The sequence below is a fragment of the Eublepharis macularius genome, chromosome 14 (assembly GCF_028583425.1).
Source record: "Eublepharis macularius isolate TG4126 chromosome 14, MPM_Emac_v1.0, whole genome shotgun sequence".
Classification (NCBI taxonomy): domain Eukaryota; kingdom Metazoa; phylum Chordata; class Lepidosauria; order Squamata; family Eublepharidae; genus Eublepharis; species Eublepharis macularius.
The window spans coordinates 2,967,988-3,075,999 of record NC_072803.1 but is presented as its reverse complement, the minus strand read 5'-3'; the positions used below and the strand labels follow the sequence as shown (position 1 = coordinate 3,075,999).

General features: G+C 47.3%; 5 protein-coding genes and 1 long non-coding RNA gene across 8 annotated transcripts; 5 read left to right on the top strand and 1 right to left on the bottom strand.

The window, feature by feature from the left end:
* Nucleotides 1-19,948: 19,948 nt before the first annotated feature.
* On the bottom strand, nucleotides 19,949-28,475 carry LOC129341957 (uncharacterized). Of its 3 annotated transcripts, none has more exons than XR_008598183.1 (4): nucleotides 25,527-28,475; nucleotides 22,700-23,097; nucleotides 20,466-20,566; nucleotides 19,949-20,123 (listed from the first exon to the last, which is right to left on the bottom strand). It is a non-coding gene; the product is annotated as an uncharacterized LOC129341957 (long non-coding RNA). The 3 variants fall into 3 exon arrangements; XR_008598182.1 differs by having other exon boundaries at nucleotides 22,700-22,811; XR_008598184.1 differs by lacking the exon at nucleotides 20,466-20,566 and having other exon boundaries at nucleotides 22,700-22,811.
* A 5,914-nt stretch (nucleotides 28,476-34,389) lies between these two features.
* On the top strand, nucleotides 34,390-41,280 carry LOC129341956 (nicotinamide N-methyltransferase-like). The gene is made up of 3 exons (XM_054997323.1): nucleotides 34,390-34,560; nucleotides 37,823-38,030; nucleotides 40,612-41,280. The coding sequence occupies exons 1-3, from the start codon at nucleotides 34,407-34,409 to the stop codon at nucleotides 41,033-41,035; spliced, it is 786 nt and encodes a 261-aa protein (XP_054853298.1). The 5' UTR covers nucleotides 34,390-34,406; the 3' UTR covers nucleotides 41,036-41,280.
* Nucleotides 41,281-43,103: 1,823 nt separating this feature from the next.
* On the top strand, nucleotides 43,104-48,671 carry LOC129342284 (nicotinamide N-methyltransferase-like). Its single transcript, XM_054997971.1, has 3 exons — nucleotides 43,104-43,204; nucleotides 45,922-46,026; nucleotides 48,141-48,671. Exons 1-3 carry the CDS (start codon nucleotides 43,104-43,106, stop codon nucleotides 48,574-48,576), a joined length of 642 nt encoding a protein of 213 aa, XP_054853946.1. The 3' UTR covers nucleotides 48,577-48,671.
* A 4,124-nt stretch (nucleotides 48,672-52,795) lies between these two features.
* Nucleotides 52,796-66,514, top strand: LOC129341954 (nicotinamide N-methyltransferase-like). Its single transcript, XM_054997320.1, has 3 exons — nucleotides 52,796-53,104; nucleotides 55,453-55,660; nucleotides 65,350-66,514. The coding sequence occupies exons 1-3, from the start codon at nucleotides 52,912-52,914 to the stop codon at nucleotides 65,768-65,770; spliced, it is 822 nt and encodes a 273-aa protein (XP_054853295.1). The 5' UTR covers nucleotides 52,796-52,911; the 3' UTR covers nucleotides 65,771-66,514.
* Nucleotides 66,515-74,188: 7,674 nt separating this feature from the next.
* LOC129342283 (uncharacterized) lies at nucleotides 74,189-102,172 on the top strand. The gene is made up of 7 exons (XM_054997970.1): nucleotides 74,189-74,452; nucleotides 79,995-80,202; nucleotides 81,966-82,395; nucleotides 93,724-93,911; nucleotides 96,236-96,396; nucleotides 98,042-98,249; nucleotides 101,752-102,172. The coding sequence occupies exons 1-7, from the start codon at nucleotides 74,308-74,310 to the stop codon at nucleotides 102,170-102,172; spliced, it is 1,761 nt and encodes a 586-aa protein (XP_054853945.1). The 5' UTR covers nucleotides 74,189-74,307.
* LOC129341953 (uncharacterized) lies at nucleotides 82,445-88,343 on the top strand. Its single transcript, XM_054997319.1, has 2 exons — nucleotides 82,445-87,290; nucleotides 87,420-88,343. The coding sequence occupies exon 1, from the start codon at nucleotides 85,531-85,533 to the stop codon at nucleotides 87,148-87,150; it is 1,620 nt and encodes a 539-aa protein (XP_054853294.1). The 5' UTR covers nucleotides 82,445-85,530; the 3' UTR covers nucleotides 87,151-87,290; nucleotides 87,420-88,343.
* Nucleotides 102,173-108,012: the final 5,840 nt, after the last annotated feature.

The window sequence follows — 108,012 nt, the reverse complement described above, 5'->3', positions numbered from 1 at the left end:
GCCCTTCAAAGCCATGGCGGTGAGTGTGCCTTCCAGGTTTCTTCCGGCAGCCCATTCAGTGAATTGGTGCTACCTCTTAAAGAAGCACAAATTCTTGTAGAGAATGTCCCCTCTCGTAAGATGAAGGGAAAAGCCAGCCAGACCTGCAGAGCACACCTACGCTCCTATAAGGAGATGTAAAATAGTAAAGAGCCCAGTAGCACCTTTAAGACTAACCAACTTTACTGTAGCATAAGCTTTTGAGAACCACAGCTCTTTTCATCAGATGCATGGAGGGTATGAAGAAACTGGCCAGAGATATACAGGTAGTGAGGGGAGAGGGGAGTAGACGCAATCAGTTGCAAAAGTCATGAAAGAGGTGGAGTGCACAATCCAGGCTGGGTGTGACCCCTCCCCTCCATAGCTGAATCTGAATAGAATGCCTGAAAGGCAGTTACTTCTGATAATGAGATAACTCCTCTGGATCTATACGGGTTTGTGAATCCCAGCTCAAGGAGGGCTTTGGAGGCAAGGCTGCTAGCACCAGTAACTGAGCCTGCAAGCACAGGGGAAGTCAGTGCAGTAGTTTCCAGACAGGCTGGATTGGTGCACACTCCCCGATACTGCCAAAGGGTGAGTGGCTGCATGTTGGGCCAGCGGAAGCGTCTCTTGTCAAGATCCCACCATGCAGTGCACCTACAATAGGTCAGAAGCATAGCACGGACCGCCATGCCCGGGGAGGGGCACAATGTATGTAGACAGGGAACTGGGCTGTGAATGCTTTTGGCTTGAGGAGAAGCGTCTTCCCACCACTGATGTCAGAAAAGCTCTGCTGGACGAGGCCTGTGGGCCTTCAAGCCCAGCATGCAGCGAGGGGTCCGTCCAGTCCAGAGGTCTTGCACAAATCCCACCCCATTCTTGGGCACCCCTCAGACTGCCTGTGCCCACTCTCTCTTGTAGACGCCAGTTCCAGTCGTAAGTGGGAGATTGCCCCAGAGGGGCCCGGCCAAGCACAGCTGGTCCCCAGGGAGGGATGCAGGTGGCTCTTCCATTGGCAAAAGCCCTGGCTTGCACTCCTCCCAGGGGATACAGAGTTTGCCTTAGCACCAAGGCCATTATCCTCTGTGGACCGGTGTCAACGTCAGGCCCTCAAGACATGGTTTAGCTCCAGCACTAAACCTGGCTGAGGCTGTGCTGGTTAGACCATCTCCGATTTAAGAAATTCCCGGAGGCCCACGGGTGGGAGGAGTTTGAGGAGGGGAGGATATGATGTCACTCTAGGACTTGCATTTCTCTTAGACTTTATTATGATATAACAAAAGTTTGGTCTCTAAAGCTGCCTCTTCTCCAGGGGAACTGCCCTCTGTAGGCTGGAGATCAGTGGAGAGCCAGTTTGGTGTCGGGGTTAAGAGCAGCAGGACTCTCATCTGGAGAGCCAGGTTTGATTCCCCACTCCTCCGCTTGAAGCCAGCTGGGTGACTTTGGGTCAGTCACTTAAGAACGGCAGGACTCTCATCTGGAGAGCCAGGTTTGATTCCCCACTCCTCCACTTGAAGCCAGCTGGGTGACCTTGGGTCAGTCACTTAAGAACGGCAGGACTCTCATCTGGAGAGCCAGGTTTGATTCCCCGCTCCTCCACTTGAAGCCAGCTGGGTGACCTTGGGTCAGTCACTTAAGAACGGCAGGACTCTAATCTGGAGAGCCAGGTTTGATTCCCCACTCCTCCACTTGAAGCCAGCTGGGTGACCTTGGGTAAGCCACAGCTCTCTCGGAGCTCTCTCAGCCTCACCCACTTCACAAGGTGATTGTTGTGAAGATAATACTGACACTGACTTGTTAAGCACAAGGTTGTTATTATTATTAATTCTGTGAGAACTCCAGGCCCCACCTTGAGTTTGGTAACCCTAGCTCTGACTCCTTCGGTGACGTCGGCTGCAGCTGCAGCATGACTCTCCCCTGTTCATCATACCCCGAAGATGGCCTCGTTGCCTTTGGGTGGGCCTTTTTTGCCGTGGGCAGTTAGGAGACACACATGCGCCATTCCGCTTCAGAGCTCTGGAGGCTCCTGGCTGCGGCTGCTGCGCTGAAGCTCTCCACTCTATCTGGTGATCCGGCAGCCCTGTGGATTCCGACGGACAGACGCCTTGTGCTGACAAGGGAGCAGCCAGACGGCATCTCGGTAAACAAAGCCGAGAGCATGTTGGAACGTCTTCGGCAAGGCTGTGTCACGAGGCCTTATGTAAAAAGGGCAGGCGTACAACTTGTTCCAACTCCTCACGGGGCTGGAGAAACACCTCTGCACTGAGCAATGTGCCGATACAGCAACAGGGAGGGCACTGGCTCCCTTGGCTCAAGGCCTGAGTGCTAATACATGGGCATTGGAGCCAAAGGAGAAAAGGGAGAGACGCTATGAGGCCGTTTCGGTTTTTAAGGCAAAGGGCTGGGCATGGTGAGGAAAGAGCACGGAAATGGAACGGCCACAACTGCAGTGCCTTAAACGCAGTGCGGCTGCAGCGGGCCTGTTGGATATAGTTATGACAGATGCCAACTCAGGAAGTTATCACGGATCAGGAAGGAGGGCAGAAATGGACAACCAAGAGGATTAGGGAGCAATATCCCCATAAGGAAAGGCTGAAGAGGGCGAGGTTTTCAGTTTGCAACGAGGAAAATTAAGGGGAGAAATGATCGAAGTTTATAAAAATATGCACGGGATGGAGAACGTGGAGAGAGTTTTTGCCCCCTCCTATCACACTAGAACTCAGATTCCGGCTCATCCCATAAAGGTGATGGACAGTGGATTTAAAACAGAGAAAAGGCAGTAACTGTCCAAGATATGCTGGCCAGTGGGTAAGGCCTGGTGTATACGTGAACCAGGACAAAGTGGTAGAATGCGGAGGCGGAGAAATAGACTGTAGCACTAACATAGGGGTGGGCCATGGCTCCGCCGCGGGAGAGCATGTATTGATTTATATATTTACTAGAAACAAAGCCCATTGTGCAAATGAATACAACGGGCTCTAGAAAGCTGGGGAGGGCTGGCAGGGGGTGGGTCTGGGAAGGGCTAAAGGGCAGGCAGGGGGTTCTGGGAAGGGCTGGCTGGCAGGCAGGGAGGGCTGGGAAGAGCTGGCAGGGAGGCAGGAGGGGCATGGGAAGGGCTGGCAGGTATGGGGGGCAAGGGGTTTGGGGAGGGCTGAGAGGCAGGAGGGGTCTGGGAAGGGCTGGCAGGTGGAGGGGCAAGGGGGGTTCTGGGGAGGGCTGAGACGCAGGAGAGGGCTGGGAAGGGCTGGCAGGTGAAGGGGCAAGGGGGTCTAGGGAGGGCTGAGACGCAGGAGGGTTCTGGGGAGGGCTGGCAGGTGGAGGAGCAAGGAGGGTCTGGGGAGGGCTGAGAGGCCTGAGAGGTCTGGGAAGGGCTGGCAGGTGAAGGGGCAAGGGGGGCTGGGGAGGGCTGAGACGCAGGGGATGATGCGCCTGCCGCCCTGTGAGCCCTGCTGGAGCCAGCAGCGCCCTCCGGAGGTGGTGTTTCATGACATACTTTTTATCCTGCTGCAGACGCACAGGCATACCAGGATAAATGTGAGTCGTCTGAAACCCGCTAAGACAATTATGTTATAGAATCTGTTTGTTTGTTTACTTACTTCATTTATAGCTTGCCTTTCTCACTGCAACTCAAAACAACTGAAGCAGTTAAGTGGATGGGCTGCAAACCAGCACTCTGATGGTTCAAATCCCAGTTCTGCCAGGAGCTCAGCAGGTGACCTTGGATAAGCCATTCCTCTCAGCCCCAGCTGTTTTGGGGATAATAATAACACTGACTTTGTTCACTGCTCCGAGTGGGGCACTAACCTAATTTGTTTAAAAGCGCACAGTTATTATTGTTATTTGACTGGACAGCATAAAACATCAAATAGGCAATACTGTAGGACTAGGATTACAGAACTGGAAAACAATGCAAACAAGCAGAATCCTGTCTAAGGCAGGACATCCCATAATGCAGAAAGTGAGTTACAAAAGATCTGCATGGCATGCAGAAGGGCCCAGCAGTAGAAATGAGAAAGAGTCCAGTAGCACCTATAAGACTAACAAAATTGTAGTGATATGGTGTCTGAAGAGGTGAGCTGTGACTCACGAAAGCTCACACCCTGCCACAAATTTTGTTCGTCTTATAGGTACTACTGGATTCTCGCTCTTTTCTACCGCTACAGTCAGACTAACACGGCTACCCAGCTTGAGAAGGTCCCAGATTCATTCCCTTGCAGCATCTCCAGTTACAAGGATCAGGAGGACACAGGTGATGGGAAAGGCCTGTACCTGGAGAGCAGCTGCCCGTCAGGGGAGACGAGGCTGGCCTTGGTAGATTCAGAATAGTCAGATAAAATTTCTAGGCTCATGTCCGTGAGCATCGAGCGGCAGTTCTGTTTTTGAGTAGTCTTCCATGAGACAATTCCCTGCAAACAGAAAACTGGCACCTCAGGGAGCAACTCTGTAGCCTATCTCTCTCTGCGCTGTGCTAGTTTTCTACTTGGAGATTTTTTTTTAGACAGAGAATTCCAAAATGATATTCCCCATCTTGAAGCAGCAAACTCCATTCAAACCTCTCCTTCTGAAAACTCCCTTAGTTGGCTTTAAAGGAGGATTAGTCAAATCCAGTTTGGTGTAGTGGTTAAGAGCGCGGGACTCTAATCTGGAGAACCGGGTTTGATTCCCCACTCCTCCACTTGAAGCCAGCTGGGTGACTTTGGGTCAATCACAGCTCTCTTAGACCTCTCTCAGCCCCACCCACCTCAAAGGGTGATTGTTGTGGGGATAATAATAACACACTCTGTAAACCACTCTGAGTGGGCATTAAGTTGTCCTGAAGGGCAGTATATAAATAGAATGTTGTTGTTGTTGTTGTTGTTGTTGTTGTTGTTGTTGTTGTCAGGGCTTTTTTTCTGGGAAAAGAGGTGGTGGAACTCAGTGGGTTGCCCTCAAAGAAAATGGTCACATGGCTGGTGGCCCCGCCCCCTGATCTCCAGACAGAGCGGAGTTTAGATTGCCCTCCGTGCCGCCTAGAGGTGCGGAGGGCAATCTAAACTCCCCTCTGTCTGGAGATCAGGGGGCGGGGCCACCAGCCATGTGACCATTTTCAAGAGGTTCCGGAACTCCGTTCCCCCGCGTTCCCCCTGAAAAAAAGCCCTGGTTGTTATTATTAAATTCATGTCTATCAGTGGCCACGCTCCATGATTCCTGAATGGATCTTCCATGTTCAGAAGCAGTGTATCTCTGAATACAAGCTGCTGAAGACAAACCACGGGGGAAGCCTTCTCTGGGAAGACTGCTTTGATCTGATCCAACCCCGGCAGTCTTCCTATGTCTATAAGCAGCGCTTTCGCTCCTTCGTGGGTTTTTGACTGCATAAAGGAAGATCATAACATCTTATACATCCCTGACTCCTATTAATGCTGGACTTGAACTGAATCAAGCTTTTCCCTGATGCCAGGTCTCAGCCCTAAGAAGACATATCATGAAGATCTCTGTGATACTGAGTGCCTTTTCCTCAGTACTACAAGGACCATGTGTGTTTGGGAGTGCGAGGGAGGCTGCCAAAGTGCAAGGGAGCGCAGCAGGCTGCAGAGCTGCTTGCCGTCCGCCCGGACCAATTCCAGAGGAGGAGCCCTGCCGTGTGTGATGCCTGAAAGACTAACCCAGAGAGCGGGCACTGGCCCATGGCAGCTTCTGCCACAATGAACGTGTTCATCTTTAAGGTGCCACCAAACTCTTCATGCGGTCTGTTTCCTGGCAAGATTTGGGCTTCCTGGAATGGCTGCTCATTTTTTAGAACTGCCAGTTCCTCTTGCACATGGCAGGAGCTCTAGAGAGGGAATGAGAGATAGTTGAATCAGGAAGACGGCTGGAGACATTTCTGTCACGTGTGGAATCACCCCATGCTGTCGATGTTGTCCTGGGGGTGACAGAAAGGGGCTTGCCCAAGGCCCTCTGGGGAGCTTGTGGCAGAAAGGTGAACCATGGATCCAGATCACAGCTCCTTCTCTTCACCACTATGTTCTGTCAGTTCTTAAGCTGCTTCTCCTCCTCTCATGCTGAGAAGTTTCATGGATGCTGCAGAGCCAGGCCAATCTCAGGACTTGATAGGAATGAAAGGAAGATTCATCTGCAAAGACCCATGAATGAAACTGCTCTGAGGGGCTGTGGCTTCTTAGAGGCAAGTGAAGTCTTATTCAGGGCTTTTTTCAGCTGGAACGCAGTGGAATGGAGTTCCGGCACCTCTTGAAAATGGTCACATGGCCAGTGGCCCCGCCCCCTGATCTCCAGACAGGGGAGTTTAGATTGCCACTGGCACGGAGGGCAATCTGAACTCCCCTCTGTCTGGAGATCAGGGGGCGGGGCCACTGGCCATGTAACCATTTTTGCCGAGGGCGATTTAAACTTAAAAAAACTCCCCCTTGTTTCAGCTAACCCAAAGTGACGTAATTGTGCGGTCCTTCGAAGTTCCACCACTGAGTTCCACCACCTCTTTTCCTAGAAAAAAAAATCCCTGGTCTTATTTATGTGTAAGAAATACCTGCAGAGGGAGCCATAAAAGACAAAGCAAAGTATGACGGTTGGCTGCAAGCACAGTGAAGTTTTATATCCCTGAAAACTAGGAATAAAAGATATCACCATTTTAAACAAAGTGGATAAAATGGTCTTCGCTGCTATCCTGCAAGAGTTAATTGCGGCCTTCTTGTTATAGTGGAGATGAAGCCAAGGAATAATGAAGGCAGAGCAGGACCCCTTTAAACCCTTCAAGGGAGAAACAGAGGAGAAGGGATGCAAATTATAGGCCACAGGGCTGTTTGAAGGTGTGCTGTTGCCCCCAAGCAAGGTATACCCATCCCATCCTGAGTTCCTGCTGCAGCTGGCAATGCCCCAGGGAACTGGTTTGGTGGTGGCACAGGGCCAGGAGGGGATGCCCACCACCTCCTATGCTGCTGTTGACTGGGAGGAAGCTAAGCCCCTGCAGTGGGTCTGTGTCCTCCTCATTGTGCCACCCCAAGCAATTGCCCAGGTGGTTTCACTGGAGAACCAGCATGCAATGGCTGACCAGTTTGTGTAGGTTTGCCCACAGTAAGGCACAGTCCGAGTACATCCAGGCTGGACTATGGCAACATGCTCTACCTGGGGCTGCCTGGGAGTTTGCACTGTTTGCAAATGGTCCTGTGAGGCTGCTCTGAGACACAAGTGACATGGAATGGCATTTTGCCAGTTTCACATGCTTTGCATTGGCTGCCAAGTTGCTTCTGAGCACAGCCCAAAGGGGTGGCACGAAACCAGAGTGACTTAGCAAGATTGCTGGCTGCTGTAGATGCAGGCAGCACAAAACGCCGGTGCTTCAAGATCTACATGAGCTGCCTGTTGGCTTCCAGTGGCAATTCTGGGGGCCAGTTTAACAAAGTGTGCCATGGGTTGGGGCTAGAGAGGAGCACAAATCAGAAAAAAACCGAACCATGCGGTTCGCAGTGCATCAAATTTCACGAACCACGAACTTTCACGAACCTGCCCCTGGTTCGCGAACCGGTTCGTTTGGTTCGTGAAAATGTCACATCCAGGTCAGAAAATCAGCACTTCTGGGTCAGCAGAAGGTCACTTCTAGGCCAGAAGAAAGTCACTTCAGGATCAGCAGAAGGTCACTTCCGGGCCAGAAGGCCACTTCCAGGTCAGCAGAAGGTCTGCAGGAAATCCATCCCCTGTTGCCTAGGAACTGATTGATTGGCACCAGGCTGTCTGCAGTCACAAACCAAAAAATGAACCAAACGAACCAGCCTAAAGTTCGTGGCAGTTCGTCAGAAATTGGATCTGATGAACCGCAGTTTGCAAACCACGAACCGGCTTGGTTCATGCTGAATTTTGGTTCATATTTCGGTTTGTGCCCATCTCTAGTTGGGGCCACAGGCTCCATTATAGTGCTGAAGAAATAAAGGGGAAGTCTCCAAACGAAATACTAAACAACGGGGGAGGGGGGGGGACCAGGGAGGCTGAATGCAATCTACTCACTCAGTACAATTGATCACAGATATTTATATACAAAGTAGAAGTGGTATAAAGTGCAAAGATATAACAATAAATACAATGTATGCTGAAATATCTATTGTATCATTTCAATTACAATAATTCAACAGGGTATTCACCCCATGTAAATTTCCAGTAGTTCGGCTCAATGCAAAAATAAAAAATCGGTATTCCAATTCAATAAGGTAAGTAAATACGGTAAGTTCATCAGCAATTTCTTGTGAACAGTACTGTGTTTTCTTTTCCCAGGCAAACTGCTGTCACAGAGAAGAAAGTTTCATCCAACGTCGTCCCAGGAGGAACAACCAGACACTGGAGAGTTGGCAAAGGCGACGGGTGTGCTAGCTACCAATCTAGCCCGTTTCGCAGAGCTTCTTCATAAGCCTTAATAAATTTGCTCATTCTTTCCTTCCTAACAACCTATTCAGGTGCATTGGCCACAGGCCGTATGTTCAGGTTCCCATATAGTCCTACCTGCATGCTGTATTCATTATTGCAGGTTCTCCTTCATGCCCCGGCCGTCAGTGGTGAGATGGGGGGCCATGAGGAATTTCAGCAGTGGGTCAGGCTTCGGGATGCCCTTTCTATGTACCCTGTGCCTTTCCATGAAGACAAAGACTTTTCAATTTTAGAAGGCTTTTAAATACTTCTCCTTGTCAAATTGATGGTCCTTTACTATTGTCTGGAATGGAGTTGTTTATTTTGGATTTATCCTCTGTCCATCATATTGCTTGATTGCTTTACCGATGCTAGATTTCTTCTTTGTTATGATTGACTTCATATTTACCAGTTGTACACTGCTTCATTTACTCTAGAGAAGTTAACCGTGTTAGTCTGTAGTCGTAAAATAGTAAAGAGTCCAGCAGCACGTTTAAGACTAACCAACTTTATTGCAGCCTAAGCTTCCGAGAGCCACAGCTCTCTTCGTCAGATGCACCTGACGAAGAGAACCGCAGCTCTCGAAAGCTTATGCTACAATAAAATTGGTTAGTCTTAAATGTGCTGCTGGACTCCTTACTCGTTTATTCTATAGCTTATAAATATTTTAGATACATAAAGCAAACATATTGATTCAGACCAGGATTCCTGAAGGATATTGCCCTGTGCACCTGCCTGCCAACAGACTTCCTCATTGGACCATGTCCCATCATGATCGGAGGCTAAGTGGGCATGCACCAGAAGCAAGGCCTTCTCAGTGGCAGCACCTACTCCCTAGAGCCACTTCCCCACAGAGGCTCACCTGGCTTATGGGCAAAGTCTCTTTTATTCTCTCAAGCCTTTTTCACTCTTCTCTCACAGTTGGTTTTCAGCTATCCTTCCCTGTTTAATAATTTTAGGATGTGGCCTGTTTTCAAGATAGTTTTAATCTTTTGCTTTTAGGCTAATGAGTTTTGCTGGGTTTAGTTTGTGATTGTGTGTTGTTGTTTTTATTGGGGGGGGTAGTTTTTTATTGTGTCAATTTGTTATTTATTGTAATTTTATTAGGTACGCTGGAAGGTTCCTAAGATAGTTTTATATAAAGGCACCATACAAATATCTAAAATAAATGAAAAACTCCAGGGCCCTTTATACTGGTGGTTCCCAGCTTAGGGTTGCCAACTTCCAGGTGGGGAAGAAGCTCTCCAGACTCCAGAGATCCGTTCCCCTGATTGCTTTGGTGGACTTTCTGGCATTATATCCCATTGAGGTCCCTCCTCTACCCCAAACTCCACCACCCCCATCCTCTAACCCCCAAACTCCAGGAATTTCCCAATCCTAGGTTGGCAACCCTACTCAAGCATGAATAACAGACTCTTCACTGCTATTGATTTATTTAGGAGATTTATAGTCGTCCTCTCTAGAGACCTGCTTAAGGCATCTAACAAAGTAAACAGATAAGCAATAAAAGCATAAAATCATAACATTGTTGATAAAATCCCCATGTAAAGGTATAAACAACATTTAAAAAGCACTCTGTTGTTTCTGAAGTTAAAAGCAAGAGTCATAAAACCGCAATAGGGTTATGCTGCTAGCTTCTTTTTCAAGTTTTAGTCACCAGGTGAGCCTCTGTTATTGCTGTGCTTTTTAGTGCTGTTTACCTGTGCTTTGCTGTTTTATCACCTGCTGTTTTGCAGTGAACTTACACCCGAAGAGCTGCTATTTTGTTTCATTAATGTTGCTATAGCTTATATTGACTTGACTTTTCTCATTCACTGGGATCTGCTTATTGGTTGTGCTTTATTTTCAAGTATCACCTTTATTTGTTTTTATTTTATTTGTTTTATTTTATTCATTTACGTCATTTATAGTCCGCCTTTCTCACTGAGACTCAAGGCGGATTACACAGTATGAGGTTAATACAATCAGTATCAAGTAAGTACATTTCGATACAATACCATAAGGTAAACAGATACAAGTTTAAAGACACAGCATTAGCAAGGATCCGAGAAGACAGAGTAGAAAAAATACTGGAGTCAATTCTAGGACAATTCTAGGACTAAAATTAGACAGCATGGAGCGCTGGTTGTACATAGAAGTACATATTTAAAGCAGCAGATAATATATAAGGCAAAAATGGTGATGAAGTCTATGATATACCATGCATCTGACTAAGAGAACTTGATTCTCGAAAGCTTATGCTACAATAAAATTGGTTAGTCTTAAAGGTGCTACTGGACTCTTTTGGACTTGTTAGTGAAGCACCTGAGACCCCATCCCTACAATGCAGCCCTCCCATTTGAGTAAAAAGCCTTTTTGAATAGTTTGGTTTTGCATCGTTTATGTTTACATTGAGAGCCTTCCTCTTATGAAGTGACATATGAAGAACCCAAATAAACAACAAACAAGCAGTTCATATCTGACCTACAACAGTATTTAGGGGTGAGAAGTTGGGCACAGCTGCCATTGGGTGGTCTGTCTTATTCGACCACTTGTTGGATGAGATGTCTAAATTTTTCAAAGACAAAAAAACCTAATGAAAAAGTCCATTTCCTATTTGAAATTTCAGTTGGGAACTAGAAATGTTTATACTTTTATAATTTACTATTATTCCAATCTAGCTCCCAGAGTGCAATTTTCAAACCACATGTTGTTATTATTTATTATTTAATTTTTTATTATTTACAGTCCACCTTTCTTACTGAGAATCAAGGTGCATTACACAATGTAATGTTTTCTTGACGCCTCTAACGTTATTGTTTGGGTTTGTTTATATATATATAAAATACATACATAATTAATTTATATAATTTGCATACCACTATATAACTCTATGCCTGGGCAAGCCCAGTCTGGTCAGATCTTGGAAGCTAAGCAGGGTCAGCCTTGGTTAGTATTGGATGGGAGACCTCCAACGAAGACCACAGTGGCAGAGGCAGGCAATGGCAAACCACCTCTGTTAATCTCTTGCCTTGAAAAGCCCAGCAGGTGTTGCCATAAGACAGCTATGGCTTGACAGCCGTAGCTGTCCACCATATAACTATATAACTTTTACTGAAGATTATAGAAGATACTAAAAGCAATTCAAAGCCCCCAGTCATCATGAAAACAGCCCCAGAAAAAAGCACTATTACAAGCATCAAAAGCCCAAAGATCGGCAGTGACATATCCTCACATCATAAATCCTTAGTGAGAAAACTCAGCTGCAGCCTGCCTCCAGGAAGAATCAAGGAAAGGAGACAGGCATAAGAGGAACTTCATGGGGAGGGGAGTTCCACAGCATCAGGGGGGTTACCAGAAGCATTGCCTATGCTTTTGGGTCAGCCTGGATCAAAGGTGCTTTTGGCATACAGCTACAAATGGAAAGGAAGTGTGGCTTTTCAATAGATATTAGGAGATACCCGCAAGCTTTTGCTGAATCCCAGAGGACAACTTTGAGGATGAGAAAATAAAGTGGATTCTAGCCCTTAAAAGCTCTGTTGTCTCACTGTATTTCCTGGTCTTCTCTATCCCTATAAATGCAGCATTAATGGAAATATTTGCTTTTAAGAAACTTTTAGCTGCACTTCTAAGGATTAATAACTCCCGACCACATTTAGCTTTGTTATTCTTGTAATGCTAAAAATTGGTTTTGTTTGTGACTTCGGACTCTCCTTTTGCAATATGATGGTGCTTTGCTTTCTAGTGCTTTTTCCTTGTGGAAACAAAACAAAAGAAACCACAGGAATGTTCAGGCGGTTTGTGGGAAGCAGGCCTACCTTTGGGGCCACCACAATGTATTAGTTCCGAGCACCAGCTCTTCTCGTCAGACTCATCTTCGGTCATTCCTTTCTGTTCAGCGCAACCTGGGTGTGTTTACTCAGAAGAAAGTCTTGTATAATGGGGCTGACTCCTGAATAAGAGAGCATGGGGTTACAGCAGAGGTCTTGCGACAGGCTTGTCAGCTGTTTTGCCATTTCTTGAAAGGACAATGTTGTATAGTGGTTAGAGTGCTGGATTAAGATCTGGGAAGTCCAGGTTCAAATCCCCATTTTTTCACGAAAGCTCGCTGGGTGACCTTGGGCCAGTCACACACTCTTGGCCTAACCTACTTCACAGGAGGAGAGGGGGATTAAGTAAGCCACCTTGGATCCCCATTGGAGAGAGATGGGATATTAAAAAACCCCTTGTAATTGCCTTCCATTTCCAGTCACAGTATCATCCTTGATCCCCAGTTTTCTGACCCTTAAATAAGCCTTTTCCAGGTCATACCAATTTAGAGGCAGGTGAAGAGCACCCAGGGCCAAAGGGAAACTGGGTGCACTGCCGGTCCAAACGTATTGCTCCTTGCAGGAATTAGGACAGGCATTGCTATCAATAACTCTTGGGCTGCTTCATCATCCCAGCCTGCCAGCACACCTGTCTCTGCTCACCTGCGCATCCCGCTGTTCTTCCAACACAGCACAAGAGCAGCCGTCCTTCCAAACAATCCCGGTGCTTTAGTGCCATCTAGTGAAAATAACTGGGAACTACTCCCAAGTCCAGAGCGGCTTATTTCCCATGCAAGAAAGGCTTCCACAGCCACTGTGAACATGTCACAACAAGCGCCCTTTTCTTTTGCCTTTTCATACGTTGTCATTGAAAGAACTTTCCCCTTTCCACTCATGTTCATTGCTGCTGTCCTGATTAGCTCCTTTTTATGCCCGTTACACATCACCGGCACAAAAACAGGCGTCAGTTTTAATAACGTTTCTGTTGAATTTTGTTAGCAAGGTTAGGGGGAAAGGTAACTACAGTTTCATCTCAGTCCAGGAGAACTCATGTCTGAAATAGATTTAAAACAGTGCAATTTTGGAAATGAGTAGCAGCCCACAATTACATTTTTTTTCTAGGAAGGAATTCCAGGGAATTAGCCGAAGTGCCTTGTGGATCACCAAATGTCTGGCACAAGAATTTTGTTAGCAGATTCAAGCTCCTTTGTTGCCCCCATCCTTTCCTGGGCCCTTGCTGCAACTGACCCAGTCCAACCCAAGCCCCTGCAGCAACAGCACAAGGACTTGGCTTGGACCCGGCCAATGGTACTATGGGCCCCACGGTTGCCAACTCTGGCTTGAGAAATTCCTGGAGATTTGGGAGTAGAACCTTGGAAGTCAAAGCTTTTGGGGGGGGGACCTAGTAGGCGCTGAAAAGGATGCTGGTCGTCTCCCCTGATGCTAATGGCTGAGAGCTCCTGTGGGGTATCGGCAGGCACAGTGGCAGAGGGAGGGTGTGGGGGCGAGGAGTGCCAATGGTGCAGTGCCATTGCTGGCAAGTATCCAGAAGTAACACAAGAAAAGGGGGGTTACACTTCCTCAGCAAGACACAAAACTAACACAAAAGGAAGTGTACCAAAGGAGGACACAATCTCAAAAATTAATACATATATTAATTGTGAATAAACAAAGTCATAAAGTGTAATTAATATATCAACCAATTAAGCAGAAAGTGATGTCCGACTTTCACCTTGGAGCATATTGTCTCTTGAAGTGTGGAATGATTTAGACTGTTTGAATTCGAAATGTGAGTACCCTTGTAATATGGGCGTTACGTTTCAATCTTTGGCGTCATGATCATGTTACTGTTATTTTGACTGTTAATTTATAGATATTGTGGCCTGAAGAAGGATTATACTGGATCTGAAACGAGCGAAGAGGGAATTGGCTGGCGTGTGCTCGTTGCCCCTCTACCCACCTCAACCAGCATTGTCTCATATCTACCTCGACTTCGCGGTTGCTTCGCTTCGTCGTCTCATCTTGACGGCTTTACAGCTGAATCATTTACAGCTGCGACCATTGCCACAACTTTACGAATGCCAGAAATCTACGGGACTTATTCTGGTTGTATTTGAAGAATTAATCTCTCTCTTCAATCACAAACCTTTCATTATTATGTGTAATCACTTTCTGCTTAATTGGTTGATATATTAATTACACTTTATGACTTTGTTTATTCACAATTAATATATGTATTAATTTTTGAGACTGTGTCGTCCTTAAGTATCCAGAAGTGACATCACACAATGTGCCACTATGGGATTTGCTAAAATGCTGCAGTAAACCATATAGACGGGGCAATGTGACCTCATTCCAGGTATATGTTATAAGTGACATCATGCCGTTGGCGTGAGGCCTTTTTTGGCTATCCCCCCCCCCCCACACACACACCAGGCACCTTCTTCATTTGGCTTCCCTAGGCAGTCACTTGGGTGTCTTGACCAGAGAACAGGTCTTTCAGGTGCCATTTATTTATCTTAGGAAGAGTAAGATTTGGTAGAAACAGCTTCTCGCTCTCTGGGGAGAATTTAATCCGTGGGAAATTCAAGCCTCTAGATGGGCCCTTTTTACTCATTCTAGTGGGGGGGGGCTGCAGCCAGCCTCCAGCAAGGAGCAGGGAGTCTGGAAAACTCATTTGATTCTTCTCCACTTCCTGTAGCAGTTCAGCAAGGCAGCTGCTGTGGGTGTCCCCTTAGGCAAAGAGCACAAGTCTGTTGATTGGATCCTGGCCCAGATTTGGATCAAGAAATCTACAGGTGAACCAGGGATCAGTTTGGCCCCCTGATCATTTTCTTGTCTCTGCTCCACTAGCCCAGGGGGATATTTTTCATTGACCAAAGCATCAGCAAGCGATTTATTCTTTGGAGAACTTATTAACTTCTTGCTTTTCTGTTAAATGAACTCTTTTAACATGAGTTTCTACAACCTGCTGGAATCTTAAACATCTCAGGCTTGATTGCACGTCCAGGCCACACTCCCCTTGCAAAAAGGAGGCACCACCAAAAGAATTGCAGGAGGAGGAGGAGGTGACCGGGGCCCTCAGTCCGGGCCACAACCTGACCTGAACTACGTCTCAATCAGAAATAGAAGTGCTCCAACTCCTAAGAGCACGGCTCCCAACATTTTTGGCCAGGCAGAAGAATTTCAATCTGTTTTTCTGGCAACTCGCTGTCAGGTTTTAATTGTCTGGGTGTGGCAGGAGAGGCGGGAGCAGAGAGTGGAGAGAGTGACGCGCACACCCACAGTCAGGTGCATCCCACTTGCCACCAAACAGGATGATTCTGAACGGCACATTTGTGCTGAGAGTTGTGCAGTCTTACTGACTCAGCAACAACTTTCTGATTGAATGTAAATGTGGCTCCCGGGCCCGCATGCTAGGGTAAGGGAAACACAGTGGTTGGACCCACTGAAAGCCCGGCTGGAACGGGGCAGTGGTTTCAGTCCTTGCACTGCGCAGTAAGTAGGCAGCATTCGTCTGAGATAAACATTTCACTTGAACTAATTGACGGATAACCTGGGATACAAAAACAGGAGGAAGGAATAGATACAGTGAGCTACACTTCGCCCCCCCCCCCCCCCCGCCCTCAGCAATAAGAGGCCTGACTGTCTTGCATACAGACTTGTCAGGGGTGGGGGAAAGGCAAAGGCCGAAACTTGCGCCCTGACTATAGAACAACCCCCCCCCCTCCAAGCCAGACAAAGTCTCTGCAGTCCAGATGGCACTGTATACAATGAGAAAATAGGGGGGCTTCTATGTTCTTATTCTTCGTTCTTGATATAGGTTCTAATATTCTAATTTTTGGTATTCTAATTTTTAATGGCTTGTTACCTTGACAGTTTTCTCCAACTTTTTGTGTAAATTACCACTGCTTATATTAAGGACACCATGACTTTTATAGGGATGGTAGAAAATTTGGAAGTCCTCAAAACTGCACTAGATGTTAAATTTTATGTACCTCGATCCCCCACGAAGGAGCCAGAAGAGTGATAGAAACAATTTTGTACGCCCAGGAGAATTAGTTCCTCTCCCACTCCTCAACGCCTTAATATTGTTTTGGAAAAGAACTATTTCCGTTTTCGTGAACAGTATTACTACCAGACAAAGGGGGTGGTGATAGGTTGTTCCGCTGCCCCTTCCATAGCTAACTTATATATTATGTTATATAAATGTATATATTATATAATATTATATATTATGTCACAACTCGAATAGAGCCACGTATTGAATGGGGGAATTAACCCTCATTGTAAATAGATTTGTTTTAAATGGTACAGAGACAACGTTTTCTTGATTATGAATAATTCAGACCATGCTGGGGCACTAGTTGAATGGCTAAACGCTGTTGACACCAATATCCATTTCACATGGGAGGGCAACATACAATGCATCAGTTTTTTGGGCGTCACTGTCTTTAAAGACAGGGACTGTAGATTAGCTGTACACCCCTTTAAGAAACTGACAGATAGATGTTCCTACCTACACTTCTCATCCTTCCACCCAAGACATCTGAGAAGGAATATACCGATAGGGCAATACCGTAGGATAAAAAGAAACTCATCTAGAAACATGGATTTTGTGAGAGGAAGCAAAATTCTAGATAGCTCTTTCTTGGCACGGGGTTACCCTATGTGGATCATTTAAGAAGCTAATAGAAAAGCAGCTCATATAGCCCAGAGCTTGTTGCTTACCCCTAAAAATAGAGAACTGGACAGCAGAATTAGATTGGCAATTGACTACACCTCATTCTCATCGGACATCAGTAGAACTATACGCAAACACTGGCCTATTGTGAGGGACGTAGCTGGCTCACCCACTATTGGATATAGGAGAACAAAGAATCTGAGGGATATTTATTTATTTATTTATTCAATTTATATACCACCCATCCCAGGGGCTCTGGGCGGTGAACAGTTAAAATTGATAAAAACAAAAACTAAAATCAATATACAAATAATAAAACAAATTAACAAGGTGCAGTGGTGGGGAGAACCTTCCCCACCCCAAAGGTGGCACCGCCCCCTTCAATCACCAAACGCCTGGCGGAACAGCTCTGTCTTACAGGCCCGGCGGAACGATAATATGTCCCGCTGGGCCCGGGTTTCCATTGACAGAGCGTTCCACCAGGCTGGGGCCAGGACTGAAAAAGCCCTGGCCCTGGTTGAAGCGAGGCGGGCTTCCTTAGGGCCGGGGACCACAAGTAAATATTTATTCGCTGATCGGAGCGATCTCCGGGGAACGTACAGGGAGAGGCGGTCCCGAAGATATGCCGGTCCCAACCCACTCAGGGCTTTAAAGGTAAGAACCAACACTTTGAACCTGATTCGGAATTCAACTGGAAGCCAGTGCAGCTGGCGCAGGACAGGTGTGATGTGTGACTGGTAAGGTATACCAGTCAGGACCCGTGCCGCCGCATTCTGGACCAGTTGTAGTTTCCGGATCAGGCCCAGGGGTAGCCCAGCGTAGAGTGAGTTACAGTAATCTAGCCTGGAGGTGACCGTTGCATGGATCACTGTAGCCAGGTCCTGGGGCGTCAGGTAGGGGGCAAGTTGCCTGATCTGACGAAGATGGAAAAATGCAGACTTGGCAACCGCCGTGACCTGGGCCTCCATCGATAGGGAGGCATCCAGGAACACACCCAGACTCTTTACCACTGGCAAAGTTGCCAGTGGTGTCCCATCCAGGGCAGGGAGCTGGATCCCAACATCTGGCAGCCCCCGTCCCAGCTGCAGGACCTCCGTCTTCACTGGGTTCAATTTCAGCCTGCTCTGTTTCAACCATGCCGTCACAGCCTCCAAAGCTCTGGCCAGATTGTCTGGGGCCGTGTCTGGCCGGCCGTCCATCAACAGAAAAAGTTGGGTGTCATCCGTGTATTGATGACAACCCAGCCCAAACCTCCGCACCAACTGGGCGAGGGGGCGCATATAGATGTTAAATAACATCGGGGAGAGTATCGCCCCTTGGGGAACCCCGCACACCAAAGGGTGACGGGGCGATAGATCTCCCCCGAGCGCCACCCTCTGTCCCCGACCCTGGAGAAAGGAGACCAGCCACTGTAAGACTGTCCCCCTAATCCCCACATCAGCAAGGCGTGGGGATTATCCTTGTACATTAGAATGTATCCTTGTACATTCTAATTTCTAGGATTCTCCAAACACAGTGCAACAGCCAAAAGGACATTTCCCTTGTGGAAATTGTAATTTATGCAGTCATTCCATTAAGCTTTCACTTATCACAAACCCCAAGACAAACAAACCCTTATATAATTCTGCTTTCGCTACGTGTAAGACCCCCAATGTGGTTTATGTGATACAGTGCAGTTGCCCTTTGTTATATGTAGGAAGCACTTCCTGTCCATCAAATATTAGAATTCAAGAACGTATTATCAAGAATTAAGAATAAGAATATAGAAGCCCCCCTGGTTTCTCATTTTATACAGTGCCATCTGGACTGCAGAGACTTTAAAGTCTCAGTACTATGCGTTTTAAAAGCTTATCTTAATTATGATATACAACAAAAATTATTACAGAATCTGAATGGATTTTTAGATTAAATCCTCTTGCCCCACATGGACTAAATAATGAACTTGAGTATTATTTTTTTTATTAAATTGTGTCTGTTTCTTTAAAATTGACAGCTACCTAAATGAGAATTGCAAATGCTGCGCCATACGGCTTTGCTGGGTCCAATCCACATTACTCATTCTAAGTCGCATGTTCCCCGCATTCCCCGCGCAATCCCAAGTGCCGGTCATATTACCTCATTAAACAGATGCATTTCATTCGCATTTCTCCCGAATATGTGGTCACAGGTTTTCAACGGGAGTTTCACGATGGCTGTGAACGGGCCAATGCGCAATTTACGCAGTTTTTTTAAAAACCACCCCCCTTCCTGTCTCTCCGGCTGTTCTGAGAGTTCCTATTGGCTGATTCAACTTGCAAGTGCTCCGTAGTCTGCAAAAGACTGTTTTTGACTTCATCATAGCATTGCATTTATTGATTATGCTGTTTCTGAATCAAATCTGGTAGTTTGAAAAATCATTTTGGGGTGAATCCATCCTCAGAATGGACTCGCAAAACTTCCTTTTTAACTGTTTTTTTTTAAATTTTATATTACTGTAATATTGAAATTATGAAATATCGAAATAATGACACTCCAAGGAAGTGAAACTTCAGTAAAATTCAGGCACTGAACTGTCCTGCATAGGAAATGCCCACAAAAGCTTCCCACATGCTTCCAAATTTCCAAAAAAGAAATGGGAGAGAGCCATCAGTGCTGTCAGTGGGGGAAAGAGAGGCATCATTTTCTTCAATGATGTTTCCTTATAAGGCAAGATCGAAATAACGGAAAAGTGCGCTCAAAAAAATTAAAAAAAATGGGCGGGGAAAAAAAGGTCCCGCCCAAAAAAGCGGTTTTCGAGCGGCCGTGTGACCGGAGGGACGCACGAGAAAGACGGATTGGAAGTAGGAATGTGAACGAAGAGGAAAAAATCGCGGATTGGAGGCAAACGGAAAATGTCCGATGTATTGTCGAAAATATCCGATAAACATGCGTGTAATGGGTGAATGTGGATTCGACCCTGGTCAACTTTAGACCAACTTGGTGTTGCAACAGAATGTGCCTATTGGTTGTAAGTAAATAACTGTGGGTTCAGTATGAATAAGGGCAGTATCTCTAAGAGAAGGAAGCTTTTGAATGTATTGATATTCATATTTTTATTACAGTGAATGGTTTGTTGAATCTGAGCCTTTGAAAAAGTTCATTGTGAAACGGGTTGTGCGATATGCTGGCAAAACCCATTAGGCTCTTCAGCTTCAACTCCATTTTCAACATGATTTTCTAGACTGCTGTTATCACCTTGGAGAATCTGCCCACTTAGATTACACCACCTGAAAAGAAAAAAAGGAACTGTGAGATATAACCTCTGGAACTCTTATTACGTCTACTTTACAACTTACCTCTTATGGGTCTCCTTACGTAGGTTTCTCTTCACCAGTTGCATTGTTAGAATGTATAAGATTTTCTATTAGGAACTGAAGTATTTTTGTGTATTTATTGTATGGTATTGGATGTATTATTTATAGATTGATAGGAAAATGATTTACTGGATGTTGGATTAGATTTGCATATACTATGCTGATATATATTTTTGACTAGCACTTTAGCACCTTGTACTTTTCCAGACAAAATATAAACAATTATTTATGAATGTGTAAGCAATTTTGGTTTACCTCCAACTAGTTAGTTGAGATCTCTGGGTGGGCAATTCCATGGTGAAGCACTCGGCAGACTCCCCTTCTCTCATCCATATACAGACAAGCTGTTATTTGTTCTGGTGGTGGGAAACGAGAAGCAGTGGGGTTTCTCTCTAAACAACACTGGCGGGCACAAACCAGGAAAGCAAACACTGGTGGGCACAGACCAGGGCCGTTTCCAGACGGCTTACCTGCCTCCGGAACGTCGCACCATGTTGCGGGGAAAATGCGAAATATCGCATTTTCTCACGCGAGTTTTGCACGACGTCACGCAAAACTCGCGCGAGAAAACTCGATATTTCGCGTTTTCCCCGCAACATGGCGTGACGTTCCGGAGGCAGGTAAGCCGTCTGGAAACGGCCCAGGACAGCCAGTTTGGTGCAGTGGTTAAGAGCGTGGGACTCTAATCTGGAGAGCCGGGTTTGATTTCCCCACTCCTCCCCCACTTGAAGCCAGCTGGGTGACCTTGGGCTAGTCACGGCTCTCTCAGAGCTCTCTCAGCCCCACCCACTTCACAGGGTGTTTTGTTGTGGGGATAATAATGACATACTTTGTAAACCGCTCTGAGTGGGCATTAAGTTGTCCTGAAGGGCAGGATATAAATTGATCGTTATTATTATTATTAAAACCCTGTCCTGTCCTGCATTGTGGCTTTCATAGGATTGCAAGGATAGTCTGTTGGTAGGAAGCATCACGTGGGTGGCGAGGCACATCCCCATGCAAGCTCTGAGGCCCTGCTGCTCTTAGTTACCCCCCCCCCCCATCAATGGCATTTTGCCTCCAGCGTGAGCGTCCCTGCCTGAGCGCTGGATCCTGCCCTTGAAAGGAAAACTGCACAAGAGGCTGCCAAGGGCTCTCTGACCACTGCGATCCATTACAATTCCAGAGAGGTGGCTTGAGTTAGTTCATTACAGTGAGCCTCTTGTGGCATTTTAAAAACTAACATGTTCATTGTGGCCTCAAGTTCCTTGGGCCAAGGAGGCTGCAAGAGGTTGCCTTGGTGGTTGGGTCTGTGCGCCCTGGGGACAGGGAGCAGACATGTTTTCCAATGATGCCCAAAGGGCAGGTAATGCCAGGCACAGCTAAAGATGCATCACAGCACCGCTTAACACAGCATGCTAATAAGCAGTTCAAGATAACTCTTTTGCACACGGTTATCTTTAATGTGACTGCAACATCCAGTCAATGAATACATGTTGGGATTTTAGCAAGCGTTTTCATTTCAGTCATGAAAGAGCTTGTTTGTAACTGTTTGTGTTACTTAATTTGTAAACTTATTTGCATGTAACCACTTAGGCCTCAAATTTGGATTCCCGCCATAGAAAGGGGAGTCTCTAAGCACAATGAAAAGTTTTCTATTAAGCAACCTGTTTATTGGGGGGGGGGCAATTAAGTGATGCTATATACTGAAGCTTTATTGCTCTTTGTCTCACTTGTTTTCTCACTAGTCTTTCTCATTCACTTTCTAGCATGATGTAGTCAGTTTAGCAATTTATTATTTTCTCCAATGTAACCCTATTTTTATCCTTTATTAAAGTATTCTTACAGAGCTACACTGGAGTGCGTGTCTGTTCTCATTAATTCCAATGCACAATCTTTGCATTAACTGCTAATTTCCAACAATACAGAAGTATGTCCGCATGTATTTGGGAAGGTGCTGGAAGAACTGAGTTAAACAGGGGTGATGAAAGAGGATGTTCTGGGGCTGATGGATGAATTAAAAACTAAAAAGTCATCGGGTCCAAACAGCATAAGCCCAAATGCACTTAGAGGACACAAATGCAAAAATGCTAATCTTGTAACAGAATTATGCATCGGGTTGCTAAAATCAGCCTCCCTGAAAATTAGGAGGTTGTGAATGTAATGTTATTAACAGCTAAGGGGCGGGGGGGGGGGGGGAGATCCTGAGAAGGGGCAGGAAATTATAGACCAGTTTAGTTAGTCTGTTCCAGGTAAATTGCTGGAAACTGTTATTAATGACAGAATTATTAAGCACATGAAGGAAGCATTACTGAGGGATAATTTTACAAACTTCCAGCATTTCCCCCCATAGATCTTTTTTTTCTAAACTGAAAACACAGAACAAGGACCATTCAGGAGGCGACATTATATTCTTGGACTTCAAAAAAGCTTTTGACAAAATCCCTCAGTAAATTTAGCAATCATGCAAAAAGAGGACAGGTCCCCAGGGAGAGAGGGGAAGAACATACCTGCTTTGGATGCAGAGGTCGCAGGTTCAATTCCTGTGAAAGCCACAAGACTCCTGCTTCTGTCAGTTGCATTGAAATGTTGTCAGCCGTGAAGGCTGCACAGGACTCCACTCTGGTTTAGATACAATAATACATGAGAAGTCTTTAGGTTGTCTTTACAATCCTCTTTCCTGCACAGATAAGGAAATCTTCTCAGGCACAAAGCCACTAGAAGATCTCAACTTTTTTTATCTAATAAACACAGGTCTGGTACGAAGCCTCCACAGGAATCCCACTTGCTTAACACAGAATAAACTTCTTGGAAGGTAAAGCCAGGCAAATCCTCCTGTTCTTGTAGACGCAATAAAATCTCCTCCTCGCATGCCATGAGAGGATCTATGGCCACTTCTATTTCTTCTCTAAAATAATACAGAAAAAAAGCATAAGCTTGCTCAAGCTTAATTAGCTAATTCTCAGTGTTTAAAGTAACTCTCCTATACATCTTTTTTTTTTTTTAAGTGGCTTAACAATTTAAAAATGTCCTCTGCCTGCTGGTGGAAGAGTGTAATAGAAGGGGCAGACAAATCTCCCTGGGGAGGCAGTTCCACACTTTCGATGCCACTTCTGTGCGGAACTGCCTCTCCCAGGTTGCCACCCTCTTTAGTTCAGAAGGCAGGAGCACAAAAACGGGGCCACTGAAGATGAATGCAGTGGGAGGGTAGGTTGAAAGGCCAAAAACGGTCCTCCAGTTATGTTAATCCCAAACCACATTTGGCAAGAAAAACACTATTGCGAACAAAATTAACAATGATCTTTTTTTAAAAAAAAAGTGGCTTAATTTTGTCCGGGGTCTGAGCCCCAGCCCCCAGACTTGCCAGGAGGGAACAGCGGGAGGCCAAAGGGAGGCAGCAACCCTGCCACCCCAGCCAGCAACCAGGGCCAGAACCTGCCTACTCCAGGGGGAAGGGGCAAAAGGCCAAAGCTTCAGAGGGCTGGAGGGAGCAAGGAGACACCAGCCAGTCCCACCCTCCAGGGGGAGGGGAGGGGGCTAAGCAGGCCAGAGGAAAAGGGCCAAGGCAGGGGGAATAGGGGCCCAGCAGTAGCCCAAACAGTGCTCTTACCTGGCAGGGAGGAGAAGCAGCCACAGCAGCCCAGAGCCACGCCTCAGCCTCCACCTCAGCTTGAAGACAGCAGCCTGGCTCAGGAGATGCTCACAACCAAGCCCCTCCAGGTAGAGCTGCTGAAAGCATTCTGTAGGAAGAGCTGGGCAGCCAGCCAAGGGACCACAGCTGGATCTACCTTCAATAATCAGCTCAGCCAGAGAGGCCTGGCAGCCAGCCAACATAATGCAGCTGTTGCTGATCCAGGCACCCCAGCCAGCTACCCCAGCTGCAGCAGCTTGAGACAGCCCAGGCCAATGTGAGGAGGCCAAGGAGGGGTGTGGCCTGGCAGGCAGGGCCTGCAAGGTGGGTGGGGTGCTGATAGAAGGCCCTATAAAAGCTGGCTGGGAAGAGCTCTGAGGAGGTGGGTGTGAGAGCAGAGCAGGAATGGAGGCAAGTTCTGGGAGGAGGAGATGATGGAGGATGCAGGGTGTAAGCAGGCCAGGTTGAGCAGGCCAGCGAGTGGATTGAGAGGGAGTCAGGGTGATGTATACTGCCCCTCCTTCCACAGAGCAGGGTCCTGCAGCATCCCTGGTGCCCCTCTGATGTCAGGGTTGGCCCAGCTGGCGCTCCGCCCAGTGGCGGCAGCGACAAGCCCTGACACTGGAAATGTAGGGAATTTTGTTTTAAAACCTACTTCCTATTACTCTCATATTGATGAACAACATTTGAAGCCAGTAGCACCTTAAAAGACTAACAAACCTTTCCAAGGTATAGGCTTTCTGGAGCCAAAGCTCATTTCATCCAAGAGGCACATTTCATACTGGGGCTCCAAGAGCACCCCCCCCTCAAATCTTGCTTGTCTCCAAGGTGCCACTGGACTCGAATCCTAACCCTAACCCACCGGACATGTTTCATACTGTTCTTTCCCCACTTAATTTATTTGCTGATATGCACTATATTCTTGGTTTTGAGAACTTTATGCATGCTCTGTGTGCAGCTTGGTTGCGCCTGGCTGCCATGTGAACGCGTACTTGGGCCGCTACCCGTGCTCACCCCGCCAGCCTGCACGTCCACTGAGCACCAGGCGAGCCTTTGGGAAGCAGGACTGGCTGCATGGCACCTCACCTCTTTAGCGGCAGCTGTGCCACTGGAGTGCAGTTCTGCCTCTAGTTCCTCACACTCCAAGGGTGAGGCAGCTTTGAAAAGCTAAGCTGCAGCCCCGGCACTGCACTGGAGTGTAGCAGCCGAGTGCATGGGAGAACTGCCCCAGCCCTCGCAGCCTCTCCGCTGGTGCTGGCAATGCCCACCTGCCTATAGCAGAAGCCAGCGGGAAGGCTGCTGTGCCTTGGGCTCCCACTCACCTCCCTGCGGCTCTGATAAGGTTGCCAGCTCCAGCTTGAGGAATTCCTGGAGATTTGGAGATTGAAACTGGGGGGAGTGCGATTTGTGGGTATGCCAGAGCGTCCACCCTCCAAAGCAGTTCCCCAGGGGAACTGATCTCTGTCATCTGGAGATCAGTTGCAATTCTGGGAGATCTCTAGGCTCCACCTGGAGATTGCCAACCTCATAAACAGGCCAGTTTATTGGGGGGGGAGGGGTTGATCTTTGTTTGCCGGAAATAACAGTTGTAAATCTGGGAAATCTACAGGCCCCATCTGGGGACTGGCAACCCTACCCGCTTCACCTCAGCGTTTTCTGCAGAAGAGCTCTGTGCTGCCCGGGAACTTGCATGCTCCCTCACTTACCCTGAGTAGTTGAAAGCAAAGGTTTCCTCTTCCCTTCTGATTTGCTACATGACTCCTCTGAAGGGCGGTTGCAAACGTTTGAGAGGGGGGCAGGCTGGTGCAGAAACGAGTTCTGCAAACTCTGTTGTGAATGTTTTCTGGGATTTTCCTTCTTGGGCCCGGGCTAGATCTGCCTAGCAACAGCCGACGTAATTGGCACTCTTTCCTCCCACTGGTTGACTATCCCCGGGAAAGTCAATCCCAGCAATGCCCGGTTCCTGTTGCTCTAGCAATGCCAGAGTCCAGCTCTCCCCCGATGGGGCTGCCCTGGGGGTCGCCGCTGCCTTCCTCTCGGGGGCGAGTAGAGCTTGTATCCCGCCCAGGGGGCTGAGTGGCAGCAGCTGGCCTGAGCCGGGAGGGCTCGGAGCAGCCTTCAGCAGGAGGGGTAGTGAGCTGGGCGGGGCAGGGCAGGGCTAACTCCAGCTCCCGAGGGAGCTCCACCTTACTGGCCTCAAGAAAAGGCTCCTTCCAGCCGTTCTCCTGCCACCTCCTCCTGCAGCAGCATGAAGCCTCCAGGGACGAGTTGGCCTTTTTATTCCTGCCAGGGCGCCTGCGCAGAGATAAACCTGTGAGTCGTCGGAAAGACACTAAGTGAATTATATAGTAAGAAGATAGCGTCCACCCTCCAAATTAGCCATTTTCTCCAGGGGAACTGATCTCTATCACCTGGAGATCAGTTGTAATTATGCGAGATCTCCAGCCACCACCTGGAGGCTGGCATCCCTAGACCCAGGTCAGGTGACCCAGCCCAGCATGCCTCAGAGCTCAGCACCAGCAATCCGCTGCAGAGGAAGGAGGAACAGCACCAGAGGAGATTGGAACAGCTGTTGCAGGCGTGACGTAGGACTTGCAGCGTGTAAGAGTATGAGGGAGAGGCCCTTCAGGCTAGCTTCACTGCATTCCCTGAGGCTTGATGGACAACTCTTGGGCAAGATACGGACTCTGTTCATGCAGCTCTGGCATCCTGCCTCTGATAAGCTGGCTCTCGTTATCTGCCGGAGTTAACTCAGCAGCCCCCAGCAGCCCCTCCTGAAGCAGAACATCCACCTTTAGAACAAGAAAAAAATTAAAATTGCCCCTGCACTGGATTTGGCCTTATTGGATGCTGGCTTATTCCAAGATAACTCGAGTTTAAAAAGAATACACAAATACCTACATTCCTTCACCTGATTGAGCAAAAGACTATCCAAGAGCCCATTGAAGAAGGGGGTTTCTTTTTCTAATTAATATTCAAGCCCACCTTCGAACTATAATGTGAAAAAATTCTTAGTGCTCCCAGAAGCCCCATCCTGCTCTGGGAGACAAGAACCGTGTCATCTGAATAAAGAAGAATTGGGAGGCTGCGGCTAGCCACTTAGGTGGGTCAGCGGACTCAGGAAAGAATGAAGACGGGTTGTTTAGAAAGATTGAACAATATAGGGGCTAAAAGGCACCCTTGCCTCACTCCTGTATCTAAATTAAACAATCAAGACTGTTGGCCTTCAAGGCCACATTGTGCCGGAGCAGTGAGATCTGTATGGAGTAGATAGATAAGCCACAACAGACAGCTGTCAATAGAGGCAGTTGCTAATTTAGCCCACAGTCTTGCTCAGCAGATTGAGTCAAAAGCCCCCTTGAGACCCATAAAGCCCGCAAAAAGATAACCACCTAAACAAATATATCTCTCAGCTAGCTGATAAGAACAAAAACAATGATCTCAAAGAACCTCTTTTAAACCCAGTTTGTTCCCAGCCACAAACCTCGTGCTCTTCAACCCAATTCAAAGGCTTAAGATGTAAATAAGTTTACAGCTTTCCTAAAGAAATGAGTAAACTAAGAGATAGCATGTAGGGTGGGACTGTTATCGAATGTTTCCAGGTATTGGAGATTTTCCTGGAGGAATGTATATATGTAAAAAGAGGGGCCCAAATTTTAGCCCACTAGGACAGGGCTACTTAACCAGCTTGTTAAGAATCAAGTATGACACAGATGGCACATGAAAAACATCACTTCATTAGCAGTAACAGATGGCCATGTTGGTAACTGGGCTGGGGGAGCAGTTGACCCTCCTTAAGTTGTTAGAAAAGAAGTTAATAAAATAACAGAGAAATCCCAAGCAAAGTTAATCCAGACTTCAATGAGCTTAGACGGGAGTAACTCTTAGAATTTTACTAAAAGTTTCTCATTCCTGAGGATATATACAGCAGGGAATTGTTGTCTGTTAAGACTTACAAAGTATTTTTAGTCTTTTTACAATTTTAAAGTGCAAGGTGCTCAAATATATCTAACAATGAATATTTGATAAATACTATAGGAAATACAATTAGTCACTATTGCCAGCCACCAGCATACTCTGAAATTGTTCAATGATTTTTCACTGGAGGTTTCATTCCCAAATCTACAATGAATGGTCTTTCATTTCTATCCATGGGTACGTGTTAATCTCCATTGACCAAGACTGCAAGAAGAAAAATATAATAAATACTGGAATAAATATTACAATAAATATTACAAAAGGTCAGCCCATAATAAATAGTTGATAAATATAAGACGTTTTGCTACAAATTTCCGTTGGTGAAATTGTGGGGAAGGTGGCTGGTACGGATGCAATTGTGGAGCAGTGTCTTGCCATCTTGTTGATGAACCTAGAGAGAGAGACACCAAAGCAGAAGTTATTCAGTGAGGAGTTAAGACCGATTATACTGAACTTACAAGGACCGTTCTGAGAGCCACCCACATTACTGCATTAAGAATTCTTGGACTTCCGTCACCACAATTTCACCAACAAAAATTATCTGAACACAATAACAATTATTGTTCTCAGTAGAAGCTTCATTATGGTTTATAGTATAATCAGGGCTCATTTCGAGGGGGAATGCGCAGGAACGCAGTTCCGGCAGTTCCCCAAAGAGGTCACATGTCAGGTGGCCCCACCCACCTGACTCTCGGCCATTTTGGGCCCCTTTCATTCTGGATTGGGGCAGAACGGCCCAGCTTGGGCCTCTGATGGGTGGTGGATCACTCTCCTGCTCAGCAGTGGCCCGATCCTGAACATTCTGGGCCCCTTTTCGGCCATTGTCAGCCCCTTTTTGCCATTTTGGGCCCAATTTCGGCCCTGAATGGCCAGGATTGGGTCCAAAGCAGCCAGGATAGGTGATGTCAGGGAGTGTGGCATATGCAAGTCAGTTATGCCAATGACACATTTTCAGTGATGTCAAGGGGTGTGGCATATGCTAATGAGTTATGCTAATGAGTTCCTCCAGCTCTTTTTCTACAAAATGACCCCTGAGTATAATCAACAAATGGTTTACTTCATTTCTTAGTTAGTTTTCACGATTCTGGTTTGCTGTTACATTATTCGCTGTTATACTCTCTTCAGCTTTCCAAGAGAAGGAGGCATAAAACAAAGAGAGCAAAGGGGTAGATTTGTAGTTAACCTTAGATCTGGGAAGGTACAAGGGAAATCTCATCTCTGCTATTGGCTCACGGAGAAACCCTGGGCAAAAAACAGGCTCAATTCTCTGTCTGTGAAATCGGAATGACAGCTAGGGTTGTCTGAAAGGCATAAAGTCAAAGCCTGCATGTGGCACTTCTGATGAATTATGGTCTTACAACAGACAATAAGCTTTTTTGCGGCACATAGGTTGTTTAGACGAATAAGCTGGCAAAGAGTGAGGAAAAAAACTCAAACATTTTGAAAGTTTTACCCTTCTTCCAGATAGTTGCTCAATAGTTGCTCAACTCTTTCTGCGTAGAAAATCACCACATGCTTTCTCATGGGGCTTAAACAGTTTGAATCTAGGACCAAGTGGATTGGTTTACATAGGCTACTTCTAAAAAGGAAGGTTGGCTCCCATTCTGCATCTATACTGGAGCAAACTTTTTTGGAGCATTCACAGCGTATGGATCATCTCTTTACTGTGTTACGCCTCCCCCCCCCCCCCACACACACACTGTGGCCACCATTATTCCCTCCACCACTGGACAGCAATTTGGGACTTATAAAACAAAAATCAGCAACTGACATATCACTATTGTGTTAAGCAGTTAATAATTTTAAGCTACAGGGAGGTATGATTAAATTAACATATTCTTAGGGTTTAAAACCGGGATCCTACTATATAAGTCCCTTAGCGTCTCCCCGATGACTCACAGATTCCAGACGACTAACCTGAAGGCGCTGCATGCCGCCATGTTCCGGATCGCGACGGGGAAAACGCGAAATAGCGTGTTTTCTCGCTCGAGTTTGGCGCGACGTCCCACCAGACCCCCCTTGCCCCTCTACCTGCCAATCCTCCCCAGACCCCTCCTGCCTCTCAGCCCTCCCCAGACCCCCCATTGCCTTCCTACCTGCCATCCCTCCCCACACCCCACCTGCCTCTCAGCCCTCCCAAGACCCCCATTGCCTCCCTACCTGCCATCCCTCCCCAGACCCCACCTGCCTGTCAGCCCTCCCAAGACCCCCATTGCCTCCCTACCTGCCATCCCTCCCCAGACCCCTCCTGCCTCTCAGCCCTCCCAAGACCCCCCTTGCCCCTCTACCTGCCATCCCTCCCCAGACCCCTCCTGCATCTCAGCCCTCCCAAGACCCCCATTGCCTCCCTACCTGCCATCCCTCCCCAGACCCCTCCTGCCTCTCAGCCCTCCCAAGACCACCATTGCCTCCCTACCTGCCAATCCTCCTCAGAACCCACCTGCCTCTCAGCCCTCCCCAAACCCCCATTGCCTCCCTACCTGCCATCCCTCCCCACACCCCACCTGCCTCTCAGCCCTCCCAAGACCCCCCTTGCCCCTCTACCTGCCATCCCTCCCCAGACCCCTCCTGCCTCTCAGCCCTCCCAAGACCCCCATTGCCTCCCTACCTGCCATCCCTCCCCAGACCCCTCCTGCTTCTCAGCCCTCCCAAGACCCCCATTGCCTCCCTACCTGCCAATCCTCCTCAGAACCCACCTGCCTCTCAGCCCTCCCCAAACCCCCATTGCCTCCCTACCTGCCATCCCTCCCCAGACCCCTCCTGCTTTTCACCACTCCCCAGACCCCCCTTGCCCCCCACCTGCCAATCCTCCTCAGAACCCACCTGCCTCTCAGCCCTCCCCAAACTCCCATTGCCTCCCTACCTGCCATCCCTCCCATGACCCCTCCTGCTTTTCACCACTCCCCAGACCCCCCTTGCCCCCCACCTGCCATCCCTTCCTAACCACTCCCCCAGCCCCAGCTTTTTAGAGCCCGTTGTATTTATTTGCACAATGGGCTCTGTTTCTAGTTTGACATATTGTTGTACCTTAACACTATTGCCACCTCAATAACTGTTTTTAAAAAGATCCCTCCAGTGGTGTGTGTGTGGGGGTGGGTGGCAGCCATGGGGGGGCAAGGCTCACATGGGGGCAATTCTGTGTAGGGGCCCCATTGCTCCTGCAAATGCCTGTGCATTCAGGGCAGCATTGGGAGGCATAGGGACACTCCTGCCGCTGTGGATGCTGGCTTAGAAACAAAGGAGTCTCTGGCCTGAAAAGCTGAAGAGAAGGTTTGTGCAGCTCAACAACAATTCTACATTAAGGAAATACGCACTGTAAGCAAGAAGTAGGAAGACTGCAGCAATGAGCAACTGGCTTGAAGCACTTGCCCTGGACACTCCCCTCCACCCCCGCACGATACTTAGCAATATTGAGAAGCGAGAAACTTAGCTTTAACTCAGAAGGCTGTTTGGGAGACAAGAGCTAATGGAAGTTAGAATGGTTCTAGCTCAAGAGCATAGTTTCTGAGTTGTCTTTAAGGGCAGACCCATGTAGAGTTTTGAGGTAACCATAGCATGAATCCACATGGCCAGGGTCCAGCCCTGTCCGAAGCAAAATGAAGCTGTTAGAAGGATTTTTTTGCAGCTGCATTGACTTGTTCTCCAGTAATGGTGCTGGATCCAGTCTAACCTCTAAGCTCTTGAATGAGTGTGCAAGCGTCAGCTGGGCGCCATCAAAGGCAGGGGCACAAATGTCCTGCAGGTAGGTGGAACTCGCACCTCACACCCATTCCGCAAACACTCCATTGGTTACCAGTCAGTGAATGAGTTCTCTTCAAAGTCCTGGTTATCACCTACAAAGCCCTGAATGGCCTTGGACCCCATCTGTAGGATCATCTTTCCTGATATGCTCTAATGCAAGAATTGAGCAAAGCCTTCTGAAGTTACTGAAATTACTGCAAATGGACAATTTCGGCAACTCTGGGTACACATGCATTCTCTGTTGTAGCTCCCGCCTTGTGGAATGGGCTGCCTGTGGTAGTCGGGAAGGCTCCCACACCTTTAGCAGTCCACAGAATGTGCAAAACACAGATGTTCAGGGGGGCATTTTTAAAAGAGATGAGATCTGAAGGAGAATAGAACAGACCGGGAAGGTGCTTTTATCACGGAATAGGAGGGCGCTCTGCGGCATCGCCTGATTTCTACTCCATTGTCTTTACCTTGTAATCTGCTTCCTGTATTGTTTATGGTTTTAGGTGGGTAGCCGTGTTAGTCTGTAGTAGAAGAGCGAGATTCGGGTCCAGTAGCACTGTAGAGACCAACTAGATTTCCAGGGTATGACGAAGGGAGATTTGACTCTCAAAAGCTCACACCCTGGAAATCTAGTTGGACTCTAAGGTGCTACTGGATCCAAATCTTGTACTGTTTATAGCATACTTTGACTTAGGTATCATGTTTTTTGCAATGTCCTCTCATTTTGTAATTCTCAGTCCTATGGCATTATTCATTGGTTGTCTTATGCAGTCTGATTGCATTGCCAGTTTGGTGTAGTGGTTAAGAGTGGCAAGACTCTAATCTGGAGAACCGGGTTTGATTCCCCACTCCTCCGCTTGAAGCCAGCTGGGTGACCTTGGGTCAGTCACAGCTCTCTCGGAGCTCTCTCAGCCCCACCCACCTCACAGGGTGTTTTGTTGTGGGGATAATAATGACATACTTTGTAAACCACTCTGAGTGGACGTTGTCCTGAAGGGTGGGATATAAATCGAATGTTGTTGTCGTCGTCGTCGTCATCATCATCATCTTATAATCAGTAATATGCCCTGAGTCTCAGCGAGAAAGGCAAACTATAAAGAATTACAAGTTAATTCTTTACTCTTATTTTGGCATTATGTGGATTAGAACTGGCTCAGCAATGTGTGGTGGTTCATCTCACCACTGCCCCCCAAGTCTTCTTCCAAGGAGTGCTAGCAGCCCTGGAGCTGAAATACATCTATTCCATAACCATATACCTCGCACTCTTTAATGAAATATCTTTTCTATATTATATTTGTATTTTTCTTATGTTCTTAACTTTCTTCCTTTAGTATCCCACATCCCTGCTGCAACCCTCTCCCCTCCCTTCTCTGCAACCCTCCCCCTCCCTTCCACTACCAAACTGGAGCGTTGCGGAAGCACCAGCATGGCAACAATCGCTCCAGGCCTCCTCACCTCCTCCCCTTGTCCCTTCCCACCTCAGAGCCAAGCTACAAGTGAGGAATGACATTTGAACGGCAAGTGGACAGACCCCCATGTATTCCTCCCTGTTCACTTGTGCTCCATTTGTGCTCCACTTGATCACGTTCAGCACCAGGGTTCAGCTTTGAATGAGAAAAGCCTATTAAAGGGCCAAAGGGGGCTCTGCCATTTGGGAGGGGGTGCTGAGCTCCACTCCCTTCCTGGATGCTCTGCCTACAGCCACTCGGATGCTTGGAATTAGACCAAACTGGAAACATCCACCAACTTCCCCCTTCCCACGTCACCCCCTACCCATGTTCCTCAGTATGTCCTCACCATATCAGTGAGATGAGGGGGCTGCAGTGGAAAGGGTGAGGCAGGAAAGTTCCATTGCACTGATAGAAAATTGAGGATGCAATCCCGCAGGTCCTTCTTTCAGGTATATCCGAGTCGGCTTTCCTTTGAGCCAGCTCAAGGGGAAAAGAGGGGGGCATGCTGCTGACCTCTCCGTGGAAAATCCCTGTGTGGAAACAGCCTATGTTAGTTAGGGGAAAGGTAACCCTACTACATATCATGGCCACTCCACACAGGTCAGAATCTCTCCGCTTGCACACCAGCCAGGTACCAGCTATGATGGGGAGCAGCTAAGTTATGGGTTAGTGGGTTGATGAGTTTCAGTTCAGCTACAAAATATTTTAATAAACTCTAGTTTAACCCATGCTTGGAGTCTAGTGACTTTCTTTTGGAGTGTGGAAGTACAAGATTATTTAGCATTCCTGTCTCTCCCTCCTCCCCAAGCATGTCTCTCCTTAGCAAAACTCTTGTTTTTCTCCGCCCCATCTTCTCCCTCTATCAACCCATCAACCTGGGTTGAGAGCCCAGGTGTGAGCCACATCCATCTTTAATATTTGGAAACCACTCTGAGAAAATTCAGAAAGTCAGGGAAACAGTTGTAGCAGATGTTCAAGAACCTTTCTGAAAGGTGGCTGGCAGAATTAGCTGACAGCTTTCTCCCCCTTTTTTTTTACTGGCCCTGCTCCTGCCCCTAAACACTGGCACACAAAATCAAGGGGCAAAGATTTCCCTCTCTCAGCCCCTGGACAAGCTTCCCCTTCTGCACATCTGCATGCCCAACAATTATTTAAGGCATGGGAGTAGAGTTGGCCAAAATGTTGGCAATCTTCCACTAAGCTCACTTATGGGCATACGTACATATTTTCACTGCCAAAATATGGCCCAGATCAGTCTCTGCTCCCAGTTGTTCCTCCCTTTAACTTTATGATCTGAGGTCTGTTTTCCAGGGCTGGGGTAAAGTTCTTGGAATCAACAAGATGGGGGTGGGGAAAAGGAAGCTTTAAAACTCGGTGCAGAAGGGAACGAGGGTCACTTGGACTTTGTGCAGGCTGGGAGACACCATGGAGGGGAACTTCATTGGGAAAGAAGATTACAAGCAGCATTTTGCTCCCAAAGACTACATCAAAACCTACTACTCTCTGAGCTCTGACTGCTATGCAGAAAACACCATTTTAACTTTCTCTCTGAAAAACCTCCACAGGGCCTTCGTTTCAGGTGAGTCTGTGCCAGTCCAAAATACTTGGCATCTATTGCCTCTACATGCTGTGGAGGAAACTTCCTCTTTATTTCCCCTCAAACCACCCACTCTGGGGAATCAATGGAGGAAGTGCTTCTCCCATCAACATTGGAGAGAGGAAGGATGATGTCAGCTCTCCTCTGCTCTTGAAGCAGTTGTGGTGGGGAGGAAAGCGAGTGGACTTGGAAGACAATGTGAAAAGGCCAGGCATGAGCACAGTTATTCCCACCCCACCCCACCCCCGGCAACTTAGTAACTTTGGAGAAGGGAGGGATCAGCCTCCTACTACCCCAAGAGAGCATTTTTGGACCTTGCAGTCTTTGATCTGCTTTGCATTGGGTGATCTGTGTCAGTTTAACACCCAGGTCACAATCTCTGGTCAGCAGCCCCAGCCTTTGCATGCTACCTTCTATGCTGGGGAGATTCTCCAGTGGCAAGGCGGGTATGCATGGTACACCTCGTCAGATCCAGTCTGCAGGGCCTGAGGGGATAGGCATGCCCACTCCCCCAGCATTTTCTTGCACAGCCCAGACTTGCTCAGGCATCCTTCCTCCTGCCATTTGGGTTCTCAGGGTAACCACTTCCTCAGGCCCCCTTGCTCTCCTCCGTTGCATCTGTCCCCCATGGGTACTACAGTCCCCTGAGAAAAGCAGAGAGCCTGATGTTTTGAAAAAAGTATAAATGAGTAGATAAAAAGGGAAATCAGTTTCGGGGGGAGACTAAACATTCCAAGAGGTGATTGGGGCATCCTGTGGCTCTAAAAATACACAGTCTTGGCCAAAGCACCTAGGAAGCAGCGACCTTTAGGATGCCAACAACCAGGAGAAAAACTGTCTTGCCCCTTTTACAGGGGTTTCCTGTGTGGAAATGGGCACCTGAAGTACAGAGGTAAATATCAGCACTTGGTAAATAACATCCCATTAAACCGTTGTTAAAAGGGTGGGGCTTTTTTTCCCCAGACAGTTGTCAAAACAAGCAACAGGAGATAGGAAGGGCTCTTGGAGCTGACTTACATGTTATACAGAATAAGAGGGTAGAATTCTGAACTCTTCAACTTCAGACTGCAGGTAGAGGGGAGGCCACATGTTTAAATGTCCCTCTCCCAAAAAGTTCCCCATATGAAATAAATTAACACACTGCGGGGAGAGGTCTGTTAAATCCATTCCTTTGGCCTGCAAGTTTACTATATGCAGGGAGGGTTTTTTTAAAGATGCAGGGAGAAGCATTAAAATATGAATGCTTGTCTAAGATCTGAATTGGCCGTAAGGGAATATAATTGGTTGCCAACTGGGCACCACATTTTTTGACAAAGTAGTTGGCTCATCAGAGCACAAAAGGGCCGATTCCAGACGGCCCTCCCCATCCCGAAACGTCGCGCGTCGTCGCGTGGAAAACGCGAAATACACGTTTTCTCGTGAGAGTTTTGCGCGAGAAAATGCAGTATTTCGCGTTTTCCGTGCGACGACGCGTGACGTTTCGGGATGGGGAGGGCCGTCTGGAATCGGCCAAGGTTAAGATGAACAATGTGTTTCTTATCTCTATCAGGATCCCTTTTAAAAAAAGTAAATTCCAGAGCCAATGAAGATACTTGGCCTGACATATCAATTTCTTATTCAAGGGCGATTTAAACTTTAAAAAACTCCCTCCTTGTTCCAGCTGACCCAAAGTGACGTCATTGTGCGGTCCTGAGTTCCACCACTGAGTTCCACCACCTCTTTTCCCAGAAAAAAAGCCCTATTAAAGAGGGTTGTGAACATCGGGTTAGGAAATTCCTGGAGATCTGGGGATGGAGCCTGGAGAGGGAGGTTTGGGGAGGGGAAGGACCTCAGCAGAGATGTGATGCCGGAGAGTCCACCCTCCAAGGCAGCCACTTTCTTTAGGGGAACTGATCCCTGTCTGCTGGAGATCAGTTGTAATTCTGGGAGAACTCCAGGCTCCACCTGGAGACTGGCAAACCTAACACTAACCATTGGACTTGACATCCAAGACAGAGAAATAGCAGCAAGGGTGAGTGATCAGGGCTAGTGACCAGCAGTGCCTGGGCCCAGAAACACTAGTAACAGGGCCAAGTTACAAGTGACGAATGACACTTGAACAGCAAGTGAACAGACGCACGTGTATTCCTCCCTGTGATCAAGTGGAGCGCAAGTGGAGTGCAAGTGAACAGGGAGGAATACACGTGCTGGTTCACTTGCCGGCCAAATGTCATTCATCACTTGTAGCTTGACTCAGAGAAGGGCACTGTTGTGCTTTCTGCTCCTCCATCCACAAAAACGGGGCCCCTCCTGGAAAACCCGCACCACACTTTGGCCTTGACATTCAGGCCTCTGCACCCCCTTTCCATAGGCTGTTGCTTTATTGGAAAACCACAGAGCCTCCAGCCAGAGGCACCTTGCCAGCTGCACCACATACTTCGAGAGAGGTGATGGGGCGGGGGGGGGGGTGCCCCAGCAGGCTGTACAGCCTTCCTGACTGGGTATGGGTCCATATTTCACACCAATACATGGAAAATCACTGCTATTCTGACAAGCAACAAAAGCAGCTCTTTTTCATTTATTGGATACATGTGCATGCTGCCTTTCTGCCATTCACACTCCACGAGATGCTATGTACTTCAAAACAACTGCTTACAATAAACAACACATGAAAGGAGAAGGCAAATAAGCCCAAATCAGGCGCTCATCTCGGGGAAGTCAGCAGCTCATCATGCCTGTTTATAGTTGGTATATTTATAGTTGGTAAAGTCAGAGACATATCAGCTGAGTTAAGAGCAGCAAATCAGCACTCCAGCAGGAGGTGGACTCTCTGGCCCTGCCCTGGCTCCAGTCCTGCTCCCAGTATCCACCGTAGTGTTACAGCTCTGGCACTGGACAGTTAAACGAGAGGTGAGAGTAAGACCAACCCCGGCACGGGTCCCTGGGGAAGACCTCTAAAAACACCATTGCACTCGACACAGTGTGTGGATTTGGACCGGCCCTGCTCTTTTATGAGAGCCAAATTGTGCGTGTGTGTGTGGGGGGGTGCTGTTAGAGTGCCAACCTTTGGATGAGAGACTTCCGCTTCGTGGATTCGCACACTGTCCACCCAGGAAAAGAAAGTTCTGAAGAAAATGCTCCCGCTGTGCAACTTCAGATCTCTTTCCATTGAAAGCATCTTTCAAAATAGTATGAAAAAGGAAGTACAATGAAGGGAGGAAAGGAGGGAGAGATGGGGAAAAATATCACCCATGTTAAAATGCAGGTGGCATTAAAGGAGACACCCTGATTGATATCGGAAGCGGACCCACCATCTACCAGTTCCTCTCTGCCTGCGAGTCCTTCCGAGAGATCATCGCCACAGATTATACCGACCAGAACCGGGAGGAGATGCAGCGGTGGCTGAGGAAGGAGCCGGGAGCTTTTGACTGGTCCTCGGTGGTGAAATATGCATGTGAGCTGGAGGGGGACAGGTATGGCGTGTGAGTTTGTGACTGGTATGATGTGGGCACCTGTCTGTTTTTCTAGGGGAGGTAAAGCTGTGGGGAGGGGGCATTTTATTTAAAAGATTTACATCTCGCACTCTCCAAAATCTGCCCGAAGCAGCTTTATTGACTTCTCTAATTTCTGTAAAATAGAAAAGAGTCCAGTAGCACCTTTAAGACTAACCAACTTTACTGTAGCATAAGCTTTCGAGAATCACAGCTCTCTTCATCAGATTTGAAAGCTTATGCTACAGTAAAGTTGGTTAGTCTTAAAGGTGCTATTGGACTCTTTTCTCTTTTGCTACTACAGACTAACATGGCTAACTCCTCTGGATCTAATTTCTGTATATCTCACCCACCCAGAGATTCTCAGTACTCAGGGTGGCTTCCAAGTAAAAACAATTTAAAAATGCAAAAACACAACACACAAACAGGAAGAAACAGCAGTTTTAAAATCTAAAACATTAAGCCTTTAACCAGCATAAAGCAGCAAGAATAACCAGAGTACCCACCAAAAGAACAGCAATACACCTATATACTCATAAAGCTGCCTTATACTGAATTTGAGCACCGGTCTACCAAGGTCAGTATTGTCTACTCAGACTGGCAGCTGCTCTCCTGGACTCCTGATTCATGAAACTAGAACGCACTACCACTGAGGAGACATGATCCCTGGGGAGGGGGTGAAGGGGCTGGGCGCCAAGCTGGTTCAAGCCCCACTACTGCCATGAACTCTGCAGGTGGCCTTGGGTCAGCCACTCCTCTCAGCCCAGCTCCCCGGCTGTATTGTGGGGATAATGACAGCACTGAGTTTGTTCATTGTTGCACTAATCTGTCCCGGGAGGTGGCATATCAGCACACTGTTGTTGTAGATATTGTTGTTAACATTCCACTTCCCTCCAGTTTTCAAAGGCAGCCCCATGGACAGCAAGTTCCTTCCATCCAGCCTGGATGTTACCAAGGCACACACATCACTAAGGCCCAGTCAGCTACCTCCAACCCTGGTAGACCAACCAAAGCTGGTAAAAGGCCCCCTTGACTATCTCCTATACGTGTTTCTCAAGCAGCAGCAAGGATGGAACTGGAGTCTAAATGGGTACCCAGTAGTTCCCTCCAGAGTCTGGCTTTTCTAGCCTGCCTTAGGGACTCCTTAAGCCCATGCAAAGGACTGGATTCCCAAAGAGGGCATCTACCCCTCCGTGTCCATCTTCCCAATTCCCCAGGTGGAGGGGAAGGAAGAACCACATTGACCTGCTTGGAGAGCAAGAGAAAAATGCACTAGCTAGACAGGGGAGGATGTGGGGAGCCCAAACATCTGGCAAAGTGAAGACTGAATGATCTCAAGAGTCCCTTTTCATGAGCTTTCATATGTAAGTATTCCAACAGAAGTAACAGCAACAGTGTGTAGATCAACATCCATTTGAGAAGCGATGGCAGTATTTATTTAGATATTTGTGCTCAGCTTTTCTCCCTAAGAGGGACCCGTTTTATCCTCATAATCATTCTGTTAGAAAATTTAGGCTGAGAAAGACTGGCCCAAGTTCACATGGCCGAGTGGGAATTCCCACCCGAGTTTCCCAGATCCTAGTCCTACACTCTGACCACAGCAAAGGAGGAGGAGGAGGAGGAGGGAAGAAAAGGTCAAGTCACAAACCAGCTCATACTGACCCCAACCACAGGTTGTTCAAAGCATGAGATGGACAGAGGTGTTATGCCATCGCCTTCCTCGGTGTAGCAAGCCTGATCATCCCTGGAAATCTCCTGTTCAAGTACTCACTGTGGTCTTGCTTAGCTCCCAACTTCTGATGAGCTCAAACTGGCCTCTTGGAGCTGCTCTAACCACTAGAGAAAATCTTAAAACGAAATTACTCCTGAAAGAGCTTCCTTTGCCCTCAACACTGACTGTTCAGTGTATGCCCCCTGAAAAGGTTTTTCTGAACTTCTATTTATGTAAAATATTGATATACCGCCCCTCCACTACACAATCCACATGGCAATGTAAGATCAAGAAATATAAAATCCATAACCATCAAGTAAGAATATCCAGCCCAAAACAAGCCGTGAAACAGGGATCAGATAAAAGCAGGCTGGCGCACTCTTTTCCACCACAGCAATGTGGGGTCCATCAGGCTGCAGATAAAACTCCAGGGGCAAAAATTAACAACCCATCTGGAACAGAAAAGTCCTTGCCTGGGTCTGAAAAATTTCAAAGGTGCGAAGAACAAGGAAGGAGAAGGGCACTTCAAAACCTTCAGGGAGGGGCATGGCTGAAAAGGCCTTATTCCCTTGTGGCTACCAACCCCTCCATGAACGGTGCAGAGGCATGCAGGACCTGGTGGGAAGGGAGGTGTGTGATGGTCAATACAATGCCCAGGCAGGTTTGGGCTGTGCATTTTCTTCCACTTCTTTCTGGTGTCAGCTGTGAGCTGGTCGGGTTCTCTTTCTTCCTTCCCAGACACACACAGGCCTATCATCTGACATACTAGAGCAGGAGGCAGGGTTGCTTGTATAGTAGAAAGGAGGCATTGCCTGGTGGAGTGTTGTGCCAACCTCATTTATTGTTTTCCAGGGAGAAATGGATTGAAAAGGAAGAGAAGGTCAGAAGGACCATCAAGCAAGTCCTCAAATGTGACCTGACCCAAGCCAATCCTCTTGCTCCCTTGGAGTTGCCTCCTGCCGATTGTGTCCTTTCTCTCCTCTGCCTGGAATCAGCGTGTGAAGATCTGCCAACCTACTGCTCAGCCCTAAAGAACATCAGTTCTCTCGTGAAGCCAGGAGGGCATCTTCTCTTAGTGACATCTCTGGAAGCAACCTTCTACATGGTTGGCCAGAATCGCTTCTTCTGCCTCTATCTGGAGCAAGAAACTGTTGATGATGCTGTGAGAGGGGCTGGCTTTGATATTGTTTGGACTGATTTGAACCGAGTGAGTTATTCACTGGACGTGTCCAACAATCGAGGCATGTATGTCCTGGTAGCCCAGAAACGGCAATGAAATGAAGGACCCTGCGCAGCAAAGGAAAAGGAAACAAAAACGAGACCATTCCATTGAACGATTCTGGTGTGTTAGAAAATGAACAGGATCGAAGGGATTCAATTGCATTTAAGTATAAGCTGATTCAGGAGGAAAAATGAGTATAGGATATTATTTGTGTAAAGGGACTGCACATTTAATAGAAGATTTTTTCTTTTTTTCTGCTCTCTTTGAGATTTAATTAATAAAGCATGAAGAATTCTAAATATCGTTCAGTGAATGTGAATGGACTAACTAGTCCTATTAAAAGACCAAAAAAGAGTGATTCTTAACAAGGATAACAGCAGGATTTGAATCCAGTGGCACCTTAGAGACCAGCAAGAGCCCGAGCTGCCTAGGGAGCTTACACGTTGACAGTCTTGTAGGTCTCTAAGGTGCCCCTGAACTCAAATCCTGCTCTTCCACTGCAGACCCACGTGGCTACCCACCTAAAGTATTAACAAGAAGGTAGACATTCTCTGTTCATACAAGACACTCACGTGAAACTGGAACACAGGAAATATCTATCTGCAATATTTAGTGGGCAGGTTTTACATGCAGCAGGCCCAAATAAAACAAGAAGTGTATTAATTGCACTCAGCAGTAAGGTATCAGTTCCATCGAATCCTAGGGTGGGAAGGGGCATTACAGGCCTTCTAGTCCGACCCCCTGCCCAATGCAGGAACAGCCTAAGAATCCCCGACATATATCTGCCCAGTCACTCCTTGAAGACTGCCAGTGAGGGGGATCCCACCACCTCCCTAGGCAGCCAATCCCACTGTGGAATTACTCGTAATGTGAAGATGTTTTCCTAATGTCCAGCAGGTACCTTCCCTCGTGTAGTTTAAACCAATTGTTTCAAGTCCTATCCTCTGTGACCAACAGGAACAGTTCCCTTTCCTCTCCTAGGTGACAGCCATTTAAATGCTTAAAGAGAGCAATCATGTCTTTCGTCAACCTTTTCTTCTCTAAACTGAACATTCCCAGGTCCCTCTGTGTCTCCTTGTAGGGCTTGGTCTTCTTACCACTGATTCAATTTGTATTATATCAGTAATTAAAAATCCAGAAGGGACATACTTATTTGTTATAGGGAGGATGAATGGCCTTAAGAGAACATTTGGTTCAGCACTCTCTCCCAATTCAGGTCAAAAAGTGTTACTTGAAGAGCAAGTGAACAGGGAGGAATACATGCGAGTTTGTTCACTTGCCATTCAAGTGTAATTCATCACTTCTAGCTTGGCCTTCAATTTGCCATATTCAGGTTTCTCAAATCTGGGTAATTCAATTTTCATATTCAAAGCAGGGAGGCAGGGTAGAAGATACTGTGGCAGAAACAGAAAAAAGTTGCCAGGTGAGTGGGAGATAGGTTTGCCAGGCCTACATCAAGCTTAGGTGGGAGTTTTGGGGTGCAGGGCAGATTCAGGGTGGGGGGAGCATTGCACAGTATGGCAACATCCCTTCCGAGCGGAGACCTGGACATGACATCATCACATTGAGTGACTCTCTGCCCACTGTCAGCGGGCAACTGGTAAGCCAGGCCACTGGCTGCAAAGCAGGTAATTTTGCTTCATGTTGTGCTCATCACGGACTCCGTACAGCTGCAGAAACCTGCTCCTCATATCCCATTTGAGACTGTGCTAATCCTCTCCTCCAACTGTTGCTCCTACTAATCTCTGTGATGTGAGGCATGAGGGCACTTGGAGGGGGGCATGCAATGCTTTGGCCTTTGCAGCTTTTCCGTGCAGGACGTATGAACAATCTCGTTCATGCACATGCAGATACTAATAGGCTGCATTGACCCCACCCCCTCATTCCTGCCTCTTCCCTCCTGTTCCACATTCCTCCTACAGTACCTCCAAGTAGGGTTACCAGGTCCCCTTACCCTGCTGGCAGGAGGGAGAATACCCAGCAGTCATCTTCTCAATGTATCTCCCTGCAATGTCATTGCACAGGTGCAGGAGCGCGCACACGCTGTACAGCGCGCCAATTTGGGCCTCAAACAGCCCAATTGGCTTGCTGCAAAGTGCAGGAGCACTCTTGGGGCGGTACGATGACATCACTCCCAGGAAGTGAAATCGTCACGCCTCTCCAGGAGTGCGCCCAGGAGGCGCCCAGGAGGCCCGTTCCAGCACTTTTTATGCCACTGACCAGGTGAGTGGTGGCGGGGGCTGGAGGGTGAAAGTGGGGAGTCCCTGCTACCACCGGTAACCCTGCCTCCCAGGCCCTTTCCACTCACTTCTGTCATGTTGCCAGAAGTCCCTGAAGTCTGGAGATCATGACTTCCATACAGGGATGCCATGTAGAGGTGGCAGCTGGTGGGAAGTTTGGGGGATGGTGACAGGGGTGGGCTAGCAGTACAAGCATGATGTCGTCTCTTCTAGGAAAAACTCTGAAGAATTCTGATTGTGTTGAAAAGCAAACTTTCCGGGCTGCTGGAATACAACCGTTCACCGGGCTTGGAGTTCCATGCCCAGATGCTGACATCTAAGGCAAGTCCAGCCAGGCCCATCCGGAATCCATTCAGGACTCTGGACATGGACAGATTCTCTCCGGCTGAGCCAAATCTGCTGCCTCGAACCCACTGCTTGGACGGGAATGCTGAGGGTCGGGTGGAAGAACAGGGTGATCTAGCAATATAGCTTTTGATTATTTTATTGGAGTTTCTGCCTGTAACTCTCTGTCTATTGATCTGTTCCCAATTACCTGTGCTTTCTAGATTTTATGCGTGTGTTTTTAGTAATAAAATGTTATTGCATGTGGCCCAAGTCCATTATGATCTTAAATTAAGAATACGTAGAAATCTTAATTTAAGAATTAAATTAACATGCTAGGGATGCCGTTCCCCCTCTGGGGGCGGGGATTCCCCCCTCCCCCCTCCTCTACTCACCTGGCTGGCTGGGGAGGAAAGGTGTGGGAACACTGCCCCGGGCGTGCTCCTGAGGTGGCGTGACAATGTCACCCCTGGGTGTGATGTCATTGCACTACACCTGAGAGTGCTGCTGCACTTCTCAGCAGGCTGATTTTGGCCCCAAACAGGCTGAATCGGGCCCGTTCGGGGCCCCAATCAGCCTGCTGAGAAGTGTGCACATGCTTCCATGTGTGTGCGATGGTGTCACTTCCTGGAAGTCACATAGTGATGTAGGTGCAGGAGCACGCTCATGCTTAAGCGCCCGGGCCTCCCCCTCCAAGAGGGCATGGGCAACTGGCATCCCTAAAACATGCAAATCAAGCTATGACAAATTAGGCCTGGCGCTTGGCTGTGGCTCTGACTCTCATAGCAGCCCATGCAGGCACTGAGAACATGAGGGTGACATGTGGGCCTGTATCAGCCAGAAATTTTTTCCCCTGTCTCTGAACCCAGGTCAAGGCTGGCTAAGCTTACCCCAAGAAATTGATATCTAGGCTCAAGACAGCGAAGACAGGACAAAATGTAGTGAGGAACGTCCTATTCTAGGGCTCCTTAGGGACACAGGCACCGAACAACAGGTTTGGGGGTATAATGACCCGTTAAGATAGCTGTTGGTGTAGTCTGGAAGCAGATGGCAATGAAGGCTTTTCTAAATCTATTAAAGGTAATATTGGAAAGAAAGGCAAGATGCTCTGTTACAATGCATTTTGAGCTGCTTCGAGTCCCCTTTGGGGTATCCATGAAGTCAGCAATAAAAACAGTAATACCAGGACAGCAGTCTGGCTCATGAGTAGGGGCATGGGCTGAAAGCTGTGCTGTTCTCCTTCACTGAGGCACTTTGCAAGTCTGGAACTTCCTCCAGTCTTGGGGGGCGGGGGGGCTGGTCCTACAAGGATGAATGATGGCTGCTCCAGGAAATGGAGTTTTGACAGCCCCTCTCTGTGGACAGTCAAACCACATGTCTGTTTGCCAAGGCCTCACAGTCCAGGAGTTCAGTCTCTGGGCAGGGGTGCCAGCAGCAAGGTCCTCTTTGCGCAAGTGCAAAGCGCATGCATGCTCCAGCATCAGTGCAATGACGCCACCTCTGGGAGTGATGTCGTTGTGCCAGCCACGGGAGCACTCCCAGGCTCCATGAGGGGCTGATTTGGCCTGTGCGTTTACCGCACGTTGTTGAGGTGCCTGCCAGTGGCGGGCAACCTCTAGGAGCTTGCCACCTCCCGCTGACCACTGGCGGGTTGGTGTGCAAGGTGGCAAACCTCTGGGAGTTTGCCTGCCACTAGGCAGGTACCTGGGAACCCTACTGGGAGGGGTAGTTAAAAACACATCTGGCCCCATTGGGCGCTCTACAGAGGTGTAGGGGGGCTGGGTCCAAGACAGTATCTGTGACAATCCACACTACAGAAGCAAGCTTCAGCAGTGAGCCCTGACGTGTGGGTGGCAACATGGCAGGTCTGCAGAAATAGGAATTCTGGTTCAAGCTCCATTCTGGCACAGTACAGTTCCTCAGGATCCTGTGATATGTGAATGTGTGGACCAGCCCTAGACAGGAGGGACATTTGGGGGAGATTTGGGGTGGAGGGCTTGTCCCATTCATCTTTTATTATATTCCAGAGAGATGTGGGTCCAAAAGGAAGAGAAGGTCCGAAAAGCCATCAAGCGAGTCCTGAAGTGTGACGTGACCCAGCCCAACCCTTTGGCCCCACTGTCCGACTGTCTGCTCTCTTAAAATTAATATTAATAATAGTCCATCTTTCTCACTGATTACAGAGAGTGAGTGAAAATAAAATATAATCAACAGCTAGGATATTCACTGAGCAAAAGCACTGTAATGAACAACAGTTAGGATGTTCTGGGAAACAGATACAATTGGGAAAGGAAGCAGAAAAATTTTAAACAAGCATTAAGCTAAGCAGAGAATTAAAATTTATCTGCAACAAAGCGTAAATAATCTCCTGGTCAGGGCCAGCGCCTCCATTGAGGCAACCCTGGCGATCGCCTTCAGCGCTGAGGAGCCAGAGGGGGTGCCGGGGCCGGGGGGGCGCACCGTGGAGCTGGTGGCAGCCGTGTGCGGGCAGCTGACCGGAAGGGATGGGAAGCTGCCCGCACGCCGCCCCAGCCACCTGCCACGCCTGGCCCACAGCTACTGCAGCCTCCCAGCACTCCCACGCTGTTGCTGCCGCCAACATGTGCCCCCGGCTGGGAGCAGCAGCCGCGGGCCTGGCGTGGCAGGCGTCTGGGGTGGCATGTGGAACAACAGAGCGGGAGGGCTGGGAGGACACATGCGTGCCTCCCCAGCCACCCACTGTGCCTGGCTGGGCCGGCAGCCTCTCAGCTCTCCTGCCCACCGCCCCATAGTCCGGGTGCGCGTGTGAGGGGGCAGGAGCAGTCCTGAAGCTGCCCACCCCAGCCTCAGGTGCCACAAACCCTGGCGCCAGGCCTGCTCCTGTTTTAGGCTTAGCTAAGAAGCATACTTCAGCCTTCACATTTGTTCAGTTTCTCTCCCCCCCCCCCCCATCCCTGCTTCTCAGCTGGTAATCTGTTCTGTCCCCTTCCTTCAGCCAGCCAGCCTTCGGGCTCCTGTCTCTCAGTCCCCCTCTCTTGTGGCCAGTCAGCCTCCCTGTCTGTCCCCCCTGTCCGTTATTCCTAATCTCAGTATGAGCTCCTAATCAAACTGACTTTTCCATCCCCCCCCCAAAGCTTCATTGATTTCCATCATTCTATTGGCAGCAATTTTCCTCCTCTCCAGCATTGAGAATGACTACAAATATTCCATTTCTTCTTCATAAGATTAATCAAAGTATTTCCACCTCACTAGGTAATACAGTCTATTGTGTTTCACTTTAGAGTCCAGGACTTCTTCCACTTCATGATGAACTTGCCCATCCACTAAAATTGGGTGAGGGGTCCCCCCGTTCTGGATGCCACTTGTCAGGAGGGGGAGCTTTTTTAAAAAGGCTGAAGTGAAATACGGGATAAATTTACCTCAAGTTCTTGGGGAGTTGTATTTCAACAGTTACTTAATTTATTACTTTTTTGACAGGAAATGGTCCCAAATATTTCCACCCAGTTTTTTTGCTGGGTTGCTCCCCTTAATATTTTTGGTGGAGATGAATACAAAATCTCCTGGTTGTAGTTTCCATTGTTCAGAGTGTTTTCTGTCAGCAAACTTATTATAGTCTGCTTTAGCTTTGTTCAGAGTTCCCTGTATGACTTTCCACTGGGATGTTAGATTAGTCCACCACTCCCCTAAATCTACTGGTTGCTGAGAGTTAGGGGTTGTGGCAAAAGGCAAGGCTGTCCCTTCATAGCCTTGTACAATCTTAAAAGGGGAGGCACCTGTGGAACTGTGTATTGAGTTGTTGTATGCATACTCAGCGAAATGAAGAAAGTCTATCCAATTATCTTGTTGATAATTGATGTAGCATCTTAAAAACTGTTCTAATACTTGATTAGCCCATTCGGATTGTCCATTGCTCTCAGGATGATAGGTGGAGCTAAGACCGTGCTCAATTCCAGCAACTTTGAGAAGCTCCCGCCGGAAGTTGGCAACGAACTGTAGTCCCCTGTCTGATATTATCTTGGTAGGGAACGTGTGACGCCGTACCACGTGTTTCATGAAAAGGCTGGCCAGTTTCTTTGCTGTAGGAATAGCAGTCCATGGAGTACTACTATTCCTCCCCCGGGGCAATTTCTTCTCCAGAATTAATTCAATAGTACAGTCCGTAGCCCTGGGGGCGGGGAGTTCATCAGCTTCCTGTCCTAGTCTGATATCCTCTCCACTACTCTGCTCTGGTTCACTGCCTACCCAGTTCTCTGCATCAAACTGCTCTGAAAAGCCCAGTGGGAGCAGCTAGCTGAAAAATTGGCTAGTGACCTTTGCTTACATCTGTGCCCTCTAATGCATGTTGCCCTCTGTTCCAATTAGCCTTGGTGAGGGTCTGAATGCCGGTATTGTTCCACCACTGGAAAAACAAGATGCTAGAACTTCCAGTGCAAATTCCAAGGGGAATTCAAAACAAGAAATTCAAGGCACCGGCCAAAGGCTGGAAGTGCACTTAAATGAACTGATTGGGCAAGAGAGTTCTTTCCAAAGAATGCTCTTTCCACATCTACTGCCTGGGATGCTAGAGGTTGCCTGAATGTTGGCCAAGTCATTGGTTTGCTTTTAATTTCCTGCAGGGACAAATGGGCCGAGAAGGAGGCCAAGCTGAGAAGAACCCTCAAGCAGGTTCTGGATGGTGACGTCCTTTGGAGCAACCCCCTGGAACCGGTGACCTTGCCCCAGGCTGACTGCCTGCTCGACGTAGAATGCCTGGAGGCTGCCTGCAAGGACCTCAGCGCCTTGCGGGCTGCTCTGAAGAACATCAGCTCCCTGCTGAAGCTCGGGGGAACCCTGGTGTCGGCTGGGGTTTTGGGGTGCAGTTTCTACATGGTCGGCCCCCGCAAGTTCTCCTTCTTGGTCTTGACCGAGGAGATCCTGAGAGATGCTCTCAACACAAGTGGATTTGCTGTTGTGGAGTTTCAGTCAGAGCCCAGATTTACCAAGAATATGTTTAACCTCTGTGATTACTCTGGTAAATATTTCTTCATTGCCCGCAAAGAGAAGGAGGCATAAAACAATGAGGGAGCAAAAGGGGTAGATTTGTATCCCCAAAGGGATCAAAACAGCTTAAGTAGTTGACCTTAGATTTGGGGAGGCCCAAGGGCCAATCCCATCTCTGCCACTGGCTCACTGAGCACTTAACCTTTCAGCCTCAATTCTCTATCTGTGAAATAGGAATAATAGCTAGGGTTGTTGAGAAGGCGAAAAGACAAAGCCTGTATATGGCACTTTAGATGAATTATGGTCTAACAGTAGATAAAAAGCTTTTTTTGTGGCACTTAGCTCATCTAGACTAATAAACTTACGAAGAATGAAAAAAAATTAGACAATTTTGAAAGTTTAATGTTCTTCGAGATTATTGTTTGCCCAACTCTTTCTGCATAGAAAATTACCCCATGCTTTCCTGTGGGGCTTAAACAGTTTCAACCTAGGGCCAAGTGGCCTGGTGTACTTAGGCTACTTCCAAAAGGAGGGCTGGCTCCAGTTCTGCATCTATACTGGAGTAAGCTTTTTTGGAGCATCCACACAGTATATGGATCATATCTTTACTGTGTTTCCCCTTGCTTTCCTGTGATCTTTCCTGAACTCGGATTGGCCGATACTATCTTTTTGGAAAGGTTATTGTCAAAGCAACTTTCCAGGCTGACTAGATGGGAAGGTGTGCATTTTTGCAGGTTCTGTCTACATCAGTACACTGTCCCCCTCCCAAACACACATTGTGGCCACCATTCCTCCCTCCACCACTGGACAAAATTGTAGGATTTTTAAGCAAAAATTGGTAATTGGCATATTGCTGTTGTGTTAATCAATAGTGATATATCAGTTATTGATTTTAAGCTACAGTGAGATGTGATTAATATGTTCTTAGAGCTTAAGACTGGTATTTGACATATCGTTGTGACTTTACACTATTGCCACCTCAATCACTGTTTTTTAAAAAGAGCCTGGGGGAAAATGCCTCCAGTGTTGTGTTGTGTGTAGGGAGGGGCAGCCATGGGGGGCAAGGAGCATGTGGGGGAAACTTCTGTGTAGGTGCTCCATTGCTACTGCAGACTGCAGCAATGAGCAACTGGCTTGAAGCATTTGCTCTGGACACCCCCCCCCACACACACACAATACTTAGCAATATTTAGCATTTAGATGCTTAGCTTTAACTCAGAGCTAAACTACAAGTGACGCCTGACACAGGTTGGACACTTGTCAGCTTCCTTCAAGTTTTGATGGGAAATGTAGGTGTCCTGGTCTTGCAGCTTGGCTCTCCATTTAATTGAAGTTTACAGAGCGGCAGTCTATGGTGGGGAGAACATGCGGTATGGGTCTGAGTCTGGGTCTATATTTCACATGAATACACGGAAAATCACTGCTATTCTGACAAGCAACAAAAGCAGCTCTTTTTCATTTATTGGATACATGTACATGCTGCCTTTCTGCCATTCACACTCCCTGAGATGCTATGTACTTCAAAACAACTGCTTACAATAAACAATACATGAAAGGAGAAGGCAAATAAGCCCAAATCAGGCGCTAATCTCGGGGAAGTCAGCAGCTCATCATGGCTGTTTATAGTCAGAGACATGTCAGCTGAGTTAAGAGCAGTTATTTTTCAGTGCCAAGATTTCTCCAACTTACACTGCCATGTCAATTTCTTGGGCTGGTGCATATGGGACTGAGCTGAACCAAGTGAGTTATTCACTGGATGTGTCCAACAATCGAGGCACATATGTCCTGGTAGCCCAGAAACGGCAATGAAATGAAGGACCCTGCGGAGCAAAGAAAAATGAAACAAAAACTAGACCATTCCATTGAACGATTCTGGTGTGTTAGAAAATGAACAGGATCGAAGGGATTCAATCGCATTTAAGTATAAGCTGATTCAGGAGGACAAATGAATATACTATATTATTTGTGTAAAGGGACTGCACATTTAATAGAAGATTTTTTCTTTTTTTCTGCTCTCTCTGAGATTTAATTAATAAAGCATGAAGAATATCTTTCAGTGAATGTGAATGGACTAACTAATTCTATTAAAAGACCAAAAAAGAGTGATTCTTAACAAGGATAACAGCAGGATTTGAATCCAGGGGCACCTTAGAGACCAGCAAGAGCCTGAGCTGCCTAGGGAGCTTACACGTTGACAGTCTTGTAGGTCTCTAAGGTGCCCCTGAACTCAAATCCTGCTCTTCCACTGCAGACCCACGTGGCTACCCACCTAAAGTATGAACAAGAAGGTAGACATTCTCTGTTCATACAAGACACTCACGTGAAACTGGAACACAGGAAATATCTATCTGCAATATTTAGTGGGCAGGTTTTACATGCAGCAGGCCCAAATAAAACAAGAAGTGTATTAATTGCACTCAGCAGTAAGGTATCAGTTCCATCGAATCCTAGGGTGGGAAGGGGCATTACAGGCCTTCTAGTCCGACCCCCTGCCCAATGCAGGAACAGCCTAAGAATCCCTGACATGCATCCGCCCAGTCACTCCTTGAAGACTGCCAGTGAGGGGGAACCCACCACCTCCCTAGGCAGCCAATCCCACTGTGGAATTACTCGTAATGTGAAGATGTTTTCCTAATGTCCAGCAGGTACCTTCCCTCGTGTAGTTTAAACCAATTGTTTCGAGTCCTATCCTCTGTGACCAACAGGAACAGTTCCCTTTCCTCTCCTAGGTGACAGCCTTTTAAATGCTTAAAGAGAGCAATCATGTCTTTTGTCAACCTTTTCTTCTCTAAACTGAACATTCCCAGGTCCCTCTGTGTCTCCTTGTAGGGCTTGGTCTTCTTGCCACTGATTCAATTTGTATTATATCAGTAATTAAAAATCCAGAAGGGACATACTGATTTGTAATAGGGAGGCTGAATGGCCTTAAGAGAACATTTGGTTCAGCACTCTCTCCCAATTCAGGTCAAAAAGTGTTACTTGAACAAATGGTAGAAGTGGTGGACAATTGGGCAGATGGGGAAATATTCATCGCAGGAGATTTTAATTTTGTAGATGAGGCTACATCTGATACCCTGGGGAGACTATCACATTATTCCACAAAATATTTAGAGAATGGGTACTGGGAAACGGCTTGTTGGAACCTTTAGAGACCTCCATCCACACCAAAGAGTATAAACCTTTCATTCACATGTGACAAAGTCTCATCCTCTTGCTTAATAGACAGCTTTAATGGCCCAATGACATTTCCTGATCCTGCACCTCTGTTAGTTAATATTAAGCTTAATACAACGAATGGAAAAAAGATACGGAGGTGGAAGATGTATAATTCATTACTACAAAGTAGTTTGAGAATCTCAAGTTTAAGAAATGAAATAGCCTCTCCCACTTGTTCTTTCTGTCGTCTCTCTTCTTCCCAACCTTCACTCTAAACTCGTTTGAGGGCCATCCTGGTATCCGTAACATGAGCTGCATAAAAGCGTTTTGCCTGGGCTACTATGAATCCTGGGCTCAGCCATGCCGCCACGCGTGTGAGTCCTTCATCAGCGCGCAGCTGCTTGTCCCTAGTGGCTACCTGGAGTGTTACTTTCCAAAGCAGGCAGTCCTCCAGGTGAACCTCACGATCCCAAAACTTCTGGATGCCTCTTTCAGCAAGGTCCCATCTGAACCGCCTAGCCATTGTACTACCTCTGGAATCCTAGGTGGAGTAGACGTATGGAGGCAGTGCGGGGACCCTTTGTGGCAGAGGAGGGTATCCCGATCCCAATGCAGGGTCGCTGTTCAAAGGAGCTGAAACAATGGGGTAGATTGCAGGGGCAGTAGCCATGGGCAAACCCTCGAGAGGTGCCATTGTGTGAGCACAGACACAGGTGCTGAAGCAGTTCGTCAAAGCGCTGTAGGCGCGACCTGACTCCAAGCAGGGGCAGTAGCCATGGGCAGACCCCCAAGAGGCGCCATCGGTGTGAGTACAGGTGACTACAACCAGAGGCTACAACCAGTGAGTTTGAAGGCGACGCCTCTAGCTTGAACTCTGGTGTGGCATTGTGATGCAGCTGCCCTGGTGGCTCCCCCAGGCTCATGACCATCCACAGTTAACTGGAGCCAAAACAGGAAGAACAAAGCCAGACTGGGACGGAGGAGGGAGTTGAACTCATAAATTGAAAGGCCAGCCCCCCCCCCCCCCAGCATGCCTGATCTGCACCTCTTATTGGCTGGCACAGCTTCTCCAAGCATCTCAGCTGTTATAAGGCTGCTCAAGCCACAGAGCACCTCCAACGGGGCTATCAAACTCTATAGGAATGGGATCATTTCCCCTGCTCTTTTAAAATTAAATTTAATTAGAATCTGGGACTTTAGGGAAGAACTCTAGAAAAGTAACCATAACTGAATTGGGGGTGGAATTACAAAATGACAGACAAAATGACAGTGAAGATCCCTTCAACTATTATGACAGCAGCCTTCACCGAGAAAGACTTCTATGTTCAGCATTTTGACCCAAAAGAATACCTGGAAATGTATTTTACCTTTCATCCTGAGAAAGAAGAAATAAATGCCCTTATAGATTTTATTCTCAAAAATCTTCACAAGGCATTCCATTCGGGTAAGTGTTGATGTCTTTTTTCTGTTCCAGAGCTCTTGTGCAATCTCTCCATTTCATTATGCACATGGGTGCCAACTTTTCTGCTGACCTCTGTAGCAGGGCCATAAAGACTCCTGTGATATGCACCCACAACAGGGTTGCCAACTAGCCTGGAGAAAAATGTTCTGCACTTTTGATATGATTGGAAATGGGCAGGTGAAGCTTTTCATGGCATGGAGGTAAAATATTAAACCATCACCCCTATGCAAACACAGAGGAATGTATGAACCACTATGCAGCATGAATTGTTATATTTAATGTTTTAAAATGTTTTTAAATGTATTATTTAATGTTTTTAAATGTTTTTAAACATGTTTGTATTTGTTATCCGCCCTGAGCCTGCGAAAGCGGGGAGGGCGGAATATAAATATAAATTAAATAAAATTAAATATTATCTGGTAAAGAACATGACACTGAGGCTGTGTTCAAGGAAATAACATGCTTTTCTCGAAGATGGTTGCCAACCCTACTCCTAAAAAGCATTGCCTGCCAATTGCATCATACCAACTTGCTTTTAAAGGCTCAAGAGAAGACCAACCTCTTGGTTTTTCCAGGCCACTTGGTAACCTCAGATGCTTCTAAAGAGGCTGGGTTTGCCCTCTGTGCCTCAAGTTGCCATATTCAGGTTTCTCAAATCCAGGTAACCCAATTTTCATATCAAAATGGGAGGACAGAAGATGCTGTGGGAGAAACAGAAAAAAGTTGCCAGGTGAGTGGGAGATAGGTTTGCCAGGCCTACATCAGGCATAGGTGTGAGCTTTTGGGGCCAGGGTAGACTCAGCAGGGAGGGAAAGCATTGCACAATATAGCAATATCTCTTCCAAGCGAAGACTTGGACATGAGGTCATCACGCTGAGCGACACTCTGCCCACTATCATCAGGCAACTGGTCAGCCAGGCCACTGGCTGCAAAGCAGGTAATTTTGCTTCATGTTGTGCTCATCACGGACTCCGTACAGCTGCAGAAACCTGCCCCTCATATCCCATTTGTGATTGTGCTAAACCTCTTCTCCAGCTCCTACTAACCTCTGTGATGTGAGGCATGAGGGCACTTGGAGGGGGGCATGCAATGCTTTGGCCTTTGCAGCTTTTCCGTGCAGGACGTATGAACAATCTCGTTCATACACATGCAGAATCCAACAGACTACATTGCACCCCCATCCCTACCTCTTCCCTCCTGCACCACACTCCTCCTGCCTCCAAGGCCTTTTCCATTCACTTCTGTCACCTTGCCAGGCTTGCCAACAGGATTGGAAAGTCTTGGCTATTTGTGGATGGACCCTGGAGAGGGTGCAGTTTGGGGAGGGGAGGGACCTCAGTGGGGTCAAATGCCAGAGTCCACCCTCCACAGCAGTGATTTCTTCTCCAGGGGAACTGATCTCTGAAGTCTGGAGATCAGTTGTAATTCCAGGAGATCTCCAGGCCCACCTGGAAGGTGGAAACCCTGTATCTTGCCGGCTGTTGCAGCAGCCTTTGGAACTCCTCACAGCATTTGTGCATTCCCCCTCAATCTTCCTTCTTTTTCTAACTTGCTCCACTGGCACTTTTCTAGCCATAAAGGGTTACTTCCACTTTTTGCTTTCAGACAGTGCCCAGAAGGGTTGGATGTTTCTACTCTCCCGCACCATTTTATCACCTCACCTGGGCATCTCTTGACACCTGAATTGGCAGTGGGTCTGGAAAGCCCAGGCTGCTAGAATGTCAATCTGCTGTGGGGAGGTGGGTGATCGAGGTGCTCCCTCCACGGGGTTCACCTTTCCTCATGCAGACCTTCTTGCCCTTGGCATTTTTCTGTTCTCTTCTTCTCTTTCCCTCTTAACAGCAAGCATCTCTGCTCTTGGGAGCCAGTTTGGTGTAGTGGTTAAGAGCAGCAGGACTCTAATCTGGAGAACCGGGTTTGATTCCCCACTCCTCCACTTGAAGCCAGCTGGGTGACCTTGGGTCAGTCACAGCTCTCTCAGAGCTCTCTCAGCCCCACCCACCTCATAGGGTGATTATTGTTGTGAGGATAATAACATACTTTGTAAACCACTCTGAGTGGGAATTAAGTTGTCCTGAAGGGCGGTATATAAATTGAATGTTATTATTACATTATTATTATTGGGGCCAAATCTCACATTATTTTGGAAAAGCAGGATCAAATCCCACATTTTTTTTTTTGCCTCTGAAAGTATGCCCAGTTTGTGGAACCTCACAGGCTGATATGGCGTGCTAAAAAAATTGAGACTAATCCTGCTGTTCCAAGCCCATCTGAGTGAAAAGAAACTCCGTAGAGTTAGTATGTTTGACCAACTGTGTGATGCCATGCAGGTGGCATTAAAGGAGACACCCTGATTCATTTTGGAATTGGATCCGCCATCTACCCGTTCCTCTCTGCCTGCGAGTCCTTCCGAGAGATCATCTCCACAGATTATACCGACCAGAACCTGGAGGAGCTGCAGCGGTGGCTGAGGAAGGAGCCGGGAGCTTTCGACTGGAGCCCAATAGTGAAGTACGTCTGTGAGCTGGAAGGAGACAGGTATGACGAATGAGCCAGCTCTGGCTTCCTCCTCAGGTCAGGCAATTCTCTCTCCTCTCTCCCTTCCTCCCACTCTGGCCTTTTCTTCCTCCTCCTGCCATGCCCACTCCCTGGCCTTCTTGGCCTACAGTTGAGTAGGCCTTGATTCCAGAAGCAGTCCTGACTCCCAAGGTGGCTTTTACCTCCATGGAAGGTCATACTGGCAGTCTTTGGCCCTGCCTGCCCTTCAGGTGCCCCCAGCACCTCTAGTGCTCTTCCTGCTTCCTTTTAGCTAATATGCAGCCTCTCGTAGGTCCCCCAATTTAGGGTTGCCAGTGCAAGGCTGGTGACCAGTGAGACAGTTACTGGCGGGGGCTGCTCTTTGCTGGCAACACACGAACACTGTTGGCAGTGCGACGACATGACTTCAATACAGAGATGCCATGCAGAGTTGGCAACAGGTAGGATGGTGGGGTATGGGGACGTGTGTGGCAGGCAGTGCAAACATGATGCTGTCTCTTCTTGGGAAACCTGAAAGCCATGGTGGTAGGTCTAGGAATCACTGGAAACCCCATCGTAACACATTCCTACTGCTACCGCCATCACTTCTGGGTTTTCCACTGACAGACGTCATCATGCTTTCTGACGGGTGAGTTTCTTAATCCCCCCTGCTGCTACTTGGAGAGCTGGCAGGTAACGGGAGCCCAACCAGGGGCTTGGCAGCCCTACTCCTGCAGGACAGAAGTGGTGTCATTCTATCACCTGTACTGGCATGTGCCTTCCTTTTTCTCCATTTTTCTCCCACCACTAGGGATCCCGTTCACCTGGTGGGGGCGGGGGAATTCCCCCTTTCACCGTCTGTCCCCAGCTTCCACTTACCTGCCTGGTGGGAGAGGAAGGTATGGGAGTGGGCCTCCCACAGGCGCCCCTAAAGTGGTGCGACAATGTCACTGACGTCATCGCACTGCCCAGGGAACACTCCTGCGCTTCACCATGGGCCGATTTGGGCCCCAAATGGGTCGAATTGGTACCACTTGAGGCAAAAATTGGCCTGCTGTGAAGTGGGCATGCCCTCTCCATGTATTGGCATTTCAATATAAAGAGATGTATGTGTTGGGGAAAAAGGTTAAAAATAGCTTTACTTCAGAGGTGCAATGGATCTTGAATCAATAGAGAGTCAGCACACGAGTTTAGCTTTTAAAAACATTTACTTCTAAAGGGGAAAGGGTCACAGGTTGCCTACAAAACAACAAACACCTGGAGCTACATTTTTCACTGCTGTTTACAACAAAGAGCTGGGATAACAGAATGGAGAATCTTCTTCTTCCTCCTTCTTCTTGACCCTGAAAAGAAAGTCACCTGACCTGTTGACCAATAACAGTTTACAAACACTCTCAAGTTTCCCGGGCTTGCAGATTATTGGCTTTGAGCCAGGTTCCCTTTCCAGGTCAATCTAAACAATAGCATGGTAGGTAAACACATTAACCCCATAATGACTGAATCTCAGACCTTGCAACACACATATATTCCAACACCCCTTCTCAAGGTCTAGCATGGAAGTCATTATGTATTCATATTTAACAAACATCATTCAACTTTTGTCTCAGCATTAGGATGAAACATATTCAACATTTCACGAAGATACTCAAACTTAGTTTTAGACAGTGGTTTAGTCAGGATATCAGCCACCATTTCTTCTGTACGACAATGTTCAATTTCTATTATTCCCTTCTAGGGGTGTGCAAAGGCACACTGTTTCGGGATTCTTGTTTCGGGTATACCCGAAACAAGAATCTGTTTCGGCAACAGCTAAATCCGAAACGGCAAGCCGTTTCGGGTTTAGTGGTTCGGGTATCGTTTCGGGTTGTTTCGGGTTTCTTTTCGGTGGGAAAATGCCTCTGTATTCCCGGACGCCTGGGGGAGGCATTTTCCCACCAAATCAAGCCAAAATTGGTGGGGACCTTCCTCTAACTCCTCTCTAACAACCCCCCCCCAAGTTTCAGACCGATTGGACTTTGGGGCGCCATGTTATGGCCCCCCAAACCAGGTCCCCCTATCCTCGCCTAAAAAAGGGAAACGTGAACGTATTTTAGCTTGCTGCTGCTAATCTTCTTCATTATTTCCTATGGGGAAAAAATGAAGAGGCCGGCTTGTCTTGCCAGGGGTGGCATTTTGCAAGCAAAATGCCCCCCAACCCTCAGGGGCCCTTCTCCCACCTTTCCTCCCACCCCCCACCAAGGCTCAGCCTGCTCCCACTTGGGGGGGCATTTCATGGCCTCCCCAAGTAGGTGCTCTTTTCTCCACCAATTCCACCTGGGGGAGGCTTGTCTTGCCAGGGGTGGCATTTTGCATGCAAAATGCCCCCCAACCCTTCTCCCACCTCTACTCCCACTCCCCACCAAGGCTCAGCCTGCTGCCACTTGGGGGGGCATTTCATGGCCTCCCCAAGTAGGTGCTCTCAGCCCCCAAAGCCCACCCCCCACAGCCCCACACAAACCCAATTCCCCCCCAGCAGCCACACACAGACTCAAATCCCGATTCCCCACATTAGCCCCTCACAGACCCAAATCCACCCCCAGCAGCCCCACACCCATAACCCAAGGAACAGGCTGGCAAAGGCCAGCCCTCCCCCTTTGTTCCCTATGCTGAGAACTTCTAAACTCTCTTTCCCAGGGCAATTCTGCACAGCCCAGGGGTGCCACAATGGTGGGCAAACTTCTGAGTGCCAACTTGTCCCTGGGAAAGAGCACCTGACCTGACACACAGACAACCACCCCTTGACACCCCCACCACCTACAGAGAAGCCTGGCCAGCCTGCCGTACTGTTTCCTATGATGGGAGCCAACTGCACATTAAAGAATAAAACACAAACAACACAAAATAATTTTTTTAAAAAATTATTTTCTCACTTTCAAAGTACAAGTAGGCAAAGCATTATGACAAATTACACCAGCAGTCCCCCACACAGAAAAATAACACGACTCACTTAAGATCAGAGAATCACAAAAACACAATTCCTGTCAAAAACACTTTATTTCTTGAACAGCTTTAGGTTACACAGCAGGGGGGCACACCAAAGGGTATGCCAGAAGTATCTTACACAAAAATAACACAACTCACTTCACATTAAAGAATCACCCAAAAACAAAATTGCTTTCAAAAAAACTTTATTTCTTTAACTGTTTTAGGTTACACAGTAGGAGGGCACAACAGGGCATGAAAGCAGCATACTAAACAAAATAATACAGCCCACTTCACCTTTTTGACAGCAATTGTGTTTGAGTGATTCTCTGATGTGAAGTGAGTTGTGTTATTTTTGTGTAGTAGACTGCTTTTACACCCTGTTGTGCCTTCGTACTGTGTAACCTAAAGCAGTTAAAGAAATAAAGTGCTTTTGACAGCAATTGTGTTTTTGGGTGATTCTTTAATGTGAAGTGAGTTGTGTTATTTTTGTGTAAGATACTGCTGCCTTGTCCTTTGGTGTGCCCCCCTGCTGTGTAACCTAAAGCTGTTCAAGAAATAAAGTGTTTTTGACAGGAATTGTGTTTTTGTGATTCTCTGATCTTAAGTGAGTCATGTTTTTTTTTCTGTGTGGGGGACTGCTGGTGTAATGTGTCATAATGCTTTGCCTACTTGTACTTTGAAAGTGAGAAATGTTTTTTTTAAAACTTTGTGTTGTTTGTGTTTTATTCTTTGTTGTCCAGTTGGTTCCCATCATAGAGAACAATGGGGCTGGCTGGCCAGCCATTTCTGTAGGTGGTGGGGGAATCTGAGGGAGGGTGTCTGTGGTTCAGGTGCTGTTTCACAGGGACAAGTTGGCACTCAGAAGTGTGTCCAGCATTGTGGCATCCCTGGGCTGTGCACATTTGCTCTGGAAAACAGAGTGTTATAGTTCACAGCATAGGAAACAAAGGGAGAAGGCTGGCCAGCCTGTTCCTGGGATTGTGTGGGGCTGCTGGGGCTGGATTTGGGCCTGTGAGGAACTACTTTGGGGATTTGGATCTGTGTGTGGCAGCTGGGGGAGAATTGGGTATGTGTGGGGCTGTAGGGGGTGGACTTTGGGGGCTGAGAGCACCTACTTTGAGAGGCCATGAAATGCCCCCCCCCAAGTGGGAGCAGGCTGAGCCTTGGGGCTGAGCCTTGGTGGGGGGTGGGAGGAAAGGTAGGAGAAGGGCCCCTGAGGGTTGGGGGCATTTTGCATGCAAAATGCCACCCCTAGCAAAACAAGCCTGTGTTATTTCCCAGCTGGAAATAGTGCAGAGGGGGGAGGGAAGAGCACCTACTTTGGGAGGCCATGAAATGCTCCCCCAAGTGGGAGCAGGCTGAGCTTTGGTGGGGGGTGGGAGGAAAGGTAGGAGAAGGGCCCCTGAGGGTTGGGGGCGTTTTGCATGCAAAATGCCCCCCCCTAGAAAGACAAGCCTGCCTCTTCATTTCCCCCCATAAGAAACATGGAGATCAGCAGCAGCATCCACAATGTAAGAGATCAGCAGCAGCAAGCAAAAACCTTTCCCTTTTAGGCGAGGATAGGGGGACGTAGTTTGGGGGGCCATAACATGGCCCCCCAAAGTCCAATCGGTCTGAAACTTCGGGGGTTGTTAGAGAGGGGTTAGAGGAAGTTCCCCACCAATTTTGGCTTTATTCGGTGGGAAAATGCCTCCCCCAGGCGACCAGGAAGACGGAGGCATTTTCCCATCGAAAAGAAACCCGAAACAACCCGAAACGTTTCGGAAATCGCTGTTTCGGATTACCCGAAACGTTTCGGGTTTTCTGAAACGTTTTGGGAAAACCCGAAACAACCCGAAACAGGTTGTATCGGGTTTTTGGGGGGTATCATATACCCGAATTGCACACCCCTAGTCCCTTCTGCTACATTTCTATTAGTCCCTTCTGGTACATATCTTTCACAAGTTCACATTTGAGTCCAATAGATCTGCTTCTTGCTTTAGTACTTTCTCCTTGGCATATAGTAATACACACTTGATTGTCTTCAAACATAACTACAGGTATAGGTTCATTTATTCCAAAGTCTTTTAACAGGTTGAAGATCCATTCTAGTTCACTGCAGGTACTTGCTGCTGACACACATTCAGCTTCTGCTGTAGATTGTGCTACAATGGTTTGTTTCCTACTAGTCCAGTCTATCAGTCCATCTCCATAAAAGAATAGATATCCGCTGGTTGATCTGTAGTCACTTGATTCTTCTCCCCAATTGGCATCCATATATCCAACCAGTCTTGGTTTCTCAGATGGCGAGATTCTCAGCTTTAGGTCTGCTGTTCCTTTCAGGTATCTTGCTAGTTTCTTTATCGCGTTCCAGTCATGATGATTAGGAGAACTTACTTTTCTGCATAAGATGCTAACAGCTACTGCTATATCAGGTCTTGTGGTTTTGCTCAAGTACAGAAGTTTTCCAATTGCTTCTCTGTATTCACCAATATTCCTAAGTGGTCATCCATCTCTTTCTCTCAAGTAATCAGGTTCAAGTGGTATACTTGTCGCATTGCAGTTTTTCATGCCAATAGAGTCTATAAAGTCCAATGTTTTTCTTTTCTGACTTAGGAGAAAAGTTCCATCTTCAAGTCTTTCTAGCTGTATTCCGAGGTAATGTTGTGCATCTCCAAGTTGCTTCACCTCTACCTCTTTGTTCAGTCCATCAACTATTTTTTTGATGTCTTGTCTGTCTTGGCAAGATATTATCAAGTCATCAACATAAATAAGAATGTACTGGTATTGTCCATTTTTAACTCTGGTGTACAGACATGGTTCAGCTTTTCCTTGCTTGAATCCTTGCTTTTGTAGTAGCCCTGATATTTTGTCATACCAGGCTTTTGCTGTTTGCTTTAAGCCATATAGACCTTTGTTGAACTTGTACACATAATCTTCCATTCCCTTGATCTGGAATCCTTCAGGTTGCTCCATATAGATTTCCTCAGATAATTCTCCGTTGAGAAAGGCTGTCTTTATATCCAGATGCTCTACTATCATGTTTCTTGATGCTGCAACACTGAGTAGTGTCCTGAACGTTGCATGGTTGATAACTGGTGCAAAAGTCTCAAAGTAGTCAGTTCCATATTCCTGGGAGAATCCTTTAGCTACTAAACGTGCTTTGTATTTCTCAACAGTCCCATCAGCATTGTGCTTGATTTTGAACACCCATTTGCATCCAACAGGTTTTCTGTCTGGAGCTAAATTTGTGAGAGTCCATACTTGTTTTGTATTTATGGATTGCAGTTCTTCTTCCATTGCTTCAATCCATTTGTCTCTTTCATCTGCAGGTAGTTTGCATATATCTTTCCAGTTCTTAGGTTCTTGGATAAGTTGCACAGTTTCACAGAATCCATACTTCTTTGGTGGGTTTCCTTTGTTGCTTCTTTCTGATCGTCTCATAGTGGTTGCTGCTTCTGTCTCCTCTGGTCCAGTCCCTGCTTCCCCTTCTGTTTGGGTAATCTCTTGAGAAGGTGGACTTGCCGGTTTCCCGGGTGTCACTGCAGGTAACCAATCGACCAATTCTACAGGAGCAGTTTCTGTATCACTTGGATCAGTTGTCACTATGGATTCAGTTGTATTAGAAGCATATAATAAATAGCTCTCATCCACATACACCACATTCTGTTCTTTGACTTTGCGCTCTTGAGGATTGTAAATTCTGTATCCTCTTCCGCCAGTGGCATACCCTACGATTAGTCCAACTTCAGCTCGAGGATCAAGCTTTCCTCTCCTTTCCTTTAGTATAAAAGCATAGGCCTTGGAACCAAATGCTTTGATGTGCTTCAGAGCTGGCTTCTTGCCAAACCAGGCTTCAAATGGAGTAATGCCTGTCACCTTTGAAGGTACTCTGTTGTGTAGATAAACTGCTGTGTTCACAGCTTCGGCCCATAATCCATTGGGTAATCCAGAATGTATAAGCATAGATCTGCACATTTCCTGTATAGTCCTATTCAGTCTCTCAGAACATCCATTTTGTTGTGGAGAGTGAGGTATAGTGACTTTATGTTCAATGCCTTCAAATTGTAAAAAATTCTTAAATTCTGCATTGCAATATTCTCCATCACCATCAGGTGCTTTGAGGTGCTTTTCCAAACTTATTCTTAACTGTGGCAACAAAACATTTAAATTTCTCAAGTGTTTCATCTTTGCTCTTCATCAGATATACAATGTTATACCTCGTTTTACTTTCAGTAAAAGTTGCAAAATATCTGTTGCCGCCAAGAGATAGCGCTAGTGGACCAACAAGATCAGAGTATACAGTCTCTAGAAGTTCCTCATTATGAGTAGTGGACTTTCCTGTGTAGCTTGGGCTAGTTCCCTTTGCTTTAAGACAGGTTTCACATTTCTCTCTTGCTTTATCACAAGCAGGAACAAAAATTCTATAGTCCTTTAACAACTTTTCAACACTTTGTATGCCTCAATGGCCTGTTCTTACATGCCATGAATGTAAACATTTCCTATGATCACAACCACCTTGGCTAGTTTGATAAATCTGACCTTCACCAGCATCAGCAACTTCTGGTCTTTCACTAACATCCACAAAATAATGCAGTCCATTTCTCTCTTCAACAGCAAACTGAACTCCAGATTTCCTTTCAACAATTACACTTCTACTACCCATTCTCTTCTGAAGAACCACCACACAGTCCTTTTCCACAAGTTTCTTAGTTGAGATTAAATTCTCTGCTGCTTCAGGAACAAGTGCCACATCTTGAAGGGTAATATTTACTATTTCCCCTCTTGTTGTGCATAGCTTAATTGGCACCTTTCCAGTTCCTAGCACATTAAGTGGTTGTTTATTTGCTTGGAACAGTCTGGGTTTATCATCAGTATCAAGTTCAGAAAACAATTCACGATATTTGCAGATATGCCAGCAGCTTCCTGAATCAATGAGAAATAATTTCTGATCCTGAATATCTTCATCATCAAAAACTCTTTGTGCACAATCACTCCTGCCATTTCTCTGAAAACTCTAGACACACTCCCTCTGCTTCTGGATCTAGAATTCCCTTTTCTGCTATAATCTCTTCTGCCACGAGATGGCGCTCTTTCACCATGAGTCTCTGCACTAGGGTAATGTGCATTTGATCTGCTAGCAATGGCTGCTCCATTATTCATTCGGTTTAATGCACAGTCTCTGGCCATGTGGCTCCTTCCTCCACAAGAAAAGCAGCTAGTCTGTCTGCCTCTATATCCATTTCCCAAATTCAAAACAGTCATTCCATCAGACACAGCCTGTAAATTCCTTCCCTCTCTTGAATCCAGTCCCTCTCTTAAACTTGTCAACAATTGCTCCAGTGTTAAATTCTCTTTATGTCTCAAGAGAAGTGCTAAATTTTCATAGCTACTTGGTAAACTTTTCAGCAAGGCAACAACAACATCCTTCTCTTTTGGGGCCTCTCCAAGTTCATGCAACTCTCTATACAGTCTCATAAACCTTTGCAATTGAGCAGGTATAGAATCCCCTTCTTACTTTTAAAATCAAACAATTCTGTTTTAAGATGGAAGACCTTGGTTGAGGTCTGTCCCTCGTAACGTTTCTTTAAAGCGTCAAGCATTTCTTTTGCAGTATCAAAGGTATGCAAGTCCTGGACTTCATAATGAGCTACCGAGGTCATAATTAATGTTTTGGCTAGAGCATTTTTCCTGGTGAATTCAAGCTTTATTTGAGGATCAGCTGGGATGTCTGCAGTTAGAATGTCCTCAGCATTATGCATTTCAAGTTGGGTTTTTAATAATGCCAGCCACCAAGTAAAGTTGTTTTTATTTAAGTGAGGCATATTAAGATTTCCTAGGCTGACTTGAAAGGGCTTTGGATTACTCACGACTCCCTCGTTTGATGAACTCATCTTTCAGCTGTGAGGATTCAGGCACACATGGAGTTAACGATCTCCTTTGTTCTCTGCTGCCGTCTGCCGGCTCTGTTTCAGGCTCTGCTCCAAGGTTAAAAGGAAAAAAAAACTTCAAATAGTTCTCAGCTGCAGTTTCCTCAGTGCAGACCGGTTTTAAGAAACTTTTAAAGACAGCGAGATCTTAGCGAGATCTTAAAATAGTCTCCTTTTCCCAGTTACAACTGAATGCAGCAAAAAAAAAGGGTTGGTAGAAAAAAAATCTGAGCCTTTGTGCCTATCTAGCCTAGTCTCTCTTTAAAGATCCATTAGAAATAGTTTGCGTTGCAAAAACAAACCAACAAACAAAACAGCAACCATTAGCTCTGCTACTATTTTGTTGGGGGAAAAGGTTAAAAATAGCTTTACTTCAGAGGTGCAATGGATCTTGAATCAATAGAGTCAGCACACGAGTTTAGCTTTTAAAAATATTTACTTCTAAAGGGAAAAGGGTCACAGGTTGCCTACAAAACAACAAACACCTGGAGCTACATTTTTCACTGCTGTTTACAACAAAGAGCTGGGATAACAGAATGGAGAATCTGCTTCTTCCTCCTTCTTCTTGACCCTGAAAAGAAAGTCACCTGACCTGTTGACCAATAACAGTTTACAAACACTCTCAAGTTTCCCGGGCTTGCAGATTATTGGCTTTGAGCCAGGTTCCCTTTCCAGGTCAATCTAAACAATAGCATGGTAGGTAAACACATTAACCCCATAATGACTGAATCTCAGACCTTGCAACACACATATATTCCAACAGTATGTGCATACAGGCAGGATGTACATGCATTTGGAGTGGCGCGCTTGTCCCATTCATCTTTTATTCTGTTCCAGAGAAAAGTGGGTCCAAAAGGAAGAGACGGTCCGAAAAGCCATCAAGCGAGTCCTGCAGTGTGACCTGACCCAGCCCAACCCTTTGGCCCCTCTGTCTCTCCCTCCAGCCGACTGTCTGCTCTCCACGTTTTTACTGGGCGTAGCTTGCAAAGACTTGCTCACCTACCACTTTGCCCTGAAGAATCTCAGCTTCCTTGTAAAACCTGGGGGGCATTTGGTTTTATTTGCCCTCCTGGAAGAATCTTTCTACATGGTTGGCCAGCACCGTTTCTCTTTCCTCTACTTGAATCAGAAAAGTGTAGAAGAAGCTGTGAAAGAGGCTGGCTTTGATATTGAGTGGGTGGAGGGGACCAAGTTAAACTTTCCATCAGCTTTGTCTGATGTTAAGAGAGAGTGTGTGCTGGTTGCCAGGAAACGCTGAAGCAGGTGTGGTGGCGGTGGTAAATGGCAAGACTAGCACAAGTGCTGATTTCCTTTTTTATCATTATGCTTACAGAATCCTCCCTTAGCAGAGAAGAAGTTTTGTTTAGTTGGCTTAAGTGGAGGCACTTCTTCAAGGTAGCAGAACTTCTTCCCCATATATCCTTACAGGGAGGTAGGGTTGCCACCTCCAGCTTGGGTTTTATGTTTTTCACTTTTGTATGGTCTCCTTCCTGTCTGAAATCTGTTTGTGGATATTTTTATGCTGCTCTTTTTTCTATGGCTTGTTTTTAATGGCTTGTTTCATTTTAATATTCATATTTTGTAATGATTTTCTGTGATTATTTTAACCAGCAAACTTCCTCAAGCAAGTTTAATCTGCATAAACATTTCCTAAATAAACAACTGACCTAATTTTAAAAAATCATCTAGTTTCTTTGCAAAGTCCTTACCTTCTTTTAACAATCTACTCATCCCTTTCACAAACATCAACCCCACTGTTTCCCTGCCCAGTTTCCTGCTTTTAACAAATTGAAATAATTTGTTTGCTCTAATTGTTTTTCACCAATATGTTCTCATATTCTCTTTCCACACACTGTAACACAGGGCACTAATTTCATAACAGGAAACGTTTAAGATTATTTGCATCTGATCACAAGCCGAAAAAGCATTCAGTGGAGCAAAAACTTCTCTATCAGATATGGACCAAATCCATCCATCCTTTCTCCAATAAAGTGGTCAGTGAAATCCATTGGGCATTATCACAGTTCTGTTGCAGGCCTTCTTTAGACCTTTGATTTTCCCAGCTATTTCTGGGTTTTTCACACTCACCACTGTCTAGTCCCTCCACATCCCTCTTCCAAAGTCCAGTCTCTCCTCTCTCCTCTTCAGTTTGCTATCTCACACACAAAGGCCAGGGCCCCCAGAAGCACCCTCCAACCCCTCCCTTCCTGCCTGGAGGAATATTAGTGACCTCTGCCTAGGAGACTTCCATGAGTCCAGAAGCCACAGACTGTTGGCTGCCATTCTTAAGATGCCAAAGTCTGTAATGCATGAAGACTACCTCCCCTATCATGAAAAAGGTCAGATGTACGAGGAAAAAATCCTTATGAAAAATCATTCTTGGGAGCTGGGGCAAGTCAGGTAAGCCTCAAGGCTTTGGCGCCCAGATGGCTGTCAAATAGTTTGTCAAATGTCATGGAGAACCCACACACACTCGATGGCCCCTGGCAGGGAAATCTCACCCACTTCCTCTGATTCATTGGGAATCAAATCTGATGCAGGCCACACATGAAAAATGTCACTCACTTCATTAGCAGTAACAGATGGCCGTGTTGGTAACTGGGCTGCAGGAGCAGTTGGTATTGACCCTCCTAAAGCTGTTAGAAAGTAAGTTAGTAAAATAAGTTTCCCATTCCTGACGATATATATATAGGAGGGAACAGTTGTCTGTTGATTAAGAGCAGAATTCACAAAAGACCAAAATGCTTAACTATCCTTATAAAAAATGGTAGAAATTAAGGAGCGCCAGCCCTTGAGAAGAGATTCCTGTCTTCTGGTTTTAATCAAGTCTCCGTATAGTTTCTTAAAGAGTACGACAGAGGGCATAGTAAAAGTCCACTGGTACAATTAGAAGCCATATACATTACTACTGTTAATAAGGACATCTTTGTTCTTGGATGTTTATGACCACATCAGCATGGGTGCAGGAGGGCTGCTTCAGCTGGTTGAGAAGCAAAAAACTTTCTGCTGTTTTGTGGAACAAAACCAAGAACAAAATGGGCCGTGTAGTTCATTAAGTGTCCAATAGGGGGAGCTGTCAGTGCCTGTGCCTATCCACTGAGCAGCCACTCAGCTGGCCAAGCACTGCCTGCCAACTAGCAGGGATATGGGAGGGCACCACGCCAGCGGCTGCATCACACCACTTGCATCAAAATGTTGGAAATGACATAGGCAGCTCTAGGAATCCCTGTCAACTCTGTGGTATTTTACTGGAAGGGACATGGTGTCGCAGCAATGCTGCATTTAAAAAAAATTCTCTGAGTAGGTGTTAAGTTTTCCTGAAGGGCAGTGTATAAATCTAAGATTACTATTATAATCACCCACCCCACTTGGGGAAAGAGTCCTTTAGCTGCTACCAATCAGTGAAGCCTTGAGTTTGGGCCTGCAATTTGGATGCAGAATGCAGGATGCATAGAAACAGAAACACAACACCTCCACCGTTCCAGCTTTATCTAGGAAGTCCACCCACCTCTGCCTGGCCTCCTAGGGTTGCCAGGCCCATGAGGGTAAAAGTGGAGGATGGGAGGTTATGGGGGCGAGTAGCATGGAGGGGCACTCATTTAAAAACTGGCCTCCCGTTTAGTCTTTGGGATCAATTGGACTCCCCGGCACAACCTATCTGTTCTGTGTCATGCCAGGAATGACGTCATTTCTCGTGCAACATGGGAGTGCACTTTGCCTCCACCCACCATTGCATTCGTGCACCCCCCTGGAGACCAGGTAAGAGGTTGTGGGGGGTAGAGACTAGGGGTAGGGGATGCCTTATCCCCGTTAGGGGACTGGCAGGCCTACTTCTATGTGGGGCTGGCCCTGCTCCCAGCAGCCAAAAGAAACAAACAAATGGCCATGAACAGAATGAGCAGTAGGTGCTCCTACTCAAAGATACCATGATACAACAGTTGCCTCAAATTCCTGCCTACTTGCTGCTACCCAGAATCCTTTCTGTGCCCTAAATATTTACCTCCCAGCCTTTATTGCAATAGACTAAGGGTGAGGGAACCTATTTTAGGCACCCTAAGGTGGTGCTGACATGGGCTATGTGAGCAATGTGAATGGATCTCATTACTGAAAACAGTATTAAAAATACCGACCTTGGAGGGCAGGATTAGCAGGGGTTTGCTGAAATGTCAGACTTCCTAAATGTCAGAATGGGTATGCTCAGGATGGGGTTGCCCGACACAGGCGAGAGTCTGGGGGAGGTGGTGTGATGTCACTTCCAGGGACTCTCCCCCAAGCTCCTGTCGCTTCTGTGAAAAACTAGAAGTGACATCCAGCCACTCTAAGAATTGCTGGGAACTCTATGGTAATGCCATAGAATTTCTGGCTATTCCTAGTATGACATGAGGTCACTTCCCAGTTCTCCTAGAAGTGACATAACACTACATGTGACGCAGGTTGTTGTTTTTTAATATCCCGCTTCTGCTTGGACCAGTGGTGGGGAAAAATGATTACCAGCAGGAGGCTCAGTTGTGGCTAGGTGGGCTCTGCAGGCAGCTTGCCCGTCCCGCCCCCTCACCAGCCAGGGTGGCTCTTCCTTCCTGCCCCACCCCCACCCCCATCAGGGCTGAGGAGGGCGGAGCCAGCTTGCTGCAGGCCCTCCTGAGGCAGCAGAGGTTTCAGATAACTGCACCTGCACCAATATAAAAGGGGAGTTGTGGCCAATATGGCTCACCATTTACATAGTAGTAGATGGTGGGAATACCCATGCATTGTGTAAGGAAGTTTTTGTTTGTTTGTTTGCATTGAACTTCTTTCTGGTCAAGTTCTTTGAGAGACTTGAAGCTGTCTTCCGAGTTGTGTGGAGGCTGCCACTGGACCTAGGCCAGTTGTGTGGCATCAAATTGTCTGGTAGCCACCACCACACCTGGGTGAGTTGTGCACATTACATGGTACCAAGTCACCAGGTGGTTTGTGTTGGGCCTGGACCCAATGAGACCTCTCCAGGGAGGCCAAACTAGCTGTGGAAAGTCCCCCTCACCTTTTACTGATAGAAACCAAGGTTTGAAGACTGGCCATATTGTTGTGGTTGCCTAGCAATCCCCATAGTGGTCACTGAGATCTCTGAGGGCATTCATTTATTAAAAGTAGAGGAGCTTTTTCTATTATTGTAAAAAATATATATATATATTTATTTTTCACATTTTCTGTAAACCTGGAGCTTTTCTCAGGTTTGCAGAAAGATTTCCCTTTTCTGTCCACATGCCCAGTCTCTTTATTTAACATAAGTTGTGTTAATAAGTAGGTGCTGAGGCAATGCCTAAAGTCTCCCAATACAACAGTGTGTTCAAATCAATAGGTGCCATTCCAGAGGGGAGAGTTCACCTGTACAGTTCAAGGTACCCACAGCCAACTCAAACAGCTGCTGTAGCATACTGGTTAAGTGGCACTCTGCTGGTTCAGCGCCCACTACTGGCATGAACTCTGCAGATGGCCTTGGGTGAGCCACTCCTCTCAGCCCAGCTCCCCAGCTGCATTGTGGAAATGATGATAACACTGACTTTGTTCACCGCTCTGAGTTGGCACTATTCTGTCCAGAAGAGCCATGTATAATCATTAATTATACATTATTATAATATCTTAATATTATTATCAAAGCACTTTGCAGAGTCATAACATATGCGCCAAATAGGTTGTCTCTTTGCACACCACCACCAGTATAATTTAACTAGCAGCCTGAGAAAGCAATGTCTACATAAGAGAATTTTTTGTTTGTTGCATCAGCCAAAGCCATAGATCAAAATGTAGGGATCTCTCTCCATACTTGCTCCCAGGGCATGTATAACTCAGCAGAACCCGTATGGATTGTCAGGCAGTTATGAAATCGCTTCAAGAAAAATATCCAAGGCAGGGCATTTTTAAAGGTAAGACAACTTACCATAAATTTGAAATGTGACGGCTTACAACCAGAGGCATAATTCAGATACAAGCGCTATGAACAGATAACCCGTTTGTAAATATAGAATCTTCAGCATTCTTCAGAAAGTGGAGCAGAGGCAAATACTCATCCGGTGACGCCTGCAGCAAAGCAAGTCAAGTCCAAAGTATTCACTCAAGGACATGCGGTTCCTCTCCTCCCCCTTCTCTGCCTGCCTTATTGGTCAAAGTGCTTGATGAAAACAGAACTGGCTCCCGGGCATGCAAAGAAAACAAACGTGAGGCCTCCCCTCTCTGCTCCTCCTGCTAGCCAGACTGACTGAGGAGTGGGCCCTTGCAGCTGATGAGACAGGAGACATTTAATGAACAACTTATCCTTTGGGATCTTTTGCTCTCTAACTACAGTTTATATATAGAAACAAAATACTATCTTCGATGTGTGGATAAATGCCCAGGGAGCACTCTCTAAGAGCCAAGCTACAAGTGACGCCTGACACAGGTTGGACACTTGTCAGCTTCCCTCAAGTTTTGATGGGAAATGTAGGCGTCTTGGTCTTGCAGCTTGGCTCTCCATTTCATTGAAGTTTACAGAGCAGCAGTCTATGGGAGGGAGAACATGCGGTTGGGAGGGGGGTGCGGGCGTCGGGCTCTCTCCGGGGGCCCCCCTTCCTCTCTGCTGGCTGGGGGGGGGGGGGTTCTGTAAACTTTAATTAAATGAAGAGCCAAGTTGCAAGACCAGGACACCGACATTTCCCATCAAAACTTGAGGGAAGCTGACAAGTGTCCAACCTGTGTCAGGTGTCACTTGTAGCTTGGCTCTTAGAGTGTGTGTGTTGCATTCGCTTTGAATTTTGCCCCACACTGCCAAGCATCAGTGGGTGTTTGGTGCAGGGGAGGGGGGCTTCTGCATACCATTGGTGTGTTATCATCCACCTTTCAGGTTTCCCTCTGCTTTGCTCTGCATGTTCCCTGATTTGATTTGGTACGATCATACTCAAAGCAGATTTGGAATTAAAGTTGACATCTGGTCAGGAAAAGAACGCCCTGCCCCTTTAACAGAGGCTTAATAAGCAGAAGTGGGCATGTAACGTTTTTCGTGGCTTGGATCTAAATAAAATCACCATATATTTACTGCAGATCAGACTTGTCTTATAGGAACCGCTGGAACGATCAGTTGAACTGCTTTAGCAAGATTTGAGTCCAGAGGCACCTTGAAGACTGACAAGATTTTCAGTGTTCAACCTTTCAAAAAGCATGCTCCCTTCACCAAATACTTGGAAGGAACCTTAACTCTGGAACATTTAAACCCTGGAAGTCTTGTTGGTCTTTGCCTTGCCTTGTTGGCCCTTTCAAAATGGGACCAGACATTCTGGGGCCAGGCGGACACATCAAATTCCTGTGAATTTTCTGCTGGCCACGGTGTGGTCTACCTTTAAGAGAGCACTTCTGGGAAGGATGGTGTCACGCAAATCTCGCACAAGAAAACACGATCTTCCACATTTTTTGCACAATGTTCCGGGTTGTTCCGAGGGAAGGTAAGCAGTGTGGAAACAGCCAGTGTTTGGATATTTAACACAGGGGAACACTGTAATTCTCTGTAGTTACAGCTGAACTTGGCATTCTCTCACTGCGCAGTTTTAATAGCTCTAGCTCTGGTAGAAAAATGGCACCCTCAAGACTAACAACATTTATTCCAGGTTAAGCTTTCACAGCTCCCTTCTTCAGATGATACGAAGAAGACATCATACTCCACATTTCTTTAAAGAAAATGACCAAGGGTGGTGAAGGGTGTCCAGGGTCTGAGTCTCAGCCCCCAGACTTGCCAGGAGGGAGCAGTGGGAGGCAACCGGGAGGCAGTGGCCCTACCACCCCAGCCAGCAACCAGGTCCGGAACCTGCCCTCTCCAGGGGGAAGGGGCGAAAGGCCAAAGCCTCAGAGGGCTGGAGGGAGCAGGGAGAGACCAGCCAGTCCCACCCTCCAGGGGGAGGAGAGGGGGCTAAGCAGGACAGAGGAAAAGGGCCAAGGCAGGGGGAATAGGGACCCAGCAGCAGCCCAAACAGAGCCCTTACCAGCCAAGGAGGAGAAGCAGCCACTACAGCCCAGAGCCACGCCCCGGCTAGAGGACAGCAGCCTGGCTCAGGAAGTGCTAGGAGCCAAGCGCCCCCAGGTGGAGCTGGAGGGGCGGGCATTCTGGGGGAGGCATTCTGGGGGAGGAGATGGGCAGCCCCGCCCAGCATCAGTGAGCAGGCAGCCCAGAAGCTGGCCAGGCAATTCCTCGCGAGCAAGGCCAGGCAAGCTCAGCAGCGCAGAAGCCGGCTGGGGCAGTTCCTCGTGAGCAAGGCCAGGCAAGCTCAGCAGCGCAGAAGCCAGCTGGGGCAGTTCCTCGTGAGCAAGGCCAGGCATGCTAAGCAGCGCAGAAGCCGGCTGGGGCAGCTCCTCGCGAGCAAGGCCAGGCAAGCTCAGCAGCACAGAAGCCGGCTGGGGCAGTTCCTCGTGAGCAAGGCCAGGCAAGCTCAGCAGTTCAAAGGCCTACTGGGGCAGCTCCTCATGAGCAAGGCCAAGGAGACCTCAGCTGGGGATGGCTCGCATTCAACCCCACCCTGCCAGCAAGGCAAGGAAGCCAAGAAGGGATTAGTGGTAGGAGGGAAACACCTGAGGGAAGGCACAGCTGGGCCAAGTCAGGAGAGGGAACAAGCCTGGAAGGAGGGAGGGGCGGGGAAAGGAAGCCCTATAAAGGGTGGCTAGGAAGAGTTCTGAGGTGGTGGATGTGAGTAAGGGGTGATGGTGTGGAGTAAGAGCAGAGTAGTGTGAGAGTGAAGGCTTGGAGGAGAGTTCTGGGAGGAGGAGATGATGATGGAGGACGCAGGGGGTAAGCAGGCCAGGTTGAGCAGGCCAGCGAGTGGATTGAGAGGGAGTCAGGGTGATGTATACCGCCCCTCCTTCCACAGAGCAGGGTCCTGCAGCATCCCTGGTGCCCCTCTGACATCAGGGCTAGCCCAGCCGGCGCCCCGCCCAGCAGCGGCAGCGACAAGCCCTGACAAAGGGAATACAATTGGGGGCACAAAGTGCAGCTTTTATTTCCAGCAGGGCCTCTGTTCCATTCATGATTGCCCAACTGGCAGATGTTCCACAGGTGTAACTTTCCTGCCATGGAAATGCAAAGATTTGGAGACGTGCATTTGTGGAAGGAAGATGTCAGTCCTAGCCAGATGTATTGGCCCTGCATCACGTGTGGGTAATCAACCGTGCCATCACTTCTGAATTTCTAGGGATTACTTATTCATTGTCCAGGCACAATCCAGCTGGAAGACACTACAAAAGTTTCCCAAAGTGGGGAGCTTTCAGTTGTATTGTGTGCACAAGGGGAAGAGCAAGAGAGTATGTAAAAGCATTGTTTTATTTATTAAACTATCCCACTTTGCCTCCTGGGTCAAGGCAGCCTAGAAATCATAATTAAAAACATAACAATGTAAAACCAACAAAAAAAATTCCAAATAAGCCCTCCCCAAGAGATACTTCCTGTTTATACCTCATTAAAAGCTGTGGCAAATAAAATGGCTTCCTAACACTGTCCAAAGAGAGCTCCCACCCCCAACTCCACCTGTTCCACAAAGGGGGGGGCACAGTGGAGAAGACATCAGTTTTAGTTGATGCCCAGTGGGCTAACTCAAGGGGGAAGGGCAGCCAGTAGGCCAAAGTCCTCTACTGGCTTGAAAGTACATTGAAAAAACAAAATCTAGACACTTCAGTATGGAGCTGATTCTACTGCTTTTGGGACTGGGAAGGGTTAATGCCCAAAGGCCAAACGCTGGGTGTTCGTCTCTTCTTGTGTAGATAGAGAGGCCAGCAGAGGGAAGCCGAGAAGCTGCAGAGAAGCGCACCATGGCGGAATTCACTGGAAGAGACATTTATCAGGCAGAGTTTGACCCCAGAGCCTATCTGGAATATTTCAACTTTGGAGAATGTACCTTGGGGGATGAAGCCACTGAATTTTACCTGAAACACCTTTGCAAGACCTTTGCTTCAGGTACATCATCACAACTGAGATGTTTCCATGTGGGCCTTTGCCTGACTGAGCCGAGAAATAATTCCTTTGAGGGCATTTTAAGGGAGGCGCGGTTACCGTTTCATTTCGACACTGTTGTCCCTATTTGGTCCTGTTCCTCTGATATACGAGCCATTAAAATGATTCAGTCCAACATGGCAATAAATGGGGTAGGCGTTTTGCAGGGGAGACAGGGGTTGGATCCCACACTCTGTCAGCAGAAGGTGCCGACAGCTGCCAATCACTCAAGCTTTCCTCTCCCCCAGCAGCTGCTTCTGAAGCCAAGAAATTTTGCAGGCCCCACTCAAGAGGATTTGGTGGCTGCCACGGGGAGGGAAGAGGGGGATGAAATGGCTCTCTCCTGCCTAAAGTGGGAGCAAAGCTCCACTGAGGAAGAGGAAGGAGGGAGCAATTTTGCCCCCCCTCTCCATGGCAGCCTCTTGACATGCGTAGAGGTGCCTATTATTCCCCACAGTTCCCACTGCCTTGGCATACCCTTCTCCAGGGTTGCAAATGACAGGGGGTGACCAAGTTGGGAAGATTGTGTGTGTGGGGGGGGGGGTCATTGCACAGACAAAATCTGTCCATTTGCTGGATCCAGCACATTAACAGGGTGAAATTCTGCAGCAGTGACAACAGCAAGAATTCTATACCTTAAAGACTAAACTTGTGTTAGAGAGATGCCGCTGTGACAGATGCAGTGTGGAGTTGATGAGACAGATTTGGTTGCTCCTAATAAGAGACAGTACACAGATTTCATACTCGTCTTTTGATTTTGCACCAACCAGTCTGGCTGTGCAACCTTTTTTACTAATAAAAATTCCACCCAGGGCTACAAACGGCAGGGGGCACTATTATAAAGAGAAGACTGAGGGCCCCACTTTTCCTGAGATTACATAGCAAAGCGGAGAGTAAGATCCACTCAGAATACTTGTGGACCACTCCCAAGTGTAGATGATCTCACTGAGATCCAAGGTGGATTACAAAGAGTGAGTGACATTATAATCCACAGCTAGGACATTCACTGAGCAAAATTCCATAATGAACAATAATAATCAGGACATTCAAGGAAACAGATATAAAACGGAATGGTGGCACAAAAATTTTAAACAAGCATAAAGCTGAACAGAGATGAAATTTATCTGAAACAAAGCATAAATCATCTCCATGGCATGTTTAGCAGCATGGGAACTTCCTACCTGGTGCATATCTACATCAGCAGACAGCATAACATTGAGGGTCTCTCTAGACATTCGAGTTTTTAAAAGAGTTGGGTCTATGGGCCAAGCTAGAAGTGATTAATTACACTTGAATGGCAAGTAAACAGACTCACATGTATTCCTCCGTGTTCACTTGTGTTCCACTTGCACTCCATGAAATTGCGTGGAGCACAAGTGAACAGGGAGGAATACATGTGTGGTCCACTTGCACTCCATGCAATTGCGTGGAGCGCAAGTGAACAGGGAGGAATACATGTGTGGTCCACTTGCACTCCATGCAGTTGCGTGGAGCGCAAGTGAACAGGGAGAAATACATGTGTGGTCCACTTGCACTCCATGCAGTTGCATGGAGCGCAAGTGAACAGGGAGGAATACATGTGTGGTCCACTTGCACTCCATGCAGTTGCATGGAGCGCAAGTGAACAGGGAGGAATACATGTGTGGCACACTTGCACTCCACGCAATTGTGTGGAGCGCAAGTGAACAGGAAGGAACCCATGCGAGTCTGTTCACTTGCCATTCCAAGTGTAATTTGTCACTTCTCGCTTGGCCCTCAGTTTCCCAGATGCAACTCAGGTTTCTGCAACAATGCAGCAAGTAAGTGGCTGTTAAAAAATAAGAGAGCCCAAACAGCATCAGAATGCTTTTGTGGGGGGAGAAGGTGCTCCCCTCTCTCTCCTCAAGCTGTTTCTCCCTGTCAAAATAACACAAGAGGACTCGCCCCCTCTCTTAGTTACTGCTCCACATGCACAGAATACTCCACATGGAGCAGAAAAATCCTCCCTCCCCTTTTATTTTGACAGGGGGAAATGGCTTAAGGGGGGGATAAGTACCCCCCCCCCCAAGGAGGCATTCTGAGGCTGTTTAGGATCACCTTTATTTTAACACTAGAAACAAAGCCTGTTGTGCAAATAAATACAACAGGCTCTAGAAAGCTGGGGCTGGGGGGGGGGAGTGGTTAGGAAGGTCTGGCAGGTGGGGGGCAAGGGGGGTCTGGGGAGAGGTGAGAAGCAGGAGGGGTCTGGGAAACGATGGCAGGTAGGGAGGCAATGGGGGGATGGGGAGGGTGGAGAAGCAGGAGGGGTCAGGGGAGGAATGGCAAGTAGGGAGGCAATGGGGGTCTTGGGAGGGTGGAGAAGCAGGAGGGGTCTGGGGAATGATGGCAGGTAGGGAGGCAATGGGGGTCTTGGGAGGGTGGAGAAGAAGGAGGGGCCTGGGGAGGAATTGCAGGTAGGGAGGCAATGGGGGTCTTGGGAGGGTGGAGAAGCAGGAGGGGGTGGGGAGGATTGGCAGGTAGAGGGGCAAGGGGGGGTCTTGGGAGGGCTGAGAGGCAGAAGGGGTCTGGGGAGGCACGGCAGGTAGGGAGGCAATGGGGGGTGGGGAGGGTGGCAGCCGGGATGTGGAGCCAGGGAGGGCGGGCAGGCAGAGAGCGGCACGCCACCCACTCGCGCCCCCTCACCTTGGTCCAAGGAGAGTGGAGCGCTATGGCTCCAGGGGCCTCGTAGGGCAGCGGCGCCCTGCTCGCGCCCCCTCGCCCCAGGTCCAAGGAGAGCGGCATGCCGTGGCTCCAGGGGCATCGTAGGCCGGTGGCACTTTGCTCACATCCCCTCGCCCCGGGTCCACAGAGAACGGCGTGCCTGGCTCCGGCGGTGCTGACGCAGCAGTGAGCGCTTTGCCTTTGCCCCATCGCCCCCCAAAGCGGTGGAGCTTGGCTCCGGCGGGGGTCAGAGGGTGGCGGGCCACAGGCACTACTCCCCCACCGTGGCTCCCCCGAGGCTTGCCGGTGCTCCGCCCTTCCGGCCCGCTGCCAACTGGGCTACAAAGCCGGCGACAGTAGGCTGGGCCTACTCGCCTGGCCCTCCACCGCTAGCGGTGCCCTCGAAAGCGGCCTTCTACGGTACCCTTTTATGCTGGTGGTACCCTTTTATACGGTACCCTTTTATGCTGAATAGATCCCTGATCTATTCAGGCAGGCCAATCCACAAGGTGGGGACGACCACAGAGAAAGCGCATGTACATGCAGCTGTTGATTTAGCCGAACTGCAGTGTGGCATCTGTAGGCCTTGACCAGATGAGCAAAGCTGGCGGAACGTAGGAGGAGAGGAGGTTGCACAGACATGAGGGGCCAAGGCCCTGAAGGGCTTTGAATATAATAGTCATTGTGACCTTGAATTCAGGCTGGAATCCAATGGGGAGCCCCGACCTGGATAGCCGAGGTGAGCCTGATCTCATCAGATCTCAGAAGCTAAGCAGAGTCAGCCTTGGTTAGTAATTGGATGGGAGACCTCCAGTGAAGATGAGGGTTGCAGAGGCAGGCAATGGCAAACCATGAAAACTTGTCTTTCGATTTTGTACTGACCAGTCTGGATGTGCAACCTTTTTTACTAATAAAATTTCAACCCAGGGCTACAAACGGCAGAAGGGAGGGGGCAACAGATACAAGTGGGAATGGTAGCAGAAAAATTTTAAACAAGCATAAAGCTGAGCAGAGAAATGAAATTTATCTGCAACAAAGCATAAATAATCTCCATGGCATGTTTAGCAGTGTGGAAACTTCCCAGTAGGTGCATATCTACATCAGTAGACAGTAGCGAATAGCGTAACATTGATTCAGGGTTTTAAAGAGTTCCCCAGACCCAACTCAGGTTTCTGCAACCATGCAGCAGTTAAAAAGAAAACGCCTGTTAAAAACAGAAAATTTCCAAAAATTTCCAAAACTTGCCTCTGTGGAGGGAGGAGGGGTTCCTCACTCCCCCCTCAAGCCATTTTCCCATGTCACAATAGCATAGGAGGAATCCCCCCCCCTTTTCACTGCTCCACATGCCACAGATTACTTCACGTGGAACAGAAAATAGCAGGGGGGAAACTCCTTCCCCTGCTATTTTGACAGGGGGAAATGGTATAAGGGAGGGGTGGGGGAGCTCAGACCCAACTCTTTAAAAACCCGCATGTCTATCTTGGCCCTTAGACCCCACCCATACCACCACCGGAGGGCGGGCAGGTGGAGAGCGGCGCGCCACGGCTCCTGTGGGCCTTATAGGGCGGCGGTGGCCCATTCGCGCCCCCTCACCCTGGTCCGAGGAAAGCGGCATGCCGTGGCCTGGCCCTCCACCACTAGCGGTGCCCTCGAAAGCGGCCTTCCACAGTACCCTTTTATGCTGGTGCACCTGCGCAGGTGCACCAGCATAAATGTGCATCATCGGGAAGACGCTAAGGGAATTATATAGTAGGATGTATTCTCAAAAGCTGCTGTGCAGCTGCAGGAAACTCAAGTTGGGCCCAACTCTTTAAAAACCCGCACGTCTATCTTGGCCCTTAGCCCCCATCCATACCACGGCATCTCTCTGAGCTATTTCTTATGACATGGACCTGTAATCTGGGAAGAAAGCCCTCCTGAATAATTCCATGTTGCATAGTTTGCAGAAAGCCGGGAGGGTGGCAGCTTCCCTGATCTACTCAGGCAGGGCATTTCATAAGGCGGGGGCTACCAGAAAGAAAGCAGATGTACATGCAGCTGTTGATTCAGCCAAACTGCACTGTGGCATCTGCAGGCCCTGACCAGATGAGCAAAGTGGCCATGGCGGAACGTAGAGGAGAGGAGGTTGCCCAGACATGAGGGGTTACGGCCACGAAGGGCTTTGAATATAATAGTCATTGTGACCTTGAATTCAGGCTGGAATCCAATGGGGAGCCCCGACCTGGATAGCCGAGGTGAGCCTGATCTCATCAGATCTCAGGAGCTAAGCAGAGTCAGCCTTGGTTAGTAATTGGATGGGAGACCTCCAGTGAAGATGAGGGTTGCAGAGGCAGGCAATGGCAAACCATGAAAACCCCACTAGGGGTCGCCATAAGTCAGTTAAGGACACTCGCCAGCAACTGATGGGAAGCCAGTGGAGTGACTGCCAAATGGGAGTGCTCTGTCTAGCGCCTGACAGTAAACGGGCGGCACCATTCTGCCACAGGTGTAGGACCTGCAGTCAACCTTAAGATGCTTGAAGGGGAGTCACTTCCAATTCCAGGGAAGAAGATGGAATGCTGAGAGTCCTCTCCTTGGCCTAGATCTCCTTCTTGCTCTCGAGGAAGGGGGAGGTTCTGTGGCTCAGTGGAAGAGCCTCTGATTTGCATGCGGAAGGTCCCCGGTTCAGTCCTTGGCATCTCCACAGGTGATGTGAAAGATCTCTGCCTGAGAGCCTGGAGAGGCGCTGCCAATCCGAGGAGGCAACACTGAGCTCGATGGACCAAGGCTCTGGTTCAATGCGGGCAGCTTCTTGTGTGTTCAGGATCTGTCCTTCCCTTCCCACCAGGGCGCCTGAAAGGCGACACGCTGGTTGACCTGGGCAGTGGCCCCACCATTCACCAGTTCCTCTCCGCCTGCGAGTCCTTTGGCAGCATCATAGCCTCAGAGCCTGTTGATCGAAACCGCCAGGAAATAGAGAAGTGGCTGAAGAACAAACCGGGAGCTTTTGACTGGACCCCAATTGTGAAGTATGTCTGTGAGCTGGAAGGAAACAGGTATGGCAGCTCACTGAAGGTACATTTCCAAACCTAACACACACACACACACACACACACACCCCGCATTCTCTCAGCTCCACTGTCAGCTGCTCAAGGCAGGGCCGAGTGCTTCGGCCCGTGCTTGAAGTCACGGAATATTTGTAGTCATTCTTCTGCTGGGGAGGAGGAAAATTGTTGGCAATAGAATGATGGAAATCAGTGCAGCTTCGGGGGGGGGGCATGGAAAGGTCAGATTGATTAGAAGCTCATACTGAGTCACTGGGACTGTGGGGACAGGCAGGGAGGCTGAGGGGCCACAAGAGAGGAGCACCAAGGCCGGATGGCTGAAGGAAGGGGACAGAACAGGCCATCAGCTGAGAAGCAGGGAGGGCGCGGAGCAGGAAGAGACACTGAACAAATGTGGGGGCTGAAATGTGTCTCTTAGCTAAGCCAGGAGTTCATCCTGGGTCTCTTTTTTCCTAATTTTTAAATTAAAATACATAAATAGAACCAGCCTACATGGCAAACAACACATCCTGTTCACAAATTAAAAACAAATGAAGGAAGAGAATGTGCACAGTATAGTCGCTCTTTTCTTATACATTCATTTCTAACTTAAGATTTTTTTTTAAAATGCAGCCAATTGTTGCCAATTTTTGTTATCTAAACATTCTTAGAATTTTGAGTTGTTGTTAGTTTGATGATGACAATTCCCACGTCTTTAAGAACCATTCTAATTTGCCAGGCAACAGACAAATTCCTTTAGAGCATATAGTAATACTTCTCTGGAATCAGCAGTTATGATATTGATACAATTTAAGAGATAGATTTCAGGCTTCAAATTAAGGACCAACCCCTATATCTCAAAAATTCTCTTCTGTACCAAATGTACCAAAGAGGTACCAAATGCACAATTATTACTAACCGAGAGAGGAAGTTCAAATGATCTAGTCCGTCTTAGCTGCCACTGATGCATCACTTTAAAGCAGCTCCCTCTTACTTGTATGCTGGAAGAAAACTCCATTCCCTCCATGAATCTGAGCCTCTTGCGACCACCTGAGAAACATGGCCGCAGATGGCGGGCACGACCCTCCTTCTGAACAATTGCCAGCTAACCAGAAAAGCACCGCCAGGCCTGAACAGCCGTGTGATTGAAGTACAGAAAGCAGGCAAAGCATTTCACAACATGGAGAGAAGTGTAAAGTCTCTGTGTATCGAAACATTTTCATCCTGCCCCTCCTCCAAATACCTCATAGCATAGCAGCAGGCACGATTCTCCCCTCCATTTGTCCTCACAACAGCCCTGCCAGTGGCCCAAGTTTTCATGGCTGAAAGGGGATTAGAACCCAAGCCTCTCCTGTCGTAGTCTGATACCCTCTCCACAACTCTGCTCTGGTTCATTGCCTGTCCAGTTCTGTGCCTCAAGCTGCTCTGAAAAGCCCAGTGGGAGCAGCTAGCTGAAAAATTGGCTAGTGACCTTTGCTTACGTCTGTGCCCTCTAATGCATGTTGCCCTCTGCTCCAATTAGCCCTGGGAAGGATTTGAATGTCAGTATTGTTCCACCACCGGAAAAACAAGACGCTAGAACTCCCAGTGCAAATTCCAAGGGGAATTCAAAACAGAAATTCAAGGCACCGGCCAAAGGCTGGAAGTGCACTTAAGTGAACTGATTGGGCAAGAGAGTTCTTTCCAAAGAAGGGTCTTTCCACATCTACGGCCTGGGATGATAGTGGTTGCCTGAACGTTGGCCAAGTCATTGGTTTGCTTTTAATTTCCTGCAGGGACAAATGGGCCGAGAAGGAGGCCAAGCTGAGAAGAACCCTCAAGCAGGTTCTGGATGGTGACGTCCTTCGGAGCAACCCCCTGGAACCGGTGACCTTGCCCCAGGCTGACTGCCTGCTCGATGTAGAATGCCTGGAGGCTGCCTGCAAGGACCTCAGCGCCTTGCGGGCTGCTCTGAAGAACATCAGCTCCCTGCTGAAGCTCGGTGGAGCCCTGGTGTCGGCTGGGGTTTTGGGGTGCAGTTTCTACATGGTCGGCCCCCGCAAGTTCTCCTTCTTGGTCTTGACCGAGGAGATCCTGAGAGATGCTCTCAACACAAGTGGATTTGCTGTTGTGGAGTTTCAGTCAGAGCCCAGATTTACCAAGAATATGTTTAACCTCTGTGATTACTCTGGTAAATATTTCTTCATTGCCCGCAAAGAGAAGGAGGCATAAAACAATGAGGGAGCAAAAGGGGTAGATTTGTATCCCCAAAGGGATCAAAACAGCTTAAGTAGTTGACCTTAGATTTGGGGAGGCCCAAGGGCCAATCCCATCTCTACCATTGGCTCACTGAGCACTTACCTTTCAGCCTCAATTCTCTACCTGTGAAATAGGAATAATAGCTAGGGTTGTTGAGAAGGCCAAAAGACAAAGCCTGTATACTGCACTTTAGATGAATTATGGTCTTACAGTAGATAAAAAAGCTTTTTTTTGTGGCACTTAGCTCATCTAGACTAATAAACTTACGAAGAATGAAAAAAAATTAGACAATTTTGAAAGTTTAATGTTCTTCGGGATTATTGTTTGCCCAACTCTTTCTGCATAGAAAATTACCACATGCTTTCCTGTGGGGCTTAAACAGTTTCAACCTAGGGCCAAGTGGCCTGGTGTACATAGGCTACTTCCAGGAGGAGGGTTGGCTCCACTTCTGCATCTATACTGGAGCTTTTTTTGGAACATCCACACCACATGATCCCTGAATCACCTCTTTACTGTATTTCCCCTTGCTATCCTGCGGCCCTTCCTGAACTTGGATTAGCCGATACAATCTTTTGGGAAAGAGCATTGTCAAAGCAACTTTCCAAGCTGTCTAGATGGGAAGGTGTGTATTTTTCCAGGTTCTGACCACATCAATACACCTCCCTCCCCACACACACACACACTGTGGTCATCATTCCTCCCTCCACAACTGGACAAAATGTTGGGATTTTTTAAACAAAAGTTGGTAATTGGCGTATCACTGTTGTGTTAAGCAGTAGTGATCTATCAATTATCGATTTTAAGCTACAGTGAGCTGTGATTAATATATTCTTAGATCTTAAGACTGGTATTTGACATATCATTGTAACTTTGCACTATACACTATTACCACCTCAATTACTGTTTTTTTTTTAAAGAGTCTGGGAAAAAATGCCTCCCATGTTGTGTTGTGTGTAGGGGGGTGGCAGCCATGGGGGGCAAGGAGCATGTGGGGGAAACTTCTGTGTAGGGGCTCCATTGCTACCGCAGACTGCAGCAATGAGCAACTGGCTTGAAGCATCTTCTCTGGACATCCCCCCCACACACACACACACGTCAGATGCTTGGCTTTAACTCAGAACGCCAGGAAGGTGCTGGGGTAGCAAAAGCTATTGGAAGTTAGAATGGTTCTAGCTCAAGAGCATACTTTCTGAGTTTTATTTAAGGACAGACCTATGTTGAGTGCTTTACAATGGTCTAGTCTCGAGGTAATCAGAACACGAATCCATTTGGTTGCCATTATGTTATGTTATTCATAATAAACTATAAAATGTATCCCATTCGACCCTGTGAGTCAGTGTCTTCCCACTGGGGGAATGAATGAATCAGTTCTTACCATCAAAGTTTGGCACAAAAGCAAATACATTACCAGAAATGTTACCAAGAACACAAGCAGAGCTCCTAAAGGTAAAACCAGAGAGGGGCCACCTAGTCCAGCCTCCTGTCTCTCTTAAGTGGCCAACCAGCTGCCCACAGGAACCAAACAAATAGATGAGATAGCCTGTCTCTGAGCCCCCCCCCCTGCCCCGCAACACATGAGGCTAGCTGGTGGTAGCTGGGGACTGGGTCTTCTCAGTCCTAGCTCTGTGGCTTTGGAACACCCTCCCCTCGCCCCTTGGGGTCCGGCAGGATTAGTGTGGGTCTGGTGATTCAAGTGTATTTGATTGGCAAGCGCCCTGCGGCTGCTTCCACACAGAAGCATCAAAATGTGCCTCTGCTGCAACAGCATCTAAGCAGGCGGGGACAGCGTGCACGTGCCACATCCCTGCTTTGCTCTCTGCAATGCTCCCCCTCTCCTGTCCATTATCACACTGGTGCGGTGTAGGGTTGCCAACCCTTGGGGAAAACCCTGGAGATCCTGGGGGCGAGAGCCTGGGAATGGCAGGGTTTATGGAGGGAAGGGAGCTCAGCAGGTATGATGCTGTAGAGTCAACCCTGCAAAGCAGCCATTTTCTTCTGTGGGACTGACCTCTAATTCCAGGAAATATGCAGGCCGCACTTGGAGGTTGGCTACCCCACAAGTGCAATAGCACCGACATGGTAACAATCGCTCCAGGCCTCCTCCCTCCCTCCCCTTCCTACCTCAGCCACGGTGCAAAGCTGCACCATGGCTCAGCTTTGAATGAGAAAAGCCAATTAAAGGGCTAAAGGGGACTCTGCCATTTTGGAGGGGGTTAGGGTTGCCAACTCATGGTTGGGAAACTCCTGGAGATTTTGAGAGTGGAACCTGATGAAGGTAGGGTTTGGGGAGGCAAGGAACGTCAGCAGGGTATAATACCCTACAGTCCATACTCCAAAGTAGCCATTTTCTCCAGGGGAGCTGATCTGTATGGCCTGGCGATCAGTTATAATTCCTCCAGATCTCCAGCCACCACCTGGAGGCTAGTAACAAAAAGGGGGCCAGCCCTGGTAACAGCAATTAGGGAAAAGGGGGGAGGGGAAACCATCCCACCAAGGGCTATAACAGTTAACCTCTTAAGAGCTGAATGAAACAATAAAGGATGTGTGCGAAGGAATTTTATAACAATCTTACTGTGCAGACATATGCATTCCTTATAACCAAAACGCATAAATTCTCAAGAATAAATATATTCATTACATAATACATTTCATACAAGGTATGTATGATACATCTCCAAGAGCTAATATTATGATCACAAGTTCCACACGTGGAACCGGGAGGGTTGAGAATGGTATCCTCCTATACAGGCTTATATCAATTTATCAATATGCATTCTTTCCTCCACATAAAGAAGGTAAGCTTCCAGTCATGCCCAGAATAAAGGTTGAATAACTCATCTATATAGCGACAAAATTTACTAATATTAGACCCAAATGGATTCCCTGGTCCCGTGATATAGGTGGCTTCCCACCTGGCCATGAAGAGGTTTGCCACACTGGGTGCTGCTGCGCAACCCATCGCCACCCCCTTAATCTGCAAGTAATAATCATCCAGAAATTTGAAGTAATTGTGTTCCAATGTCAGATCCGCCAATTGAAGTAAAAATTCCATTGGTGGATTGGCCCTCTGGTCTAATATTAGTAAATTTTGTCGCTATATAGATGATAACCCCAGTTTTTTATGTGCTACCCAAGGTTCATAAAGGTCTTTTTCCACCACCAGGTAGACCCATAGTTTCTGGATGCAGCTCTATATTGGAGCCGCTTGGTATTTATTTGGACACCTTTCTCCAAGCAGCAATTAGTAATACACCATCTTATATAAAGGACACGGGGAACTTCATTAAAATAATAGAGAATGTCCCTGTGGAGCCTGATTATATTCTCCTCACTATGGATGTGAGGTCGTTATATACTTCAATTCCCCATGAAATGGCTAGATTTTCAGTGATGGAGGTCCTCCGGCGAAGACAGGAACAGAGACCTAGTTCTGAATTTTTGATCCAATTATTGGATCTAATAGTTGAAAAAAACTACTTCAGATTTGAGGATACCTTCTACATGCAAATTAAAGGCGCTGCGATGGGATGCAGCGCGGCCCCAAGCATTGCCAATATTTTCATGGCGGCATGGGGGGAGAAATATATAATGAATGAAACTAACCCCTTCTATCGTCACATATGCATATTTAAAAGATACTTAGATGATCTCTTTTTTGTACTGCACAACAAAGAAGTGGTACAGGAATTCTGCCATTGGTTAGATCAGAGAGATGAGAACATTGGGTTTACGTGGAACAGTGATGAAAAGGAAATTAATTTTCTGGGCATCACTGTTTTTAAGAGCCAGGATAATAAGTTAGAAGTGCGACCATACAACAAACCAACAGATAGAAATAGTTATCTATCTTTTGATTCCTATCACTCAGCTTCTCTCAGGGAAAATATACCTTATGGACAGTTCCTGAGATTGAAGAGAAACTCCACACGACAGGAGGATTACATCAGAGGCAGGGATAACATGATGGCGGCATTTAGGAATAGGGGCTACCCTGAAAGAGTCAAGCACAGAGCTAAGTGTAGAACGGATCAAACTCCTAGATATCAACTTTTGGAACAAAAATGGGTAGAGAAAAGAGGGCGACTTTTTTGGTCTCTAGATTATACACCTCTAGCCAAATCATTGGAAAATATAGTTCGTAGACACGGGCATCTGGTTATGGAAATCGCAGGATGCGAGAGCCCTCCAGGTGTCAGTTACAGGCAAACGAGAAATTTAAAAGAGGTGATCATTCACTCTGATATGACACGTAGAATGGAAGTAGCCAGTAAACCAAAAGGAAATTACAGGTGCGGCCACTGTGCACTTTGCCCACTTATGTTACAGGGCAATGAGTTAAAAATACTGGGCACAGGTAGGAAAATACGGATTAATCACTTTGCTACTTGCCAAACAGAGGCAGTTATATACCTTTTGATTTGCCCATGTGAAAAACTATATGTGGGAAATACAATAAGACAACTTAGAGTGAGGGTTTTGGAACATATATCTAGGATAAGATCAAAGGTTATGGGAGCACCCTTGACTGGGCATTTTTTGGAGGAGAAACATTCAGCTACGGACATGAAAGTAGCAATACTTACGGTGGTACGGCCAACTGGATCTATTAATGTTAATAGGGAGCTCCTCAAAAGGGAGGCAGAATGGATTTTTTCCTTGAGAACCTTAAAGCCAAAAGGCTTAAACACTGAACTTTCTCTCCAATGCTACTTAATAGATTAGGGAGAAATAGGTTCTAGTACTTTAACTCGTTTGTGATTCTTGCAGAGAAGAGTATATTAGGAAACCAACTACACCTGGGGGGACATGTGGCGGTTCCACGAAGTCGCTCCTGGGTTTGTCCTGAATGAATGTACAACGGGGTATGTAATTTTGGTTTTAATTGATGGATTAGGTAATAACAAAAAACTTCTTGTTGAGAAGCTTTATTGTATATAAAAAAGTTTATTATGAGTATCAGCTGTAAGATGCTTCTGATTATTTTCATCTAGTAAGCCACGGGTCCCTGAGGAAGTCCTGACGAAAGCTGCTGTTTAGCTGGCCGCAGTTAGGACTGTCAGTGGCTCTTCATTTTTGGAGACGGAGGTCCAACTGGAAGTGCATAGAGATACTGTTAAAAAACGAAGAAAAGTGTTGTTTTTGTGGACCGCTTCTCCCTTGCAACCTATGGAGCATAAACTTTGATTTAAAGAGACAGCACTAAGGAAGCAACCAGAAGGGGGTCTTAGTTACCCTTCCTTTTTTTGTGTGAAAGAAAGACGTTGTATTACTGAGTGAACAAATCAATGGTCTATTTGCATGAAGTTACAGTATTGCAGTTTACTCGTGTACACGATTGTATTGCCTTTGCTATACATTTGTATTTTTGATATGAAAAGACTGAAGTAATTGCATGTTTATTTTGGAATACACTTTGATAAATTTCTAATATGTATTTTTGATGAATTATTGTTGGTTATCCGGGTGTATAGGGTTCAAGTAGCCAGCTCAAGGTTGACTCAGCCTTCCATCCTTCTGGGGTTGGTAAAATGAGTTTCCAGTTTCCTGGGAGTAAAGTGTAGATGACTGGGGAAGGCAGTGGCAAACCACCCCGTAAAAGTCTACCAAGAAAACGTTGTGATGTGACGTCCCCCCATGGGTCAGTAATGACTTGGTGCTTGCACAGCGGACTACCTTTACCTTCACTCTACATACATAATAGGCCAATTGTAGAACTTCAGGAAAAAATTGAAAGCTTTTTTTATCCTGTAGTTGAAAGTTAAGAAAAACTAAGAACAATGATCAATAAGACAAATTAGTTATTAATTTGCAATTTAAAATGTTGAATATAAGGTTTTGTATTTAAATATATTTTAATGTAAGTATGTAAGGGGCTGATGGGGAGAAATGGTTTATGGTTCATATCCTCTGTTATAGATAGCTATATCTGATTTATATAACTATGTTATATAATGCCTTTCTGTATCCTTATTATTTTCTTTTTCAAAATAAAAATGTATCACCCAAAAATCAATTCTAAATGTCTTTCAGTGAATGTGAAGGGACTAACTAGTCCTAATAAAAACAACAACAACAACAACAACAACAACAAAAGAATGACAATTAACAAGAGAAGGATTTTAATCCAGTGGCACCTTAGAGACCAACAAGATTTCGAGAGCCAGAGCTGCCTAGGGAGCCTACACTGCGAGAATCTTGTTGGTCACTAAGGTACCTCTGGACTCTAATCCTGCTGTTCTAATGATGACCAACATGGATACCCACCTATAATATTAATAAGGAAAAAGTAGACATACAAGAAACTCATGTGAAATTAGAACATAGGAAATATCTATCTGCAATAATTAGAGGGCAGTGGCACCCCTAAATAAAACAAGAAGTGGATTAAGTGTACTCAGCAGTAAGTTATCAGTTTCATAGAACCCTAGAGTGGGAAGGGGCCTTACAGAATATCTAGTCCAACCCCCTGCCCAATGTAGGAACAGCCTGAAGGATCCCTGACAAGTATTTGTCCAGAAGCTCTTTGAAGACTGCCAGTGAGGGGGAACTCACAACATCCTTAAACAGCTGGGGAAGGCTGGGGGGGAGTGGTTAGGAAGGGCTGGCAGGTGGGGGGAAAGGGGGTCTGGGGAGAGGTGAGAAGCAGGAGGGGTCTGGAGAGGAATCACAGGTAGGGAGGCAATGGGGGTTTGAGGACGGTGGAGAGGCAGGTGGGGTGTGGGGAGGATTGGCAGGTAGGGAGGCAATGGGGGTTTGGGGAGGGCTCAGAGGCTGGTGGGGCGTGGGGAGGAATGGCAGGCAGGGAGGCAATGGAGGTTTGAGGAGGGCTGAGAGGCAGGAGGGGTCTGGGTAGGAATGGCAGGTAGGAAGGCAATGGGGGTTTGGGGAGGGTGGAGAAGTAGAAGGGGTCTGGGGAGGAATGGCAAGTAGGGAGGCAATGGGGCCCTTTTATGCTGGTGCACCTGTGCAGGCGCACCAGCATAAATGTGCATCGTCGGGAAGATGCTAAGGGAATTATATAGTAGGATACTCTGGGGAGCGTCCTTCACTGGATGCATGAAATGAATTCACAACAAAGAGGAGGCAACCTACAAACCCTTGCATTTATTGCTAAACTGAACACATTTTTTCTAGCATTTCTTTTTACCTCTATTAATAGGTTTATCTCTGAGATGCCACAAAACTTTCTTTTGTCTATACGGAAGGTCAGCAATTGTTAATCCCTATTAAAACACATTCCGCCATGAAGCTATGCTGCTTTTCAATCAGTTAAAAAGCTATGCTGCTTTTCAATCATGGCTGAAGAAGGAGCCAGGAACTTTCGATTGGAAATACACACACACACCTGGGAGCCCAGTGACTTTAATACCATGACCTGAAAAATCCATTTTTTTAAAAAAAAAAATTTTTGCAACTTTTGTCCTGATGAAGGGTTCTAGGGAACTCAAAAGCTTAGAACACTGTGTCCTTGGGTTGATCCAAACAAAAGACATTACAAGGACTGTGTTCTTGGCTTTTTTGGCTTTTACTTTTGGATCGATGCAGCTGTACACAATATTCTTAATTAGTGTCAGGAATAGCAACTCCCCCAGCCTCTGGAAAGGACAGGGGTGCAGCTGGTGTCAGTGTGGCTGGGCTACTGAACAAAGCCCTGGTGCATTCCAGGAAAAAAAAAAGAAAAAACTCCCTCCCCTGCTATTTTGATGGGGGGAAAGAGCTTAAAAGGGGAAGGAGAAGCCCCTCCTCCCCCTGAGAAGGCATTCTGAAGCCATTTAAGGGCCCATTTATTTCCAACAACTATTCCCCAAAGCTGCTGTGTAGCTGCAGGGCACTTGAGTTGGGTCTGGGGAACTCAGGTCCAGCTCCATAAAAACCTCCATGTCTGGCTTCACCCTGAGAAATCTACATAAGGCATTCATTCTGGGCAAGTGTTAACAGCTGTTGTGTGTTTTGCAGATCTTGCACATCTGAATTTCCTGGAATCAGATTTGTCATCTTGGAGTAAGGGCTCTATTTCGTTATGCAGAAGGATGCCAACTTTTCTGCTGAACCCTGTAGCCGTTAACAGCCATAAGATCTGCACCCATAACCTAGAGAAGAAAGTGTGTCTGTCACACACTTTGCAATTGGATGGTGCAAGCTGGTGATGTGACACATCTGAACATGAGCTGCCAACATAACAAGTAGTTGGCCCTTTCACAGGGCCTCATTACACTTTCTGGTCAAAGATATTATTCCTTACTCCTTCTCCCCTGCATCATCGGGCCCCAGCTTGACCAGATGAAACACAGCGTTTTGGCTCATTCCTGGGGTACCTCCTACAGGTCCTGTCCCGTCGGCCATGGCCCCACCTATGCAGGCCTCCCATGCCTGGCGTAGGTCCTTTACCAACGTAGTCTGGGTTTCTCACTGCTGCTGTGGGAAGGCTGCTTGGCATCACATTGCTGCTGGGTCACTTCCTTCATCAACAAGTCCTGGTGTTCGACCAATCGCTGGCTGAACTGGGTCAAGACCATATCAGGGGGATAGGCATCCTGCCACAGGTCAGCTGCCCACATTCTCCACCACATTGTTAGGCTCTCCCCAGGGCCGGCGTGCCCATTGAGGCCAGGTAGGCGGTTGCTGCGAGCACCAGGGAGCCAGAAGGGGCGCCAGAGGAGGCACTGGGGGCTGAGCAGGAGGGATGGAAAGCCGCAGCTGCTGCAGCCTCCCAGCCCTCCCGCTGCCACCAGCACACACACACACACACACCGCGCTGGGCGCAGCAGCCGCAGGCCAGGCACAGCAGGTGTCTGGGCTGGCGCAGGGCAACCGAGCGGGGGAACTGGGAGGCCACCCGTGTGTCGTCCCAGCCACCTGCCGCAGTAATGGGGCTGGCTCGCAGTGCACGCCGTGTGATAACGTCACACGTGATGTCATCATGCAGTGTGGTGCGCACACCTGGCAACGGGTGCCAGAAACCCTGGTGCCGCCCCTGACTCTCCCCTGCTCTGGCCATGCCTTAGCTGGTTCTGCTGTAGCATCATCAACTGGGCAGGTCCTGGCTGGGTGACCCTGATCTCAGGAAAAGAGTGTAAGGTGGGCAGGAATTGCCCAGGCGTTCCTCACTGCTCTCTTGGATAGGCTCTGGTCTCACTCAATGCTCACCTCAAAATTCCTTCCTTACCACCCTGGTTTGTGGGTGGACTTTCCTTTTATCCCTTCACCTTTCCCAGTTCCTACCTCCTAGTCCCACCAACAACAACCTAGCCTGGCTTCCTTAGTTAGCCACACCTGTAGCTGCTTTACTGCCAGCCTCTCCTGGCTATTTCCAATCTCCTCTAGCCTGCCTGCTGGTTTACTGTGCTGCTGTTCTTCCTCTGCCTGCCTCAGTGCTGGGTTGTGGCCTGACCCCGCCTTCACCATCATTGATCTGCTGCTTTGTGGTGGCACAGGCCATTTGCCCCTTCCTCCTGCACCATCTCCCTTTGGCTAGGCTGTTGAGCTTCCCATGGGCAGAGGCATAAGGCTACCTTGGAGCCACGGCTGGGAAGCAGGCGGTTGCTAGGACCCAGGGGCTGCCATCCAGCCTGCCTCCTGCTGCTGAAGCCTTGCTTGGGCTTCCAGTAACCATGGCTTCCTCAGTGTTACTAGCCCTTATTAGTGCCCCTGTTGCCTGTCCCACCATCGCTGAGTGAGTGCTAAGGGTAGAAGGCCAGGATGGGAGCGGGCGGGCTGTAAGCCTTGTCTTTGGGGTGTGCGAGTCCAGAAGGGTTCCCAAGTTGGGCCCAAGCACTGGACCCCCGCCCCCCGCTTGGAGTTGTTGGGTGATGGCATCATGTCCTCAAAGAGGCATAACAAATAGTTCGCATTGGCATGCAGATGTCCGGGCCAATATTGAACAGAAAATGAAGAGGGGAGAAGTGAGAGGTACCACCTCAAGATCCAGGCATTGTGGTCATTCACCCAATTCATCCACAACAGAGGGGCATGGTCCGTGACCAAGAGGAAGGAATTGTTGGTCAAGTAGAATTGCAGGGAACCCACTTGCCCACTTGATAGTAGCACTTCCTTCTCTATCATGGCGTATTTAATTTCTGCTGACTGGAGCTTGTGACTGAGAAACAGGATTGGCTGCTCTTGTCCCTCCATCACCTGGGATAGCACCGTGCCCAATCCCTATGGAGTATGAAAGGATGGTCGAAGTCTGGGTTCGCTAGGACCAGGTGTCTAGACAGGGCGGTCTGGAGGGTGTGAAAGGCTAGGGTGCACTCAGGAGTCCACTAGATGTACGCTGGCTGGTCTTTACACAATCAGAGAGACAGCTGGCTTGTCCGCTGAAGTGCAGGGTAAACTTACTGTAGTACCCTACAAAGCTGAGGAACTGTTGCATTTGTCACTTGGTTAAGGGCTGGAGGCTCTGTTCCAAGGAGAGGACCTTTTTGGGTCCAGGTATTTCAGTTCTTGAAACTCCAGTTGACTCTTTCCTGAATTGACCTGTAGACCAGCATCTTTGAGGGCCTGTAGGTCGGTCTCCAGGTGTTGGAGATGTGAGGCCTCTTCTAGACTAAAGATGATAATGTTATCGATGTAGGCCAGGGTAAAGCCCTGGCATTGTGAGAGCATAATGTCTACTAGGTGGCCACTACGCTGTAAAAGCTGAAGGATATTACATTAAACTGGAACAGCCCCCGTGGGGTGGCAAAGGAGGTCTTTTCCTTGTCAGCTGGGACCATTGGCACCTGCCAATACCCTTTTGTGAGGTCCAGGGCCAATAGATAGCAGGCTGCCCCCAGTTGTCCTATGAACTGCTCAACTTGGGACATGGGGTAAGCATCAAATTGGACAACCTTGTTTACCTCATGGTAACTGATGCAGAATCGGGCACTGCCATCTGGCTTGGGTTCCAATACTATGGGGCTCCACTGGGCATTGTGCGAGGGCTCGATGACCCCCAATTGGAACATTTCCTCCACTTTGCGGGTCGTGACAACCCACTGTTTCCAGGGAATGTGCCACCAAACCGATCGTGCTACCTGCCCTGGGGTTGTCAGGATGGCATGCGATATCACTGTGGTCTGGCCGGAGTATTTTGAGAAAACGCTGGGGTGTTCCTGTAGCAGAGTCATTACTTGCCACCACTGTTCTGCCTTAGGTCAGGATTCAGGGTGGGTAGCACTTCTTCCCCTGCTGGTACCATTCTCCAAGGGAGCTCGTTGTTGGGCAATTCCATGTGGTCCTCTGCCAAGTGGCAAGCCTGCTAGGAGTACTCCCGCCATTCCTAGACGTCATTCATGTATATCCTCTTTTTTTGAGTGTGGGAGCTGCACTGCACCTCGTAGGGCAGGGGCCCAAGACACTGGTGATGGGAAAGGGTCCCTGCCAGGCATCCCCTGGTCTTGGTCCCAAGACCCACCAGCTCACCAGTACGTTTTTGCCCTCCTCAAGTATGCAGGCTCAGGTTCCCCAGTTGTACCCAGCCCATTATGCCTCTTGGGCCCCTCGTAAGTTCCGCTGGGTTTCTTAGTAGGCTTGGTCAAGTCGTTCCCGGGGCTGCTGGACATACTTTGGAGCAGGCACTCGAGTCACCAGTTCCTGTGGCATCCAGTGGCCTTCCATGATGTCTAGGATATCCCAAGGTTTATGCCCATACAGTAGATAAAAGGGTGTATACCTGGCAGAAGCTTGCAGTGTCTCCCACACCACGAACAGCAGTGGATCCAGGAAGAGGTCCCACTGGCTTGGCTTCTTGTGGGCAAGCTTCCTGAGCATAGATTTTAAAGTTTGGTTTACTCTTTCTGCTAGTCAGTCTGTTTGTGGATGATTGATGGTCGTAAAGAGCTGACAGATGCCCACTGTGCAGCAGAGCTGCTTCGTGAGTGAAGCTGTAAAGGGGGGCCCAAAATCTGTAAGTATTTCATGGGGCAGTGCCACTTGCACGAAGAAGCACATTAGGGCACGTGAGATCTCAGCTGCTTGCATGGTCCGCAGTGGGATGGCTGCAAGGTATCAGGTGGCGTACTCCATAAGGACAAGTATGTAACAGAATCTATGGGGCATCCACAGAAGCGCCCCCATAAAGTCCATGGCAATCCACTTGAAGAGTGTGGATAATGGGCAGTGGGGATGGTAGGTCCTTTGGCAGGGGGTGCATTGTCATACGCTGACACACTCCGCACATCCAGCAGAACTCCTTCACAGCTCAGGACAGTGGTGGCTGACCTATTTACAAAACTGGCCAATTTTGTTCCAGTGCCACCCTCTGCTAAAGAGACAGTGTGCCTGTACTCGCACCATTTCTTCCAGTTGCATGGAATCCCCAAACACCTGGTCTTGGACTGTGGGTGCACTTCATGTCCCGCTTCTGGCAAGCACTACAAACCTTTCTTGGTATCCAGGTCCACCTGTCCTCAGCCCACCACCCTCAATCAGATGGTTAGATGGAGCAGACCAATGCTACCTTGGAGCAGTATCTGCGCTACGTCAACTACCAACAGGATGATTGGGCAGACCTACTACACATGGTGGAATTTGCGTAGAACAACTGAGTCCACACCTTGACCTGGCAAACACCGTTCCTGGCCACCTATGGGCACCACCCACGATACTTTCCACAGGCCATCCTGGGTTTGTCACTATTGTCAGCCAATGCCCTCGTGCAAGAACTGCAGGCACTACAACACATATTGCAAGAGCAGGTGGGGTGGGCAAAGCAGGCATAAAAAATTGGCAGCAGATTGACGGTGATGGGTAGGGGAGACCCTGAAGGCTCTTTACCAGATACATCCAGGGCACATTATGATCTGAGGGAAAGCCAGAATGGGAGGAATCTGCACCACCAGCATCCCTCAACTGAGCAATGGAGGCACTGGGAGTGAGTGGCTGCCCTGGAGTGACATAGAAGTGCTCGGTTAAGTGCAGTGGGCAGTGAAGAAGCAACCTTGTGCACCACTTCCTGTGTACTGCAATTCCATACTTGGATTCTCTTGACTCCGATCCCAGACCTCCATCCTGTGCCCCACAGATAGAACTCATGGTTTTTGACCCCAGAATGCCTCTTGGACTTGAACCTGCCTTGCTCTGCTCTCAGACTGACTTACTCTTGGACTGACTTGAACTAACTCAGAATAACTTGCTCTTGGATTATTTTTATCTGAGCTCTCCTGTGGAATGACCTAGCCCCACCCTGTATCTTTAAAGAAAGGTCGGGTTCGTTATTTTCCCTCTCCTCCCCTCCAACCACTAAGATTAAACCAAGATGTCAGCTCATTCACTGAAAGACAACCTAAATTTCACATCCCCAAAAAATTAAAGGATGAGAAAGATGGCCCCATTGTTACCCGCAGCCTGACATGACCTTGTGATGCAGCTGCCTGGCTGTCTCCCCCAGGCGCCTGACCATCCACAGCTAACTGCAGCCAAAACTGGAAGACCAAAGCCAGGCTGGGACAGAGGAGAGAGCTGAACTCATAAACTGGGAGGCCACATGCCCCACCCTGCCCCAATCTGCACCTCTAATTGGCTGGCAAAGTTTCCCCGGACGTCACCTATTAGAAGGCTGCTCAAACCACAAAGCGCCTTTAACGGGGCTATTAAACTTTATAGGAACGGGATCATTTCTCTTACTCATTTAAAATTAATTAAAACTGTGAATCTTGGACGTTTGCAAAGGACTCTAGAAAAGTAACCATAATGGAATTAGGGGAGGGATGATAGGACAAATAAAAGCATGAATTTGAAGGGAAAGCCTTTGGTTGGATAAGGAGAGCTGCAGAGATAGGAGGTAGAACATCCTAGAACCAGACAGTGAAGAATTGGGCAACTACAGACCCATTATGGCCGCAGCCTTCACCGAGAAAGACTGCTATGTTCAGCATTTTATCCCAAAAGAATACCTGGAAACGTATTTTTCTTTCCATCCTGAGAAAGAAAAAGGAACTGCCCTTCAAGTTTTTGGCCTCAAAAATTTTCACAAGGCATTCCATTCGGGTAAGTGTTGATGTCCTTTGTCTCTTCCAGAGCTCTCCTGCAACTGACTACCTTGGAATAAAATCTCTCCATTTCATTATGTACAGAGGTGCCAACTTTTTTGCTGACCTCTGTAGCATATCACAGTCTTCTGTTATGCACCCACGACAGGGTTGTCAACTAGGAAACTGGAGAAAAATGTTCCGTCCTTTTGATGTGTTTGGAAATGGGCAGGTGAAGCTTTTCATGGCATGGAGGTAAAATATCATCTGGTAACAAACAGTATATTGAGATTGCGTTGAAGACATGAGTGTGCTTTTCTCAAGCATGGTTGGCAACCCTACTCATGAAAAGTATCATCTGCTAATTCCATCACATCAACTTGCTTTTAAAGACTCAAGAGCAGACCACCCAGTTGTTTTTTCCAGTCCAGTTGATAACCTCAAGCAGTTACTTCTAAAGAGGCTAGGTTCACCCACTGTGACTCAAGTTGCCATATTCAATTTTCTCAAATTCAGGTAACCCAATTTTCAGATTCAAGGGGGAGGGGTAGAGGATGCTGTGTGAGAAACAAAAAATAGTAGGCAGGTGAGTGGGAGAGAGATTTGCCAGCCCTACATCAGGCATAGGTGTGAGCTTTGTGAGGCAGGGTAGACTCAGCAGGGAGGGAGAGCATTGCGCAATATGGCAACATCCCTTCCAAGCGGAGACCTGGACATGCGATCTTCACGTTGGGCAACACTCTGCCCACTATCATCGGGCAACTGGTAAGCCAGGCCACTGGCTGCAAAGCGGGTAATTTTGCTGCATGTTGTGCTCTTCACGGACTCCGTACAGCTGCAGAAATCTGCCCCTCAGATCCCATTTGTGATTGTGCTAAACCTCTCCTCCAGGCATGAGGGCACTTGGAGGGGGGCATGCAATGCTTTGGCCTTTGCAGCTTTTCCGTGCAGGACATATGAACAATCTTGTTCATGCACATGCAGAATCCAACAGGCTGCACTGAACCCCCCGCCCCCATTCCTCGCTATTCCCTCCTGTACTACACTCCTCCTATCTTTAAGGCCTTTTCTACTCACTTCTGTCACCTTGCCAGGCTTGCCAACTCCAAGGTAGGAAATTCTTGCCTATTTGAGAGTGAAACCTGGGGAGGGTATGGTTTAGGGAGGGAAGGGACCTCAGTGGGGTAAAATGCCAGAGTCCACCCCCCACTGCAGTCATCTTCTCCAGGGAAACTGATCTCTGAAGTCTGGAGATCAGTTGTAATTCCAGGAGATCTCCAGGCCCACCTGGAAGTTGGAAACCCTGTGTCTAACTGGCTGTTTCAGCAGCCTCTCGAACTTCTCTCAGTATTTCTGTATTTCCCCTCAATTTTCCTACTTTTCCACTGGCATTTTTCTTGCCATAAAGGGGTTCCTTCCCCACAGCGCCCAGAAGGCCTTGATGTTTCTCCTCTCCCCTTCCGTTCTATCACTTTGCTTGGACATCTCTTGACACATTGTGCGAATTGACAGTCGGTTTTGAAAGTTCAGGCATCGATATCTACTTGAGAGGCACACAAAGGCTGTTCTAAGCCCAGCTGAGCAAAAAGAAGTTCTGTAGGGTTAGCATGTTTGACTAGCATGTTTGACTAGCATGTTTGCATCAACTGTGTGATGCAATGCAGGTGGCATTAAAGGAGACACCCTGATTGATATTGGAAGCGGACCCACCATCTACCAGTTCCTCTCTGCCTGCGAGTCCTTCCGAGAGATCATTGCTACAGAATATACGGATGAAAACCGGGAGGAGCTGCAGCGGTGGCTGAGGAAGGAGCCGGGAGCTTTTGACTGGAGTCCAGTAGTGAAGTACCTCTGCGAGCTGGAAGGGGACAGGTATGGCAAACAAGCCAGCTCTGGCTTCCTCCGCTGGTCAGTCAATATGCTCTCTCCCTTCCTCCTGCTTTGGCCTTTTCTCCTGCCATGCCCCCTCCCTGGCTCTCTTGGCCTACAGTGGAGTAGGCCTTGATTCCTGAGGAGGTCTTGACTGCCAAGGTGGCTTTTATCTCAGAGGGGGCACATGCTGGCAGTCTTTGGCCCTGCCCGCCCTTCAGGTGCCCCCAGAGCCCGCTGGTCTGTTCCTTCTTCCTCATAGCTAATATGCAGCCTTTCCTGGGGGTGTTACCAGGACAACGCTGGTGACCAGTGACAGACTTACTGGTGGTGCCAACACACCAACATCGCTGGCAATGCAATGGCACCACTTTCATATAGGGATGCCATGTGGAGCTGGCAGCTGGTGGGAAGGTGACATGTGGGTCTGTATCAGCTAGAATTTTTTTTCCTGCCTCCAAACCCAGGTCAAGCCTGGCTAAGCTTGCCCCAAGAAATAGATATCTAGGCTCAAGACAGTGAGGACAGGACAAAACGTAGTGAGGAACGTCCTCCAGTTCTAGGGATCCTTAGGGACAAAGACACTGAGCAAGAGGATTTGGGGTATAATGACCCGTTAAGATGGCTGTTGGTAATAGCATATTTTTGGAAAAATCAGTCTCCACCATCCTTGAACCACTGGTACTCCAGAGTGTGGGACCAGCTCATTATAGATAAAATAACAATTTATTGGCTAATTCCTCTACGTTTAATTATTATGAAAAATGGTGGTCTTTCTTAGATTTTATCGACAAAACCGAAACACTCCCTCCCAACCATCTTTATCAAGATATATTGAAAGTCTAGCACTACAAGCTAAACTATCTATACCGATATACTGTGATTTTTTTTTTGTGGTGTGTGAACTACAAATTACAGTAAACAAGTGTTTTAAATGTTTTTCTTTGAAACCTGCAATCTTGTATAACCACTGTATTACTCCATGTATTTGCTATTTAATGTTTATTGTTATTGTCTCCATTCTATAATTAATAAAAGTTGTTGAAATTAAAAAAAAAAGATGGGTGTTGGTGTAGTTTGGAAGCAGATGGCAATGAAGGCTTTTCTAAATCTATTAAAGGTAATATTGGAAAGAAAAGAAAGGTAAGATGCTGTCATGATGCATTTTGAGCTGCTTTGAGTCCCTTTTGGGGAGAAAGGTAGGGTATCCATGAAGACAATTATAAAAACAATAATATCAGGACATGAGTAGGGGCATGGGCCAAAAGCCATGCAGTTCTCCTTCACTGGGGCACTTTGCAAGCCTGCGACTTCCTTCATTCTTGTGGGGGGAGGGTCCATGTTCTACAAGGGGGTGTGATAGCTGCCCCAGGAAATGGAGACTTGACAGCCTCTCTTGGTGGGCAGACAAGCAACAGGTCTGTTGGCCAAGGCCTCACAGTCCAGGAGTTCAGTGTCTGGGCAGGGGACTGGCAACACTTGTGGTCCTTTCTGTCATAGGCCGGAGACCAGGGGAGCTCTCTGTGGGCTGCCAACCACTCCGGCACAGGTTTCCTCAGAAGGGCCAGAGCAGCACCCGACCCCCTCTGTCCACTCTTTCCCAGTGGGTTTTACTTTATGTGTGACCAAGTGAGACTTGAGGTCCCTCAAGTTACTAGACTTATGTAACAACTGGCTAGTAACAACTGGCTATCCAAAGAAAAGTAGAAAAATGAGAACAGCGAAGGTAGGTAAACCAACCAAGGAAAACACCCCAATGCATCTGTCTAGACTGTTCTTAGCAGTCTCTGGGCGATTGGTTTCGCTCTGACTCACCCCTTCCGGATGAGGGACCCCACGTCTGCACCAGGCAACCCCCAGCTCTGCTCCCAGGGAGTGAAATCCTCCCACTGTGGCCGAGGCCTTCTATGCCTCACGCCCAGGCAAGTTTTCCCTCCAAATCCCTATTAGCCAATCACAGGGTCCGAAGGGGGCTGGGAAAAGTAGGCCCAGTACTCACTCGAGTACAGGCTTCCCTGTTGCCACTAGGCCTCACTAGGCCCAGGCAGGCTCTTAACACCCTGTCACAAAGTTTGGAACCACCTGGGGGACACACTGAGAATTAATTGGTAAAGAAGAACAATTAAGAATTTGGTTATACCAGCAGCCCAGCGGGGATCACTCTGCAGCCAAGTAGCGTCGCCTTGAGAGCTGGCCTGTGAATGAGGGATTTCTCTTCCCCTCTCCCTCCTTTCCGTCTCCGTCCATCTCTGCCAAAGCTCTCACTTGGCCAGCATGAAGCAGAGCAGGTTGGCTAACGTGGATTGGATTCTACACAATCAGCTCACACACAAAGAACATGAATAAAATTAACCTTTAGTAACTCCACATAAAACATAAAAAGCGCCGGGATGATGGAATTGTCATGTTCATGGACACTATCCAAACTCTTTTTCTTAGGAGTGTGACAGGATTTAAGGAAACATAGCATGTATGCAGTAAGGTACATAGCCCTTGCCATATCCAGTCCTAAAGAAAAAGCAGGTTCCCTTCTCCCTCAGTCTAAGAGAAAGACAATATAGAGAAGCTGTGACAGATAATCTGCAGTGAAACAATTGGCCACTGTAATGATGTTCAAAATAGCTGGTCTCAATCAAAGCGTATCTGTTTAGCTGGACTCAATCTAAAGTGTATCTGTTCAACACAGGAAAGGAATAGCTGGGAGTGAGAGGAAAATGCATTCCTTGGCCGGTCATAGTCTGGGTCGTAGCTTGTTCAGAAGATAGCTTCATAGCTCATAGCAAAATAGAGCCAAGTTAAAGCTTCTTGCCAATTTGTATTTTGTGTGTGCCAAATATCAGAAGTAAATGTATGTAATCTATCCGTTGCTGAATTCCTGGCTTATGTGTAGAAGTCAAGGGTAACATTTTATAAAGCCCCCTATGACTGTGCTGTATCCTGAGATAATTTTGCTGTCTGGGGACCCGATTGTGCTGCCCTATGAATTTATTCCACAACATTTCTTCTGTTTCGTCTGTATTATTTATGCCAATAAAGGTTGCTGTGCTGCTGTATGTAATCAACAAGTAACTGAATACTGTTGTAACCGAATGCTGTAACATGTATGCACGTGATTAAGCGGTTTCAGCCTTTTTACTTATGTATAAAAAGAAAGTTTGAATTGAAGAGAGGGGGGCTCAGTTCTTTGTGACAAAGTCATGCTGAGTTCCCAGCTGGCTAATAAACTTGCATTCCTTCCTGACTTCTTGTCGGTCTCAATCTTTGAACAACCTTCGGGCTGCTACAGGAGGATTCTGGCTCCATCTCAGCAGTAAGCCCTGAGGTGGGGGTGGCATCGTGGCACGTCTGAATAAGGAGGAATCCTGGTTCAAGCTCCACTCTGACACCCCACAGTTTCTTAGGATCCTGTCATATGGGAATGTGTGGACCAGCCCTAGACAGGAGGGACATCTAATGGACAATTGGGGAGGAAGGCTTGTCCTAACCATCTATTATTCTGTTCCAGAGAAAAGTGGGTCCAAAAGGAAGAGAAGGTCCGAAAGGCCATCAAGCGAGTCCTGAAGTGTGACGTGACCCAGCCCAACCCTTTGGCCCCTCTGTCTCTCCCTCCAGCTGACTGTGTCCTCTCCGCAAGGTGCCTGGAAGCAGCTTGCAAAGACTTGCCCACCTACCGCTCTTCCCTGAAGAACATGAGCTCCCTCGTAAAACCTGGGGGGTATCTGGTCTTATTTGTTGTCCTGGAAGGAACCTTCTACATAGTTGGTCAGCACCGATTCTCTTGCCTCTACTTAGATCAGAAATGTGTAGAGGAAGCCGTGAAAGAGGCTGGCTTTGATATTGAGTGGCTGGAGGCGACTAAGTTCAACTTTCCAGCAACTCTGTTTGATGGTAAGGGGTCGTGTGTGCTGGTTGCCAGGAAACGCTGAAGCAGGTGTGGTGGCGGTGGTAAATGGCTAGATTAGCACAAGTTCTGATTTTTGTCTAGTCCCTCAAGCACCTCTCTTCCAAAGTCCAGTCTCCCCTCTTCAGTTTGCTATCTCACACACAAAGGCCAGCCCCCCCCCCCAAAGCACTCTTCAAGCCCTCCCTTCCTACCTGGCAGAATATTAGTGACCTCTGCCTAGGAGATTTCCATGAGTTTGGAAGCCACAGGACCGTTGGCTGCCATTTTAAGATGCCAAATTCTGTAATAAATGAAGACCACCTCCCCTGCTGTGAAAAGGGCCAGTTATGTGAGGAAAATTTCCTCACAAAAAATCATGCTTGGGAGCTGGGGCAAGTCACATAAGCCTCAAGGCTTTCCCAACACCCAGATGGATTTCAAATACTTTGAGCTAAGCTACAAGTGACGCCTGACACAGGTTGGACACTTGTCAGCTTCCCCATTTGATGGGAAATGTAGGCATCCTGGTCTTGCAGCTGTAATGGAGAGCCAAGCTGTAAAACCAGGATGCCTACATTTCCCATCAAAACTTGCAGTAAGCAGACAAGTGTCCAGCCTGTGTAAGGCATCACTTGTAGCTTGGCTCTTTGTCCGCTTGTGGTGAACATGCAAGAAAGTGAGAAGATATGGGATAAAAATACATGACGAGATGCAAAAGATGTTAAAGCTCTGCTTTGTGCTGGACCCAAAAAATATTTTGCCAAGTAATATTAAAAAAGAACAGTAAACTTTGTAAATATATGATGACAGCAGCGAGAGTAGTATATGCAACAGAATGGAAGGCTGAACTTTGTAGAGATGTGACTGTATAAAACTGTTTGTTTATGTGTCAGTGGCTAAATTAACCTCTTATATCCATAATAGGCCAATTTCAGGGGGAAAGAAAAGTTTCTTTTGACTATGTGGCTGAAAGATGAGAAAAGTTTTTTAAAAAATGTTGAATATAAAATGTCGAGAATAATGTTTTTAACATAAATAAGTAGGGGGATGGAAAGGAGAAATCTACCGTAGATTTAATATGCTGTTATATATTCTGTTTTTGATATTATGTATACTCTCTAATATTGCTTTCTGTTATATTATTATGTATCTTTAATACTTTGTTATAAATTCTGTTTTCTATATTATAATATTTTGTTTACTGTTTAATTTTACTTTCTGTTATATATTCTGCTTTTGATTTTTTTTACAATTCAATGCTATTTTCTGTTTTAATAAAATACTTTTAAAAAATGCCATGGAAAATCCTCCTACAACTTGATGGCCCCTGACAGGGAAATCTTCCCCATCCCCTCTGAGGCCACCCACCCGACTTCTGCAGCCCACCCACTGACTCTGCATCCCACGTCTAAGCACCACAATTCCAGAAGTGCTGAGCACAAAACCCACATGACCCTGGGGAAACAGTTCATGTTGAGGAAATACTGGCATTTTCTCCCACTTTCTGATTGGTTCAAGATGGACCCTGTCCTTCCCCAGAATCCCTGAAATAAGGACTAGCAAGAAAGGGGCCTTTGCCTGCCTTGGATCGGTCCTGTAATGCTTGTCCTGCATTGCAGGGAGGTTGCAAAGACCCGAGAATCCTCGTAACTTTTGCATCAGCTAGAAACGTGCCTTTTATCTTGTTTTGTGTTTTCCTTTTCCAGTTTCCCGCTGTCTCTTTTGAAAGCTGGACTTTAGCCCCGAGACGCTTCCTTAGGCTCCACCAGCCCCCATGGCCGGCTGCTCATCTCACACCACTTTACCTGCAGGAACAGTCAAGGAGGGAGGCCCTTGCCTTGCTGAGGACAAGAGACTTGCCCCATTCTCCTTGCTGGGAGCAGGGACTCCCCTCCCCACCGCCGCTAAACCCGCAGATTTGGCCATGGTGCAGGTGTGAAGGTGTGGATTTTTGAGCCTCCTTGCCCACTTTTGTGCCATTTCCCTTCCCTATCTCCTCGCACTCCCCATTCTTCCTCCTTATCACTGATGGGCTTTTTGCTGCCTTCTCTCCTTCTGATAGCTGCTGTATCACTAAAGGTACCTAAATAGAACAAGGAGCTGCGACCTGAAATGGGGATGAGGTGTAGAGAGGCAGCCCTAGGCATGTTGAGGGGGAAGGGCTGATGAAGGGAGAGGAGCGACTAAGAAGCAGAGATTGAGGGAAAGGCTTTGAGTTGGGTAAGGAGAAATAAGGGGGCTGAGCAAAGAGAGAGAGAACCATAAAGCCCAATCCAGGGAAGGGCCCAGAAGGGAAGGGATCGGATCACAGAGAGAGTCTTCACTGAGAAAGACTTTTATGCTCCACATCTTGTCCCAGAAAACTATTTGGAAACATATTATTTACTTCATCCTGGGAAAGAAGACGAAAAAGACTTTTGAACCTGTATTCTGAGAAATCTACACAAGGCGTTCAATTAAGGTAAGCGTCAAGGGGTTTAGCATGGCTCCTGCAAAATTGGTTTCCCAGGATGAGACCACTCAAAACGGAGTTATTAATCTATTCCGTTATGCATGGAGCTGCAGACTTCCCCACTGGGCCTCTAACAGCCTTTTGAGCAGCAACAACAAAATGCTATTTTCAGGTGGGTAGTGGATTTTGCCTCTGTGGAATTATACCTCAATTAGGTACCACCTTAACAATCTCCGTGACAGTGGAGGCTTTGAAGCGTAGCCTCTTTGTCACTATACCCCACAGAGGCCCCTTCCTAGTAGGGCTGCCAACACCACTTGCTGGCGCCTGGAGATCTGTTTCCATTATGACTGAACTCCAGGGGACAATTGTCTTGGAGACAATGGTGCCATTGGAAGTCAGTGCCTGTAGCAGTATTCTTCGAAGCTCCTTCTTACTGTGGTTGCAGTTGTGAGATCTCCACAAATTACAGGTGCTCTCCAAATGACAGATTTCAACATCTGGGAAGGTGTTGGAAGAACTGAGTCAAACAGAGGTGATGAAAGATGAAGTTCTGGGGCTGATGGATGAATTAAAAACTAAAAAGTCACTGGGTCCAAATGGCATATACATAAATGCACTTAGAGGACCCAATACAAAATTGTTAAACTTGTAACAAAATTATGCATCTGGTTGCTAAAATCAGCCTCCCTGATAATTAGAAGGTTGTGAATGTAATGTTATTAAAAGCTGAGAGGGGGGAGGGAATCCAGAGAAGATGCAGGAAATTATAGACCAGTTTAGTTAGTCTGTTACAGGTACATTAGTGGAAACTGTTATCAATGAAAGAATTATTAAGTACATAAAGGAACAAGGCTTACTGAAGGATAATTTTACAAACTTCCAGCATTTCTTCCCTTAGTTATCTTTTTCTAAACTGAAAACACATGTACAATGACGATTCAGGAGACATTATATTCTTGGACTTCAAAAAAGCTTTTGACAAAATCCCTCTTCAGTAAATTTAGCAGTTGTGCAATAAGAGGACAAGTCCCCAGGGAGAGAGGGGAAAAACATACCTGCTTTTGATGCGGAAGTTGCAGGTTCAGTTCCCAGCATCACCAGTTAAAAGTAGCAGGTAGCAGGTGAGAAGAAAGATCTGAGATCCTGGAGGCCTGCTGTCAGTCAGAGTAGACAATACTGATAGACCAAAGGTTTATCAGTTACAAGGCAACTGCACGTGTTGGTTAGATAGCAAGAATGAAAATAAGAATAAGGACAGTTCTTCCAATACAGGGAAGTAAGGAGTATTATAAGACTATAGAACTCATACTAATGAGCCATGCAAGATAACTTCTTTTCTGTAAGTAATAACTCATTATGTTTAACATAATAAACCCATCAAATAAACCAGCCAGCATGACAATGCCCCATTACCAACTAACAGCCACTGGCAATGAAGTATCATTTCAAGGCACAAAGTGTAAACAAATGCCCAAGGAGAGTCAGTGGCATTTGTAGAGAGCCAGCTACTCCCTGGACTTGTTGAGACAACTTCAACTTATTTATCCTTTTGTTGCTAACAAAGGCAATGAATTGAACAGAGATTTTACCCTAGGTCATTAGCTTCTTGGCTGTTTGGCTTTGAGGCTAAACATTCTCTACCAAGTTATCTGTTCTTATCAGTTCGATAGGGTGGCATGTTCCCCATTGGCTGCATATGAATAGATCTTTGCTGATCTTATCTTATTTTCTACTTCCTTGCTGAAATCACCTTCTGAAGTGATCATCTTGAAGCTGTTCTTGCTGAGCTGGAACCACGCTTTTCATTTCTTGCCTGTCCTTTTAAGGACACCGATGAGTGGCAAGCCTCCTCTGGAAGAGCTCCTGGTGTTTGTGGGGGGAAATCAGTGGGAGGGCTTCTAGTGTCCCTTCCCCACTGGCAGACCTCCTGATGACACCTGTTTTTTTTGGCCACTGTGTGACACAGAGTGTTGGACTGGAAGAGCATTGGCCTGATCCAACATGGCTTCTCTTATGTTCTCATGTTCTTAGGTGCTGAGGCAATGCGTAAAAACTCCAATACAGCAGTGTGCTCAAATCAATAGGTGCCATTCTGGAGGCGAGAGTTCACCTGTACAGTTCAAGGTACCAACAGCCATCTCAGAGATGGCTGCTGTAGTGTAGTGGTTAAGTGGCCGGGCTCTGAGCCAGCACTCTGCTGGTTCAATTCCTACTACTGCAATGAACTCTGGAGGTGGCCTTGGGTCAGCCACTCCTCTCAGCCTAGCTTCCCAGTTGTATTGTGGGGATAATGATAACACTGACTTTGTTCGCTGTTCTGAGTTGGGCACTAATCTGTCCAGAAGAGTGGTATATAGGCACATAGTTGTTGTTGTTGTTATCAAAGCGTTTGCAGAATATAACATGGGTGAAACGGGCCTATCTCTTTGCGCACCGCCGCCAGCATAATTTAACTAGTGGCCCAGAGGAGTAATGACTACATAAGAGGATTTTTTGTTTGTTGCATCAGCCAAAGCCATAGATCAAGCAAAAACATAGGGATCTCTCTCATTACTTGCTCCCAGGGCATGTATAGCTCAGCAGAACCTGTATAGATTGTCAGGCAGTTATGAAATCACTTCAAGAAAAATATCCAAGGCAGTGCATTTTTCAGGGTAAGGTAACATCATAACCTTGAAATGTGACGGTTTCCAACCAGATTCATAATTCAGACACAAGTGCTATGAACAGATCACCCTTTGTAAATATAGAATCTTCAGCATTTCAAAGCATTCACTCAAGGACATGCAGTTCCTCTCCTTCCCCTTCTCTGCCTGCCCTATTGCTGAAGTGCTTAATGAAAACAGAATTGGCTCCCGGGCATGCAAAGAAAACAACATACTCCAGGCCTCCCCTCCCTGTTCCATCTACTGGCCAAACTGACTGAGAGGTGGGCCCTTGCAGCCGATAAGACAGGAACCATTTAAGAAACACGCTTATGCTTTGGAACCTTTTGCTCCCTAACTACCAACTGTTAATATATAGAAACAAAAGAATATCTTCAATGTGTGGATAAGAGGGAATGCCCAGGGAGCACTGTCTCTAATAGAGTCTGTGTTGCATTCACTTGGAGATTTTGCTCCACACTCCCCACCCCCAAACGTCAGTGGATGTTGTTGGGGTGGGGGTGCCTTCTGCATAACATTGGTGTGCTGTCATCCACCTTTCAGGTCCCCCCCTGCTTCGCTGTGCATGTTCCCTGATTTGATTTGGTATGATCATACTCAAAGCAGGTTTGGAATTAAAGTTGACATCTGGTCAGGAAAAGAACGCCCTGCCCTTTTAACAGAGGCTCGATAAGCAGAAGTGGGCATGTAAAGCTTTCCGTGGCTTGGAGCGCAATAAAATCACCGGATATTTGCTGCAGTTCAGACTTGTCTTATAGGAGC

Excerpts from the sequence above, each read along its gene's own strand:
- LOC129341954 (XM_054997320.1), top strand. The coding sequence starts at position 52,912 with ATGACAGACAAAATGACAGTGAAGATCCCTTCAACTATTATGACAGCA. Across the intron at positions 53,105-55,452 it reads TCACAAGGCATTCCATTCGG|GTGGCATTAAAGGAGACACC; the intron begins GTAAGTGTTGAT and ends GATGCCATGCAG. Across the intron at positions 55,661-65,349 it reads TGTGAGCTGGAAGGAGACAG|AGAAAAGTGGGTCCAAAAGG; the intron begins GTATGACGAATG and ends ATTCTGTTCCAG.
- LOC129342284 (XM_054997971.1), top strand. The coding sequence starts at position 43,104 with ATGACATCACTCCCAGGAAGTGAAATCGTCACGCCTCTCCAGGAGTGC. Across the intron at positions 43,205-45,921 it reads CTTTTTATGCCACTGACCAG|GGCCAGCGCCTCCATTGAGG; the intron begins GTGAGTGGTGGC and ends TCTCCTGGTCAG. Across the intron at positions 46,027-48,140 it reads GTGGAGCTGGTGGCAGCCGT|GGACAAATGGGCCGAGAAGG; the intron begins GTGCGGGCAGCT and ends AATTTCCTGCAG.
- LOC129342283 (XM_054997970.1), top strand. The coding sequence starts at position 74,308 with ATGGCGGAATTCACTGGAAGAGACATTTATCAGGCAGAGTTTGACCCC. Across the intron at positions 80,203-81,965 it reads TGTGAGCTGGAAGGAAACAG|GGACAAATGGGCCGAGAAGG; the intron begins GTATGGCAGCTC and ends AATTTCCTGCAG. Across the intron at positions 96,397-98,041 it reads TCACAAGGCATTCCATTCGG|GTGGCATTAAAGGAGACACC; the intron begins GTAAGTGTTGAT and ends GATGCAATGCAG.
- LOC129341956 (XM_054997323.1), top strand. The coding sequence starts at position 34,407 with ATGGAGGGGAACTTCATTGGGAAAGAAGATTACAAGCAGCATTTTGCT. Across the intron at positions 34,561-37,822 it reads CCACAGGGCCTTCGTTTCAG|GTGGCATTAAAGGAGACACC; the intron begins GTGAGTCTGTGC and ends GTTAAAATGCAG. Across the intron at positions 38,031-40,611 it reads TGTGAGCTGGAGGGGGACAG|GGAGAAATGGATTGAAAAGG; the intron begins GTATGGCGTGTG and ends ATTGTTTTCCAG.
- LOC129341953 (XM_054997319.1), top strand. The coding sequence starts at position 85,531 with ATGATAACCCCAGTTTTTTATGTGCTACCCAAGGTTCATAAAGGTCTT.